This window comes from Pseudopodoces humilis, chromosome 30 (genome assembly GCF_049639895.1).
Source record: "Pseudopodoces humilis isolate 2021_Gansu_Grassland_sample_001 chromosome 30, ASM4963989v1, whole genome shotgun sequence".
NCBI classification, from domain to species: Eukaryota; Metazoa; Chordata; class Aves; order Passeriformes; family Paridae; genus Pseudopodoces; species Pseudopodoces humilis.
The window spans coordinates 2,198,619-2,336,298 of NC_142229.1; the positions used below are offsets into that span (position 1 = coordinate 2,198,619).

A 137,680-nucleotide genomic window follows, 5' to 3' on the forward strand; every position below is an offset into this window, starting at 1 on the left:
GCCCCAGCTCCTCTGGGAATTCCCTCCCAGCCCCCCTCCATCCTCTGCCTAAAGAATTCCTTCCCCATATCCCACCTAATCCCTCCTCTTCCCATTCCAGCTTTCCTGCCTCGTCCTTGGAGGGATTTTGTTGGTTTGGGTTTATTTTTTGGAGGCACTGACCCCTGCCAGGGATTTCAGGCCTGGAAAAAGCCTGGAGCTGTGCCAGCCACTGCCCCTCCTCATTTCCCCCAGCCCTGGTTTGACTCCACTGCTTGAGCCCCAGGTTTCCCATTGGAGCCGCTTTTCCCTGCCCTGGGTCCCGGCAGGATGGATCCCTGGATGGATGGATGGATGGATGGATGGATGGATGGATGGATGGATGGATGGATGGATGGATGGATGGATGGATGCATCCCTGGCAGAATGGATCCCTGGATGGATGGATCCCTGACAGGATGGATCCCTGGATGGATGGATCCCTGGATAGATGGATCCCTGACAGGATGGATCCCTGGCAGGATGGATCCCTGACAGGATGGATCCCTGGATGAATGGATCCCTGGATGGATGCATCCCTGGCAGAATGGATCCCTGGCAGGATGGATCCCTGACAGGATGGATCCCTGGATGGATGGATCCCTGACAGGATGGATCTCTGGTAGGATGGATTCCTGGCAGGATGGATCCCTGACAGGATGGATCCCTGGATGGATGGATCCCTGGATGAATGGATCCCTGGATAGATGGATCCCTGACAGGATGGATCCCTGGATGGATGGATCCCTGGATGAATGGATCCCTGGATAGATGGATCCCTGACAGGATGGATCCCTGGATGGATGGATCCCTGGATAGATGGATCCCTGACAGGATGGATCCCTGGATGGATGGATCCCTGGATAGATGGATCCCTGACAGGATGGATCCCTGGATGGATGGATCCCTGGATAGATGGATCCCTGACAGGATGGATCCCTGGATGGATGGATCCCTGGATGAATGGATCCCTGGATAGATGGATCCCTGACAGGATGGATCCCTGGATGGATGGATCCCTGGATGAATGGATCCCTGGATAGATGGATCCCTGACAGGATGGATCCCTGACAGGATGGATCCCTGGATGAATGGATCCCTGGATAGATGGATCCCTGACAGGATGGATCCCTGGCAGGATGGATCCCTGGATGAATGGATCCCTGGATAGATGGATGGATGGATGGATGGATGGATGGATGGATGGATGGATGGATGGATGGATGGATGGATCCCTGGCAGAATGGATCCCTGGCAGGATGGATCCCTGACAGGATGGATCCCTGACAGGATGGATCCCTGGCAGGATGGATCCCTGGATGAATGGATCCCTGGATAGATGGATCCCTGACAGGATGGATCCCTGACAGGATGGATCCCTGGCAGGATGGATCCCTGGCAGGATGGATCCCTGGATGGTGAATGGATCCCTGGATGGATCCCTGGCAGGATGGATCCCTGGATGGTGAATGGATCCCTGGATGGATCCCTGGCAGGATGGATCCCTGGCAGGATGGATCCCTGGATGAATGGATCCCTGGATGGATCCCTGGCAGGATGGATCCCTGGATGAATGGATCCCTGGATGAATGGATCCCTGGATGGATCCCTGGCAGGATGGATTCAGCCATTCCGGTGCTGAATGTCCGTGTGCAGGGGAGCTCAGGGAGCAGAGCAGCCGTAGCTGTGGCAACGCATCAATCACAGCCTGGGAATTACCAGGAATTCCTACAGGGAATTCCAGCCCAGCCTGCCTGGCCCTCCCTGGCAGAAATTGGCGAGGATCAGCCCCAATCCAGCGGCATTTGGAATTCTCCAGGCTCCCTGCTCTGGTTTTGCAGGATGTGATGGATGGGTTGCCAGGGCGAGCCCTGACCGGGGGACGTGAGGGGTTTTCACCTGGGCACTTCAAAATCCTGCCACACTGAGGTTGGGCTGGTTTGAGCTGGTTTGGGCTGGTTTGGGCTGTTTTGAGCTGGTTGGGGCTGGTTTAGGCTGGTTCAGGCTGGTTTGGGCTGGTTCAGGCTGGTTTGAGCTGGTTCAGGCTGGTTTGGGCTGGTTTGGGCTGGTTTGAGCTGGTTTGGGCTGGTTTGGGCTGGTTTGGGCTGGTTCAGGCTGGTTTGAGCTGGTTCAGGCTGGTTTGGGCTGGTTTGGGCTGGTTTGAGCTGGTTCAGGCTGGTTTGGGCCGGTTTGGGCTGGTTTGGGCTCCTCCCAGGAAGTTGGGAAGCCACAAAATCCCAAATTTGGGCTGTGGCCACCAAAGCCCTCTGGGATCACTCCCAAAAGAGGATGAGGGGCGGAAGAACCCCAAAATCCCTGGGGAGGAGCAGAGGGGTCCCTGGCAGGAGCAGGAACCGGCCTGGGGTCCCTGAGGCTGGGAAAGGACAAGTGCTGAGGCCACTGCTCCAATCCTGGAAAGGGACCAGGAAATCCTGGAAAGAGATCAGGGAAATCCTGGAAAGGGATCAGGGAGATCCTGGAAAGGGATCAGGGAAATCCTGGAAAGGGATCAGGGCAATCCTGGAAAGAGATCAGGGAAATCCTGGAAAGGGATCAGGGAAATCCTGGAAAGGGATCAGGGAAATCCTGGAAAGGGATCAGGGAAATCCTGGAAAGGGATCAGGGAGATCCTGGAAAGGGATCAGGGAAATCCTGGAAAGGGATCAGGGCAATCCTGGAAAGAGATCAGGGAAATCCTGGAAAGGGATCAAGGAAATCCTGGAAAGGGATCAGGGAAATCCTGGAAATGGATCAGGGAAATCCTGGAAAGGGATCAGGGAAATCCTGGAAATAGATCAGGGAAATCCTGGAAAGGGATCAAGGAAATCCTGGAAATTGATCAGGGGATCCTGGAAAGGGATCAGGGGATCCTGGAAAAAGAGCAGGAGATCCTGGAAAGGGATCAGAAGATCCTGGAAAGGGATCAGGGGATCCTGGAAAAAGAGCAGGAGATCCTGGAAATGGATCAGGGGATCCTGGAAATGGATCAGGGGATCCTGGAAAGAGATCAGGGGATCCCGTAAAGAGATCAAGGTGATCCTGGAAAAGGATCTGTAAATCCTGGAAAGGGATCAGGAAGCTCTTGGGGGGATTCTGGGATCAGTAGGATCATGGATAGGGATTAGGGGTACCTGGAAAGGGATTGGGAAGATCCTGGAAAGGGCTCAGGAATTTTCCCCAAGATTCCGTTCGGGAATGCCCATCCCACCCATCCCTCACGCTCCTGCAGGACGAAACAACTTTCCCCTGGCAGCTCTGGCTCTGTTTTAGCACTGCGAAACCTTTGGAATGAGAACTCGGGAGGGATGGGGATGGAATTCGGGAGAAGATGAGCCTGGAATTCGGGACAGGATGGGGCTGGAATTCGAGAGGATGAGCCTGGAATTCGGGACAGGATGGGGCTGGAATTCGGGAGAGGATGGGGCTGGAATTCGGGATAGATGAGCCTGGAATTCGGGACAGGATGGGGCTGGAATTCGGGAGAGATGAGGCTGGAATTCGGGACAGGATGGGGCTGGAATTCGGGAGAGATGAGGCTGGAATTCGGGAGGGATGAGCCTGGAATTCGGGACGCTTCCAAACGGCACCAGCAGCCTCTGGCGGACGAGGCGGGTCCTGCAGCGGAGCCGGGAATTGTCCCAGCTCATTCCAGCCGGGAATAGCCTGGATAAGGAAAGGGAGACCCTCAGCTCCCCCTCCTTCCAGACGCAGAAGGGAAAAACCCGCTTATCCAGAGTAAAAATCTGCCTAGCCAGAGGAAAAAAAAATGCATTTTTCCAAGGTCAAAACCACTTTCCCCGAGTTTATAAAAGCTTATCCAGAGTAAAAACCGTTTATCCATAGTAAAAACCACTTATCCGTAGTAAAAATCTGCTTTTCCAGAGTAAAAAACTGCTTAGCCAGAGTAAAAACCACTTTTTCAGAGTAAAAATATCCTTAACCAGAGTAAAACAAAAAAAATCCAGAGTAAAAAACTCCACTTACCCAGAATAAAAAATTGCTTATTCAGAGCAAGAAACACTTTTCCAGATTAAATAGCCACTTCATTGGTTAAAAGAGTAGAAACCACTTTTCCAGAGTAAAAAATTCCCTCTTTTCGAGAGTAAAATCCCCACTTTTCCAGACTAAAAACCACTCATCCAATTTTTTTTTAAAAAACACTTTTCCAAATTAAAATCTTCTTACACAGAGTAAAAAAAAAACACTTCTTCTGAGAAAACCCCCCACTTTCCCACAGTAAAAAATCACTTATCCAGGATAAGAAATAGTCCTAAAAATTGGATTTTGGGGAGGAAATGGCGTTTCCTTAGAAGATTTTGGGTCTGGTTTTATTTAATAAAGGTTCAGCTCCGGGTGTGGGGATTGGGCTGGGAGATTTTGGAGCATCCCTCTTTTTCCAGGGATGGGAATTTCGGCTCTCCAGCCTCCCCCTGCCCAGGCTGGGTTTAAATCACCCTGAGCACGGCTTAAAAGGCTCTGGGGAGCAGCAGGGAGGGAAATCCGCTGCCGGCCTGGCTCTGATTTAGTGTGAGCGGCTCCGATCCGGGATTCCGCAGCCCCTGGCTCGATAAATCCCGGAATTACTGCTCCTCTTTAGGGGTGATTTAAGTTGGTTTGAATTCGCAGCCGTGCAGCCCAACGGGTTTTTCACAGCTGGGAGAGGGAAAGAAACAAAGCCTGGAGTCTCCCAGAGCCTCCAAACCGGCTCCCGGCTCTCCACGGGAAACTTGGGATGCTCCCGCTCCGAGCTCTGCTCCAGCCCCCAAATCATCCCCATGGGGCCGTTTAACCCATTTTCCTGTGCTGGAGCTGGGATAAATCCTCGTTTTCCGAGCTCTCCGGTGCTCCAGGGGCTGAGTGGAATGAGGATTTCAGCTGGCACGGAGACAGAGCTGGAAATCTTGGAATGGGGGTGGGAAGGGCCTCAAAACTCACCCAGATCCAAGCCAGGGACACCTCCTGCTATCCCAGAGTGCTCCAAGCTGCCCTTGGGCACTCCCAGGGATCCAGGGCAGCCCCAGCTCCTCTGGGTATTACATCCCAGCCCCTCAATACTCTCACAGGGAAGAATTCCTTCCCAAAATCCCACCAAACCCTGCCCTGTGGGGAATGAAGCCATTCCCTGGGTCCTGACCCTTCATTCCTTGGAAATCCTCTCTCTCCATCTTTCTCCCAGCTCCTTCAGGCCGCATTGAGGTGATCCCACAACTCCTCCAGGTGAACATTCCCAGCTCTCCCAGCAGAGCTGCTCCGTCCCTTGGATCACCCTGGAGCCTCCTCCGAGCTCTCTCCAGCAGCTCTGGGGCTGGGGGGTCTCAGCTGAGGGGCAATCCCAACCCCAATCCCAATCCCAACTCCAATCCCAATCCCAACCCCAATCCCAAACCCGACCCCAATCCCAACCTCAATCCCAAACCCAATCCCAACTGCGAACCTGACCTCAATCCCAAACCCAACCCCAATCCCAATCCTAACTCCAATCCCATTTCCAATCCCAATCCCAACTCCAATCCCAACTCCAACCCCAATCCCAACTCCAATCCCAATCCCAATCCCAACTCCAATCCCAATCTCAACTCCAATCCCAATCCCAACTCCAATCCCATTCCCAATCCCAATCCCAACTCCAATCCCAAATCCAACCCCAATCCCAATCCCAATCGCAATCCCAATCCCAACTCCAATCCCAAATCCAATCGCAATCCCAATCCCAACTCCAATCCCAACTCCAATCCCAACTCCAACCCCAATCCCAATCCCAACTCCAATCCCAACTCCAATCCAAATCCCAATCCCAATCCCAATTCCTTTCCTGCCTGCGGGGCTCTGGGTGCAGTTGGAGTTGGAATGATTCCCAGAATGTGACGGCAGCTCCGGGACACGGGACACGGGGCAGGGCCCAGCCCTGAGGGAAAAGGGGATTTCTGGGGGCTGACCTGAGCCCTTCCCTCGAGTGCTGACAGCGATTCCTGGGTACATCCCACCCCTCGCCCCCCTCTCCTGGGAATTCCCGGGTGAGGCCTTTGGGAAAGCAGGGACACAGAGGAACGAGGGACCCTCGGTGGGGTCATTGTCCCTCCCGAGCCCCCAGCCCCAGGATCAGAGGGAAGCTTGACCTGGGAGGGGCTGGAGGAGCCCCGGCCCCACTCCGGAGGCGATGGAAGCGCAGATCCCTCCTCCAGCTCCAGGATGAATTATTCACTCCCGGAGTGCAGCAGCTCTGCTGAATTATTGAGGAGGATTGGGATCCAGAGGCTGATGGAGCAGAAGCAAAAAGCATTGAACATCCATGGGGAAATCCAGGCTCTTTTCCCTGTGCTTTTTCCCTGGAAAGCAGCAGGAGAGCGGTCTGAGAATTCCTGGGGGTGAATCCCAGGCAGGCAGAGCCACTCGGCTCCTGCCAGGAGAAAGAAGGAGGAGGAGGAGGAGGAGGAGGAGGAGGAGGAGGAGGAGAAGGAAAAGGAGAAGGAGAAGGAGAAGGAGAAGGAGAAGGAGAAGGAGAAGGAGAAGGAGAAGGAGAAGGAGAAGGAGAAGAAGGAGAAGGAGGAAAAGGAAAAGGAAAAGGAGAAGGAGAAGAAGGAGGAGGAGGAGGAGGAGGAGGAGGAGGAGGAGGAGGAGGAGGAGGAGGAGGATAAGGAAGAGGAGGAGGAGGAGGAGGAAAAGGAGGAGGAGGAGGAGGAGGAGGAGGAAGAGGAGGAGGACGAGGTGGATGAGGAGGAGGAGGAGGAGGAGGAGGAGGAGGAGGAGGACGAGAGGAGGATGAGGACGAGGAGGAGGAGGAGGATGTGGAGGAGGAGGAAGAGGAGGAGGAGGAGGAAGAGGAGGAGGAGGAGGAGGAGGAGGAGAAGGAGAAGGAGAAGGAGAAGGAGAAGGAGAAGGAGAAGGAGGAGGAGAAGGAGAAGGAGAAAGAAAAGGAAAAGGAGAAGGAGAAGGAGAAGGAGAAGGAGAAGGAGAAGGAGAAGGAGAAGGAGAAGGAGAAGGAGAAGGAGAAGGAGAAGGAGAAGAAGGAGAAGGAGGAGGAGGAGGAGAAGAAGGAGATAAAAACTTTTCTGTCTGAAAAGGAGAGAAAACTTCTGCTCCAGAGCCCCTGGACTGGGAGGACACTGGGGTTGGGATATCTCACCCACTGATATTCCCATTTCTCACCCCAGATATGACACCTGATTCCAGCTCCTTCCTGCAGGTTGGGATCCCCCCTCACCTTCCTACCTTCCTCCACTGAAATTCCACACCTCAAGTGCCTCCCCAAACCAGGAGCAGGGTTTGGAACAGGGTTTGGAGCAGGGTTTGGAGCAGGGTGTGGAGCAGGGTTTGGAGCAGGGTTTGGAGCAGGGTGTGGAGCAGGGTTTGGAGCAGGGTTTGGAGCAGGGTTTGGAGCAGGGCTTGGAGCAGAGTTTGGAGCAGGGTTTGGAGCAGGGTTTGGAGCAGGGTTTGGAGCAGGGTTTGGAGCAGGGTTTGGAGCAGGGCTTGGAGCAGAGTTTGGAGCAGGGTTTGGAGCAGGGCTTGGAGCAGGGTTTGGAGCAGGGTTTGGAGCAGGATTTGGAGCAGGGTTTGGAGCAGGGTTTGGAGCAGGGTTTGGAGCAGGGTTTGGAGCAGGATTTGGAGCAGGGTTTGGAGCAGGGCTTGGAGCAGGGCTTGGAACACTTTATCTCACTCAGGGTCTGTGCCTGCCTTTTGTCCCGAATTCCTGGAGGAGCCGAATTTTCCATCTCCTCTCTCTGCCCCTGAGGCCCAGAAACCACAATTGCTGCCAAACAACACTGGGATGGTGCTCTGGAGGAATTCCTGTTTGGATTTGGGTTGGATTAGACAGGGAAGACTCCCAGGGGTGCTGGAAGTGTCTGGAGCAGTCCCAGGGACCACCCAGCTCATCCCTGTTCCGATCAAAGCACGGAGCCGGCATCGCTGGCGCTCCAGGGACCTGTTTGGGGCTTGTATCTGTCTCAGCATCGATCAAAGGAGGAGGCTGAGGAGCTGCCCAGGATCTGAGACGAGCTCCCAGCATTAATTTTAATGGGAAAGGCACGGATGAATCCCAGACGTGGAAGAGGAAATATCAATCTGCCTCTGTGCAGGGGATGGGATTGGATTTTCTCACGACCTTTTGAGGGTTGTTGGTTTTTATTTTTCCTGCTCCGACCGCTGGGATTGGAACCAGAGCTGCTTCTCAGGGCTCCAGGAATGGGAGCTGGGAGCAAAGCCTGGCCTAAGTAGGCTGGAACTCCCCAAGTGCTGGGAATGCCACATGGATTTTCCTTCCCAAGCTGTGGCTGCCCCTGGATCCCTGGAAGTGGCCAAGGCCAGGCTGGATGGGGCTTGGAGCCACCTGGGGTAGGGGAAGGTGTTCCTTCCCATGGAATTGGATATTTAAGGTCCTTTCCAGCCCAAACCATTCTGGGATTAATCTTATTCAGATTTCACCCCAAATTACAGAGCGAGCACGGAGGAGCCGGCGGGGATCCCCTTTCCTGCCGGGAAGGACCCGCCCAGAGGGGATTGTTGGGATGGATCCTCTCCTCCACCCCGACCAAAACAAGAATTATCCAAAGAATTATCCACGGGCCTGCCTGGAAATCCCTTTGTGCGGCACAATGGGGACAAAATCCCGGGATGTCAGCTGGGGACAGCGGGGCTGAGCTCATGAATATTCCCAGCCCCAAAACTGAGCCCAAAGCAGAGCCCAAAGCTGAGCCCAGAGCAGAGCCCAAAGCTGAGCCCTAAAGCAGAGCCCAAAGCAGAGTCCAAAGCTGAGCCCAAAGCTGAGCCCGAAGTTGAGCCCAAAGCTGAGCCCTAAAGCAGAGCCCAGAGCTGAGCCCAAAGCAATCCCAAAGCTGAGCCCAAAGCAATCCCAAAGACATATCCCAGCCCTGGAGTCCCGAATCCCTGCTCTGACACCTCCTGGAAGGCTCAGGCTTTGGGGCCAGCCTTTGGGATCAGGCCTTGAGCTCAGGTTTTGGGATCAGCCTTTGGGATCAGGCCTTGAGCTCAGGTTTTGGGATCAGCCTTTGGGATCAGGCCTTGAGCTCAGGTTTTGGGCTTAGGTTTTGGGATCAAACTTTGGGCTTCAGGCTTCAGCATCAGCCTTTGGGCTCAGCCTTTGGGATTAGGCTTTGGATCAACCTTTGGGATCAGCCTTTGGGATTAGGCTTTGGATCAGCCTTTGGGATCAGCCTTTGGGCAGCCCCACAGCCGCTTTCTCCCCACTTGGAAGGGAAATTCCTGACCCTGTGGTTTTGGGAAGCTCAGCCCATCCTCCAAACCAGGAGAGCTGTGCCAGGCCCGTGTGATCCCAGCTCCCAGGAATGTCCCTTCCCTGTCCCCCAGCACTTCCCACCTCACATCCTGGATCTGTTTAAAATCCACGTGGAAGAACCAAGGCATGATTTATTTCCCTGCCACCCCCGGCTGCCACCGGAGCCCTCCAACCCCCCGAGCCTTCAGAGGTTTCGTTTCTTTTCCCAGCCTTTGCCTTGCTCCTCCGATCTTCCTTCATGGCTCCGTGGGGGGAAAAAGTCATTAAACACACACCTACTTCTTGCTTTATCACTGATCTGATTATCTTGTAATTCCCTCCCCGAGCAGCAGACGAGCATGAGCCGAGTTCTATCCAATTTCAACGGATTTGTAAATAATCTGGTAGCAGTAAAAAAAGGGGAAAATAAAAATTAAAGGGGTGGGGGAAATCCTGTCTTTGTCATTTCTGCTTTTCCTTTATAAGTAAAATGTAAGGGATTTTATTCCATGTATCCATGCAAATCCACTCAGGGCTGTGTCCAGGGTGATGGAGGAAGGAGGGGTGGAAGGGATGAGGGAGGGACTCGCTCCCGGGAACATTTCCCTGCCCGAATTCCCTCCAGGGAAACAAATCTCCCGCGGTTCAGCCCTCGTGTGCCACCAAACTACAAAACGTGGATTTTTGGGAGGGTTTTTTTCTTGGTTGGGTTCTGCTGGAGGAATTTTTCATCTCTGATAAAAGCTGGGAGATGGGAATGTTTGAGGGGGTTTGATCAGGTCCCACCGTGGGGAAATCCAGGTGGGTTCAGGGGGCAGTTCAGGACCCGGCCTTCACCCCATGCTCCTCCAGAGCCCAAACCTCCTCTGGGATCCTTCCCAGCTCCTCTCCAGGATCCCTCGCCCTGGGAAAGCTTCCAGGTGAGTCGGGAGGTGAAGCAACACCAGTGTCAGAGGCGGCTGCGGGGGAGGACGCGGCAGCCAGGGCAAGTGCTGATACAAGAGGGATGGGGTTTGGGATTTGGGATGGGATGGGATTTGGGATGGGATATGGGATGGGATGGGATTTGGGATGGGATATGGGATTTGGGATGGGATATGGGATGGGATTTGGGATGGGATGGGATTTGGGATGGGATATGGGATGGGATTTGGGATGGGATATGGGATGGGATGAGATGGGATTTGGGATGGGATATGGGATGGGATGGGATTTGGGATGGGATTTGGGATGGGATGGGATTTGGGATGGGATTTGGGATTTGGGATGGGATTTGGGATGGGATTTGGGATGGGATGGGATTTGGGATGGGATATGGGATGGGATGAGATGGGATTTGGGATGGGATATGGGATGGGATGGGATTTGGGATGGGATGGGATGGGATGGGATTTGGGATGGGATTTGGGATGGGATGGGATTTGGGATGGGATTTGGGATGGGATGGGATTTGGGATGGGATATGGGATGGGATGGGATTTGGGATGGGATGGGATTTGGGATGGGATTTGGGATGGGATGGGATTTGGGATGGGATTTGGGATTTGGGATGGGATTTGAGATGTGATTTGGGTTGGGATGGGATTTGGGATGGGATATGGGATGGGATTTGGGATGGGATATGGGATGGGATGAGATGGGATTTGGGATGGGATGGGATGGGAGGGGATTTGGGATGGGATGTGATTTGGGATGGGATTTGGGATGGGATTTGGGATGGGATGGGATTTGGGATGGGATGGGATTTGGGATGGGATTTGGGATGGGATGGGATTTGGGATGGGATATGGGATGGGATTTAGGATGGGATACGGGATGGGATGGGATAGGATTTGGGATGGGATGGGATGGGATTTGGGATGGGATTTGGGATGGGATATGGGATGGGATGAGATGGGATTTGGGATGGGATTTGGGATGGGATGGGATGGGATTTGGGATGGGATTTGGGACGGGATGGGATTTGGGATGAGATGGGATTTAGGATGGGATGGGCGAGTTCCAGCCCAGGACCAGTCCGGCAGGGTGAATTCCAGCTCGGGAGGAGCTGAGCACGTCCTCGGGGACAGCCAGGGGACACCGCAGGGCTCTGTCCCCCCTGACCCCCCACGGTGGCGGAGCTCCTGAGCTCCCAGCCCTGCTCCAGCCCAGAGCATTCCCGGGAGCTGCGGCTCCAGCCGGATCCCGCCCGGGCTGTGCTGCTCCGTTCGGGGTTTGCTACAGAAGCACCGAGCTCGGCCGAAAATGAATCATCGTCATTTCCCTGAGCCTCTTCCCGCAGCAGAACCCAGCTGAGCCATCCCTGTGCTCACGTGAATTCGCTTTCTCCTTCCTCTCCTCCTCCTTGTCCTCCTCCTCGTGTTTCTGCTCCTGTTTCTCTCTCTCCCTCCTCTTCCTCCTCCACCCGCTCTCTCTTCTCCCTCCTTCTCTTCCTCCTCCCTCCCTCCTCCTCCTCCCTCCCTTCTCCTCCTCCCTCCCTTCTCCTCCTCCCTCCCTTCTCCTCCTCCCTCCCTTCTCCTCTTCCTCCTCCTCCCTCTCCCTCTCCTTTCTTCTTCTCCTCCTTCTCTTCCTCCTCCTCCTTCTCTTTTTTCCCCTCCTTCTCCTTTCCTCCTCCTCCTCCCTCTCCTCCTTCTCCTTCTTTCTCCTTTTTCTCCCTCTCCTCTTCTTCTTCCTCTTCCTCCCTTCACTTTGGAGCTCCAAAAATAGCAAATTCCAGCCTCCTGCTCTGGCGGCAGCCGCGGGATTGTGGGAGCGCTGCTCAGCTCTGCGGAGAGACCGAGGGAGCTGCCAGGAAACGGCTTGGAAAAAAGGCAGGGGGTGGATCTCGTCTGCAGCACCACGAATCCCAGAAATCCCAGAAATCACGGAAATCATGGAAATCACAGAAATCACAGAAATCGCAGCAATCCCAGCCCTGCGCTTTGTGCTGCCTCCAGCGCCGCAGGACCATTCCTGCTCCTGTCAAACACCGGGAGCAGAGAGCCGGGATTGGGGTTACGCCGCCCACAGTTCCCGGGGATCTGACCTGGCTCCCAGTGGGGGAGCGGAACAAATCCCAGTGCTGAGCTCCATCCATGGGACACCATCCTGATCCCATGGAGCACCATCCCAATCCCATAGAGCACCACCCTGATCCCATGGGACACCATCCCAATCCCATAGAGCACCACCCCAATCCCATGGAACACCATCCCAATCCCATGGGACACCATCCCAATCCCATGGAACACCATCCCAATCCCATGGAGCACCATCCCAATCCCATGGGACACTATCCCAATCCCATAGAGCACCACCCTGATCCCATGAGACACTATCCCAATCCCATGGAGCACCATCCCAATCCCATGGAGCACCACCAGCCAGTGTGAGATTGGTTAGGCCCTGTCCCTGAGGCCTGGAGTCCTCTCCTTCCTGAGGGATCCTGTGCCTGAATGGGATCCTGTGTTGGAGTGGATCCCATTCCAGAATGGGGGATCCTGTGCTGGAGCGGATCCCAATCTGGAATGGCAGATCCCAGAACAGGGATCCTGTGCTGGAGCGGATCCCGATCTGGAATGGCAGATCCCAGAACAGGGATCCTGTGCTGGAGCGGATCCCGATCTGGAATGGCAGATCCCAGAACAGGGATCCTGTGCTGGAGCGGATCCCGTTCCGGCTCGGCCGATCCTCCCTCCCCGCGTACCCGCCCGGGCCGCAGCCTCCGCTCGGCGCCCGGGACAAGCCCAGATGTGCCGGCAGCTGCCCGGAGGATTCCTGAGCGCTGCGTCAGCGTGGCAGGAAAGCTCCGGGGCGGGGGAGATCCCCGAGCAGGTGAGGGGGAGAGGCGAGCGGCCTCCGGCAGGGGCTGGGACGGGAGGGATGTGGGAATGTCACTGCCACGGAGCAACGGGAGCGACACAGACGCTGGAAAATCCCACGGACAGCAGCAGGACAGAGCTCACCTGTGGCCAAGCACAACCTGTTCGGCCTACAGCAGTCGGGGCCCAGCCTGAACTGATTTAGCAGAGACGTTCAGGGGTTTCCTTTGGAGCGTTCCTCGCTCTCGGCTGAGCCCGGGAGGGGTCAGGGCCCCCCTGGCCCAGCAGTTCCCAGCCCCACCGTGGCTGCCGGTGCTCAGAGGCCCGGGGGTCCCTGTCGGTGCCACCGGGACTGGCTGCGCCATGAGCCGGGCACACCCCAGGCCGGGATTTTGCAGCCTCTGCTCCGAGTTCTCGTTCCGAATCAAGCAGAACAGGAACTTCAACCCGGACCTTTCCCGGCCGGCCGGGCTCCCCGCTCCGGCTGCTTCCCCCGGGCTCTCGGCTCCATTCCCGCAGAGCTTCCCAAAGGGCCAGACCCAAATCCCAGCGCCGGGAGAGTCCAAATCCACCCGCGTGCCCCTGTCCCTTCTCCCTCAGCATCTGCCCCAGAGCGAACAGAAAATCCCGCTCCTGCCCAAGCCCCGGACCCGGGGCGCAGAGGAGGGGCCGGGGGCTCAGAGGAGGGGCCGGGGGCCGGCGCACAAAGCCGGGGGCTGCGCTGGGGCGGGCCCGGTGCGCGGGCGCGGGGTCGAGGCTCCTCCTCCGCCGCCGCTGTGCCGGGGATGCTGCGGCCGGGCCGGCTCCGGGAGCCCCGCGGAGCCCCGCGCCGCGCCGAGGAGCCAGCGGCCACCCGAGGTGGGCACGGACGGCACGGGGAGGACACCGGGGGGACACCGGGGGGCCGTGCCCGGGGGGCTCCGGGCAGGAGCACGGAGGAGACGCGCGAGGGAAGCGCTGGCGGTACCGGGGGAAGCTGCCCGGGAGCTGCGGGGACACTGAAGGGACACCGGGGGCACCGAGGGGACCCGGAGGGGCTGAGATGCGCGGTCGGGGCTCCCCACAGTGTGATGGGGGCGATTTGGGGTGAGCCCCCCCCCAGGCACAGCGGCCCCGGGGGTGTCCCCCACTGCCCCTCTCCCTGCCCGGCACCGTGGGGACGCGGCTCGGGGCTCGGGGACAGGGCTCAGGCTCGGTCACGAAGGGTCAGGATCTCCCCGGGAGAGCGGCTGGAGTCGCCCCCGTTCCCGGCTCACATCCCTCTGCCCGCCCGGAGCCTCCCGCGGCTCCCCCAGGGCTCAGCTCTGGGTTTTTCGCTTCCCTCTGAAGTCTGGAAAACTTATTTTCACACGGCAGCGAGAAAATTCTGCCTGTTCAGCACCTCGGTGCGGGCTTCCTCAGGTTACAGAGCCCCGGACTCCCCGGGAAGGAGGGGAACGGAAGGGAAGGAGCGGATGCCTTTGGTTTGTTGTCATCAGCTCGGAGCCATCCCGGGAAGGGGCTGCCTGCTCCTGCAGGAATTCTTCGCCGCTGGAGCTGCGCGGGCAGGGCCGGGTGGGTGGGAGGGGATGAAGGAGCTCGGGGGCTGCGCCTGGCGCGGGCATCGGGGAGCCCAGCGGGAAATGCCAACCGCAGCTGGATGCGGCAGCGGCATCCCAGCGCCTCTGGAAGAGGTTCGGCCTTTCCTGGGGCCGCCCTCGCTCCGTGCCGGGTTCTGCAGCCCGGGGAAGGCGTGGGAGGGAGGTCAGCGCTGCCCGGAGGCTGCGCAGCTCCCGCGGGTGCCCGCGCAGCTCCTGGAAAGCCAGGGATTAATCTCGCCTGGAAAAGCAGCGCTGGAGCTGCCGGGTCAGCGCTGGGCTCTCAGCGAGGTGACACTGAGCGCTCGGGGACAGATCGGCACAGCCCGGTGCGCTCTGGGGGCACCGAGCATGGGGACAGGTCCTGGCCCACGGCATCCCGGTCCTGGCCCGCGACATTCCCGTCCTAGCCCGCGACATTCCCGTCCTGGCCCGCGACATTCCCGTCCTGGCCCGCGACATTCCCGGTCCTGGCCCGTGACATCCCTGTCCTGGCTCAGCCACCCGAGCGTTGTTCGCACCGTGACATCTCCGGAGGGGCCGGACTCTGCCTGGGCTTCCCCTCCTGGAGTTTCCAGAGGGACGGGTCCCCCCTGGTGTGGCAGGAGGGTCCCACACCCAGAGAGGGACGGGGTCGTGTGGGACCCCCGGTGCTGATCCCCCCTCCCCAGGGATGTGCCCCCATCCCGGCTGCAGGGGTGGCTCAGCTGCATCCCTGCTGTGTGTCCCCTTCTCCCGGGCACTTTGGGCTGGGTTTGCTGCTGTCCCCTTGTGCCACCGCCCCCGGCCCCCGCGGCTGCCCCGGCAGCTCCTCGGCCGGGGCAATGGGGAGGTTCCTGTCCCTCTCCTCACCAGTGGGACCCGGGCCCTTCTCCTCCCCGTGGGCCTCAGGGAGCCAGGAGGGACTAGCGCCAGCCCCGATTTTGGGATCAGACCTGTGCGTTTCCACGGGAGTTCCCGTGGCTGCCCAAATCCCTCCCCAGAGCTCGTTTTCCTCACCAGAGGCTGCGGTGAGTGGAAAACAAGCAGGGAAAAAAACTCCTCCACTCTGAACCATCGCTCCAGACACTGATTTACCTTCCCTGGGAAGCTCTGCCAGGGATTCCTGTGTGGCCCAGCCTCCCACGCCAGGCCTGGCCAGTGTCACACTCTGTCCCCTGTGCGTGTCCAGCTCACCCCTGTGCCCTCAGCCAGGCTTTTCCAGTGTCACACTCTGTCCCCTGTGCGTGTCCAGCTCACCCCTGTGTCCAGCCAGGCTTTTCCAGTGTCACACTCTGTCCCCTGCGGTGGGGACAGAGCTGTGTCCAGCTCACCTGCACCCCCATCCAGTCTTTCCCCGGAGCTGCAGCCGCTCCGCCCGGGCCATTAATCACCAGGGCCATTAATCAGCGCCACAAAGAGCTGCGAGTGCGAAATCCTCGCCATCAGCTTTGGGGGCAATTAATGGCAGCTGCAAAAGCGCACTCAACGACACAATCGCGGCTCCGGGGACTCTCCCGGCTCCCGCTGCGGGATTCCCTCGCCCTCGGAGCCCCCAGCGGTGCCCGGGTGAGCGCTCCCTGGCACGGAGGGGCTGCTGGATCGGGCCGGGGCCGTTCCGTCCCACCCACCCGTTAGTCACCGCTCCCTGGCAGGCAGCGCTGCCGAGAGCGGGGAGGCGAAGGCAGGCGAGGCTCAGGCAGCAAAACGAGAGCTCCAGAACAGCTCCAGACCCTGCAGAGCCCCCCCGGCTGCGGGGCTGCCAGGACTGGCTTCCCGTGCCCAGGTGTGCGGGGTGGAAGGGGCAGCCCACGGTGGCAGCTCCGCTGTGGAGGGGACAGGGATCCTTGACAGGGAACTGCCGCTCCTCCTCCACCCCCTGCTCTCTCCTCGGCCCCAAATCCCTCTTCTTCCCTCTTGGAAAGGCTCTGTCTGCAGTGGGCAGGTCCGGTCATGCTCAGGTGAGGCTCAGGTGAGGCATCCGCGGCACGCAGAGATGGGCAGCACAGAGCAGCCGCAGAGCAGCCGGGCCCAGCCGAGGCTGGGGCAGGAATCTGATCCTTGGGACCATCCCAAAAATCCCCGAGAGCCAGAGCCGAGCTCCAGGGTCCCTTCCCGGGACACCGAGTCACCCACGGCCGCCGGCAGAGCTCGGTGCCTGTGCTGCGTGGCCAAGTGTGAAAGCGTAGTAGCACTGCAGCTATTCCGGGAGCTGCTGCTAAAACTACTCCTAAAGCTGCTCCTAAAGCTGCTCCTGGAGCAGCCCAGCCTGGCAGAGCCGCGGCTGTGGCCCCATGTGGCTCCCGGCAGAGCCCTGGGACCTCGATCCCGCAGCGCTCCGGGAAAGCTCAGCCCCACAGGAAGCTTGGAGGGGTTTGTCGCTGCTCCCACCTGGTGTGTTATAAATATTCCTGTCCCTTGGGAGGTCTCAAACCCACCCCTGCCCGATGGATTCGGTGTTCCACGTTCACCAGCTGCCCTCGGGGGGATTTTTCCAGGAGCTGCAGAGCGCAGGGTCAGGCAGAGCAGCAGGGAAGGAGCGAGGCCGGCAGTGGGCAGGAGCTCCGAGCAGCGTTTCCATTCGGGATTAGTTAAAAATAGCAGGGAATGCACAAGGATTCGGCACGTGGGTCACAAAGGCTTTCCCTGCGCTGCTCCTTCACTGCTGCCCGGGTTTTGTGCTCGCTGCCTTCCCTGGGAGAAGCCTGTGTGAGCAGGAAGGCTCAAGACATTCCCAATTTTTTTCTTTGGGAAGCTCTGAGTGCACCCAGACGTGGCCATTCCCTGGATCTGGGGAGCCAAATCCTGGGAAGGAGCTGCAGCAGCAGTGCTGGGATTCCTGCAGCACAGAACGTGTTCCCAGCCAGACCTTCCTCTTCTTCCTCCTCTTCCTCAGAGCCAGAACTCCTCCTGCTGGGCTGGAATATTCCCGTTTATCCCCTCTTGGCAGCACCAGGCCTCAGCGGGAGGCAGCTCCTGCCAGAAGAGCATTTTTAATCATTTCTGGGGGAGCCTTGTCCCCCGAGCCCTGGCTCTGGGAGAAGGGAGAAGGGCAGGATGTGCTGGGAGCTTCCTGGGAAAAGAAAAGCTTCCCCAGTGCCCCTGTTGCCATCCCAAGGCGTTCCCTGGGTTCTCCCAGCCTTGCTGGGTGCGGGGCTGTGGATTTGGCCCCTTGCCCAAGCCAAGATCAGAGGTTCCAGCTCAGGATCCAGGAACATTTGAATCTTTAAGTGCCCCTTTTTCCCAGCAGCCAGAGCCGTCTCCTGCTCCTCCCAGATCCTGCGTTCAGTTTTCGGAACAATTAAGTGACATCTCCATGAGCCACTTAGGGAAGAGCTCCTTTAAAGGTTAATTAAATATTCCCTGCAACTTTGATGTACATTTCCCTGTTGGGAGAGCTGCTCTATTTGGCAGCCAGGCATTAAAGGGGTGGATTTCACCACGGGCCAAGTCTGGGAAAGAGAGGAAGAGGAAAATAGGAAGCAAGAACTGAATTTGCCTTTTTTTCCCCCACTTCTGCTGCTGCACTGGAGCATTGGGATGGGAGGTGATGCTCTGGGAAGAGGAGCTGGGGATGAGGAGACAGCGGCAGCAGATGCTCCTCACAGCGAGCACTGAGCTTGGCTCCTCATCAGCGAGCACAAGTTGCCTTTTCTCAGCTCTGAGCACCAGGCAGGGGCCAAAACTCCCCAAATTTGGACAAGCCGGGGTGTAACAGGTACCACAGAGGGGGAAGGGCAGCACAGGAGGAATCACAGTAAAGCCCAGCCCAGATCTGGCTCGGGTTTTAGTTCGAGGAGGATCTTCAGGCCCTGCCTGGGAGAGGTTGTCCCTCACTCTCACAGTTTTCCTCAGGCTGGCACAGATTTGGGGCTTTCAGCTGCTGCCAGGGTCGGTCACTCCCCTCGTGTTTCTCAGGCAGTGTCCAGCCCTTGGCTTTAGGGAAAAGCCCCAAACCAGCCCAATTTCAGCCCCTGTCCCCCCTCCCTGGCTGTCCCCAGCGGGCAGGGAGGAGGGGACAGCAGAGGGTGGCTGCTCACGGTGCCCATCTGAACCCAAATTTGCTTTATGGTCCCCAGAGGTGGCCCTGAGAGGGGGTGAGGGAGCAGAGAGGGGACCCAGCCAGGGGTGGGCTGGGTGCTGTGGCCACCAGGAGCCGGGGGGCAGTGCCAATGCCAGCCTTGCCGCTCCTGGCTGCTTTTCAGCCGCTCGGGAGAGGGGGAGAGACAATAAAAGGCGCGGAGATTGCAAACACAGCCCGGTCTCCATGGCAGCCTGAGCACCGCTTCTAAATTTTGCCTGTACATGGAGAGGATGCTGCTCCCCTCCGTGTGCCCGGGGGAGTTGTGCAGCACAAAGAGCCTCGGCCCAGGTATTTCCTGCAGGTTTTGGGGGAGCTTGGTGGCTCGTGGATGGAGCCCTTGGTGCCACCACCTCGTCACACCCTGAGGGAAATGGCTTTGCTGTCCCTCATTCCAGTTTTATCCATAATTCAGGGGATGGAGCGGCGTGCACAGCCCGTGGAAGCGGAGAGCTGGGAGGAAAAGTATTTCGGGCTCATCTCGAGTTACACCAAGTTCCTGCTATTTTTAGCCGGACAGACAAAGCCTTTCCATCAAGCAGACCCCGGGGACAGCGCGTGGGAGGCGTGTGGGACACTCAGCCCCGCCGGCAGCTCAGGGATTCATCCCCCGAACCCTCCCGGAGCTGCCTGAGGCAAAGCAGCCCCTGGGAGCCGGGAATTTCAGCTCCCACCCCGGCAGATTGCGCGGAGCAGGGTCGGGAATAGAAGTGTGAGCAGGGGCCTGGCGGCTCCCGAGTGAAAGCCGTGCTCAGCTGTCACCACCCCGGCACCACCTGCCAGCCCCAGACGGCTCCCAAAATATCGCAGCCCGTGCGGGGGGGCCGGGCAGGAGCCGCTCCACACCTGCCGGGGGATGGGACCCGCTGCGAGGGTCCCCTTTGGGATCGGGGGGTCCCCCGCAGCATCCCCGGGAGGCCAATTTGCCCCCAGACCTGGTGCTGCGGCCGTTCCCCACGGATCGAGGGGGTGCGAATTCCCTCGACCACTGTCACCCTTCAGGTGTCCCCAAATCTGAGCGGGGAGAGGCATTTCTGCCTTGCTAATTAGCAGGGCTCTAATTGCCGTCTCAGTCGCTCATTAGTGCGAAAAGCCAGATGCTGGGAGGAATTACAGGAGCTGAAAGGATCTTTCTCTCCGCCCCAGGAATATTTAACGGTGTCTCACACGCGTTCCCTTTGTACCCGGAGCATGACTGACGCGGCTCGTGTGGGTGCTCTGTGAATCACCGAGCTCCCAAATCCCGGTGGCAGGAGCGGGGATGGAAACGGGGAGCTCTGGGAGGGTCTGGCACGTGGTGGAGCCGGGGCTGGGAGCTGGGGGTGGCTGGAGTGGGTTTAACCCAAAAAAAAAGAGGGAGGAAAATTCGGGTTCTGCTCTCTGGGCACGGCGCGGGCAGGGCTGAGGGTTATTCGCAGGAATGTTGGTGTCAGTAGGATGGAAAAGAGAGCAAGGCGAGGTGGGTGGAACAGGGATCCCCCCGAGCTCCCCGGGTATTCCCAGGCTGCCCTGAATCCAGGAGGGAGCATCCGCCGCATGGAGCCAGCTGGGAACAGCCCCTGCCCGGGGTCAGGCAGGGACACGGGGCCATCTCCAGCCCAGCTCCCCGTAATTCCCGGATTTCCTGGGCTCTGGACCTCTCTGACACAAACTGTGGGGAGAGCCGGGGGTTTTGGGCTCCAGAAACCTCTCCTCACTCAGGGCACACAGCCAGGATCAGCTCCAGGGCTGGCCTGGGAGCAGCAGATTCCCAGATAAACTCAGGGACGCCGTTCCACAGGGCCGGCAGGTGGGAGGAGGTGAGGCAAGGGACGTTCAGTCTCTCATCACTCATGATCTGGTGGCATTCCAAGCCTGAGGATTAGTTCTGGAATCACAGAATGTCCTGAGCTGGAAGAGACCCGCAGGGATCAGTCCCAGGCTGGCCCTGCACAGACACCCCGGGATCTGATCCCTGGCAGCGCTGTCCAGTCTCTCCTGGAGCCTGGGGAGCCTGGGCAGTGCCCAGCACCCTCTGGGGCCAGAACCTTTTCCAGTCCCACTCCCCAGCTCAGCACTCTCCTCATGCCCGGCTTTCCCCAGGGCTGTGGCTCCCCGCAGGATCCCGGGGGATTAAAGAGCTGCTGGCGGTGCCTGGGGCCTTTCAGGGTTCGTGTCACCCCCACGTCCCTCGGGGGCTGCGAGGCAGAGAGGAGAAGAGCAGATCCCTTCTCCAGGCCGGGGATTTGCAGGGCTGAGGCTGCAGAGAGCAAACAGGAGGCTCGGCAGCTGCGGCGAGTCACGGGACGCTGCTGACACCGATTTTCTGCGGGTTGAGCAATGGTCCCCGGGCAGGCCCGGGAGCCTCTCCCCGCTCGGCCCCGGGGAAGCGCTGCCCTTCCCCGCTGGGGTGGGGCTGCCCGGGCCGCTCCTCCTGGCTGGGAATCAGCGGTGACCGCGGAAATCGCTGCTGGGCTCGCGCTGCTTGCCCCGGGCTCGGAGCCGCGGCCCCGCCGGGGCTGCGTCCCCCCTGCTCCCCCAGCGCCGCCGCTTTTTGTCACATCCCGGGCTGGCTCCGGCCCCCAGCGCTCCTCGGGTGTCCGCAGCTCCTGCAAAACCCTTCCCAAAGCTGCTGCTGAATCCAGCCATGATTTTTGGCTTTCCCAGCAGGAGGAAGGGTGACACGAGTGACCTTGACCCGAGCCACGTTCCCGCAGGACCTGCTGCTGCCGCTGCCATGCAAATTGCCCTTTTTTATTTATTTTTTTTTCTGCCTTTTTTTTTTCTTTTTTCTATTGAGAAATCCCACCTTCGCCCCCAGGCGTGCAGAGGGATGCCCAGCTGCCAGGGGACAGTGGCAGAGCCACACTGGCACGGAGCCCACCCAGTCCCTGGCAGAGGCAGCGCGGGCTCCCCTAACGAGCGGAGGGTGCGAATTCTCCCGGTGTTCATTGACAGAACTCTCAGTGTGATGGACTCCCGGGCCACTCGAGTGGCTGGAACGTGTAATTGAGGCTGGTTATTCTTCTCGACGAGTGTCCCCCCCGCTCCTCGCTAATGGCAAATCGGGGCGGAACACATGGAGAGCGCTTTGTGCTCCATTCACCGCCGGGCCGCGATCAAAACCAGCCCGGCGAATGTCACTGAATGAGCGGGGACAATGAGTGGCAGTGAATGAAAGCCTTGTTGTGGGGCCCCGAGGCACAAAGGAGCACCGCGAGGCCGGCGCCTGCCCGAGCAGGGGCTGAATTCAGCCCCGGTAGCGCCGGGAGGGGCTCGGGCACGGGGTGGGGGCGAGGTCGGCTGCGCTCGGGGCTCTCCAAGCGCTGGATGCTGCCGTTTGTTCGGGGAGCAAAAAGAGCAGGGTTTGGAGGGCAAAAAGAGCAGGGTTTGGGGAATAAAAGGAGCAGGGTTTGGAGGGGGAAAAAGAGCAGGGTTTGGGGAGTAAGAAGACCAGGGTATGGAGGACAAAATGAGCAGAGGGCAAAAAGAGCAGGGTTTGGGGAGTAGAAGGAGCAGGGTTTGGAGGGAAAAAAGAGCAGGGTTTGAGGGAGTAAAAGGAGCAGGGTTTCGAGAGGCCGGCCCCAGCTCAGGGGCTCGGGGAGAGCAGCAGGAGCTGGAATGGAGTCGGGCAGATGCTCACACAGCTCAGGGCAGCTTCGTCTCCTCAGCCCAGGGGTTTCAGCAGCGTTTGGGGGTCCTGGAGTCTCAGTCCGGGCTTGGTGCAGCTCCCAAGCCCAGCTCAGAGCGAGTGCTGCACTCCAGGTTCTGCACTGAGCCATTCCTTTCATCAAAGCACACCTCAGGTGCCCCAGGTAGCATTTTCACCATGGAAATTCCCAGTTTTCCCCCCCAGGGCCACATTCCCGGTGTCCCCAAGCCCCAAATCGCCGAGTGGGACAGGGGCACGGCACCTGGCAGTGCTCGAGGGAAAGAGGAAAGAGGAGGCCGAGCCCTGAGCCGGGCTCTTGGCAGCTGCTCCGTGTTATCCGTGCATCTCCCAACAAACACCCAAATGTGTGGGAGCATCTGCACGGCGAGGATGAATAATAATCCAGGAGGGAAAAGGAGTGGGCGAGAGCTCACGGGGAAGAAGGAAGCGCTGGCATTCCAGAGCCAGGGGGAAGAACAGGATCGGCAGGGAGCAGAGCAGCACCGCCAGGCTCGGGAGGAAACGAGGGCTCCTGCCAGGCTGACCTGCTTGGGAAGGTGCAGGGAAAGCTGCTGCAGCGGGAAGGGGGAAAAGCCGAGGGAGATCAGGTTGAATCCGTGGGGGAAGGAGGCGATGGGAGAGCGGCGCTCCCACGTGCAGAGTAGGCATGACTGGGATGATGAGATGCCATTCATTTTTTTCCCCCTCTTTCTGCACAAGCCCGAGTGGGTGAATCCACGTGTTTTCCCCGATGCCATGGGTTCATCCCACGCTGTTTGTCGGGATCTGCCCCCCCAGGACCCCCACGCTCCCAACCTGAAGGGCTGCACCGGGTGAGCTCCACAGGCACCGCGACCATTCCGGGATTCCCTGATCCAGAGGGAGCTGGAAGCCCCTGGAGGGGTCACAGACGCTGCTCAGGGAGGGGACACGGGGCTCGTGCCGACAGAAACCTCTTGAAAGGCTCATTTGCTGCAGGCACAGAGCGACAGGGACGCGCTCGCGTCTCTCCTGGCTCTGTCCTCGCTCACTGGTGAGTGACAGCAAACCCCGGCGAGGCTCAGCCAGCAGCTCTGGGGACATCACGGCACCCAGCGAGGACACCGTGACCCCACACACAGATCCAGGCACCCCTCTCACTGCACGGGGACTTTCAGGGCTTGGGCTGGACTCCACCTCAAAGGCCTTTTCTTCTAATTCTGTGATTTTGTGAGCTCTGGCTGTCACACCCCCGGTGCTCTGCAGCTGTGCACCCCCTCTCCAGCTGTGCACCCCTTCTCCAGCTGTGCACCCCCTCTGCAGCTGTGCACTCCGGTGCTCTGCAGCTGTGCACCCCTTCTCCAGCTGTGCACCCCCTCTGCAACTGTGCACCCCTTCTCCAGCTGTGCACCCCTTCTCCAGCTGTGCACCCCAGTGCTCTCCAGCTGTGCACCCTCTCTCCAGCTGCCTGGGGACGCTGTGGCCGCACCTGTGGCATTGTCACAGCGCCTTTCCCACCCTGGCAGTGTGTGGGGACAATCACCGTGTCCCTCACATCCTCCTCCTCCTCCTCCTCCTCCTCCCAAAGCCGGTTATCGCTTGTGCCGTCTCAGCCGCATCCCGGCAGCCGCTCGGGCCTCGGGTCTTTCTTGCTTCCCTTAATCTCCCAAAATGGATTTGGGGATTAAGGGGGATGTTCTGGCTTGCCAGGACTTCTCCTCCATCCCGGTCCTCACGGCGAGAGGAAAACGAATAAAGCTGAGGGATGAGTGCAGGTGGTGCTGCCCTGGCTGGGAGCAGCCGGAGCCCAGCTGGAATGGCAGGAGTGGGAAAAGGGGAGTGGGAAAAGAGGAGTGGGAAAGCAGAGGAGTGGGAAAAGAGAGGAATGGGAAAAGAGAGGAGTGGGAAGGAGAGGACTGACTGGGACTGAGGATGGGGCAGCAAGGAGGCCCCGGCACAGCGATCCTGCACCCCGTCCACCACCCCCAATTTAACCCCCAGATCCCTGCTTGGACCATGGGAACTCGGGAGAGGACTGGAGCACCCAACGCTCTGAGCTGCTCCAAACCCAGCACGGAGCTGAAACCTCCCTCCTCCTGCAGGGCAAACAGGACTCAGCTCTTTTGATTTCCGTGCCTTCCCCCCTCTCCCAGCTCACCCCTAATTACCGATCTCAGCCCCATTAGAGCCAAGAGCCACAGAGGCCACCAGGAGCTGGGGTTTTGTTTTATTTCTGTTTTTTCCCTCACAACAAAGCGGGCGAGCAGAGAGCCCCGCGTGCCTCAGCGCTCACAGGGCCTCTTGTCCCCTCGAGTGCCGCACAGCCATTAACGCTAATTAAACCTCTCGGCGTCCCTTTCCAGGCGGGTTAAGAGGAGCACTGGGAATTGGAGAGGGATCCGGGAGCTCCAGGGATGCGGGAGAGGTTGCGGCTGCGGCTCCCAGCGCGGAGGAGCGGGTACTTGTTGGGATCGCAGCTGTCAGGCACCTAAAAATCGCCACAAATCCCTTTTCCTCCTCTGGGAATTTTTAGAGGCTCCCGCAGGGAACTTTCCTGGCTTTATCCAGGATGCTCCCAGGCACAGACTGGAGCCTGCTCAGGGCCCGACCACCCTGGGGGTGCAGCCTGACCCTCCCGGCGCCGCTCTCAGGTGCTGTCCCTGTCACAGAGCGCTGGGGACAGCTCTGAGGTCCCCCCCAGTCTGTTCCCACCCCCACAGCCCCAAACCGGGGGGCTCTGCCACCACCCCCAGGTGGCTTCTCCTGGCTCACGCCGTGTCCCCGTGTCCCCAGGCTCGCCGCTCCCGGCCACACCGAGGGCCGTGCTATGATCTGGCGGCGCCGGGAGCAGCATGGGCAGCGTCAGCAGCCTCATCTCCGGCCACAGCTTCCACAGCAAGCACTGCCGAGCCTCCCAGTACAAGCTCCGCAAGTCCTCGCACCTGAAAAAGCTCAACCGCTACTCGGACGGGCTGCTCCGCTTCGGCTTCTCGCAGGACTCCGGCCACAAGTCCGGCTCCAAGAGCAGCAAGAATGAGGATTTCTTTTACATCAAGGTCAGCCAGAAGTCGCACGGCTCCCAGCGGCCGGACTACACCGCCCTGGGCAGCGGGGAGCTGGGAGTGCCCGCCGGGAGCAGCGGGCTGGACTTCGGGACTCCCACGCCGCAGAAGCTGATGCCCTTCCCCAGCCAGCTGGAGGTGGTGAGTGGGGAAAAGTGTCCCTGGGAGCGGGGGGATGTCACACTGGAACCCGTCTGTCCTCCAAGTGTCCGCAGGTCCCACGGCAGGGCTGTGTCCGTGAGGAAGCTGAGGGAGAACAGGGGCAGCTGGGGGCACTCTGCCACCCTCTGCTTTCGGGAGTTTGGATCAGCAGCGTGACCCGAGGGATTTGGAGCCTTTCATTTCCAAACCCAGCTGTCCCACCCCGGGGGTCAGTCCCGGGGGGCAGAAGGGGCGGGGGGACCCTCGAGGAGCTCGGCTCGGTGCTGACGGGCTCTGCTCTCCCCCGGCAGGGCGGGGAGAAGCCGCTGCCTCGTCCCACGGCCTTCAAGCCGGTGCTGCCGCGCTCTGGGGCCATCCTGCGCTCGTCCCCCGAGAGCGGGGGGCCCCTGGCCCAGCAGCTGCACCCCCCGGAGAAGGCCAAGGAGCAGGAGCTGCGGCCGCTGCCGTGCTCGGGGGGCCTGTCCGACTCCGGCCGCAACTCCATGTCCAGCCTGCCCACGCACAGCACCAGCAGCAGCTACCAGCTGGAGCCCCTCGTCACCCCCATGGGCCCCATCAGCCGCTTCGGGGGCTCTGCCCACAACATCCTGCAGTGCGCCATCATCCAGGACAGCAACATGATGAGCCTCAAGGCCATGTCCTTCTCCGACGGCGGCAACAAGATCCTGAACCCCGGCAAGGCCCCCCACCACCACCCCGCCGCCGAGAAAAGCACCTGCGTGCGCTCGCCCATCGCCACGGACGAGTCCACCATCCAGGAGCTGGAGCAGAAGCTGCTGGAGAGGGAGGGGGAGCTGCAGGAGCTGCAGTCAAGCTTCGAGGAGAAGGAAATCAGCTCCTGCCAGGCCTACGAGGAGAAGCAGCGGCGCTGCAAGGAGGAGCTGGAGGGGCTGAAGCAGAAATGCAACAGCAAACTCAAGCAAACCTCGCAGAAGACGCAGCGGACGCAGCAGGTGCTGCACCTGCAGGTGTTCCAGCTGCAGCAGGAGAAGCAGCAGCTGAGGGAGGAGCTTGAAAAACTCATGAAGGAGCAGAACCTGCTGGAGACCAAGCTGAGGTCCTACGAGAAGGAGAAGACCAGCTTTGCCCCGGCGCTGGAGGAGACGCAGTGGGAGGTGAGAGGGGAAAGGGGGGCAGAGCAAAGGGGATGTGGAGGGGGAGAGCTCCAGACCCCCCAGCCCTTCCCATCTCCACTCCTGCATCCACCAGGAGCATCCCAGGCTGTAGGAAATGGATGTGAAATCCCAGGAGTCCCCCAGGAGCTGGGATTGAGGTTCTCACTGCCCCTCTGAACCCTTCCCCTCACACCCAAGGGAACAGCAGAGCACAAAACCCCTCAGGCACTAAAATAACTCGGCATTCCCAGCCCCCAGCTCAAGGTTTTCCTGCCCCACAGGAGCTGTAAAGCTGCCTTCCCACAAGAAACCACCTGGGCTTCCCATGGCCGTTTGTTAGGGAGCACTAAAACCTTCCACTCTCTGCTTAATTTACTCACTCCTTGGTGTGGCTGAGCAAACACTGTCAATCTGCTGGAAATTCCAACGTTTAATAAGAGGCATTTGTGATATTAATTATAAATAATAATTATAGTTAAATTAATAATAAATAACTGTAAAAACGTTAAATTGAGGGTCTCCATGAGCTGAACCCCAGCTGTGCCCAGCTCACAGGGGATTTCCCCACGCTCCAGCCCTAACTCAGGTGTTCATCCCCATCCAGGTGTGCCAGAAATCCGGGGAGATCTCGCTGCTGAAGCAGCAGCTGAAGGAGTCGCAGACCGAGCTCACCACCAAGACCACAGAGATCCTGAGCCTGAAGGCGCAGCTGAAGGAGGTGAGGCTGAAGATGGAGGGGCTGGAGATGAAGACCCAGGAGCTGGAGGTGTCGCTGCGCACCAAGGCCATGGAGCTGGAGGTGTGCGAGAACGAGCTGCAGCGCAAGAAGAACGAGTCGGAGCTGCTGCGGGAGAAGGTGAACCTGCTGGAGCAGGAGATCCTGGAGCTGCGCTCCGAGCTCGCCGTGCTCCGCGAGCAGCTCAGCGAGGGGCCCCGGCCGGGCGGGGACGATGCCCAGGCCCTGCAGGGGCAGCTGGAGAGGCTGCGGGCGGAGCTGCAGGCGGAACGCGACAACAACGAGCAGATGAGCTGCAGCTTCCAGCAGGAGCGGCAGACGTGGAAGGAGGAGAAGGAGAAGGTGATCCACTATCAGAAGCAGCTGCAGCAGAGCTACCTGCACATGTACAAGAGGAACCAGAGCCTGGAGAAGATGCTGCAGCAGCTGGCGGCGGGCGAGGACGGCAAGGAGCCCATCGAGCTGGAGATCCCCGGCGCCGACGTCCCCTACGAGGACATCATCGCCACCGAGATCTGAGCTGCCGTCCCCTCCTCGCAGCCCGGGGAGATGCTCGGCCCCCTTGTACAGCCGAGCTGAGCCGTGTCCCCCCTGTCCCGTCGTGTTCCAGAGGTGACCAAGCCACTCGTGCCAATGGTGACGTGCCCGCAGCTCCCCCGCCCCGGCACCGCCCTGGCACTGCCCCCTCTGCCCCCCGAGGAGCCGCCGGTGGGGCGGGCATGGATCAGGACTCCAGGGAATTCTCTGCCATCTGTGCCCAGCGCCCAGGGGATACTCCAGGCCTGGGGGAACCCAGCCTGGCCCAGCTCCGGGGATGGCCCAGCCCAGTCCTGCCCACTGCCAGTGACAGGGATCAGCCCCAGTGTGTGCCCAGCTCTGGGAATGGCCCAGCTCTGGGAACGGCCCAGCTCCGGGGATGGCCCAGCTCCAGGGAGGATCCAGCTCTGGGAATGGCCCAGCTCTGGGGATGGCCCAGCACAGTCCTGCCCACTGCCAGTGACAGGGATCAGCCCCAGCTCCCTGGAGGAAGCTCCCACTCCTCCTCAGCCTCTGTCGGCGCCGATCCCAAGGGCTGGATCCAGGAAAGCTGGATCCCAAGGGTGCCATGGGAGCACAGAGCCACCTCCTGCCGCTGCCACATCCACCCCTGCCAGCCCTGAGGGCCTCAGGAAGGTCCCCAGCTGCACCCCCCGGTACAGCCCAACCCCCCGAAATCAGCGCTCAGTCCGAGCACAGCCCGCCCTGCACTGCACCACTCACTGCACTGCCCTCCCTCTGCCCGGCATTCCCAGCTCCCACCAAGGACTCATTCCCTTTTCTCGGCTGCCAGAGAGCAGCCGGATCCAAGAATTCGCAGGAATGTCCCAGCCACGGTCTGACCAAGGAACGGGGTTTGTGTTCACCCCACAGCCCCTCGCACTCACCGGGGCTGTCCCTCCCGGGACCCCCGGCTGCCTTATCTCCTCCCGTGCCCTGATCCCGCTGGATCCTGCCAGGGGAAGCTGGTTAAAACACCCCAAAACAACCACTTTCACCTTAATTTCTACCCCAGCTCTTAAAATTTCGTCCTGCCACCAGCGAGTGGCTCCACGGATAATGAGGTGGCACTGCTGGTGACCCTCGTGTCCCCCTGACTGGGGAGGGAACCAGCAGCGCCCAGTTTGGGGGGGGCTCCAGCCAGGACCCCTCTGTGCCAGTGCAATGATATTTTTGCTGCAGTTTTTTACCCACTGCCCCATTCCAGGGGTCTTGGGGGGAGGGTGGGGGGGTCTTGCACAATCCCAACGCCACCAATTCGGCCAAGGGCTCCAAGATGTGCAAAATTCTGCATCCCTTGTGCCATTCCAGCCTGGAAAGGTGACACACAGGAACCAGTCTGTGCCTTCTGCGCCCGGCCCTGAGCACCCCAAACCACTGCCCCAGCTCTCCTGGCTGGGCCTGGCACTGTCCAGCTGGTTCTGGCACTGCCTGGCCGGTTCTGGCACTGTCTGGCCGGTTCTGGCACTGCCTGGCCGGTTCTGGCACTGTCCAATCAGTTCTGGCACTGTCCAGCTGGTTCTGGCACTGCCTGGCCGGTTCTGGCACTGCCTGGCCGGTTCTGGCACTGTCTGGCCGGTTCTGGCACTGCCTGGCCGGTTCTGGCACTGTCCAATCAGTTCTGGCACTGTCTGGCCGGTTCTGGCACTGCCCGGCCGGTTCTGGCACTGCCCAATCAGTTCTGGCACTGCCCAATCAGTTCTGGCACTGCCCGGCCGGTTCTGGCACTGTCCGGCCGGTTCTGGCACTGCCCGGCCGGTTCTGGCACTGTCCGGCCGGTTCTGGCACTGCCCGGCCGGTTCTGGCACTGTCCGGCCGGTTCTGGCACTGCCCGGCCGGTTCTGGCACTGTCCAATCAGTTCTGGCACTGCCCGGCCCATTCTGGCACTGCCCGGCCGGTTCTGGCACTGCCCGGCCGGTTCTGGCACTGCCCAATCAGTTCTGGCACTGCCCGGCCGGTTCTGGCACTGCCCAATCAGTTCTGGCACTGCCCGGCCGGTTCTGGCACTGTCCAATCAGTTCTGGCACTGCCCGGCCAGTTCTGGCACTGCCCAATCAGTTCTGGCACTGCCCAATCAGTTCTGGCACTGCCCGGCCGGTTCTGGCACTGCCCAATCAGTTCTGGCACTGCCCAATCAGTTCTGGCACTGCCCGGCCGGTTCTGGCACTGTCCGGCCGGTTCTGGCACTGCCCGGCCGGTTCTGGCACTGCCCAATCAGTTCTGGCACTGCCCGGCCGGTTCTGGCACCGGCACAACCGATCCTCGCCCGCGGCCCGCAGGAAAAAGCCACCCTCACTTGCTGCGGGCGCCGAGCCCTCGCCCAGCCCTGCCGAAGGATGTTTTGGAAACTGAAGGAGCAGGGATGGCGATGCCAGGAGGGATTCTGTGCGTCCCCCAAGGCACAGCCCCGCGCCCGGGGCTCTGCACCCTGAGCCTCCCAGAGCCCAGCCGGGTGCCGAGGGCAGCAGAGCCCTTCCCGACCTTTTCCCGTCCGGCAATTCCCCGCTGCCGTCCCCAGCCCCGCGTCCCCAGCTCTATGATGTGATCTCGAGAACTCGCCGTGCTGCCTTTGCACAACTCCGCTGTGTGTGCCCGCCGCATTCCAGGTGTGTCGCTCCGGCCGGGAGCCGCGGCCATGCCCGGCTCCGGCCTGGACAGAGAATTATTTTTCTGCAGGTTTTCTTTATTTTGTTTTTTTGGTTTTTGTATGTTCTTTCTGGTGACTGATGTAAACTACTGGTTAATTTTATGGTTTTATTTATAAATAAATTTTTTAAAACTTCCTCAGCCTCTCTGGCTCCTCGGCGGCGTTCTGGGGATTTTCCACGCCCAAGCCACCAGGATTTATCACAGCCCACCAGGGTCCCCTCTGGGGACATCCCTGCACCTGGCCCTGCTTTTTTCCAGCCCGGAGTTATCTCCGCTCTGCAGCTGGGATAACCCGAGCATGGAGAAGCAGGGATTGAGCTCCGCTGGATCAGGGAGAGTGGGATAATCCATCCGGCCCCGCTGCCAGCCTGAGCCCCCCAGCCTCACCCTCCTGATTTCACCCTGACCCCGTCCCCACCATCCCTGAGCAGGCAGATCCCAGTCCTGAGGAGATCCAGGGAAAACGATTCCCGTGGGAGATGTGAAGTGTGGCTGCTCTAACAAACCCGAGGTCAGATTTTGGCTATTTCAGCTGTTTTGCTCCAAACCAAACCAACTCCACAAAAAAAAAACCAGTGTGGGGCGAGGCAGAGGTTGGGGAGCAGAAAATGGGGAAAACGCCTCAGTTTCAGGAAACTGCTCATTCTGTCCCATCTGGCTGTACCCACGGGGCAGGGGGTGGATCTGGGCACCCCAAAAAGGCACCTGGCACCTGCTGCTGCTTTCCAGGGAAATCTTGGCAGTGAGGGAAATTGATTTTTAGAGTTTATTTCTTTTTAGTTTATTTTGGAACTGCTGGGGAGGGAAGGGTCCCTCCTGTGACAGTCACCCCAGCCCTTCCCAGGAATCTGGGCCAAGGGAGCAGCAAGGAGAGCCCTGAGCTCCCAGGGAACATCCCTGACCCTCAGAGGTCACAGCAGCACCGGGAGGGCAGCTCCAGGAGGGAGAGCAGCATCCCCGAGGGCACCAACACCTCAGGGAATTCTTAGGAATGCTTAGAGAAGCCAAAACCTCATCCCTGGAGACCCCAAATCCCAGCCTTGAGGGACCTGGGCTGCTTTTCCCAAAAAGCAGGAGATGGTCCCAGCACTTTTCCACCAAACTCCTCCTGAAGCTGCAACTGAGCTGTGCCAGCCTTGTCCTCTCCCTGGCACAAACCTGGCACGGGAGAGCACCGGGATGGAAGCTGGGAGAGCCCTGGAATGGAAGCTGGATGTTGGAAAAGCACCAGGATGGAAGTTGGGAGAGCACCAGAATGGAAGCTGGAAAAGCACCGGGATTGAAGTTGGAAGCTGGGAGAGCATTGGGATGGAAGTTGGAAAAGCACCAGGATGGAAGGTGGGAGAGCATTGGGATGGAAGTTGGAAGCTGGAAAAGCACCAGGATGGAAGGTGGGAGAGCATTGGGATGGAAGTTGGAAGCTGGAAAAGCACCAGGATGGAAGCTGGATGCTGGAAGAGCACCAGGATGGAAGCTGGATGCTGGAAGAGCACCGGGATGGAAGCTGGATGCTGGAAGAGCACCGGGATGCAAGTTGGATGCCGGGAGAGCACCAGGAAAGCTGGAACCCCGCTCCTGCAGGAGACACGAGCGGGAAGGAGCAGCAAGGCCGGATAATCCCAGGGGAAATCATTCTGTGCTGACAGCCCGAGCTCGCTCGGGGGCCGGTGCAGCATCACCAGGGTGGCTCTGGAACCACCTGGGGGGCACCGCTGGCTCAGGTTTTGGGGGGCAAACAGGAGAAGGAGCCCGGCTGGAGCATCCGGGCGGTCCCTGCTTGGCTCCAGCTGCCGCAGGAGCGGCGCGGATCGTTGGATTAATGAGAGCATGCAAATCAGCCCCCAGCCGGAGAAAAGCCGATTTGCATCTCCTTTAAACGCCCCGCTGGCACCGCACGCGTGCCTGGCTGTGTGTGGGGCAGGGCCAGCCCCAAACCCAAACCCAAACCCTCCTCCGCGCCTGGGACAGAACTGAACGGAGCCTCCCAGCGCTCGCAGGGCCGAGTTTGGGGTGCAAAAAAGCCCTTTTTGATGTGCAAATGAGCCCCGGCAGCTCTGCCCAGCAGCCTGGTGCCGGCCCTACCTCGCATCTGCCACCGGGGCAGGGAGGGACCCGGCCGGCGCTGTCCCCTCCCCTCACAGCGAGGGGACAGCTGGCGTGTGCCCGTGGCAGGGACCGGCTGCCATCCCTTGGCGAGGGGCTGAGCCCCCGGGCGCTGCTCGTTACTCATTATGGGATAAAAAAATCTGAATTAAAAAAGCAGCCGGCTTGGAAAAGGCCGGCGGCGGCAGCTGGGAGAGCAGCACGGCCCTTTGAGCCGGTACCTGCTGTCCCCAGCCGGGACAGGCATCGGGACCGTGCCAGGAGCTGTCACGGGAGCCCTGCCAGGGGACACAGGAACAGCCCTGACCCCTTTGTTCACCCCACAGCACCGAGCAGCTCGGGGGGAAACGCTGGGCTGAGCCCCAGGGCCAGCACAGACCCCCAAAGCTGGGTTTGCCATTCCTGCCTTTGGGTTGTTGATTCCTGGGTTTGCTGTTCCCAGGCTTGGTTTGGTCATTCCTGGTTTTGGTCAGTCTGGGTTTCGGTCATTCCCAGGTTTGTCATTCCTGGTTGGGTTTGCCCATTCATTCCTAGGTTAATCCATTCCCGGTTTGGTTTGCCCATTCCCAGGTTTGTCATTCCTGGCTTTGTTCATTCCTGGTTTGCCATTCCCATTTTCCAGGGCCCTGTGCCAGTCTCGGGCTGTCCCCACCCCAGCCCTGGACCCTGCCCAGGGGTGACAGCAATGGCCGGGGAGGGGGCTGGGGTCACTGACTGACCCCCACCCTCCTCATGCCCAAAATCCCAACCCAATCGGGGCCCAAAGCTCATTTCCCAGGAGTTGAAGGTTTCCAAGCCCCCCCAGCCCGTGGAGAGGGAGGGGTGTGAGGACAGAGGAATCACATTCCCTGCACATTCCTGCAAAGCCTTTCCCCGTGACTGCTCAGGCCCGGGCTGAAGGTCAGACCCTCCTCCTCCTCAGCCACCAGCTCCAGGGACAATGGGGGGTGGCTCCAGTGACCCTTCATCCACACTGGAATTGCTCCATTCCCATTCCCAGGCTCCCTGGGGACAGGAAGACCCTGCTGCACAGCCAGAGTGGTTTTTCACCCCCACAACCACTCAAGTTCGTTCAACACCTTCCATATTTAATTTATTTAGAGATTCTCTACATTAAAGTGTTTTCATGCCAAGGCTTCTGCCCTCCCATCCTGAGCTCAGGAAAAAGAGACTGGGCACAGCTTTGGGTGGAATGCACTGGAACAACGTCGCAGCCACAGAGAACACGGAACAAACCAGAGAACTGCACACAGGAGACGTCAGGGAAAGCTGGAATTAGCACATTCCAGTCATGTTAGCACCTTCCCAGACGGGCCTGAAGGCGTGCAGGGAGGTGCAACATGCTCTGGTGAGCCAGACCAGAGCTCAGACTACAGGAAAGCCTGGAAAAAGCATGGAATTGTGCCAGCAGCAGCAGCAGGCCCGGAGCCTCGGCTGAACCCGTTGGAAAAGGAACAACACGGAATTGCCCAGCCAAGATTGCAGAGTTTGGGAATGCTGAGCTCAGGGCTGAGGCAAATCTGTGCCTGGAGTGCAAACCACAACAGCTCCAGCCGCGGCACGGGCCCAGCACACCTCGAGCAGGTTTCAAATATCCTTTCTCACATGAAAAGCTGCCTTTTTTTACTAATTTTATTATTTTCCTGTTGCCTTGTGTAGACCAGGCCACGGTTTAAAAGCTGAGCTCGCAGCAGCACACCTGGGCCAGGCTTTGGGTTGGTTTTCACCTCTCAGGATCCCCCTCAGCAGCAGCACCAAGCCTTGAATGACCAACAGCTGTGGTGACACCTCGGAGCTCACACTGAGCTGCTGGCTCTGTTTGGCATCTCCAGAATTCAACCAGAAAAGGGTGAAGGAGGAAATTTACTCTGCAAACCTCAAAAATTCAGCTTTATCCTGCTACTTTCAGGAAAAGTCCTCACTGGCCTTTGTCCTCTGAAGGGATGAGGAGTTTTCCACCTTTGCTGATGGGGGAGTCCCCAGTGTCACCTCCCCCTGTCCTCAGCTCCCACAAACCTTTCAGAATGTGCAGCCCTGGTTAAAAACCTGCATTTTTCACCAAGGAACGTTGTCCTGCAAGTGACATTTCCTCTCTCACATTTTCTAACCCACGCTTTGAAAGTGAAGATTCGCAATTTCTGGTCACGCTCAGCTTTGAAAACCCCACAAAACACTCATTTCACAGCCCAAAACCTCGTGGTGGCTATTGCACATTTTTACAGCTGGCCTAAACATCCTCCTGGAGATCCAGGCTTTGGGAGAAGGGATATTTTCCAAACTGCTCTCAGTGGGAACACGGCCACAAGTGTCACCTGCTGCTGGTTGGAGCTGGGAGGGCGACAGGGAAACACCAACACATGGAAAAGGAAACCAAAGCAGCGTCTCACGGAGCAGGGGCACAGGGAGCCGGGCTAGTGCTTGGCATCCCGAGGGTAGAACTCGGCCAGCGTGCTCTGGGGGATCCTCTTGAGCATCTCCTTGGGGAAGATCCTGAGGAGCTGCCAGCCGATGTCCAGGGTCTCGAACACGGTGCGGTTCTCGTAGGGCCCTGTGGGGACAGCCACAGCGGGGTGTGGGAATGGCAGGGAATGCTGCTGGCATGAGCCCTGCCCCGCTGGCAGCTGCTGGGATCCTTACCCTGAGCAATGAAGTTCTTCTCAAACTTCTGCAGGAACTCCAGGTACAGGAGATCGTCCGAGGTCAGCGCTTCCTCGCCCACCACGGCCTTCATGGCCTGCACGTCCTTGCCGATGGCGTAGCAGGCGTACTGGGAGGGGAACAGGGATTGTGGAATGGCTGACAGGGCCCCCAAACATCACCTCATCCCACCCCTGGCACGGCAGGGACACCTCCCACTGGCCCAGGTTATCCCAAGCCAGCCTTGGGCACTGCCAGGGATCCAGGGGCAGCCACAGCTTTGCTGGGAATTCCAGCTCAGCTCTTCCTCACCCCTCAGTCATTGGGAATTCCTTCCCAATATCCCATCCATCTCTGCCCTCTGGCACTGGGAGCCATTCCCTGTGTCCTGGCCCTCCCTCCCTTGTCCCCAGCCCCTCTCCAGCTCTCCTGGAGCCCCTTCAGGCCCTGGCAGGGGCTCTGAGCTCTCCCTGGCGCTTCTCCAGGTGAACACCCCCAGCTCAGCTGCTCCCTCCTCTCTAATCATCCACAATTCCTGCTCAAACTCAAAACCTCTCACTCAACACTCAGTGAAGGCATTAAAAGCAGCCACAGGAATGTTCTAGATCCCAGGTGATCCTGGCCTTTCCATCTGGGCAGCCAAAGGTGTTTTGGGAAGCAGCCCCTGTTGGCAGAGGGGTTTTTACCCACCAGCTGGTTGGACACATCGGCGTGGTCCTTCCTGGTCATCCCCTCGCCGATGGCCGACTTCATCAGCCGGGACAGGGAGGGCAGGACATTGATGGGGGGGTAAATCTGGGGGAAAAACACCCAGGAATTAACAGGAATCCTTAAAAACTCAGGATAATCCCAAGCACCTTGTGAGCAGCACACACCTGCCTGTTGTGCAGCTGCCTGTCCACGTAGATCTGTCCCTCAGTGATGTATCCAGTCAAGTCAGGGATGGGATGAGTAATATCTGTGGGGGAAAAAAACACAAAAGTGTTTTGAAAATTTTCAGCCCTTTTGTATCCATTTTAGCACTGAGCTGTAGCTTTTTGTTGCCAGGTTACTTCAGCAATTATTCCCTCCACAAATCCCAAGTGCTCTTGGATCAGAGCACCAAGCCCGAGGCCTCAAAGGGCAAAGCATTTTTATCACGATGCAGCCAAAATTTGGACTAATAAGGAAACCCAAAGGCCACAGGACTCCTGTGTGTGGCTGTGTGCCCCAAAGGCAGCTTTCTCAAGAGCCCCTGGCTGTGACTCACCGTCGTTGGGCATGGTGAGGATGGGGATCTGGGTGATGGAGCCGTTCCTGCCCTCCACGCGCCCGGCGCGCTCGTAGATGGTGGCCAGGTCAGTGTACATGTAGCCAGGGAAGCCTCGGCGCCCAGGCACCTCCTCCCGAGCTGCTGACACCTGGGGCAGCCACAAAAACATTGCCAAGGGCTCAGATCCAGCGCAGGGAGCTGCTGTGTGCCCGGGTTTGGTGCACCAAGCACCGCCAAGTGCAGCCACACAAACCCCCCTGAGGTGTTTGTCAGTGCAGCCAATCCACAATGTGACAATCCTGACAAGGTGTTTGTCAGGGACAGGACAAGGCCAATCCACAATGAGGGTATCAAACTGCTGATTCACGAATTATGGGCTGCTCTGGGTTGGAAGGAAACTTAAATATCATCCAGTCCCACCCCACCAGGTCAGGGACACCTCTCACTGTCCCAGGTTGCTCCGAGCCTCGTCCAACCAGGCCTTGGGCACTTCCAGGGGTGGATTTGCCAGCAGGGAAATAAATCCCAGCCAATCAAGGATCAACTAAAATCCTCACTGGCTGTTCCCAACCATCTCAATGAACATTAATTTCAACAGCTTCAACTGAAATCCTCACTGGCTGTTCCCAACCATCTCAATGAACATTAATTTCAACAGCTTCAACTGAAATCCTCACTGGCTGTTCCCAACCATCTCAATGAACATTAATTTCAACAGCTTCAACTGAAATCCTCACTGGCTGTTCCCAACCATCTCAATGAATATTAATATGAATATTAATTCCAACAGCTTGAGCAGCAGCTTCACTCCTCACTTCACACCACCCCTTCCTGCCAACACCCAGCCTGTCAATAAACGCATTAATTAACACCTTAATGAGCACCCACCTCTCTGAGAGCCTCGGCGTAGGAGCTCATGTCTGTCAGGATGACCAGCACGTGTTTCTCACACTGGTAGGCCAGGAACTCTGCCGTGGTCAGGGCCAGGCGGGGCGTGATGATGCGCTCGATGCTGCAACACGAGGCTGCATCAGCGACACCTGGGAGCTGCATGGAGCTTCCAGGCACCACCTGCTGCAGCCCCGCTGCGGCTGCACCGGCCCCCACACCACCTGGTTGCTCTTTCACATTTACATTCACCAACTCATTATCTTGAATTTTGAAGACTACAAAAACATCAATGGAAAGGGCTTCCAAAAAAACAAGGTAAGTTTCGGGGTCAGATGTCTGTATTTCATCATTTAGAGACTTCACATCATCCATACAGTATGAAATACCAGAGAGGCCAAATTCATCTCTTGATTTCAACTGGTTTTATACTAGAAATTAGTCTGGCTAATGAGCTGCACCCAGAAATGATTCCAGGTTGCCGTATCATGGGTAAAAGTGAAGAACACATGAAAAACCTTGTCTGTGGGGAAGAGCTTTTAACCATCCTACTCTCCATTCCACCTGGAGCTGCACCAGCCCCACACCTCCTGCAGGCCCACCTCCAGCCCCACACCACCCCCTCCAGCCCCACACCACCTCCTGCACCTCCACCAGCCCCACACCACCTCCTGCACCTCCAGCCCCACACCACCTCCTGCACCTCCACCTCCAGCCCCACACCACCTCCTGCACCTCCACCTCCAGCCCCACACCACCTCCTGCACCTCCACCTCCAGCCCCACACCACCTCCTGCACCTCCACCTCCAGCCCCACACCACCTCCTGCACCTCCACCAGCCCCATCTCCAGCCCCACACCACCTCCTGCAGCCCCTGCAGCCCCACACCACCTCCTGCACCTCCAGCCCCACACCCCCTGCAGCCCTGCTGTCACCCCCTGCAGCCCTGCTGCCACAGAGCCCCCTGGCCAGTGGCACCTGCAGGCCAGCAGCGAGGCTCCATCCCCCACAGCTGGTTTGTTCCTCCCAGCTTCCCCCCCTCAGGGAGTGGCCACTCACGTGGGGTCGTTGGCCAGGTTCAGGAACAGGCACACGTTGTCCATGGAGCCGTTCTCCTCAAAGTCAGACTTGAAGAAGCGAGCGGTTTCCATGTTCACCTGAAGCACAGTGCCGGGTTTAACTTGGCACATTCCACACCCAATTAAGGGCTGATGAGCTCATTAATAACCCACAGCAGAGATCTCCATCCATCAGGCTCCTCTACACTCCCAGAGTGAGCAACTTCTGCAATTCCAGGCTGGAGATCAAGTCTGAGATCCTTTATCCTGACCAGGCTTTGCTGGAGCCATGGAATGCTTTGGGACCCCAAAAACCTCTCCAGTGCCACGGGCAGGGACCTCCCACCATCCCAGGGTGCTCCAAGCCTCGTCCAACCTCGGACACTTCACAGCCACAGCTTCTCTGGGCAACCTGTCCCAGAGGCAGACTCCAGCACTTCCAGCCTTTGGGATTTTCACCCATTCTCTGATTCCACACACACAAGACCTGCTCAGACTTCAGCCCCTCGCAGAATCCCACTGATCCCTCCAGCCCCTCGCAGAATCCCACTGATCCCTCCAGCCCCACTTTCCCCCAGCGCTGTGGGCTCACCCCCATGGCAGCAAAGACGATGGCAAAGTTCTCCTCGCTGTAATCCATCACATCTTTGGATTTCTTCACCAAGCCAGCCTGGCGACAGATCTGAGCTGCAATCTAGGCAAGAAATATCCCAGGGTTTGCATTTGATGCTGCTCCATGGCCCAGAATGATGTTTAGTTTTGGGTCCCACCAGGTTTAAGAGCAGCTCTGAGGCCTCACCTCGTTGTGGGGCAGCCCAGCAGCTGAGAAAATGGGGATTTTCTGGCCCCTGGCAATACTGTTCATGCCATCTATGGCCGAAATCCCAGTCTGGATCATTTCCTCTGGATAGATCCGACACTGGGGGTTGATTGGCTGGCCTGTGGGATTTTTGGAGAGAACACAAAGTTACCCCCTGGACACGCTGGGAGCTTTATCAAACACCCCCTGATAAACGGGTACAAACCCCACTGTGACACCCACAAATCTGCAGCTGCACCTGGTCACACCTGAGCCTTTCAGAGCCCAAGACTCTGGTGTTAAATGTTCATGGCAGTGGTAGGGAGCAGTTAAAACCCTCCCAGGTTGTCAGCATTTCACCTTTAGGTGTTGAAGAATTAAGTCTGCAAGTAATAAAGAGCATCTTCCAAACATCATAGAAAAAAAATTCTGCTCCCTCATCTGCCTGCACTTGGGTAATTCAGTTACAATTTGATGCCACACACATTCAGGAAGGAGACGAAGCTCATCCCAAGTTCCATCTTGTGTTCTAAACCAAATATATAAATTCAGAAAGCTGAAACACACCAGGTTTGACTTTGCCCCCCCTCAGAAAAGGATCAAGAACAAACCCATAATGTCCAGGAAATCCTCAGCCAAGACAATGGGGCCTCTGTCTATGGGTTTTCCTGACCCATTGAACACTCTGCCTATAGGAAACAACAATAAAAATGAGAATTACAGTGAAAACCAGATCATTTTGGGTCAATCTGTTCATTCCTCACACCCAAATCCTCACCAAGCATGTCCTCCGAGACCGGGGTTCGCAGGATGTCCCCGGTGAACTCGCAGGAGGTTTTCTTGGCATCAATCCCTGAAGTGCCCTCAAATACCTGCAAATGCAGCAGGGAAAATAAAAATAAACCACAGGACAGAAGTTTTATGCTTCACAAAGTAATTCCTGAACGCTGCTTCATCTGCAGCCCCAGGGCACAAAGGAGGAGCTGCTCTGGAAAGGGCTTCAAGAGCTGGTAGAAAACACCACAAAACCCTGCTTTGAAAAGACTTTGTGACTTTTTAAGTTTTTTAATTCAGCAACAACCACCAAACTTGGGGCAATTCCTTTCATCTCAAGTGTTTCCCCCCCTGCCAAGTTCCTCAGACAAAACTAATGTGAACAAGAAGCAGCTTTTTAGGAGAAATATCAGCACCCACTTAGCACAGGGCTGATCTGGAATCCAATCCTGAAAATTCCACGGGATTCCTTCAATCCAGCAGCAAAGGAATCCAGTGGGATAGAAATAAATCCAGAGGGGATGGAAATAAAAATGTCACTGTGCACTGTCAGAAATCTCCTACAATTATTGATGCACTTGGAATAAGCAGGTGATTTGTTTCATTTAAGAAGAACACATCTCCAGACAGGTTTGATTTGATTCAGGGCTCATCCTGATTAATAAATGATGGAAAAAGAGCTCCCTGCTCCTACCTGAACCACAGCTTTGGAGCCACTGACTTCCAGCACCTGCCCACTCCTCCTGGTGCCATCAGGCAGGGTCAGGTGCACGATCTCGGCGTACCTGGGGAACTGAGGAGAGGGAAGGCATTAAACTCCAGCCACAAAACAAAAATCACCAGCTCCAAGCCTGGAAACGACTGGGTTTTTAAGAATAATTTTATCAGGGGAACCAAACTCCTTCCCAGGGTATGAAATCTCCCAGGTTCAAGCTGTTTTTATAGGAATAAACAATATTTGCACTGTTGGAGCTGCCAGAATTAGTTCTAAAAACTCTGAGTTCTAAATAGTGGCAGAAAGCCCCAGTGCAGCCTCTGACAAGAAGGAAAATCTGCAGCACTTTTGCCCTTAAGAGCAGCCTGATAAGAAGCCAGGAGTGCCCACAGCTCCCTTTTCCAGAGCACTGATGTGGAAACAGAAAGGTCAGGAACAAAGCAAACAGGTTCTTTACAGCTTGGAATTTAACCAGAGTTCCAGGGGTTTGGTGAAACTCAAACTCTGTTTCCTTTCCTTCCCCAACAAGTCTCCCTCTTCTCCAGCCTTAGAGGAATTTGCACATTCCCATTTATCCCAGAAATGGATCAAAATGGCTCTGGGGAATTTCCCAGCAGTCTGGATTTTCCCTTTCCCAGCTTTTCCTGGAAACCCTCCCTCCAAAAGCTTCATGAACAGCTGAGAACTTACCTTAACCTGGTCCAGGATAACCAGGGGCCCATTCACACCCGACACGGTTTTGTAAGCTGGAAAGAACACAAGGCAGGAGTCAGGAATATCCCACACATCCCATTTTTCCATTTCATTCCTCTCACCAGGCTCGGATTTTGGGCCTGATTTCTGGTTTTTAGGAACTCCACAAGGAGGATTAGGGACAGGATTGATTGGGGGTCCAGCATTTTTCCTGTGCCCTGGAGGTGACACTGATGTGATGCCGGTGTTTTCCGTGACAGGAGCTCCCTGCTCAGGCTGGAGGGAGCTTGGAGCAGCCTGGGACAGCACAAGGTGTCCCCACAGCAGGGGTGGCACTGGGTGGCCCTTAAGGCCCTTCCAACCCAAACCAATCCCGTGTTTCCGTGATCCCAGGGAGGATTTTGCTGTCAGCCCAGGGAAAACGCATCACTTGACCGGCAGCTGGAGGAAATCCTGAGTCAGAGCTCCCTCAGGGTCACGAGGAGCGGCTGGGGCTGCTCCTCACTGGTGCCCAGGAGGGGAAATGGGAGATTGGGGCCATGCAGAGCCCAGCCAGGATCACAAATTCCAGCAGCAGCACCACCGGGGCAGCCCAGGCCTGGCAGCCCCCCAGGGTCTGCACTGCCACAGAGCCCTGGAACTGTGGCAAAGCCCGGTCTGGAGAGCGAGAACCAAACTGAACCAGCTCAGCAGAGCCAGGCTTAAACTCCTTCCTCTGTTTTACCCCTCAAATCCCCCTGAACACACAGAGACCGAGCCCTGGCCCCTCTTTACTCTTATCCCAGCCCTCTACCCCGAGCAGGGAGAGCTCCCAGGATTATCCAGGGGGAAGAACTGGCTCTGAGCCCGAGGGTTTGCAGGCCAGAAACTGGGAAAGGGACTGGGGACTGGGATATGGGGACTGGGATATGGGAACCGGGATGTGGGAACGGCAACTGGGATATGGGGAATGGCAACTGGCAACTGGGATTGGGAACAGTGAATGGAGCCAGGAGATAGAGAATGGGAACAGGATAATAGGGAATGGGATTAGGATAATGAGGAATGGAAAACCTGACCCTGAATGAGACATTCCATCCCATGACTGTCTCATGAGCACTCCTTCCTCATTCAGCCTCTCAACCAGTTCCACAACAAACCAAAAGCAACCTGGAACATTTTCCATCCCCAGCTCGATACCAGTTCAGGGAAAAGCCAGAATCGACATGGAAAACTCTGGAGTCACCTTGGCTCCAACCCTGACAGAAGCCTCTGCTCCAGAGTAAAGACCTGGAATTGCAATGACGGATTCGGCTTCCAAACCCGACGGATATTTCCCAAGGATCCACGACCCAGCAGCTGCTGGGCAGCACCTTGCAGGTCCTGGTGCTATTTAGGGCACAGGCGAAGCCATTTGATGTAATTGCTGCCAGAGAAAACACCCGCACACACCCCGATTTCTCCCCACTGCGCTGCCATGAAGGGATTTGAACGAAGTCTGGCATTTCCCCTTTTTCACCCGATTTCTCAATTCAGCGCTCAGGAACAGACTCCATCCCACGCCCAGCATTTCCCGTTCCCGGTACAAATCCCAGCTTTCCAGGAATGACACGGGACGGGCCGTGTCACAGCGGGCTGGGCTGCCCAATTCCCGCGCTACCGGGGTTAATTAGGGTGATTAATTACAGCCCGAGCCCAGACTGTTCTGAGGGGTGAGCGAGCCCGGGGCTGCGGCCTGCCCGGGCGCGAGGCTGCGGCCCCCGAGCCGGCCCGGTGTCCCTTCCCCGCAGCCCCCCGGTCCCCTCCGCGCGGGCGGCACTCACTGAGGCGCGGCTGGGACAGGAAATCGCGGGTCAGCGCCGCCGCCTGCTCGCGGGGCCCCCCGGGCCCGGCGCCGTTCACGGCCCCGCGCAGCGCCCGCACCGCCGCCATGTTGGAGCGGCTGTGAGGGGGCGGCCGCGCATGCGCGGTTATAGCGGGGAGAGGAACACGCCCAGTGACGCACAGACCACGCCCATGCACGCACGGGCCACGCCCATGCACGCACGGGCCACGCCCACCGGCGGCGAGGGGCGGGGCCGGAGCTGTCCCAGGTCCTGAAAGGGAAAAGGGAAAGGAAAAGGGGAAAGGGAAAAGGAAAAGGAAAAGGAAAAGGGGAAAAGGGGAAAAGGAAGAGGAAAAGGAAAAGGAAACATAATTACGAAAAGGAAGATGAAGTGGAAAATGAAGAGGAAAAGGAAGAGGAAGGGGTTAATGGATAAGAATAAAAAAATCAAAAGTCAAAAGGGGAAAGGTACAAGGGAAAAGAGGAAGAGAAAAATAAGGAGAAGCAAATAATAAAAATAAAAAGGCAAAAATATTTTAATGAACAAGAGACGGAAAAAGAGTGAAAAAGGAAGGATAAAAATCAAAAAAGAAGAAAAAGGGAAAGAAAGCCAGAAAGATGGAGGAGAGAGACAGAAGGATTGGGGTTTTAAATCAATCCCCTCTCTCCTGCTGGCTCAGAACTGGAAATATTTGGGGAAAACGTCTGCAAAGAGATTTGGGTGATTCTGCGCTGATCGGGGGAGCAACGAAGCAGAGAGAAACTGAACCTCCCAGGGAGGGAGCAAACGGAATCTGTAACTCCAAAGAAAAGATTGAATTAAGATAAAGAGGGGGGAAAAGGAAAGAAAAAGGGAAGGTGCCCGCCTGCTGAAGGAGAATTTGGGTGTTCTCTCCCTCAGCAGATGGTGCTGCTGCACCGCTCACGCCCAGCCTCGGCTCCAGACATCGGGAAAGCAATTTCCAGCCCCGGCCGTTCAATTCTCCACTCCTGAAATCCATTTAAAGGCTTCAACTCCCGCTCTAATGCTCGCCCAGGGAATTCCCGGGCAGGGAATCTCATCTGCCGTTATTGGCGATGGTTTTGGGGCCAGGCAGGAGGCAGATAAATGGCCCCAGCGGCAGATTTATGTGCCAGAGGAGGAAAGGTGAATATATTTAGGATTTATTCCCTCTCCTTGCAGCAAATCTCCGTGTCCTGCATGAAGGATGGCGTCGGTTTGGGGTTTAAAAGGGAAATCACGGAGCCAAGTGTCAGAAGTTTAGGAAAACAGAAATGATGGAAGGAAAGAGAGTCCCCCTGGCAAAACCTCACAGGGGTGGGGGGATTTTCCATCCAGCTCCACCTGGAACCAGCCTGGCTGGGCCTGGGAATATCCCCTGGTCCCTGCAGGCAGGAAAAGAACCGGGAAAAGCCATGGAGAGCACCCCATGGGCAGGAGGCAGCCCTGAGGGGAGGAGGGAACACAACGTGTGGGTCCCAATGTCCCCCAGAGCTCTGGAATCCTGGGCCAGGTGCCTCAATCCAGGCAGGAATCCTGGTGCTCCGGAGTCCTGGGCCAGGTGTCCCGATCCAGGCAGGAATCCCAGTCCTCCAGAATCCCAGTGCTCCGAAATCCTGGGCCAGGTGCCCCAGTCCAAGCAGGAATCCCAATGCTCCGGAGTCCTGGGCCAGGTGCCGTGATCCAGGCAGGAATCCCGGTGCTCAGGGAGGGATCAGCCCTGCTGGAAGCTGGCAGTGAGGAAAACCATTCCTGCCCCCCTGGCAGCCCTCAGCCCACCCCTGCTGACGCACGGAGAGCCACAGGACACTCGTGCAAGGTTCCCATCAAACCTGCAGGGCCTGGGGACACTCCTCTCCTCTCTGCAGGGCCCGGGGACTCGACTCTCCTCTCCTCTCCTCTCCTCTCCTCTCCTCTCCTCTCCTCTCCTCTCCTCTCCTCTCCTCTCCTCTCCTCTCCTCTCCTCTCCTCTCCTCTCCTCTCCTCTCCTCTCCTCTCCTCTCCTCTCCTCTCCTCTCCTCTCCTCTCCTCTCCTCTCCTCGAGTCTCCTCTCCTCGAGTCTCCTCTCCTCTCTCCTCATAACCGGGATCGTAAATCCCAGGAAGCAGAGCTCAGCGAGGCGGCGGCAGCTCCACGCTCCCAGATGGGCACCAGGGTAAGAACATTTTCCTCTGCTCCACACGGCAGAGAAAGGGGACAGGGTTTGTGCTGGACAGGTTAAATTCCGTGTTTTTATTGCCTCTGCTGTCTCTGCCTGGGATCTGTTGATGTTTACATCCTTCTGCGTCCATTCTGCTGTTTGGTATTGACTGGAGAAGCCAGCCCTGTTCTCCAGCTGGCCATGACAGAGCATTTGGAGTGTTTGCTTTTTGTAATTACAACCTGGCAACTCCCAGGGCTTCCAGGAAAGGCCGGGATTTTTGGGATTATTGGGAAGAGGCAGAGCTCGGCCTCGGCTCCATCCGTTTTACTCAGTTCCCAAAAGCTGTGGGATTGAATGGTCCATTGGTTGGTTTAATGCAAATTTCTGAGGGATTTTTTTTGGGGAGTGACGTTTCCTTGGAAGCCCCGAGCTCAATCCCATCCGTGAGGCTCTGAAGAGCCGTGCCTGGCCCTGACATTCCAATCAGGAAAGACACGGAAGGGAAATGAGTTTCCTTTGAGGCCAAACTGAATCTCTGAAGAACAAACGGGGAATAAAAGATGCCGAGATTACCTCGGATAAGCTGAGGCTTGATCTGGGCTCGGAGTCTCCGGGAGGAGACTCAAACGATGCCTTGAAGCAGGTACAGGATGTCTCGAGAGTGGGAATGGCTGGAGAATGCTCCAGCTGGGAATTTTAAAGCAGGATTGATGAAAATGGTGTTTGATAGTGGGGCTGGTGGTTCCAGCTCCTGGGGAAAGCTCACAGATCCTGGGAAAAGCACACAGATCCTGAGAACAGCACCCAGACCATGGGGAATGACACCCAGATCCTGGGAAAAGCTTCCAGCTCCCATAAAAAAACCCACTCAGCTCCTGGAAAAAGCAGCCAGATCCCGTAACTCCCAGCTCCTGGGGACAGCACAGAGATCCGGGGAATGGCACCCAGATCCTGGGAATGGCACCCAGATCCTGGGAATGGCACAGAGATCCTGGGAATGGCACAGAGATCCTGGGAATGGCACCCAGATCCTGGGAATGGCACCCAGATCCTGGGAATGGCACCCAGATCCTGGGAATGGCACAGAGATCCTGGGAATGGCACAGAGATCCTGGGAATGGCACAGAGATCCTGGGAATGGCACCCAGATCCTGGGAATGGCACCCAGATCCTGGGAATGGCACAGAGATCCTGGGAATGGCACAGAGATCCTGGGAATGGCACAGAGATCCTGGGAATGGCACAGAGATCCTGGGAATGGCACAGAGATCCTGGGAATGGCACCCAGATCCTGGGAATGGCACCCAGATCCTGGGAATGCCCCCCAGCTCCTGGGAATGGCACCCAGATCCTGGGAATGCCCCCCAGCTCCTGGGGACACAGTGAGGGACCCCGGGAGTTGCTTTCCCAAGGGAGAAGCCATGACCCGGGCAGGTTTAAGCTGAAATGTTCTCTCGGCAGGTGTTTGGAGGCCCCTGAGCCCAGGAGCCCGCAGGAGGCTGGCCGAGCTCTGGGCTGTGCCTGTGGCCCTGGCAGTGTCCCTGGCCATGGCCCCGGGCTCCCAGCGCTGGCTGGCCAAGGGCAGGGCCTCGCCCAGGCTGGTGCTGCTGGTGGTGTTCGTGGCACTGCTGCTGGACAACATCCTGCTCACCGTCGTGGGTACGGGGCACCGGGGGCACCGGGGGCTCCTGGGGGGCACTGGGGGCTCTTGGGGGGCACTGGGGGCTCCTGGGGGGCACTGGGGGCTCCTGGGGGGCACTGCGGGGTCCTGGGGGGCACTGGAGGGTCCTTTGGGCTCCTGGGGGGCACTGCGGGGTCCTTTGGGGGCACTGCGGGTTCTTTGGGGGCACTGGGGATCCTTTGGGGGCACTGCAGGTTCTTTGGGGGCACTGGGTGTCCTTTGGGGGCACTGCGGGGCCCTTTGGGGCTCCTGGGGGGCACTGTGGGGTTCTTTGGGGGCACTGTGGGGTTCTTTGGGGGCACTGGGGGTTCTTTGGGGGCACTGGGGGTTCTTTGGGGGCACTGCGGGGTCCTGGGGGGCACTGGGGGTTCTTTGGGGGCACTGGGGGTTCTTTGGGGGCACTGGGGGTTCTTTGGGGGCACTGCGGGGTCCTTTGGAGCTGTCTCAGGGTAAATATGGTAAATTTGTGAAATCCTTTTGGGGGCACAGTGTGGGATTCTCTGGGAATGTCTGAGGGTACGTTGTGGGTTTTCTGGGGCTGCTTCAGGGTACATTGTGGGGCTCTTTGGGGGCACAGTATGGGTTTTCTGGGGTGCTGTCTCAAGGGTAAAATGTGGGACTTTGAGGAGTGCTTGTGGGTACAGAGTAGGGCTCTTTGGGGTGGTCTCAGGGCACATCTTGGGGTCCTTTGGGGCTGTCTCAGGGCACATTTTGGGGTTGCTGCTGCGGGGTTCTTTGGGGACACAGCGTTGGGCTCTTCAGGGCTGCCCTGGGTGCTCCGCTCCATCACTGCCTGTGCTGATGATGGTGATGGTGATGAAGGTGACCTTCCAGGACCTGGCCAGCACCGCTCAGTTCAGCTTCGTGCTGAGCCAGGAAAGGCAGGAAAATCCCTCACTAATCCCTTCCCTGGCTTTCCCCAGTGCCCATCGTCCCCACCTTCCTCTACACGACAGAGTACGAGGGTGCCGACAGCTCCGTGAGCCCAGCCCTGCCCGCACCGACCCCTGCGGCCCCGGGGGCTCCTCCTTTCTCCTCCGTGCTCTCCTATTTCGACAACACCACCGTGCCCGTTCGGGGCTCCACCGGCACCGCGGAGCCGCCGAACGGGACGGGGAGCAGCCCCCCGGGACACCCCCCGAGCATCCCCCCGGGACATCCCCCGAGCATCCCCCCGGGACACCCCCCGAGCATCCCCCCGGGACATCCCCTGAGCATCCCCCCCGGGACACCCCCCGAGCATCCCCGCGGGACACCCCCCGAGCATCCCCCCGGGACATCCCCCGAGCATCCCCCCGGGACATCCCCTGAGCATCCCCCCGGGACACCCCCCGAGCATCCCCCCGGGACACCCCCCGAGCAGCCGAACGGGACATCCCCCGAGCATCCCCCCGGGACACCCCCCGAGCATCCCCCCGGGACACCCCCCGAGCATCCCCCCGGGACACCCCCCCAGGACACCCCCAGCCCCATCCAGGAGCTGTCTGCAGGGTGGGGAGTTCCTGGCCCAGGAGAACACTCGAGTGGGGCTGCTCTTCGCCTCCAAGGCTCTGGTCCAGCTGCTGCTCAACCCCTGGGTGGGTCTGCTGACCAACAGGTAGGTCAGACCCCGGGCTTCCTGCAATTCCATCCCTCGGCTCCTGCCTGCTGCTGGAATCACCAGGCGTGGAATTGCAGGGATTAGCCGGGAGGGAAATCGCAAGAGGTAAAAATGCCCATCCGAATGGCAGGAATGTTCCCTTTGCCCGCACACCGCTGCTGCGTTTATGTCCCAGCACAAAGCTCCCCAGCGCTCTCCTCAGGTGCTGGCAGATGCTGTTTCATCCCAGCCACCACGGAACAAACAAACTCAGCCTCCCGCCCTGCTATGGACGGATAAAGTGTTGTTTTCAGGTTTTCTTTCTCTCCTGCAGACACTGAGCTGTGCTGCGGAGCCCTGGGGGGGTTTGCAGGGTTAGTGGGGGGCTCTGGGGGTCCCTCTGAGCAGCGCTGTGGGCACATCGCCCCCTCAGGAGCTGTTTCCAGCCCACAGACATCTCCCAGGGGAGCAGGAGGAGCCCTCCTGAGCTGGGGGCTCGTTTTTCCCACTCCAGGATCGGATACCACATCCCCATGTTCCTGGGCTTCACCGTCATGTTCCTGTCCACAGTCAGTGAGTACCGCCCTCCCCACCCTGCCCAGCAGAGAGAGGACAGAGCACAGCCCCTGGGCTGAGGAGGGGGTGACAAGGACAATCTCCCTGCCCTCTCACCCCTGCCAGTGCCAGCTGGGGCCAGCCTTGCCCTGCTGCAGTTTCAGCCCAGCTCTCCCCTCCCTGCGCAGTGTTTGCTTTCTCGGGCACCTACACCCTGCTCTTCATTGCCAGAGCCCTCCAAGGCGTCGGCTCCTCCTTCTCGTCGGTGGCAGGTGAAGGGTTTGGCTACACCTCAGTCCCTGCGTCAGCTCCCCTTGGCTGGGTTCTCCTTCTCCTTCTCCTTCTCCTTCTCCTTCTCCTTCTCCTTCTCCTTCTCCTTCTCCTTCTCCTTCTCCTTCTCCTCCTCCTTCTCCTTCTCCTTCTCCTTCTCCTTCTCCTTCTCCTTCTCCTTCTCCTTCTCCTTCTCCTTCTCCTTCTCCTTCTCCTTCTCCTCCTCCTCCTCACCGTCCCCACCCCCAGCCAGGGGGCATCTGAAGCCCCTAAGTCGCAGCTGCTCCCCGGGAGGAGCCCCAGGGGCGCAGGCAGGCTGAGGTGGGCTCTGTGTGTCCCCAGGCCTGGGGCTGCTGGCCAGCGTGTACCCGGAGGACTCGGCGAGGGGCAGTGCCATGGGGATCGCCCTGGGGGGCCTGGCCTTGGGAGTGCTGAGTAAGGAGCCCCCGTTCCCACCGGGACACGGAAGATCTCCTGTTCCTGCAATAACCCCACCTGCCTGGCCGGGCACTCCCCGGGCTGCTGCTCCCTCCCTCCCTCCGCCCCTCCCCGGCATCCCCTGTGGGACTGACACCTCCCCAAACAGCCACAGGGACCCAGAGCAGCTCAAGGACCTGGGGACAGTGACACTGCCGGGATCTGGGGACAGTGACGCTGCCGGGATCTGGGGTGGTGGCACTGCCAGGATCTGGGGACAGTGACACTGCCAGGCTCTGGGGACAGTGACACTGCCGGGATCTGGGGATGATGGCACTGCTGGGATCTGGGGACAGTGACACTGCCGGGATCTGGGGATGATGGCACTGCTGGGATCTGGGGACAGTGACACTGCTGGGATCTGGGGACAGTGACACTGCTGGGATCTGGGGACAGTGGCACTGCCAGGGTGTGACCCAGCCGTTCCCTTGCAGCTGGCACTGCTGAGGCCACACCTCGTGTGCCGTGTCCAGTCCTGGCCCCTCAGTTTGGGAAGGACATTGAGGAGCCAAGAAGGCTGTGAGGGGCTGGAACACAAACCCTGTGAGGAACAGCTCAGGGAGCTGGGCTTGTTCAGCCTGGAGAAAAGGAGACTCAGAGGTGACCTGGTCACTCTGCACAGCTCCCTGAAAGAAGGCTGTGGGCAGCTGGGCTTGGTCTCTTTCTCCAGGCAGCACTGACAGAATGGGAGGACACGGCCTCAAGCTGCACCAAGGAAATTTAGGCTGGATGTTAGGAAAAAGCTCTTCATGGAAAGAGTGATAAAATACTGGAATGCTCTGCCTGGGGAGGTGGTGGAGTCACCATCCCAGGATGTGTTTAAAAAAGACTGGATGTGGCACTCGGTGCCGTGGTTTGGTTGAGGCGTTAGGGCTGGGTTGGACTTGATGATCTTGAAGGTCTCTTCCAACCCAGTGATCCTGTGATCCTGTGATCCTGTGATTCACTGATTCTGTGATTGTGTAATTCACTGATTCTGTGATTCTGTAATTCATTGATCCTGTGATTCTGTGATTCAGTGATTGTGTAATTCACTGATTCACTGATTCTGTGATTCTGTGATTCAGTGATTCTGTGATTCAGTGATTGTGTAATTCACTGATTCTGTGATTCTGTGATTCAGTGATTGTGTAATTCACTGATTCACTGATTCTGTGATTCTGTGATTCAGTGATTGTGTAATTCACTGATTCACTGATTCTGTGATTCTGTGATTCAGTCGGGGCACCCTTCGGGAGCATCATGTACGAATTCGTGGGGAAATCATCGCCCTTCCTGGTCCTGGCCTTCCTCGCCCTCTTGGATGGAGGTGAGAAACCAAAGGGTTAAACCCTCCAAATAAGGGAAATTATTGAAATGTGGCTGTTTTGGGGAGAGCCCGCGGGGAGGAAGAGGCACATCAACACAGACGGGTGATACCATCAGCACCGGTTATTCCATCAGGGCTAAATCCTATTTTTGCCATCTCCAGATGACTGACACAGCAACAGAGCAGGAATTAATCCCTCATTGCTTAAAAACCCCCCTGATTGCTTTAATGGCTCAAACAGCACATTGAGTAAAGCTCTTTGAACTGTGAATTCTTTGGCAAGACACTCTTGTCTGCAGCCTCTCGGTGCCACGAAGGAATCAGGCTTTGCCAGCAGAAATGGTCCCAGATGGAGGCCACGGGAGCTTCCTGAGTGCCACAGCAGAGTTCCAGCCAGCAGGAGCTTTATTTGCAGTGGGAAGCACGGAGCTAATTAAATTACAGCCCCAGTTCCCATCCTTGTCTGGCTGCAAAGCAAGATATCCGTAATGAAGCGTGTAAGAGCCGCTGGAAAATGAAACGTGGGCCTCGTGCCTCTCAACCTTCCTGCTTTAATCCTTTTCTGTTCCTCATCCCATTCCTGCCACGCTCCGGTGGCAGCTCCCCAGCTGGCAGCCCGAGGGGAGCATTTGCCCTTTGGACGGCTCCAGGGCTTGACAAAACCCTTCCAAGGCTCTCCGGGCAGTTCTGCTGCTCCCTCCCGCCCCACCAGGCCCCCAAACAGCTCCTGCTGCCGGGCTGCCTCGGGCTGAGGGGAAGGGCACGGAGTGAGTGGTGGCTGCAGGAAGGAGCCAGCAGCAGTGTTCTGTCCCCAGCTCTGCAGCTGTGCATCCTGCAGCCCTCCCGGATCTGCCCGGAGGTGAGCGTGGAGCTGGCCCGCGGAGGTGGGCGCTGCCCGGGGCTGGGGGCTGTGCCAGGGGCCAGCGGAGGGCACGCACAGCCCCCAGCCCAGCTCGCCCCATTTGCAGAGCACCAAAGCCACCGCCGTGTCCACCCTGCTGCGAGACCCCTACATCCTGGTGGCTGCAGGTAAAACTAAAACCTGGCCCTGGTTAAAGATTCCCTGGGGCCTGCTTGCAACAGCAGCAAAAAGGGCCCAAAGAGAGCTTTTCTCCCTTTTCTCCCTTTCCTTCCTTTTCTCCCATTTCTCCCTTTTCTCACATTTCTGCCATTTCTCCCTTTCCTTCCTTTTCTCCCATTTCTCCCTTTTCTCACATTTCTGCCATTTCTCCCTTTCCTTCCTTTTCTCCCATTTCTCCCTTTTCTCCCATTTCTCCCTTTTCTCCCTTTCCTTCCTTTTCTCACATTTCTGCCTTTTCTCACATTTCTGCCTTTTCTCTCTTTCCTTCCTTCTCTCTCATTTCTCCCTTTTCTCACATTTCTGCCTTTTCTCCCTTTCCTTCATTTCCTCCCATTTCTCCTGTTTCTCCCTTTTCTCACATTTCTGCCTTTTTCCCCTTTCCTTCATTTCCTCCCATTTCTCCCATTTCTCCTGTTTCCCCCATTTCTCCCATTTTTCCTGTTTCTCCCATTTCCCCCATTTCTCCCGTTTCTCCCATTTCCCCCATTTCCCCCACTTCTCCCACTTCTCCCACTTCTCCTGTTTCTCCCGTTTCCAGGAGCCCTGTGTTTCTCCAACATGGCTGTGGCCATGCTGGAGCCCACGCTGCCCATCTGGATGCTGCAGACCATGTGCTCCCCGCAGTGGCAGCTCGGTAGGTCCGTGAGCTTCGGAGAGTTCAGAATCCCAGAAAAACTCCCCAAGACCCTTCGAGTCTGACCTGTGGCTGATCCCAACCCCGAGCACCGAGTGCCACATCCGGGAGCTCCTTGGACAATTCCAGGGACCAGGATCTGTCCCTACCTTGGCACTGCGGGAGGGATTGAATCATCTTTTACATCACTCAAAAAAAAACCCAAAAAGAAACATCTGCCCTCCTGCCTGTGCAGCGAGCGATCCCAGGCTGGGCACGGCGCCAATTCCAGCTGGAAATGTCCTCAGTGGTGGCTGCTCTGCTCTGTTATTGATAAAATTGTGTGGAATTTGCTGGCCAGCAGAGCAGTAACGGGGCAGGGAGGCAGCGGGGTGCCCTGGGAGCCCATCTTCTGCAGGGCAGGGAATGGGCTCGTGCTGGGCTGGGATTGGGGAGGCCAGATGGGCTCTGCAGAGGCAGCTCCGAGTGAGATGACGCCGTTCCCAGCACCCCAGGCAGGGCAGGATGGGCTCTGCTGATTGCCAGCTGCCCGGAAAATGGGATGTGGAGATAACAAGCGCCTGTGTTTGCTGCAGAAACAGCCAGGAATGGTGATAAAACCCAAGTGGCGCAGGAATGACCCGGGGGGTGCCCTGGGCTGCACTTAGATCCCAAATTGGATTGCAGGCTGCAAGCAGGGGGCTGGAACTGCTCCTGATTGAGTTATCCTCAGCAACAGCCAGGCACTAAAAGCTTCTCCAGAGCAAGGAAGGGCCAGGGGAAAGCGGCACCCAGGGATCCTGGCAGTGGGAGAAGGGACAGAACCCAGGGAAAAAGCACTCAGAGCTCCCCTGTCACCACCAGAGAAGCTTCAAGGTGACTTAACAGAAGAAAATCCCAAATATATTCCCTAAGATGTTCAGGGACCTGAGATCTGAGAGCAGTTTGGGTTCAGAGTTCGACACGAACCCACCCCCTCTCACGAGCTGTTCTAAACTCAAGGGGCTTCTTTATCCTGTCTCCTTCTCCCATAATTGTGGGGAAAAGAACCCAGAAGAGCTTGGGCTAAACCTGCAGGATTAACCATGTGCTGCAGCTGTTAGAGGAGAGGAAATTAAACACAAATCAGCGTGTTCCAATAAGGAAGGTGTCCCGGGAAAATGGAGCTGATCACTTTTATTTATTGTCAGCAGGAGAGGATATGAAAAATAAACAACTGGTACAGCAGCAGGGAGAGCAAATATTTAATTGTGAGCTACATAATGATCCCCGAGCTTTTTACCTTTATTCCTCTTTATTTAGTGAGGGAAAAGGTGGAAAGGTGGAACAGGGAGAAACTGTGACAGGAGATGTTCACGTGCCTGGCCTGGCTCATGATATTCTCCAAATGAGGCAGTTGGGGAGCGAAAATCTGTGCAAATCTGTATTTTCTTGGGCACAAGACACTTTTCAATCATTTCTGTCTCTCAGGGATGGCGTTCCTGCCTGCCAGCGTCTCCTACCTCATTGGTACCAACCTCTTTGGGATTCTGGCTAACAGGATGGGCAGGTAAGGGGGATATTAAAGATATCAGCCCAAATTTCAGCACGTTCTGCTCGAGGCTGAGAGCTCCTGCGCTGTTCTCACGTTGCAGGTGGCTGTGCTCCATGACTGGAATGGCTGTGGTGGGAATCAGCCTCCTCTGTGTGAGTAGCGCTGGGGAATCCGAGGAGTCTCCGCAGGGATTTTCGCGGTCCTGCCACAGCAAATGCTCAGGGGCTGCACCTCTGGGTGGGTTTTGCAGATCTAGGAAAGGTCTCCAGATCTTAAGGCTGAGAGATTTGGGATTGTTCAGCCTGGAAAAGGCTGCGGGGTGACCGAATTCTGGCTTCAGGTGCAGGACTTGAAGGGAGCCTGCAGGGAAAATGGGGAGAGAGGATTTACAGGGGATGGAGGGACAGAACAAGGGGAAATGGGTGACAGAGGGCAGGGTTGGGTGGGATATTGGGAAGATATTCCTTCCTGTGAGGGAGGGGAGAGGCTGGGATGGAATTCCCAGAGGAGCTGTGGCTGCCCCTGGATCCCTGGGAGTGCCCAAGGCCAGGTTGGAGCACCCTGGGATAGTGGAAGGTGCCCCTGCCCATGGCACGGGGTGGGACAGAAAGAGCTTTAAGGTCCCTTTCATCCAACCCATTCCATGATTCCATGATTCCATGCCCTGTGTCCCACCTTCCCACCTCCCACAGCCTCTCACCTCCTCTCTCTCCTCTCCCAGGTCCCCATGGCCACCAACATTTACGGGCTGATCGGCCCCAACGCCGGCCTGGGCTTTGCCATAGGTAAGCCGGGGGTGCTGTGGCTGCTCCCGGGCAGCTCCCCGGGGGCCGCGGGGACTGAGGAGCCCCTCGTGCCCCGGGCAGGAATGGTGGACTCCTCCATGATGCCCATCATGGGCTACCTGGTGGACCTGCGCCACACCTCAGCCTACGTCACCGTCTACGCCATCGCCGACGTGGCCTTCTGCATGGGCTTTGCCGTCGGTAGGAGGGCTTTACTCGCGGTGTAGCTACTCAGGGTGTATCTCCCCCGGCGTTTTGTCCCTTTCTGAGGTTTGGGTTTGCAGGTCCCTCCACGGGCGGGGCGATTGTGCGAGCCCTGGGCTTCCCCTGGCTGATGGTCATCGTTGGGGTGCTGAACGTGGCCTACGCCCCGCTCTGCTGGCTCCTGCGCAGCCCCCCGGCCACCGAGGAGAAGATGGTCAGTCAGGGGCGCTTTCCTGGAGTTTTACATCCCAGGGATTTGAGGGAATTGGGAATAAATTTGCCAGGGGTGGCGCGTTCCGTGTTGGGCTCTATGCCGCCCGCAAGCACCGACCAAAAAAACTCAGATAAAAGGAGGAAAGTTTAGAGGGTCCTTCCCTGCACTCACGGGAAAAGTCTGCTTTGGCTTTTCCCGCTGTGATAATGCTCCTGTTAACTGTTCAAGGGAATGGTTATTTGTACTAAAGCACCATTTCTGCTCTGCTTCACCCAGGCCATCCTGAGGCAGGAGTGCCCCATGCAGCCCCGAAGCTGCGCCCCCAAGGAAGCCCAGCGGGAATTCCCGCCGGCGGAGGCAGAAAACGTGGAATAACCAGGGCAAGGAATGCATTCCCTGCTTTGGAGTCAATATTCTGCTTACAGAGCGTGGATGTGGCCAATTTAGCCGTGTCAGGCTGAATTTCCAACCTCTGCTCCAGCCATCCATTTAGTGAAGCCGCTGTGGGATGTAACGGTGGAATCAGGTGGCAGTGAAGATGGCACTGCAATGTCACCGCTCCTCTGAGGACACTAAAAACCCTTCATTTGTGTCTTGCTATAGTCTGATGTATTGTGCTATGTCTGTGCTACTCGGAGCTGCTCGTGCGTCCTTCCCAACATGCATTAAATTCATTTATTGGTTTGAAGACCTCTCAAGAAACTGAGCTGGGAATACTGTTTAGAATTAGCCAACAAAGCCAGTTAGATCGCTGTACTTAATGCGGTGCTGCACACGGGGGTCTCAGAAGCTCTGAGGAAAAAATCAGGCAGAGAATCTGCGGTTTCCCCCACGGCTCCAGAGTACAGAATTAACCTGTTCCAAACACATCGCTCGGGGGCCCTCAGGGTCTGTTGGAGTAAGGGTTGGTTTCATCACCGCCCTGAGGGGGCGCGGCCCCGCCGCCATGACAGTACGGCCCGCCCTCCTTCCCGCCCTTTTCCCGCCCTCCTTCCCGCCCTTTTCCCGCCCTCAGGGCCCCGCTCTCGCGAGACTTCGCGCGCCCCGCCCCTTCCTGTAATGGCGGCGCCCTAGACCGCGCGGCCGGGACCCGCAGTCACCGCTGTCACCGCCGCCACCGTCACTGTCTTCTCTGTCACCGCCGCCACCTCTGTCACCGCCACCATGCACTCGGACGATGTGAGTCCGACTGTTCTTTGGGCCCCGTGTCAAACGCCCGCCCCGGCCGTGCGCCCGCCCCACGTGGCCGGGGGTGCCGTGTCCCCAGCGCGGCTGCGGCTCGAGGGGGACAGAAGGGCCGGGGGGTGTGAACGGGGACTTGGCAGCAGCCGATGTGCTGTGCCTGCGCTCGTTGCGGCATCGCGCTCTCCCTGCCCGGGGAGCACCGAGGGAAGCCCGATGTTTGCGGGGTGTCCCCCTCAGAGCCCCGCGAGGCTGCCGGGGCCGGGTGAGGGCTGTCCCGGTGTGACACCCGCTGTTTGTCCCGCAGGTTGTCTGGAGCATGCTGGGGAACAGGCAGTTCTGCTCCTACAAAATGACGTGAGTTTGGGGGGGCTCTGGGGAGATCCAGCAGGGAAAGGAGGGGGGGCACATCTCGGGTACCCCCCAAACCCCAGAGTGCCACCTCTGTGCCACCACGGCCGCCTGTGAGAGTCACAGAGGATGGGCTGAGCTGCGGGAGCAGTGGGGTCTTCCTGCCCTTCCCTCGTTAATTCCCTGTCCCCTTTTTTCCAGCACCAAAACACAGAATTTCTGCCGGAACGAGTACAACCTGACGGGGCTGTGCAACCGCTCCTCCTGCCCGCTGGCCAACAGCCAGTACGCCACTGTCCGCGAGGAGAAAGGTGGGAATTCCTTCCTGGAAAGGGCGTTTGGAGCCCCCATCCCTGGAGGTGTCATGGCAGTCGATGCCTGGATGTGGCACTCGGTGCCCTGGGCTGGGATCAAGGTGTGCATCAAAGGCTGGATTTGATCTGGGCAGTCTTTTCCAGCCTGGATGGTTTTGGGATGGAGCCCGTGGGCAGGGAGGGGAGGGTGGCAGTGCCCGAGGGCAGCTCTGGGGAGGGGCTCAGGGCTTTGTTCCCTGTCCCCAGGTCGCTGTTATCTCTACATGAAGACGATCGAGCGGGCAGCGTTTCCCCGGCGCCTCTGGGAGCGGGTGAGCTCGGGGACAGTGACAGCGGCTCTCTGTCCCCACGGAGGGCAGCGAGGCGAGGGAACAGCCCCCAGCTGGGCCAGGGGAGGCTCGGGGGTGGACAGCAGCAGGAATTTCTCCATGGAAAGGGTGGTCAGGCCATGGAACTGCCCAGGGAGGTTGGGGGTGCCCATCCCTGGAGGTGGCACTCAGTGCTGGGGACAGGGTGGGATCCACCTTGGAGGGCTTTTCCTTAACGGTTCCCTGACCGTGGGAGCGGTGCAGCCCCTCCCGAAGGTCCCTGCTGTGTCATGCTCTGTCACCAGCCCTTCCCCTGTCCCTCAGGTGCTGCTGAGCAAGAACTACGAGAAGGCTCTGGAGGAGATCGACGAGAACCTCATCTACTGGCCCCGCTTCATCCGGCACAAGTGCAAGCAGAGGTTCACCAAGATCACGCAGTACCTGATCCGCATCCGCAAGCTGACCCTCAAGAGACAGTAAGGGACACGGGGAGTGACCATGCAAGTGACCACTGCTGGCTTCTGGAGCCCCTCTGCTGAGTGCTGTCACTGCTGGGACACAGAGCTGGTCCCCGTTTTCCTGAGGGGTTTCAGGTGGATCTGGCCTGGAAGAGCTGCAGGAATCCAGTGTATAAATGCACTGAGGGAATGTCCTGTGCTGGAAGGGACCCACAGGGATCACTGATCCCAAATCCTGGCCCTGCACAGACACCCTAACAGCCCCTGCTGGGAGCTCTGGCAGCCTCGGGGCCGTGCCCATTCCCTGGGGAGCCTGGGCAGTGCCAGCACCCGCTGGGGGAGGAATCTTCCCCTAAAATCCAACCTGACCCTGCCCTGGCACAGCTCCAGCCATTCCCTGCTCCTGTCCCTGTCACAGAGCAGGGATCAGAGCTGTCCCTCGGGAGGAACTGCTCCTCCTGTGGCCCCTCCAGACCTTTCCCCATCCTCTGGACGCTCTCCAACAGCTTTAGATCCTTCTTACCCTGAGGCACCCAAACCTCAGGCCATTCCACACGCTGGGAACGCTGCAGCTGCTGCTGCTGGAGGCTGTGACATTCCCAGTGCCTGTTCCCTGCAGGAGGAAGCTCGTGCCGCTGCGCAGGAAGATCGAGAGGCGCGAGAACAGGCGAGAGGTACCGATGGCCCCGTGTCACCTGATGTCACCTGGTGCCACCGCTGCTGTCCCCGCTGCCCCTCGGCCTCACGCAGCTGCTCTGTGTTCCCTAGGAGAAAGCCCTGATTGCTGCCCAGCTGGACAACGCCATCGAGAAGGAGCTGCTGGAAAGGCTGAAGCAGGACACGGTGAGGCTCACACAGAGCTCGCACTGCTGCCCCTGGGGGCATGGGGAGTGCCTGGCTCCCCAAAACACGGGCAGCCCCAAAACACGAGGGCTCCCCTCTGCTCTCTGCACAGGGAGCCCCAAAACACGAGGGCTCCCCTCATCTTCTCTGCAGGAGCGCGGGGTCAGAGTTGGGAAGGGGCTGATCCACACCTCAGTCTGAGGCTGCCCCGTGCAGCCTTTCAGTGCCCCCCAGCCCAAAGTCCATCTTTCTCCTTATGGAAAATCCCAATTTCCTTTTCAGTATGGAGACATTTACAACTTCCCCATCCACGCCTTTGACAAGGCCCTCCAACAGCAAGATGCAGAGAGCGAGAGCGAGTCGGATGCAGAGAGGGAAGAGGATGATGATGACGATGAGGTAAAGCTTCCAGCCCTGCCGTGGTGCTGAGCTGGGCTGCTCCTTTCCTGCTGGCTGAGGAGCGCTCAGGACAGCTCAGAAAAACCTCGTGGTGGCCTTGGTGGCTGCTCCATGACACAGCTCAGTCCCTGCCTGTGCTGCTTTGCTTGCAGGACGTGGACAGAAGGGAGTTTGTGGAAGCAGAGGAGAGCGAGCTCAGCGACTTTGAGGTGGGTGAAGCACCAGGTACAAAGTGAGGCTGAGCTGCTTGGGCACCTCCACCCTCAGGTGTCTCTGGGGCAGCAAAATCAGAGCTGTAGCAGAGAATTGTACAGTGGGACCCCAGCCCAGCTTCTCTGGAGCCAGGGACTGTGGAATGGGATCGAGGTGATTTTGGGGAAAGAGGAGGTTTAGTTACACAACCTGCTCTGACATCACTCTGGTCACTGAATTCTTCCTCAGGACATGGATAAGTTGGAGACAAGCAGTGAAGAGGAGCAGGAAGAGGAGGAAGAAGTGGAGGAGAAAGCTTCCCACTCCAAATCTAAAGGGAAAACACCCCTGAAGGGCCCAGCCAGGAGAAAACGTCGCTACATTGAGATAGAGTATGAAGGGGAAACAGAGCCAAGCAGCAAGACAAAAGCAGCCTGAGGCCCCCTGATCCCATTTTGTACGGACTGACAACTCCAGATGTGTCACCAGGGCCTGACTCCACCTCCACCCCTCACAGGACCCTCAGGAACTGCTGGTTTCATACTCCACTCATTTTCTGCAGCAGCAGCAGCAGCGGGGTTTGTGTCCCGAGCCCAGTGGTTGCAGTGAGTTTGTACGACTGGGTGAGGCCCAAAGGAACATCCCCACCTCCTCTGCAACCACAAAAGCTCAGCCCAGACTGGCCTGGGGAGCTCTGCTGCTCCCTGCGAGGCTGGAGGAACCTCCCGTGGCCCTGGGGGCACCTGGATGTGTCTGGGGGAGGTGTGGGGCTCACAGGTGGGATGAGAACGACAGAACTCTTAAATAAATACAAGTTTTATTGTACAAAAGGGGGTGAGCAGTGTCAGGCACCTCAGGTGCTCTCCTGCACCTTCCTGAGGCATTCCCGCACGCGGTTCTCCTCGCAGCTGCTGTGCACCCCTTCCAGCAGCACCTGCAGGGGAACAGCAGCGTTCCCAGTGCCCTGGCGCTCCGCTGTGGTGTCACCCACCCTCCCCTGCGGAGCCCAGCACAGGCTGACCCCCATCAATCCCCCATATGGGATGGGGGAAATGCAGAATCCTGCTGGACTGAGGGGGAGCTGCCTCACCTTCACCTGGCCCTGGGAGCAGCGATCCAGCAGGATGAGGCACTGGGTGGCCCTGTGGAGCAGGGCAGCTCTGACGGGCTCGGGTGTCGGGCCCCGCTCCGTGTGAACGTCCCAGAGCAGCCTCAGCAGGGCCTTGAGGAGCACGGGGAGCCTGCAGGGCATCCTGCAAAGGGAAACGCCTCATCCCAAAGCCTGCCCGAGCCAGGGGACAGCACAGCCTGGGGCTGCTGTGGGGCAGGACTGGTGCCAGGACAGCCCTGGACACGCAGGAGCCTCGGGATGCCGTTGGGAATGGACCCAGCCCAGTCCACAGCACAGGGCTTACCCCACAGTGATTTAATTTGTGCTTTTGGAACAAGCACAAGTAGGAACAAAATGAGGACCCAGCTTTGTTTTGGAGCCAGGTTTTTGAGAAATGCCAGTGCGCAGTTACTGGGGCAGATTCTCCCTTAGGATTTCAGGGCCTTTTCCTCAAGAAAAAGTAACTTTGGGCCTTAAAGTGGAAACACTCAGGATTGGAATGAAGCATTCGTGCCAGGACAGCTTTTCTGTGTGTAATCCCCCCAGAGGTACCTGGGCCAGGCGTGCTCTATGGTGCACTGCAGAGTCTCCAGGATTCCCAGTCTGGCCTCCTCCTCGGGGCCATCAGACACCTCCAGGTAGCCCAGGATGACTCGCTCCAGCCTCTTCAGGTGCCTCACGATGAGGATGCCGAGTCTGGAGGCACAAACACACCCTGAGGAGGGAGGGTAGATACCCCTGGATCCCAAAAACACACCCTGAGGAGGGAGCATGCCCTTGGATACCAAGGGTGGGTCCATCCCTGTGCTCTCTCCTCCTCAGGAAGATGGACAGGGCCCCAGGAACAGCTCCCAACCCCTTGGGAAGGTGGGCAGGGCCCCAGGTGCAGCTCCCAACCCCTCGGGAAGGTGGGCAGGGCCCCAGGTGCAGCTCCCAGCCCCTTGGGAAGGTGGGCAGGGCCCCAGGTGCAGCTCCCAGCCCCTTGGGAAGGTGGGCAGGGCCCCAGGTGCAGCTCCCAGCCCCTCAGGAAGGACCCCAGGCACAGCTCCCAGCCCCTCGGGAAGGACCCCAGGAACTGCTCCCAGCCCCTCAGGTGCTCCTGTCCCCTCTGTTTCACCTGGTGACGAAGGTGGGTAGGGTCCCTGCGTAGACCCTGCGCAGCGCCAGCCGATACTCGGCCTCCATGTGGGTCAGCACCAGCTGCAGCACCTGGTCCCAGGGGGCTGTGGCTCTGCCGTGGCCCTGCTGCCGCTGGCATCGCTCCAGGATGGGCAGCAGGTCCAGCAGGCACAGCAGCACTGCCTGGTTTGGGGATACATGGGGAATGTGAGCTCCTGCTCTCCAAAAAACAACAAACCCCAACCCTGTGGCCACCCACAGTGCTTCAAACCCCTTCCCTGCCCACCTGGAATGGGGCAGGAGGCAAGAGCTCCTCCCTCTGTGCTATTTTCCTGGAATCTACTGAGTTGCTTTACAGGACTGCCACAGGGAACAGGCTCAGCCTCCTGCTTTAAGCTGAGGGGCTGCTGCTGCCCCAAGGCACCTGAAACCCAAGTGCAGCCGTCCTACCTGGATGAGAGGGGCCTCCCGTGAGTAGAGGTGGTTGTAGAGGGCGTGGAACACCACCTGGGCCCTGTTGAACTGGCACAGATCCGCTCCTGGCTGCAACAACAGAGAGTAGGACGTTACTCCTGGGCAGAGTAAAAACCTAAGGAAAGCTCACCCTTCCCAAACCCTGGGAAGTGTGAGGAGCTGCTGGACGTGCAGGTTAAACCCAGCCACACACCAGGAACAGAGGTTAGGAACCTGACCCACACCAGGGAATGGCTGGAGCTGTGCCAGGGCAGGGTCAGGTTGGATTTTAGGGAAAGGTGCTTTCCCCAGAAGGTGCAGGCACTGCCCAGGCTCCCCAGGGACTGGGCACAGCCTCGAGGCTGCCAGAAAATCTCCATGGATGAGATCTTTGGGGTGTCTGAGCAGGGCCAGCGCAGGACTCTGATCCCTGTGGGTCCCTTGCAGCCCAGGACATTCTGTGGCTGACCCTCCCTTCACACAACCCCGGCAAAGCGCTCCAAGCCCTCCCTCCCTCACCACGTTGAGGACGATGTGGTGCAGGCAGCGCACTCCCAGCACTTTGTTCTCCTCCTGGAAGTCATCAGAGAGGAGCAGCGCGGGCGGCAGGACCCGCTCCAGGTGCGGGCACAGCCAGGGCCGGCTGACGCGGAGCAGAGCCCAGGAGAACACGTCTTTAGAGGCAGGGTTACGCTTCCAGGTGTCTCTGGAGAGACAGACACAGCTCAGGGAACACACAGTGCTCGTTTCCCATGCACTCGAGGCTCTCAGCTGGCAGCAAACTCTGACAACCATTCCACAGCACCTTCCGCTGCTGGGCATTTGTAAAGCTCCTGGTTTCATGTTTATCATCTCTTGAGCCTCATCTCCATTTCCCAGTATTTCCTACAGAGACCCTCCAAACACGCTGCACTCACTTGGTTAACTCCTGCTTCAGGAGCCCCATCACCACTCCGAATCTTCCTTCCTCTTCCCCTTCCTTTCCCCTCAGGAATTCCTCCACGGAGCCGCAGCCCTCAACCCGGAGCAGCCTCTCCAGCAGCTCTTGAGCCACCGCCCGAGTCCCCGCCGTGCTCCAGGGCCTCTGCTCTTTGTGCGTGACGGCGAAGATGAACGCGTGTCCCAGCAGCCGCCGCAGGCCGGGCCCCACCGCGGCCGTGCCCAGCTCCCGCTGGCTCCGGGCAGCTTCCAGCTTCTGCAGGAGCAGCAGGAACGCGGCCCCGACGCTCTCCGCCCGCTCGGCCAGCGCCGCGTCCTGCCCGGGGGGCTCGGCCCCGTCCTGCTCCCGGCGCGGCGGAGCCCCCCGCTCGCCCAGAGCCGCCGCCAGCTCGCCCCGCGCCGCCGAGCCCAGCAGGGAACGCGGATCCGCCGGCCGCAGCAGCGCGCCCAGCTCCCGGAGCGCTTCGGGCCGCTCGGACAGCGCCAGCAGCAGCGCCTGCTCCGCCGGGACTGCCCCGGGAGCCCGCTCGGGGCTCGGGCTGCTCCCGGCCATGGCCTGACACCGGCCCCGGCCGGACCTCCCCGGCCTGGAACCCCGCTACGGACACATGGCTGCGGGCGGGGAGCCGCGGGACACCCCCGGGACGCCCCCGAACACCTCCGGGACACCTCAGGCACCCTCACGACCCCTCAGAGACCCCCAGGACACCTCAGAGACCGCCTCAGAGACCCCCGGAACCCCCTCAGAGACCCCCGGACACCTCAGAGACCCCCCAGCAGCCCCAAGACCCCCTCAGAGACCCCCGGACACCTCAGAGACCCCCGAGCAGCGCCGGCCCCGCGCCGCCGCCAGCCGCACCACGCGCAACAACTGTCGCAAAATCCCCGCACTGATTGCCGTAAAGGCGATGGCGGAGGGAGGGGGCGTGGCTTTGCGTGAATAAATTAGCATCCCTAATTAACGAGCGCGGTGCGGGACAGAGCGGCCGTGCGGGGCGGAGAGACCGGGAACCGGGGCACAGAAGGCACGGAAAGAACGGCTCAGAGAGGATAAAACAAAGGGCCGTGAGCGCTGGTGGGGACAGCGAGGTCGCCGTGACCGGCAGAGCAGTGGCGCGGCTCTAGGAGCGGGCGCGGGAATGGCTGCCCCGATCCTTCCGGTTCATAGAGATGATGAATGGGAGCGGCACGCGGCTGCGTGACGTGTGCGCCCTGCGTTACGACATGGCACAGTCCCATCTGACTGCCGGGGGGTCCTGACGTCACCGTGACGTCACTTTATTATCTGCCAAAACTCAAAAGATAGCCTGCGGTGCTTCTGGGCTTTCTGTGATGTCACTGCTGACGTCATTCCCTCGGTGTGAAAGGCGATTGGGTGATATCGCTTTACGTCACTTCCTTTCAATTCAATTCGTATGTTATGGGGTGTGTGGTGTCGTTGCTGACGTCATCCCCTCGGCGTGGGCGGTGCATGTGACGTCACTTCCACGTCATCTCCTTCCCGTGTCGATAATTAGTGGAAATGAACAATTTCAGGGGTTGTGCGCAGCTCCGGGGATTTCTGTGACGTCACTGCTGACATCACGTTCTCTCGGATGTGTCGCAAATCACTGGGAATGGGCAAATCAGGGGCCCCACCCTGCTGGGGGCAGAGCTTGGGGGATGGCCGGCCCTGGAGGGGTCAGCGGTGTCACTGCCGATGCCATCATCCCTCGGACACATGAAAAGATCGGGAAATCGGGGACTTTGTGGGTCTGACTGGATGTGGACACAGTTCTTGGGGTGCCTTAGTGCTGGGGGAGTCAGTGATGTCACTGCTGTTGTCATCCTCTCTCGGATGTGTCAAAAATGAGTGAAAATGGGGAGATCGGGGGGTTCCACCCTGAGCTGGGCACAGTTTGGGCGGGTCCTGGCACTGGGGGGGCAGCAGCTCGATGCTATTTTGGGCAGTTTGTCACCACATAAAGGGGTCACGGCCAGCAGTGTCCCCTCCTCAGGCACCTGGGGGGCTCAGCCCCCCCTGGGCTTCACTGGGGCCCCCTGGACTTTACTGGGTCCCACTGGGCTTTACTGGGGTCCCCCTGGGCTTTATTGGGGGCTCCCTGGACTTTATTGACATCCCCCCAGGCTTTATTGGGGCCCCCCTGAGCTTTATTGGGTCCCCCCCTGGACTTTACTGGGGCCCCCCTGGACTTTATTGGAGGCCCCTGGGCTTTACTGGGCTCCCCCTGGGCTTTACTGGGCTCCCCCTGGGCTTTACTGGGGCCCCCTGAGCTTTATTGGGGCTCCCCTGGACTTATTGGGGTCCCCCCAGGCTTTATTGGGGGTTCCCTGGGCTTTATTGGGCCCCCCCTGGATTTTATTTGGGCTCCCTTGGACTTTATTGGGGCCCCCTGAGCTTTATTGGGCCCCCCCTGGGCTTTATTGGGTTCCCCCCAGGCTTTACTGGGGGCTCCCTGGGCTTTATTGGGACCCCCTGCACTTTATTTGGGTCCCCCTGGGTTTTACTGGGGCCCCCCTGGACTTTATTGGGTCCCCCTGAGCCGCCCCCGCAGCAGCCACAGCTCAGACCGACTGAAACCCATCCATTTAATCCTTTTTTCACACAAAGCTGTGCAATGCCTCTGCCCCATGGGGATCCTGGGGGGCTCAGCTCCAGAAAGAGCTCTGTGCAGCAAAGGGGGGCTGGGGGAGGGGACCCCCCACCCTCCCCCACCCTCCCCCACCCCGGGGCTCAGCTTCCCACAGGGAATTCCAGCCTGTCCCGGCTCCGTGGGGAGCACAATCCCAAACCAAGGCACGGCCTTTGGGATAAAAATCCCAGCTGGGAAACCCGGGATCCTTGCAGAGGGGTGGGTGATGCTGGGCGGTCCCGCGGTGGATCCCGCTGGATCGTGGTGGATCCTTCCGGATCACGGTGGATCCCACTGGATCGCGGTGGATCCTGCAGGACCACAATGGATCCCGCAGGATCGCGATGGATCGCTGTGGATCCCGCTGAATCTCCGTGGATCCCACTGGATTGCCGTGGATCCCGCTGGATCGTGATGGATCCTGCTGGATCGCAGTGGATTGCGCTGAAGCCTGCAGGACCATGATGGATCCCACTGGATCATGATGGATCCTTCAGGATCCTGCTGGATCACAATGGATCCCGCTGGATTGCCGTGGGTCCCGCTGGATCCTGCTGGGTCGCCGTGGATCCCGCTGGATCTCGCTGGATTGCAGTGGATCGTGGTGGATTGCAGTGAAGCCTGCAGGACCACGATGGATCCTGATGGATCATAATGGATCCGGCTGGATTGTTGTGGATCCCACTGGATCCTGCTGGATCGCCGTGGATCCCACTGGATCCTGCTGGATCACGATGGATGCCACTGGATCGCCATGGATCCTGCTGGATCTTGCTGAATCACCGTGGATCCCACTGGATCACGGTGGATCACGATGGATCCTGCTGGATCGCGATGGATTGTGATGGGTCCCGCTGGATCGCAGTGGATCCCGCTGGATCACACCAGCTCATCCAGGAGGGTCCCGATGGCGGCCCGGGGCTCCGCCGCGGGTTTGTTGCACATGGGGCACACGCGGCGCACCTCCAGCCACTTCAGCAGGCACCTGCGGGCAGGAAGGCGGGAATGGCCATTCCCGCTGGGAATTCCGCGCTCCCGGCCCGCTCTGCCAGCCACACTCACCTTCTGTGGAAGGCGTGCTGGCACGGCAGCACCCCCAGCTCCTCCTGCAGCCGAAAATCCTCCAGGCAGACGGCGCAGGCCTGCTGTGGGAGGTGAGACGGAGCCTGAGGGCGGCTGTGAACGTGGGGAACCGCCAGAAATGGCACAGCTCGGGAAATCCCGGCTGGAAATGGCTCGGGAAATCCCGGCTGGAAATGGCTCGGGAAATCCCGGCTGGAAACGGCTCGGGAAATCCCGGCTGGAAACGGCTCGGGAAATCCCGGCTGGAAACGGTTCCCAAACCTCCCGCAGGGAGAGGGATTCCCTCCCGATCCCAGCCCAGCCATCCCCACATCGCATCCCCAGCCTGTCCTGGCCTGCTCCTGAGCACAGGGAAATTTCCATAAGGGTTATCCCGGTTAATCCCGGGGATGTGTCCCAAGGGTTATCCCGGTTAATCCCGGGGATGTCCCGAGGGTTATCCCGGTTAATCCCAGGGATGTCCCGAGGGTTATCCCGGTTAATCCCAGGGAATGTGTCCCGAGGGTTATCCCGGTTAATCCCAGGGAATGTGTCCCGAGGGTTATCCCAGTTAATCCCAGGGATGTCCCGAGGGTTATCCCGGTTAATCCCAGGGAATGTGTCCCGAGGGTTATCCCGGTTAATCCCGGGGATGTCCCAGGGGTTATCCCCGTTAATCCCGGGGATGTCCCGAGGGTTATCCCGGTTAATCCCAGGGATGTCCCAGGGGTTATCCCGGTTAATCCCGGGGATGTCCCAGGGGTTATCCCAGTTAATCCCAGGGGATCTGTCCCGAGGGTTATCCCGGTTAATCCCAGGGAATGTGTCCCGAGGGTTATCCCGGTTAATCCCAGGGGATCTGTCCCGAGGGTTATCCCGGTTAATCCCGGGGATGTCCCAAGGGTTATCCCAGTTAATCCCAGGGGATCTGTCCCGAGGGTTATCCCGGTTAATCCCGGGGATGTCCCGAGGGTTATCCCGGTTAATCCCGGGGATGTCCCGAGGGTTATCCCAGTTAATCCCAGGGGATCTGTCCCGAGGGTTATCCCAGTTAATCCCAGGGGATCTGTCCCGAGGGTTATCCCGGTTAATCCCGGGGATGTCCCGAGGGTTATCCCGGTTAATCCCAGGGATGTCCTGAGGGTTATCCCGGTTAATCCCAGGGATGTCCCGAGGGTTATCCCGGTTAATCCCGGGGATGTCCCGAGGGTTATCCCGGTTAATCCCGGGGATGTCCCGAGGGTTATCCCGGTTAATCCCGGGGATGTCCCAGGGGTTATCCTGGTTAATCCCAGGGATGTCCCGAGGGTTATCCCGGTTAATCCCAGGGATGTCCCGAGGGTTATCCCGGTTAATCCCAGCTCCATCCCCAGCCCGGGCCGGTCCCGCTCACCCCGTGCACGTTCAGCCTGCGGGCGTCGCCTTTCAAAACCACCTGAGGGAGAGAAGGAGGGGAGGATTTCCCACCAGGACCTCGAGGCCCGGGAGGGGCTGAAGGGCTCCGGGCAGGGCCGGGCGGGGCGCGGGGAGCTCCGGGCAGGCTGTCCCGTCCCAGCGCCTTGGAACGAGCGGTTTCGGTCCCCGCTGTGTCCCCGCTCACCCCAAAGCACCCCCGGCTTTACCTCCTTGTAGCCGAAGCTCTCGCTCTGCGCCTGGTGCCGCAGTTTGCTGAGGAGGGTGAGAAAGGCACCGTCAGTTCGGCAGCCAAAAACCCTCGGGAAGCGCCTGAAACCCCGGGGAACGCGCCCCTCCCGCCCGGGATTTGGGATCGGCGGCTCCCGGGCTCCGCTTGTGCCGGAGCATCCCGAGCTGCCGTGGCCGGGGTGGCAGCGGCGATGTGTTCGCCTTCGGGAGTCGTTCGCAGGGCAGGGATTGTGGCTCCCGAATTCGGGCTGAATTCCCAGCGCCCCGGCGTGACCCGGGCCGGGGAAAAGCGCCCGGCACAGAACCGCGGCCTCTCCTCCAACCCCGGCCCCAAAACGCGCTCCCAAAAACGCCTGGGGGATGCGGGGGGCAGCAGCTGCAGCCTCGGCTTTTGGGGTTAAAAATAGCAGGGAAAGCAGGGAAAGGCACATCCTTCCTTCCCTGCCCCGCACAACGCGGCCCTCGCACGTTCCCTGGAAAACAGGAGCCCCTTCCTGCGCTTCCTGCCCTGCTCCGGGCGCCGGGATGGGGTTTGGCCCCGTTTTCTGGGACAAAACAGGATCTGGGAATGGCCAGGGACACCGAGCCCCCGGCTCACCTGATGAAGTAGCAGCAGAAGATGAGGCTGAGCACGAAGATGAAGATGCCGGTGCCGAAAATGACCATGTAGATGTTGAAGGGCAGGTCCTGGAAGGTGATGGGCGGCATCGTGCAGGGTTTACTGGGGTAAATCAGCCCCAGGCTGCAGGAGCACCCTTAGGGGGAAGGGAAATTCAGCGGTTAGATGGAAAAATGTGAGAGCAGAGAGAGCCTGGGCTGGCTCTGTCCCCTTCGGAGTTTGCCAAAGAGCAGCACTGAGACATCGTCCTGTGCCTGGGGAGCAGAGATCTGCCCTGGGAGAGGAGATCTGCCCTGGGAGAGGAGATCTGCCCTGGGAGAGGAGATCTGCCCTGGGGGAGGAGATCTGCCCTGGGAGAGGAGATCTGCCCTGGGAGCAGAGATCTGGAGGGGGAGCAGAGATCTGGAGGGGGAATGGAGATCTGCCCTGGAGGGGAATGGAGATCTCCCCTGGGAGCAGAGATCTCCCCAGGAAGGGGAGTGGAGATCTCCCCTGGGAGTGGAGATCTGCCCTGGAGGGGAATGGAGATCTGCCCTGGAGGAGAGAGGAGGTCTCCCCTGGAGGGGAGCAGAGATCTCCCCTGGGAGCAGAGATCTCCCCAGGAAGGGGAGTGGAGATCTGCCCTGGAGCAGCCCAGGGTGGCAGCAGCATTCCCACAGCCGCTCCTCCAGCAGCAGCCCTGGCAGGATCCGTGCAGGAGGCCCTGCTTTCATCTCCAGGGGAGCCCAGGGAGGCTGGAAAGGGATTTAGGGAAGGACAGAGCTGAAAACCAGCTTGAAAAACAGGAACAGTTGGCGGCTGTCATTGCCCCAGGAGGAGCAAGTGGCTGCTTCGTCCTCGGTGTCAGCAGCAGCTGACCCAGTGCCCTGTCCCAGCAAAGGCACGGCTGCCACCCCAGGGCCACCACAGGGGACACGTGGATGTCACGCAGGGCTGGTGACAGCACAGCCAGCCCAGGAGGGAGCCCCAGCCCCCTGACTCTGCTCAGAGCTGCTGCAAAGCCGGGCTCCCACACGGAATAATCCCCGTTTTATGTCTGGGAATGGCTCTGGCCCCTGGAGCCCCGGCTTTGATTTCTCACTTGAAAGGAGAGGAGCCCCCAGCCCCATCTGTGCCCACAGAGCAGCTCCCCAGCCCCTTCCTCCCGCCCTGCTCCTCATCAAACAACTCCTCCAGGAGCTCTCCTGGATTTAATTCCAGCCCCTCTGCCTGCTCCGTGGGACAGGCTGGAATTTGGGAGGACCAGGGAGGAGTGAGCAGCAGAACCTCCTGCAGCAGTGGAGACACCCAGGGGGACAGGGGACAGCAGGAGCCCGGCCCAGCCTGGGCACCCCGAGCACCTCTGGGACTCCCAAATTCCAGCCTTTCCCAGGAATCTGCTGGGCTGGGCCGGGTGAATTCCCGTGTCCCATCCGTGCCACACCACGCAGCCAGGAGCCACCTGGCCCTGGGGACAGAGGTTTGGTGCTGTGCAGCTGCACCAGGGGACAGCCTGGGCTGCAGGAAATGGCCTTTTCCTGCCACTTCTCCTGCAGACACCAGAGACAATCCATCCTCCACCTCACCGAGGGAAATGTGTTTGTTGGGTCCTGCTGCTCCTGGGGCCACCAGGTGCAGGAAGAGACAATAGGAAAGGTTCGTGATTTTTTTCTGTTTCCTTGCTGGAAATGATTGAGAAATGCTCCAAAAAAAAATCCCCACCCCAAAACAAAACAAAACAGAACAGAACAAAACACAGACAGCTCTAAAAAAAAACTCCACTGAGCAAGACATGAGGTAATGCTGGAGCACCTGGTGGTGAGGCACGGGCTGGAGAGCCCCAGCACATCCCTCTGGGTTGGTCTAAGGGGCTCAAAACCCAGCTCACCATCCCAAAAACCACCCCCAGCCACCCCCCTCTCCTCTCCTGCTCCAGCCCCTGCGCTCTGCCCCTTCCTGTGGGGCAGCAATCCCATCCCTGACCCCACAGGGGCCCTTTTGGGACTCACCAGCTCAGCCAGGGGCATTCCCGCTGGACAGGCCTTCAGGAACTCCCAGGCTCCAGGGAAATTCCCTTTGCTGCTCCGGGACAGCCCATGGGATGTGAGGAGAAGCTGCCAGGACCTGGAGCAGGGGGTCCCTGCCGAGCTCAGACCCCTCTCTCTCCCAGCCCCTTCCCTGGGCGTGCTGGATGGTTTTGATTAAACCCTGCCCGAGGTTTCTGTTCAAGGGAAATGGATCAAATCCAGGCTTGACCAATGTGAAACGAGGGCCTGAGGGACACCCAGGGGAACAACCCAGCTCCAGCTCCCGGCTTGGCACCAGAACCAGCACCCCCGAGGGCTGGAGCGAGCACTGAATTGAAAAACGGGAGGAGAGGGATCTGCAGAGATCTGGGGAAGTGCCCACGGAGCCTCGGTGCCTTTCTCCTGCACCAGGGGTGCTCAGGGCTCCGCTTCGGCCACAAAAGTGTCCAGCTGCAAACTCCCGCTGCTCCTCGGGGAAGGAGGAGCCCACGCTTGGCTCATCAGAGCTGTGGTTTGCACCTCTTCCTCTTCCTCTTCCTCTTCCTCTTCCTCTTCCTCTTCCTCTTCCTCTTCCTCTTCCTCATCTTCCTCCTCTTCCTCTTCTTCCTCATCTTCCTCTTCCTCCTCCTCATCTTCCTCTTCCTCCTCCTCCTCCTCCTCATCTTCCTCTTCCTCTTCCTCTTCCTCTTCCTCTTCCTCTTCCTCTTCCTCTTCCTCTTCCTCTTCCTCCTCCTCCTCCTCATATTCCTCTTCCTCTTCCTCTTCCTCTTCCTCCTCCTCCTCTTCCTCTTCCTCTTCCTCTTCCTCTTCCTCCTCCTCCTCCTCCTCCTCTTCCTCCTCCGACCCCAGCCCTGTCCCCCACCCCCTCCTCCAGGCCCCCGTGCTCCAGCAAAGCCAAGTTTGGCCCCTCAGACCCCACATTTTGCTGCATTTCCAGTCGGGCCCCACAGGTTTCTCCCACCCCACTGAGCAGGGATTTTGCTGAGCAGAGCTTCTCCCTCACCCCAATTCCTGTTCAGTGAAACCAACAGAAACCTCAGCAGGTCGTGAAATAAAACCATTTTCCTCCTCTCCCACTGAGGCCGGGGAAGTTTCCATGTCGGTTTTGCTGGGATGCTGCAAAAAGCTCCCTGCAAAAAGCTCTCCTGAAGCCAAGTCAGGGATAAGGAGCTGCCCCCAAATCAATGAAAGTTCCCCAGATAAAGTTCCCTGGGCCTGCACAGTCCTGAGCTCCAGGCGAGCACCGGGAGGGAAAGCCGGGCTGCAAAGGAGGAGCTGAAACCCCAGGCAGCAGCTCAGCACACAGCGGCTGTCGGGACATTCTGAATAAACCCATTTAGGTTCAGATGGGATTTTTGCACCGGCTCTGATTTACCAAATATTTGTGAGCCTGGGGCTCGGAGCCAAAGCGCACAAGGTGGGTGCCCGGGGCTGCGGAGCCTCGGAACAAGGCTGGGCTCTGTCCCGCTGTCCCCAAAGCCTCGGGAGGCTGAGGGAGCCGGGGCTGCTCTCGGGAAGCAAAATTCTCTCATCTTTAGGAGGTTCTGTGAGCACGGCCGAGCCCGGAGCTGCCGCGGAGGTTTCCCTGCAGGCACACGCTGCCACATGTGCGCGACAAGTGCGGCGCCCCCCGCGCCCCCCGCGCACACCAGGGATGTGTTAGGGGACAGGAAACCGCTGCTGCCTTTATATTTAGCTTCAAAGGCTGTAACCCTTTCATAAATCCAACCAGCTCAGCTTTTGTTGCTGGGGCAGGGCTTTGATGGAATTCCCGGCGCAGCTTCTCCGCTCCTCGCTCCCAAAAATAGCCCGGTTCTCCTTTGAACCCTCGCACGAGCGAACTCAGCTTGGCGTTCCTGAGAGCTCCTCACGGCCAGCGCGACCCTGAGGGGCCGTGGGCTCCTGAAAATGAGTTTATTCCTCTTCTGCGGGCACAGGGAAGGAAGCTGGAGGTTGGTTTTTCGTCTGGTGCAAGCAGCCAAAGCGTGGCCGGTGCATTTCTCCGGGCACTTTCTCCCGGAGAGCCGGGCAGGGCACGCAGCTCCGGGGGCAGAACGGGGACACCGGGGCTTCCAGGAGACGGGGGATGCCCAGAGATGCCCAAGAGATGCCCGGAGATGCCTGGGAATGGCTGGAGGATGCCCGGAGGATGCCCAGAGATGCATGGGGGAAGTCTGGAGGTGCCCAAGGGATGCCCGGAGATGCCCAAGGGGTGCCCGGAGGTGCCCGGAGATGCCCAGGGGGTGCCCAGAGGTGCCCAGGGGATGCCCGGGGGATGCCCGGAGATACCTGGGGGATGCCCGGAGATACCTGGGGGATGCCCGGAGATGCCCAAGGGGTGCCCAGAGGTGCCCGGGGGATGCCCGGAGATGCCCAAGGGATTCCTGGAGATGCCCAAGGGGTGCCCAGAGGTGCCCGGGGGATGCCCGGAGATGCCCAAGGGATTCCTGGAGATGCCCAAGGGGTGCCCAGAGGTGCCCGGGGGATGCCCGGAGATGCCCAAGGGATTCCTGGAGATGCCCAAGGGGTGCCCAGAGGTGCCCGGGGGATGCCCGGAGATGCCCAAGGGATTCCTGGAGATGCCCAAGGGGTGCCCAGAGGTGCCCGGGGGATGCCCGGGGCAGGACACCCCCTGCCCACCCGCCCGGCCCCTCCCGGCTCTCACCGTGGCACCACTGGAACGGGGGCATCGAGCGGCTCCGTGGGGCCGCGGCTGCTCCTCCGGGCCATGGCCGAGCCCGAAAACCCCGCCCCGGCCCCGAAGCCCCCCCGGGGCCGCCCCCGGCCCGTCCCCGCCCCGCCGAGAGCTCCGATGCCCCGGGCGGCCGCAGCCCGGCGTGTTCCGGCCCGGGGCATCACCTGCCCCAGGTGGCACCAGGGACCCGCCCGAGGGACCTGTGGGGCACCCCCCGAGGGCTCGGGGCTCCCCGGGGGGTCTCGGTGTCAGGTTTACGACACCCTCAGTTAAATCTTCCGGAAAATGTCATCGTTGCGGGGGGGTGGGGAGGGGCTGGGATGGAATTCCCAGAGCAGCTGGGGCTGCCCCTGGATCCCTGGGAGTGCCCAAGGCCAGGCTGGAGCGGCCTGGGGCGCTGGGAGATGTCGCTGCCGTGGCAGAAGGTGCCATGAGATGAGTTGTAAGGTCCCTCCAAGCCGATCCAGAGTGGGATTGTGACACCCAGCAGGGGCTCGGGGACGCCCAGCGGTGACAGATGGGTGCTGGCACTGGTCCTGCTGTGCCCCAAGGCACGGAGCTGTCCCTGCGCGGCCCCCAGGGCCCTCTCCCTCCCCTTTCCATGATCCCGGCACAGCCCAGCGCCGCTCCGGGGGCTCTCCGGAAGCTCAGGAAGAATGGAGCTATAACGGGAGCGGGAGGACAATGAGGGCTGGCGGCCGGCGGGGCCACCAGGGCCATCAGGGCCACCAGGACACCCCTTCCTGGCCTTGGAACCTCCTGGGCTCAGCCCACCCAGCCCTGCTGCTCCTGGGGATGTTTGTCACAGCCCGGGTGCCCCTTCGGAGCTGCCTTTGGGACACTGGCACGGCCACCTCGTGCTGGAGGTGCACTGCCACCTGAGTGACCCTGGCACTGCCACCTGAGTGACCCTGGCACTGCCACCTAAGTGACCCTGGCACTGCCACCTGAGTGACCCTGGCACTGCCACCTGAGTGACCCTGGCACTGCCACCTGAGTGACCCTGGCACTGCCACCTGAGTGACCCTGGCACTGCCACCTGAGTGACCCTGGCACTGCCACCTGAGTGACCCTGGCACTGCCAGCCCGGCTCTGCTTCCCACCAGCCCCACTTTGTCCTCACTGCTGGGAAAAAGAGGGGACAACCCCAGGACAGGCCCTGAGTGGGATCTGAGGTTTGGGCACTGAGCTGGGCTCAGGTTTGGGCACTGAGCTGGGGCTCAGGTTTGGGCACTGAGCTGGGCTCAGGTTTGGGCACTGAGCTGGGCTCAGGTTTGGGCACTGAGCTGGGCTCAGGTTTGGGCACTGAGCTGGGCTCAGGTTTGATCCCTACACTGAGAATCTTGGGGCACTGGGGTCCATCTTGGCCCCGAGCACTCGGGTGCTGCTGTGTCCCCAGTCCTGGGACAGAGCCCAGCCTGAGCAGACCCAGGACAGAGCCCAGCCTGAGCAGTCCCAGGACAGAGCCCAGCCTGAGCAGACCCAGGACAGAGCCCAGCCTGAGCAGACCCAGGACAGAGCCCAGCCTGAGCAGACCCAGGACAGAGCCCAGCCTGAGCAGACCCAGGACAGAGCCCAGCCTGAGCAGTCCCAGGACAGAGCCCAGCCTGAGCAGTCCCAGGACAGAGCCCAGCCTGAGCAATCCCAGGACAGAGCCCAGCCTGAGCAATCCCAGGACAGAGCCCAGCCTCAGCAGACCCAGGACAGAGCCCAGCCTGAGCAATCCCAGGACAGAGCCCAGCCTGAGCAGACCCAGGACAGAGCCCAGCCTGAGCAGACCCAGGACAGAGCCCAGCCTGAGCAGACCCAGGACAGAGCCCAGCCTGAGCAGACCCAGGACAGAGCCCAGCCTGAGCAGTCCCAGGACAGAGCCCAGCCTGAGCAGACCCAGGACAGAGCCCAGCCTGAGCAGTCCCAGGACAGAGCCCAGCCTGAGCAGTCCCAGGACAGAGCCCAGCCTGAGCAGTCCCAGGACAGAGCCCAGCCTGAGCAGTCCCAGGACAGAGCCCAGCCTCAGCAGCCCCACGCTCACGAGGCATGGCCAGGCTCTTCCTTAGCACTGCCTTTATTTTCACAGGGTGACACGAGGCACGGAGAACACCCAAACACCACGACAGGAGCTGGCCTGAGCCCACACCAGGCCTGACATCACCAGAAACACACGGGACACACAACAGGGGACACACAGAGCTGCAGTGTTCCGGCAGGGAGGGACACCCATGCCAGGGGGGGACAACAAAGCCTTGAAGGCTCCCTGGAGGCCACAGGGTGCCGGGTGCCGGGGCCGGGTCCCCCCGGAGGCGCCTTGGAGCGAGCAGGCTGGGAAGGAGGCCATGGCCAGGCCTCCCTGGCTGGCAGAGCTGCGGGTGGAGGGCCTGGGCTGCACCCCCTGAGCCGGGGGGGCTGCGGGCGAGCCATGGGCAGAGCCCGAGCGGGGCGGGCAGAGCTCCCACGGTGCCCACGGCCCCCTCAGGAGCTCCTCTTGAGCCGCAGGGCGTTGTCCAGGGCCACCAGCTGGCGCAGGAAGCCGCGGTTGGGGATGATCCCGCGGTGGTCCTTGACCGTCTTTATGGCTTCGACCAGGGGCATGTGGTGGCGGATCATGAGGTAGGCGAGGACCAGGGTGGCCGACCTGCTGACCCCGACGGCACAGTGCACGAGGATCCTCCCTGCGGGGCACAGCGGCTGCGTCACAGCAGAGCCGGAAAAATCCCAATGGAAACCCTGGGGAGAAGCCAGCCGTGCCCTGGAGCCGTGCTCAGGTGGGCAGCACCTGGCGGGGTGTGAGGGGCTGTGAGGCACCGAGGTCTCCCTGGTGGCAAAGGTGTCAGTGTGTCCTGGGAGCCCAAAATGGACAGAACAGGTCCAGAGGCAGCTCAGGGCACAGGCTGGGGCTGTGACCCGAGGGGACAATGTTCTCATCCAGCCTGTTCCCTCTGGGGAGGGGGTGAGGCCATCAGGGGACACCATTGGGGTGATGCCATGAGGAGACACCATTGAGGTCATCCCATGAGGAGACACCATTGGGGTGATCCTGTGGAGGGGACACCATTGGGGTGATGTCACGAGGAGACACCACTGGGGTGATCCCATCAGGGGACACCATTGGGGTGATGTCATGAAGGGACACCAGTGGGGTGATCCCATCAGGGGACACCAGTGGGGTGACGCCATGAGGGGACACAATCGAGGTGATCCCATCAGGGGACACCACTGGGGTGATCCTGTGGAGGGGACACCACTGGGGTGATGCCATCAGGGGACACCATCAGGGTGATGTCATGAGGACACACTCTCCCAGCCTCAAAACACCTTTGTTTCCCAGGATCCTTCACAACAGCCACCACCAGGCCACCCCCAGCTCCCCCCACGCCTCGTCCCTCTCCTCTCCCAGACCCTCGCCCAGGGACCTTCGTTGAGGGCCTGGTGGATGAAGTCAGCGGCGGGGTAGAAGTAGGGGCTCATGTCGAAGGAGGGGGAGTCGTGGGCCTCGATGCCCAGGTAGCGGATGCCGGTGCCCTCGTAGTACTCGGCGCCGCCGCGCCAGCGGCAGTGCGAGGCGTTCAGCACGTGGGTGATGCGCAGCTGCAGCAGCTCCCGCCGGTTGGACGCGATATCTCTGCAGCGACAACGGGCACAGCACGGAGGGGACACCTCAGACCACTGGAAGTGTCCCAGCACGCTGGAAACGCTGTCCTGGACAAACGTTTCTGGCTGAGAGAGCTGGATGTAAAAGCCTGGCCGATTTTTGAGGTTCTTGGGTTGTAAGGCGATCTCAGAGCGCGTGGACAACCTACCTGTACCCACCCCAGCCTGGCAGAGCTGGGACCTCCCTGCTCACCTTTCTTCTTTGTCCCTGTGCTCCACACCCATCACATCCTGCTCTGCCTCACCTTCCACATGGAATCACAGGATCACGGAATCACACTATCACACTATCACACTATCACACTATCACACAATCACACAATCACAGAAACAGTGAAACACAGAATTACAGAATCACAGAACCACAAAATCAGTGAATCACACAATCACTGAATCACACAATCACACAATCACAGAATCAGAGGATCACTGAATCACAGAAACAGTGAAACACAGAATCACAGAATCACAGAATTACAGAAGCACACAATCACACAATCACTGAATCACAGAACCACAAAATCACTGAATCACACAATCACTGAATCACACAATCACACAATCACAGAATCAGAGGATCACTGAATCACAGAAACAGTGAAACACAGAATCACAGAATCACAGAATTACAGAAGCACACAATCACACAATCACTGAATCACAGAACCACAAAATCACTGAATCACACAATCACTGAATTGCTGAATTGCTGAATCACAGAATCACACAATCACACAATCACACAATCACTGAATCAGTTAATTACAGAATCACAAGATCACTGACTCACAGGATCACAGGATCACAAAAGACCTTCAAGATCATGAGTCCAACCCAGCCCTAATGCCCCAACTAAACCACAGAACCAGATGCCACATCCAATCTCTTTTTAAACACATCCAGGGATAGTGACTCCACCACCTCCCCGGGCAGACACCCCAGTACTTTTATCATTCTTTCAATAAAAAACTTTTTCCTAGCATCCAACCTAAATTTCCTTGGTGCAGCTTGGGGCCGTGTCCTCCCGTTCTGTCAGTGCTGCCTGGAGAAAGAGACCGAGCCCAGCTGCCCACAGCCTCCTTTCAGGGAGCTGTGCAGAGTGACCAGGTCCAGCCTCCCCATCCCAGACGTCCCCATTGCCCCGGAGTTGTCCCCTGTCCCCGTCCCTGGCCACACTCACTGGTCTCCCAGGTAGAGGCCTGGCCACACCTCGTCGGCATGGTTGCAGGCCGTTTTCCCGGTGTACAGCAGCCGCTCCAGCTCGAAGACGCTGAGGATGGGGTGGCTCCCGCGCTCGTCCCGCGGGGCCCGGCTCGGGGACCTGCTGCTGTTCCTGTAGAACCTGGACAGGAAAGCCATGGGAGCTGCCCAGAGCCACAAGGCATGCCTGTGGGGGCGGGGAGGCCGGACAGGGGCCTGGGGGTCACTTCTGCTGCTGCTGCCACCCACGGTCCTGTCGGGAAGCAGTGGAGAGGCTGTCAGGAGAGACGGCTCCTCACCCAGGGCTGGGGCTGAGCAGGGGAGGGAGTGGGGCTGGGGAAGGGGCTGGAGCCCCAGGATGGGCTGAGGGAGCTGGGAAAGGGCTCAGCCTGGGGAAAAGGGGGATCAGGGGGAATTTCGGGCTCTGCACAGGAGGGGACAGGCGGGGGGATTTGGGATCTTATCCCAGGGAACAGGGACAGGAGGAGAGGGAACGGCCTCAGGGTGGGCAGGGGAGGCTCAGGGTGGACAGCAGCAGGAATTTCCCCATGGAAAGGAGTGTCAGGAATCAGAACTGCCCAGGGAGGTTTGGAGTCACCAAGGAACAACTGGAGGTGGCACTCAGTGCCCGGGGCTGGGGACATGGGGCACAGGTTGGACTCGATGGTCCTGGAGGGCTTCTCCAGCCTCAGGGATTTGGGGCTTCTGTGGTGCTGCAATCCGGGACCTCTCACTCGGTCCCTGTTGTACAAACACCGGCCCAGAGCAGCCGGGTCCCGCCCTGCCGATGTCAGGAACATTCCCCACGTCCCTTCCAAGAAGGAAAACCGCTGGGGAGGAGTCCCTGCTGCCAGGCTGGGGAGGCAGCCAGAACCCCGAGCCCCCACGGGCTCTCGCTCCGGCCTTTGGGCTGAGGCCACCTTGGCAGGAGATGCCCAGGACCACCTCCTGCCTCTCTGCTGCCAGGGGACGGTGCCAGCTCGGGGCTGGCGCTGCCAAGCTGCGCTGGGAGCGAGGAGAGGCGGCCAGCTCTGGGCACGGCACCAGGCCGGCCAGGAAAAGCCCCCGAACAGGTGGAGGATTCCATATGGCACCAGGCAGCCTGGCCAGGGCCCAGCCTCCTCCAGAGCGGCACAAAACCCCGCAGGGAGGGTGGGGCAGGATTCACCCGCTGTGGGCACGGTCCTGCAGCTGCTCTGGAGCACCCAGGGCTGCTCTGGGGTGGGAAGGGTTAACTGCAGGGCATGAGAAAGCTCCTTTTACCCAGCAGCTCCTCCGGGGCACAGATCACATCTGCAAGGACCCTCCCCCGGGCAGTTCCTGCTGTCAGATGTGGTCAGAGAGAGCTTTTTGTGCTCCCTCAGGAGGAGAAATTCTCCTCCTCAGCTCCTGCTGCTGCTCGGGAGCCTCCCCTGTGCCCGGCTGGGGCTGTCCCTGTCCCTGTCCCTGTCCCTGTCCCTGTCCCTGTCCCTGTCCCTGTCCCTGTCCCTCCCCGGTGCCATTCCCGAGGCTCCAGCCAGCGGAGCAGGAGGAAGGAGCCCCCAGAGCCTCCGGCCATTTCTTGGCAAGGCAGAGGAGAACACTGCGGGGGCAGGGGGAGCTCGGAGGGAGCCCAGGGGGACACAGAGGGGTCCCCCGTCCCTTCCCGGAGCCAGGGGGGCAGCTCAGCCCCTGCCCAGGTGTCACCCCCGGCCCCCAGCACAGCTCAGCCCCTGCCCGGGGTCCCAGCCCGACTCATCCTCCCTCATCCAACCCGGGCTCCTCCAGGCTGGGAATTCGGGCTTGGCAAAGCCGGCCTGGGAAAGGGCAGGGTGTGTGCCTGGAGGCCTGGGTGACCTTGGCTGCAGCACAGCCACGAGTCCCCAGCGCTGGGGCACGGCAGCTGAGGAGCGGCTGGATCACCGAGAGGGCTGGAACAGCGAAATTCCAGCCGCTCCTGTGGCCACAGCTGGCTGGGAAAGCAGCCGTCCCCAGCCAGGCCGGGCTGCAGCCGCTCCAGCCCCGCGAGGGCTCAGGGGAGAGGCTCTGCCCCGCAGCCGGAGCCGGGAACAGCCCCTGGAGAGCTCCTGGAACCTCCCGGGCACCGCTCCGGGAACAGATCCGGGGCTCGCTCGAGGCTGCCCCGGGCCCTGTGCCCTGCTGGGAGGGAGGGGAGGGTCCCTGGGGATGTGGGGAGGGTCCCTGGGGATGTGGGGATGGTCCCTGGGGACGTGGGGATGGTCCTGGGGATGTGGGGATGGTCCCTGGGGATGTGGGGATGGTCCCTGGGGATGTGGGGATGGTCCCTAGGGACGTGGGGATGGTCCCTGGGGATGTGGGGATGGTCCCTGGGGATGTGGGGATGGTCCCTGGGGACGTGGGGATGGTCCCTGGGGATGTGGGGATGGTCCTGGGGATGTGGGGATGGTCCCTGAGGATGGTCCTGAGGATATGGGGATGGTCCCTGAGGATGTGGGGATGGTCCTGGGGATGTGGGGAGAGGTGCGGGATGCAGGAACCATCCCATGGGATACAGGGACGATCCCGGGGGATACAGGGACGATCCCGGGGGAAGCAGGGACGATCCCGGGGGAAGCAGGGACGATCCCGGGGGATACAGGGATGATCCCGGGGGATGCAGGGATGATCCCGGGGGAAGCAGGGACGATCCCGGGGGATGCAAGGACAATCCCATGGGATACAGGGACGATCCTGTGGGAAGCAGGGACGATCCCGAGGGATGCAGGGACGATCCCGGGGGATGCAGGAAGGAGCCGAGCCGAGGCCCCTTGGCTCAGGGACACCCCGGGACCCGCGGGGAGGGTTCGGCCACCCCCGAGCGTACCTTGGCGAGGGCCGGGAGCCGGGGCACGAAGGCAGCGGGATCAGCTCCAGTCGGCCATGTCTCGCTGCTGCCGCCGCCGCCGGAGAGAGGCTGATGTAGGAACATCTATTTTAAGGCATGACATGGCCAGAGGCAGCGTTGTTTATGCCAGGCTGTGCGCGGAGGGGACCGAGGGACACGCGCGGGCACCACGGAGCAGCGACAGCGACAACAACAACGTCCCCAAATCCTCGGGCAGCCCCGCTGTCCTTCCTCCGCCTCCCGCCCGCAGGGAGAGGAGGAGAAGCTGCCGAGGTGGTGCTGAGGACATGGTTGCCCTCCCCGGGGATCTGCAGCTGTCTCCAAGCGATGATTTTTTGTTTATTTCTTTTTTTTTTTTTTTCCAGCTGTTCTCGTCCCCCGTTTGTACATCCAGGGCTCGGTGAGATTTTCTCCTTTTGCAAAGAAAAGAAACCTTGGGTTTGTGTGGGGATATCGAATCACAGAATGGTTTGGGAAGGATTCTCCTTAAAGACCTTAAAGATCACCTCATTCCGTGGTTCCATGGCCCCATCCCGAATTAAGACAATTTACAAATTCCTGTCAAAGTCAGGGAATATTTTTATTTTTTATTTTTTTTGCCCAAGGGAGAAAAAAATTAACAAAAAAAAAGAAAAAAAGAAGGAACTCACGATTGAAGCTTTTTATTTTTTGTTGTTTTGACAGCTTCTAAACGCCACCATTCATTTCACAAGTGCTGCAATGTTTCAGTTAAACATTTTCCAGGCAGAATATGCTCCCTTTCCCTTTGAAGCGCTGCCTTCCCAGAGAAAAGTTTGACTCAGATCAGAAAGTGGGAGTGTGGTGGGAAAAACAACCCGAGGAAGATTGGAAATGAGCTGTTCCAGGCACATCCCGAGGTTTATGGCGTGCCCTCCCCCACTCCTGCTTGATTGAAACCCAGGAATTTCTCCTGCTGTTTTGCAGCTGAAGCTGTGTTTGTCCCGGGATATAATCCCGGGATTATCCCAGGATTAAACAGGGAGATCCTGGGCGGGGGCTGCTTCTCTGTCCTCACTCAACTCATGGGATTTTGCAGCTCTGGGATGTTCCAGCTTGGGAAAAACCTCTCTTGAACCCTGGAAAACCGGGTTGATCATCCTTACATGCAGAAAAATTGGGTTTTCACTTCTGCCTGGCCACACTCCTCCAAAAATCCAGGCAGTGAGAGGAAGTTCCTGAGCTCTGTCAGACACTTCCATGTCAGCAGCAGCAGCCCTGTCCCTCCCCTGTCCCAGGGAATCGCATTCCCAGCAGGTGGGAAATGTTCCTGAACAGAAATGCCTACAAACCCAAAAGGTTAAATCTGAATTCAAAACAACAACAACCAAAACAACCCCAAACCAGAGCTACACTGAAAAAGTGAGGTGGATAAATGTTTTGGCAGAGCTTTGCCCGCAGGGAACTCGCCGGCCATTTCAGGGTAGGATTTGTGGTTGTTGTGTTTTTGTTCCAATAATAATGCTGGGATTGCTTTGTGGAGCAGCCAGACATCCCAAACAAAGCCGGGGAGCGCTCCTGGGATAATGAAATTTCATCTGCATCCAGGAAAACCGTCTTGGGTTTCTCTGTTTGCAGACACAACGCAGAGCTCTCGCCCCGTTTTCCCGTTTATCCACACGGAGCAGCTCCTGGAGCCGCTGCCCCTGGAGCCTCGCGGAGCCTGGAGCTGGGCCAGGGCTCAGGCTGGCCTTGATGTCACTGTCACCTGCTCCTCGCTCTGCTGCCGGCTCTGAGGGGCCTGAGGGGGAAAATCCAGCTGGGAATGAATCCCGAGGCACAGGGGAGGGTTTAAAGGCCAGCCCGGAGCTCTGGCTCCTCCTGGCAGCGTTTCCTTGGAAGCTGTTCCCTCTGGGGAGCCTCCAGCTGCAGGACAGGTCACAGAAATGTCCTGTCACCTCCTGTCCCTGTCCTGTCACCTCCTGTCCCTGCCAGCTGCGCCACCCCTGGTGCGAGAAGCACTCTCTGCTCCATGGCACATCCAGAGGATTTGGGAGCAGGGGCAGAGCAGAGATCTGGGAACTGCAGGACCTGCCTGGGATGGGATCCATGGGATGGGATCCATGGGATGGGATCCATGGGATGGGATGGGATCCATGGGATGGGATCCATGGGATGGGATCCATGGGATGGGACGGGATGGGAGTGCAGCTGGAAAAGTTCACAGCTGCAGCCACTGGAGGCTGCTCTGGTTATACATAAATCACCTCTGAGCTCAACCAGACTGGAACAGTCAGCCCGAGGAGGGGAAGGGCTGGGGAGCTCCAGAGCCCTTTCCTGGCTTTAAACTCAAAATTAATTTTAAATTTTAATACCAAAATACCCAGAAGAGCATTCCCTTCCCTTCCCTTCCCTTCCCTTCCCTTCCCTTCCCTTCCCTTCCCTTCCCTTCCCTTCCCTTCCCTTCCCGCACCTTCCCGCACCTTCCCGCACCTTCCCGCACCTTCCCGCACCTTCCCTTCCCGCACCTTCCCGCACCTTCCCTTCCCGCACCTTCCCTTCCCGCACCTTCCCTCCCCTTCCCTTCCCTTCCCTTCCCTTCCCTTCCCTTCCCTTCCCTTCCCTTCCTTCCCTTCCCTTCCCTTCCCTTCCCTTCCCTTCCCTTCCCTTCCCTTCCCTTCCCTTCCCTTTCCCTTCCCTTCCTTCCCTTCCCTTCCCTTCCCTTCCCGCACCTTCCCGCACCTTCCCGCACCTTCCCGCACCTTCCCGCACCTTCCCGCACCTTCCCGCACCTTCCCGCACCTTCCCGCACCTTCCCTTCCCTCCCCTCCCCTCCCCTCCCCGATTTATTCCAATAAAAATCTGCATTTTCCCAATCCCATCCCTCTGTAAAATCTGCTCCTCTCCAAGTCAGGATTTCACCATCTCACTTTGCCGTGCATCGGAGTGATTGGATTTTTAAAACCTGGGGTGGTTTTTACCAGTTTTTGTGGAGGAAAGGCTCCAGGGGTTCCATGAGGAGCCATCCCATCCTTCTGGCCCCTCGTGGGAACAGGATTTGCACTTCCCTGCTTTTCCATCTGCTGCCAGCAGGGAAATACTCGGTGCCAAGGGCAGAAGAGGAAGGAAAACACAGCAGAGCTGCGGATTTAGCTGGGAAAGGGCAGCCAGAACATCCCCCAGAACCCTCAGAGAGGAAAATCCTCCCCTCAGCAGGAATGCTTCGTTTTTATTTTAATTTTACTAATTTTAGCAATATTAATTTCAGCCAAAAAAAAAAGAAAAAAGAAAGGAAAAGGTCACAGAGAACAAAAGGTTGGGAGGTGATAAAATCCAAATCTTCTCCTCTCCATGCACAGCCTGAGCTGCTTTGCCTAATGGAAACAGGCAGCAGAGAGCAGTTTGGCTTTAATAATTCTAATTATTCCACGACATTGTGAAATAAATTAGAAATCCAAATGAAATCAGCGTCCCGTGGCACGGGGAAATGTTCAGTCACAGAGCGCAGGCACCGAGATCCATCCCGAGGTCTGTCTTGCGTAGATCAGACAGAAAATAACAGAAATTAGCTCGGAAATTGGAGAGAGGACGAAAGCACCTGGTGGCTGCTGCAAAGCCAATCCTCAGCCTCCTGCCAGCGGCTCCTGTCCCAACTTTTCTGCTTCCCTCTTCCCCACTCTGCCCTTCTCCCCCGGGCTTCCCTGACCTGGAATTTCCCCGGGACAGGGCACAGCTCTTCCCTCCCAGGCCGGGTTTAACAGAGCCAGGCCTGCAGGATGAGCTCGGCTTTGGATTTCTGCCCCTCCCTGGGCCCTTCCCAGCCCCGGAGGGAATTGTTAATAATGCCAGAACACCAAAGCCGAGCTCTGGGGCCACCCCGAGCATGGAGAGGATGTGCAGAACCCAAAAATTACCCCAAAACTGGGCCTTGAGCACATCCCTGCCTCTGCTGCACTTTTCCAGCTTCTCCCGATGCTAATTCCGTGCTGGTTCTGTCTGCAGGGAACAGCAGAGCCCGGCCCTGGCACCTGGGATCCTTCCTGAGCCTGTTCTGGCACCTGCAGCCGTGTGGGATCCATCCCAAATATCCCAGTGTGGGATCCATCCCAAATATCCCAGTGTGGGATCCATCCCAAATATCCCAGTGTGGGATCCATCCCAAATATCATCCTGGTGTGGGATCCATCCCAAATATCATCCTGGTGTGGGATCCATCCCAAATATCCCAGTGTGGGATCCATCCCAAATATCATCCCAGTGTGGGATCCATCCCAAATATCCCAGTGTGGGATCCATCCCAAATATCCCAGTGTGGGATCCATCCCAAATATCCCAGTGTGGGATCCATCCCAAATATCATCCCAGTGTGGGATCCATCCCAAATATCATCCCAGTGTGGGATCCATCCCAAATATCATCCTGGTGTGGGATCCATCCCAAATATCATCCTGGTGTGGGATCCATCCCAAATATCCCAGTGTGGGATCCATCCCAAATATCATCCCAGTGTGGGATCCATCCCAAATATCCCAGTGTGGGATCCATCCCAAATATCCCAGTGTGGGATCCATCCCAAATATCATCCTGGTGTGGGATCCATCCCAAATATCCCAGTGTGGGATCCATCCCAAATATCATCCTGGTGTGGGATCCATCCCAAATATCCCAGTGTGGGATCCATCCCAAATATCATCCCAGTGTGGGATCCATCCCAAATATCCCAGTGTGGGATCCATCCCAAATATCATCCTGGTGTGGGATCCATCCCAAATATCATCCTGGTGTGGGATCCATCCCAAATATCCCAGTGTGGGATCCATCCCAAATATCATCCTGGTGTGGGATCCATCCCAAATATCATCCCAGTGTGGGATCCATCCCAAATATCCCAGTGTGGGATCCATCCCAAATATCCCAGTGTGGGATCCATCCCAAATATCATCCTGGTGTGGGATCCATCCCAAATATCCCAGTGTGGGATCCATCCCAAATATCCATCCTGGTGTGGGATCCATCCCAAATATCATCCTGGTGTGGGATCCATCCCAAATGTCCTCCCAGTGTGGGATCCGTCCCAAATGTCCTGCTGGCTCCTCACAGGGGGCTCAGGCCCTGCTGCTGCTCCACGGATTGTCATTCCCACCCTGTTCCACCTCATTTCACTATAAAATTGCCAAGTTGGGAATGTCCAGCTCCTGGAGGCACAATTTAATTCATGCCCTACCAAGTTCCCCCTCCAAACCACTCCTCTCCCCCTGCCCTCATTCCAGGAATTCCCACCCTGAGCTTGCTCCTGTCCTTGATCCCAGCCCAGCTTCACCCTTAGCACTGGAAATTGTTCATTTGGAGCCTGGAGGGGCCCCAAAACTGCGGGGGGAGGGAAATGGGGGGGCTCTGCTTGAGGGGGTGAGGGTGGATGGAGGGAAACCTCATTCCCTGGAGAGGAGCAGCTCCCAGGAAGTGCTGGATCCCCTGGGAGTGGGGAGAGGGAAAAGGGAGAGGGGGAAAAGGGGGGGAAAAGGGGGGAAAGGGAGAGGGAAAAGGGAGAGGGGAGAGGGAAAAGGGAGAGGGGGAAAAGGGGGGGAAAAGGAGAGGGGAAAGTGAGAGGGAAAAGGGGGAAAAGGGAGAGGGGGAAAAGGGGGGGAAAAGGGGGGAAAGGGAGAGGGAAGAGGGAGAGGGGAGGGGAAAAAGAGAGATAGAAAAGGGAGAGGGGAAAAGGGAGAGGGGAGAGGGGGGAAGGGATGGGGAAAGGGAGAAGGGAAATGGAGGGGGAAAAGGGAGAGGGGGGAAAAGGGAAAGGGGAGAGGGAGAAAAGAGAGTGGGAAAGGGAGAAGGGGAAAAGGAGAGGGGAAAGTGAGAGGGAAAAGGGGGAAAAGGGAGAGGGGGGAAAAGGGAGAGGGGAAAGGGAGAGGGGGGAAAAGGGAGGGATGTCCTCTCTGCCTTTCATGCTGGAGCTCCACCACTCTCCCTCCTGTCAGTAGGAGGGGAACTGAACCCAGCTTTGGTGTAACCCAAATGAATCCTTCACCAGTTACAGCAAATTTATCCTTTTGATTTCCCCTTTTCCCTCCCAACCTTGTTTCATTTGAGCTGGGTTGGGTTTTTTACTTTTATTTTCCCCCCTCTTTTATTCCATGTTCTGGAAGCTTCTCCCTTTTTTGTCGCTCTGGGGTTTGAAGGCGTGGTGGAAAGCTGTTCTGGATCCAGCGGCAGGGCCCGTTTGGGGTTGCTCAGACACGCACACCCTCACAAGGACCCCCTTCGATTGTTGCCATGGAAACACATTTCAATATCTCCTTCAAGTAAATGTATCTGCATAAAGTTCTGCATTTTCCATCTCAAAGGAGAGGAGGAATTTCCATCCAGCTCGAAGGAGAGAGGAGATTTCCGTCCACGCCAGAGCCAGGGGGTCCATCCCAAAATTCCCCAAATTCCCCAAATTCCCAAATCCCTCCACGCCAGGGAACTGTCGGTGCTCCAGAGCTCCGGAGCTTGCCGTGCCCCAGCTGGAACATCTGGAACATCTGGAACATCCCAACTCCCACAACACCTGAAGGGATCCCAGAAACTCGGGATGGGCCCCTCTGCTCCCTGCAAAGCCCGGAATTCCCGCGGGAGGGACAGCTCTGGGAAGATTTGAGATGAGAATGTGATCACCCCCAGGGCCCCCAAAGGAAAAAATGGATTTTTAATAACTCAAACCATCTCTTCGGCTCCCATCAGTCTCCTCCTCGGCTTTATAGCGCTGGGCATGAAGAATATGAGGATTTGAAGAATTAACTGAATTAATGAGGGTTGATTATTAATGCTCAGAGCTCAATAAAACAGAGAGAGAGGGGGGGGGGAAATAAAACTCACCCAAAAATGAGCTGAAAGTAAAGGCAATCATTCATTCCCCCAAAATGGGATACGCTGAGTTATTGCCATGCTTGGAACTGCAGCGCCAAAGGAATGGGAATGAATCCCTTTGGGAATGAATCCTTTGGGAATGAATCCTTGGGGAATGAATCCCTTGGGAATGAATCCCTTGGGAATGAATCCCTTGGGAATGAATCCTTAGGGAATGAATCCTTTGGGAATGAATCCTTTGGGAATGAATCCCTTGGGAATGAATCCCTGGGGAATGAATCCCTGGGGAATGAATCCCTTGGGAATGAATCCCTGGGGAATGAATCCCTTGGGAATGAATCCTTTGGGAATGAATCCCTTGGGAATGAATCCCTGGGGAATGAATCCCTTGGGAATGAATCCCTTGGGAATGAATCCCTTGGGAATGAATCCTTTGGGAATGAATCCCTGGGGAGTGAATCCCTGGGGAATGAATCCTTTGGGAATGAATCCCTGGGAAATGAATCCCTGGGGAATGAATCCCTTGGGAATGAATCCCTGGGGAATGAATCCTTAGGGAATGAATCCCTGGGGAATGAATCCTTAGGGAATGAATCCCTGGGGAATGAATCCTTAGGGAATGAATCCTTTGGGAATGAATCCCTTGGGAATGAATCCTTGGGGAATGAATCCCTGGGGAATGAATCCCTTGGGAATGAATCCTTGGGGAATGAATCCCTTGGGAATGAATCCCTGGGGAATGAATCCCTGGGGAATGAATCCTTTGGGAATGAATCCTTTGGGAATGAATCCTTTGGGAATGAATCCCTGGGGAATGAATCCTTTGGGAATGAATCCTTTGGGAATGAATCCCTGGGGAATGAATCCCTTTGGGAATGAATCCTTTGGGAATGAATCCTTTGGGAATGAATCCCTGGGGAATGAATCCCTTGGGAATGAATCCTTTGGGAATGAATCCCTGGGGAATGAATCCTTAGGGAATGAATCCTTTGGGAATGAATCCCTGGGAAATGAATCCCTGGGAAATGAATCCTTTGGGAATGAATCCCTGGGAAATGAATCCCTGGGGAATGAATCCCTTGGGAATGAATCCTTTGGGAATGAATCCTTTGGGAATGAATCCCTGGGGAATGAATCCCTTGGGAATGAATCCTTTGGGAATGAATCCTTTGGGAATGAATCCTTTGGGAATGAATCCCTGGGGAATGAATCCTTCGGGAATGAATCCTTTGGGAATGAATCCCTGGGGAATGAATCCCTGGGGAATGAATCCTTTGGGAATGAATCCCTGGGGAATGAATCCCTTGGGAATGAATCCCTTGGGAATGAATCCTTTGGGAATGAATCCCTGGGGAATGAATCCTTAGGGAATGAATCCCTGGGGAATGAATCCTTTGGGAATGAATCCCTGGGGAATGAATCCTTTGGGAATGAATCCTTAGGGAATGAATCCCTGGGGAATGAATCCTTTGGGAATGAATCCCTGGGGAATGAATCCTTTGGGCATGAATCCCTGTGGGAAACTGGCCTGAGGAAATTCTCGGGGCAGGGGCAGAGCATGGGGAGGTGAAACAGAGCTGGGAACTCGTCCTGGGCTTGGAAAACTCCGTCCCTGCATCTCCAAAGGAGCCGGGGTCGCTCCTGCCTGGCACGAGGAGCGCTGGAGCTGGGCCAGGAGCAGGAGCTGGGCTGGGGTCAGTCCCTGCAAAGGCAGGGAGGGATATTGGATATTGGATATTGGATATTATTGGGTATTATTGGATATTGGATATTGGACATTTTATATTGGCTATTATTTGGTATTTGATATTATTTTATATTTGATATTATTTAATATTCGATATTATTTGATATTTGCTATCCCACTGCGGGCAGATCTCTGCTATTCCCTCCCATCCTGGCGAATCCTGGATGTGAGGAGGCTCCGAAGGGCTGGAGGGGCAGCAGAGCAGGGCTGGTCTGGGGCTGTGCCAGGGGAAGAGGGATGGGCAGAGGCTGGGAATGTGGGGCAGAGGCTGGGAATGTGGGGCAGAGCCTGGGAATGTGGGATAGAGGCTGGGAATGTGGGATAGAGGCTGGGAATGTGGGATAGAGGCTGGGAATGTGGGATAGAGGCTGGGAATGTGGGGCAGAGGCTGGGAATGTGGGATAGAGGCTGGGAATGTGGGATAGAGGCTGGGAATGTGGGACAGAGGCTGGGAATGTGGGATAGAGGCTGGGAATGTGGGATAGAGGCTGGGAATGTGGGACAGAGGCTGGGAATGTGGGATAGAGGCTGGGAATGTGGGGCAGAGGCTGGGAATGTGGGATAGAGGCTGGGAATGTGGGATAGAGGCTGGGAATGTGGGACAGAGCCTGGCAATGTGGGATAGAGGCTGGCAATGTGGGATAGAGGCTGGGAATGTGGGACAGAGGCTGGGAATGTGGGATAGAGGCTGGGAATGTGGGATAGAGGCTGGGAGTGTGGGGCAGAGCCGGGGAATGTGGGGGAGAGGCTGGGAATGTGGGGCAGAGGCTGGGAATGTGGGGCAGAGGCTGGGAATGTGGGATAGAGGCTGGGAATGTGGGATAGAGGCTGGGAATGTGGGGCAGAGCCTGGGAATGTGGGGCAGAGGCTGGGAATGTGGGGCTGGGTGGGGGGCACTGCCTGGGGGGGCTCAGCCCGTGGGGTCCCCGCTGGCTCCGTGACCTCCCATTCCCTCACCTCGGGATGCTCCTGCTGTCCCTTTCCTGTGGAACGGAGACAAATCCTTCACCAAAACCACAGAGACGACCTCTGGCAGCCCCTTCCTTCCCCAAACTGTGGATAAACCTGGAAAACCCCTCTGGAGGGGAGATCCATCAGCTTCCAGCCCCTTCCTTCCCCAAATTCCCTGGGATTTCTGGCCCTGACCTTCAGCCCTGCCACATTTGGGTGCCTCCCTCTCTCTTCCAGGGACATTCCCATTGTGATTCCAGCCGGGTTCCTGCAGGATTCGCTCTGAAATCTCCTCTTCAAACAGATAATTAAAACCTAATGGTGTTTACATTGCAGATGGAGCCGAGAGAAAAATAATAATAATAGTAATAATAATCATAATAAACACGACTTTGCTGCTCAGGGGAGTTTGTCAAATGGCTCCTGGAGAGGCTGGGCACACTTTAATGAGTTTAAAGATGAGGATTTACACTGAGCAAACTTATTCAATTGTCCACAGGTGACTGCTGAGGTGAAGCTGCTTTCAGGGGCTGCGACTGCAGCAGGACAAAATAAAAATAAAATAATAATAATAAAAAAAGAGCATTAAAATCCCATAACTTTTACAGCAGCGGATCTGCAGAACGGAATTGCAGCTCTGCAGAGTCCAGAAGCGATTCTGAATTAATGGCTTGGCTTTTCCAGGCCATTCAAACGGGCTCATTTCATGCAAGATAAATTTCAGGACCCTGCCTCTCCTGGAACCTGAGAGAGCTGGGGATAACTCGGGGATAACTCAGGGATAACTCAGGGATAACTCAGGGGTAACTCAGGGATAACTCAGGGATAACTCAGGGATAACTCGGGGATAACTCGGGGATAACTCAGGGATAACTCAGGGGTAACTCAGGGATAACTCAGGGGTAACTCAGGGGTAACTCAGGGGTAACTCAGGGATAACTCGTGGATAACTCGTGGATAACTCGGGGATAACTCGTGGATAACTCGTGGATAACTCAGGGATAACTCAGGGGTAACTCAGGGATAACTCAGGGGTAACTCAGGGATAACTCGTGGATAACTCGGGGATAACTCAGGGATAACTCGGGGATAACTCGTGGATAACTCGGGGATAACTCAGGGGTAACTCAGGGATAACTCGGGGATAACTCAGGGATAACTCAGGGGTAACTCAGGGATAACTCAGGGATAACTCGTGGATAACTCAGGGGTAACTCGTGGATAACTCGTGGATAACTCGGGGATAACTCAGGGATAACTCGGGGATAACTCAGGGATAACTCGGGGATAACTCGGGGATAACTCGGGGATAACTCAGGGATAACTCGGGGATAACTCAGGGATAACTCAGGGATAACTCAGGGATAACTCGTGGATAACTCGGGGATAACTCGGGGATAACTCAGGGGTAACTCAGGGATAACTCGGGGATAACTCGGGGATAACCCAGGATAGCCCAGGGATAACTCAGGGATAACCCAGGATAACCCAGGGATAGCCCAGGATAACCCAGGATAACCCAGGATGACCCAGGATAACCCAGGATAACCCAGGGATAACCCAGGATAACCCAGGGATAACCCAGGATGACCCAGGATAACCCAGGGATAACCCAGGGATAACCCAGGATAACCCAGGATGACCCAGGATAACCCAGGGATAACCCAGGGATAACTCAGGATAACCCAGGATAACCCAGGGATAGCCCAGGATAACCCAGCGATAACCCAGGATAACCCAGGGATAACCCAGGGATAACCCAGGATAACCCAGGATAACCCAGGATAACCCAGGGATAACCCAGGGATAACCCAGGGATAACCCAGGATAACCCAGGATGACCCAGGATGACCCAGGATAACTCAGGATAACCCAGGGATAACCCAGGATAACTCGGGGATAACCCAGGGATAACCCAGGATAACGCAGGGATAGCCCAGGATAACCCAGGGATAGCCCAGGATAACCCAGGGATAGCCCAGGATAACTCAGGGATAACCCAGGATAACCCAGGATAACCCAGGATAACCCAGGATAACCCAGGATGACCCAGGATGACCCAGGATAACCCAGGATGACCTAGGATAACCCAGGGATAACCCAGGATAACCCAGGATAACCCAGGATGACCCAGGATGACCCAGGATAACCCAGGGATAACCCAGGATGACCCAGGATGACCCAGGAGAACCCAGGGATAGCCCAGGATAACCCAGGATAACCCAGGATAACTCAGGGATAACCCAGGATGACCCAGCGATAACCCAGGATGACCCAGGATGACCCAGGATGACCCAGGATAACCCAGGATAACCCAGGGAAGGGCAGCTGGCTCTGGGCTCACAGCCCTGGCTCAGGGCGCTGCTCAGGGATAACTCAGGATAACCCAGGATAACCCAGGGATAACTCAGGATGACCCAGGATAACCCAGGATGACCCAGGATAACCCAGGATAACCCAGGATAACTCAGGGATAACTCAGGATGACCCAGGATAACCCAGGATGACCCAGGATGACCCAGGATAACCCAGGATAACTCAGGGATAACTCAGGATGACCCAGGATAACCCAGGATGACCCAGGATAACCCAGGATAACCCAGGATAACTCAGAATAACCCAGGGATAACCCAGGATAACTCAGGGATAACCCAGGGATAACCCAGGGATAACCCAGGATAACCCAGGATAACCCAGGGATAACTCAGGGATAACCCAGGATAACCCAGGATAACCCAGGGATAACTCAGAATAACCCAGGGATAACCCAGGGATAACCCAGGATAACCCAGGATAACCCAGGATAACCCAGGGATAACCCAGGATAACCCAGGATAACCCAGGGATAACCCAGGATAACCCAGGATAACCCAGGGATAGCCCAGGATAACCCAGGATGACCCAGGATGACCCAGGGAAGGGCAGCTGGCTCTGGGCTCACAGCCCTGGGCTCAGGGCGCTGCTCAGGGATAACTCAGGATAACCCAGGGATAACCCAGGATGACCCAGGATGACCCAGGATGACCCAGGATGACCCAGGATAACCCAGGATAAGTCAGGGATATCTCAGGATAACCCAGGATGACCCAGGATAACCCAGGATAACTCAGGATGACCCAGGATGACCCAGGATGACCCAGGATAACCCAGGATAAGTCAGGGATATCTCAGGATAACCCAGGATGACCCAGGATGACCCAGGATGACCCAGGATGACCCAGGGATAACCCAGGATAACCCAGGATGACCCAGGATGACCCAGGATGACCCAGGATAACTCAGGATGACCCAGGATAACTCAGGGATAACCCAGGATAACCCAGGATAACCCAGGATGACCCAGGATGACCCAGGATAACCCAGGATAAGTCAGGGATATCTCAGGATAACCCAGGATAACTCAGGGATAACCCAGGATAACCCAGGGATAGCCCAGGATAACCCAGGATAACCCAGGGATAACCCAGGATGACCCAGGATAACCCAGGATAACCCAGGATGACCCAGGGAAGGGCAGCTGGCTCTGGGCTCACAGCCCTGGCTCAGGGCGCTGCTCAGGGATAACTCAGGATAACCCAGGGATAACCCAGGATGACCCAGGATGACCCAGGATGACCCAGGATGACCCAGGATGACCCAGGATGACCCAGGGATAACCCAGGATAACCCAGGATAACCCAGGATAACCCAGGATGACCCAGGATGACCCAGGATGACCCAGGATGACCCAGGGAAGGGCAGCTGGCTCTGGGCTCACAGCCCTGGCTCAGGGCGCTGCTCAGGGATAACTCAGGATAACCCAGGGATAACCCAGGATGACCCAGGATGACCCAGGATGACCCAGGATGACCCAGGATGACCCAGGATAACTCAGGATAACCCAGGATAACCCAGGATAACCCAGGATGACCCAGGATGACCCAGGATAACCCAGGATAACCCAGGGAAGGGCAGCTGGCTCTGGGCTCACAGCCCTGGCTCAGGGCGCTGCTCTGGGCGCTGCAGAGCCGCCTGCACCCACCCCCAGCTGGAATAAAAAGTTCCTGGAAAAGCAGAAAGGACCAAAGGCAAACTCCCGCTCCAGCCCCTAAAGCAGCCCCGTGGGAACTGAGGCTCGTGCTGCAAAAACATCTCCTAAAATCGGGTGTCCAACTTATTTTGTGGGACAAAAAAAGCTTTGTTTGGCCAGAGGTCTGATCTAAACCCTGCTGCACATAAAGAGGCGGCCCCAGCCTACCAAAGCTGAGAAATCCAGGTGCTGTAAACCCAAATCCCAATTTCCTGCCGGTAAAATCGGCTCAATCCCCCCAGCCGGGAGCTCAGGACTCGCAGCTCTGCTTTCCTTGGAAAGCTTGGGAGGCATTGGGAAACATCCAGGACTTCTCTCTTGCCCTGCTGGGTTTTTGTCACCCACTTGGGCCACTTCATCACTGTTCTCTTTCCTTCTGGAAAGCGCTGACGTGTAATTATTGCCGTGATTAACGCTCTTGTGCAGCTAATTGTAATTACACCTTCTCATCCCCAGCCTCAATTACTCATCCTCTCCTCAGCCCAATGTTTTCCTTTCTCCGAGTTTCTGGAAGTTGTCTGGGCTGGATAAACACAGCAAACCATCCCAGCATCCCAAACTCCTCTGTTTTCTCCACGGGGATTAATTCCAGGCCGTAATGATGAATAAAGGCCGGATCCCGGGCTGCTGTAAATCAGAGCAGCTCCCCTCGTGTCACCGCGGCCGCCGTGATTTGCAGCAGGGGAGGTGGCAGATATTTCATGGAGAAGCCGCTGACATCCCAGGAAATATTGCTGAGGGAGTTCCCACGGATGCAGAAATCCATAATTTTTCTTTTTACGCCCCCATCCCCTTATATATTTTGGAGGAATGAGGAGAAGCAGAGATGCTGTGGATGGTGCAGCAGTTTGGGGAAAAAAAAATCAATTTTCAGTCTTCAAGGACTCCGTTCCTCAGCTGCTTTTCCCAGCCCCGAACTCTTGTGTTTTCCCTCAGCTGAGTGCAGCCACCAGCACGAGTGGGACTGACCCCAGCACCTGGAAAGTTCCATCCATCATCCTCCTTCTCCCCATTTCCCTTCTTCCCAGCCTCGGCGCCCAAGCCGCGTCCTCTGGGATCAGAGCAGGAACTCCCCGCACCACCGGCAGCGCTGAGAGGGAACGGGAGGCAAATGAAATGAAATTAAATGAACTTAAATGAAATGAAATTAAAAGTTTGGTGACTCCATTGTTGTTTGGTTTCCAATTGAACCTATCAAGGTCGGGAGAAGCGCTGGAGTTGATGGCTATGGATGAACAAGGAGAGAATTGGAGAGATCGGGAAACCCTCGTCCCGCTCAGGCTGTAGGAGGTTCCCAGCCCTGGTTAATTGCTCCAATTTGCAGTTTTTAATTAAAGTCAGCCTCCAGAAGGAGCCCGTGCACAGCGGAGCTCCCAAAGCGCCCTGGATTGCCCTGAACTCCCTGGAGCAGCTCCTGACCCCAGGGATGGACACAGAGAGATCTGGGAGCTCATCACACACACAGAACAGGGAAATGATGGATTTCATGGAAAATCCACGGGATTGGGCTCTCCTGACCCCAGAGATGGCCACAGAGAGATCTGGGAGCTCATCACACACACAGAACAGGGAAATGATGGATTCAATGGAAAATCCATGGGATTGGGCTCTCCTGACCCCAGAGATGGACACAGAGAGATCTGGGAGCTCATCACACACACAGAACAGGGAAATGATGGATTCAATGGAAAATCCATGGGATTGGGCTCTCCTGACGCCATGGCCACGGACAGCTCTGGGAAAGGACAGCTCCAGGCTCGATGGCTGTGGGAAATCCCACTCCAGCTTTAGCTGTTGGAAGGGTTTATTCCCACAGGGAATAAGGAGCAGAACATTTCTGTGGCCACATCTCAGCCTCCAGGACCTTGCAGCCCGTGCAGCTCAAGCCAAATTTCCCCTCAGTCTAAAAAAGAACGGATTAACCTTTCCCAGTTAATTTCTCCAAACTCCAAACTAATTATCTTTTCATTCTTCTCCCATCCTCTCCCTGCCGAGGGACGGAAATCAGGACAGGACTCCTGGGCTTTGTAAATCCTGCAATATTTATCACCTGGAGCCTTGTTCCCGACAGGAACACTCGGCACTGGAGCTTTTGTGCTGAGATAAATCCAGTCAGGGACACTGGGACAGCGCTGGGAGCATCATCCCGCGGCCAGCCCTGGAGGGAAAAGGCCATTCCAGCCAGGAAAAGCGGAACCACTCACTGAAAGTCAGGGTTTTTTTGTTCTTGCTGGGCTTTTTTCTGAGCAAGGACCCAGAAGAGGGAGAGAGCAGCAGGAGGGAGGTGGGTGAAATGAAGAAGATCAAGAAAAACCTTGAATAAACAAAAATAAGGGAAAGATTTTTGGAGGGAAAAAAAAGGCTCCACAGAGGGATTGGGATTCAGGCCAGCTCCGTCTGCAGCCTTCCAAACCATATGATACATCCAAGGAAGAGGCAGACAGCACATCTGAGCAAAAATTACAGGTGGCTGAATTAATTAGCTCCAAATCCCAACACCCCCAAACATCAGGCGCTGGGATTATGGATCCTGAGCTGGTTTGCTGCCGAATCCCAAAACCCAGAGATTGTTTGGATTCAAATTGGAAGTGTTGCAGATGGGTTTGTTTAGGGAAGGGGAGAGCTGTCTGTTCCTGTTCTGCCTTCAGCTAAAGCAGAAAGGTCCTTTCCTTTTTCCTTTCCTTTCCTTTCCTTTCCTTTCCTTTCCTTTCCTTTCCTTTCCTTTCCTTTCCTTTCCTTTCCTTTCCTTTCCTTTCCGCACCTTTCCGCACCTTTCCGCACCTTTCCGCACCTTTCCTTTCCGCACCTTTCCGCACCTTTCCGCACCTTTCCGCACCTTTCCTTTCCGCACCTTTCCGCACCTTTCCGCACCTTTCCTTTCCGCACCTTTCCTTTCCGCACCTTTCCTTTCCGCACCTTTCCTTTCCGCACCTTTCCTTTCCTTTCCGCACCTTTCCGCACCTTTCCTTTCCGCACCTTTCCGCACCTTTCCTTTCCGCACCTTTCCGCACCTTTCCTTTCCTTTCCTTTCCGCACCTTTCCTTTCCGCACCTTTCCTTTCCGCACCTTTCCTTTCCGCACCTTTCCTTTCCGCACCTTTCCTTTCCGCACCTTTCCTTTCCGCACCTTTCCGCACCTTCCCTTTTTCCCATCTCTCCATGGATTCTGTTCCCATCTCTCCATGGATTCTGTTCCCATTTCTCCATGGATTCTTTTCCCTCCCGGTGCCCCGGCAGAGCTGCCGCAGGTTCCCCGGGCTCTGTGCGGGGTGTGAAGGTCGGGGGTGAGGTGGGAACGGGGATTTTCCCTCCCAGCTGCCCTGGAATTACCGGGAGAGCCATTCCCGGCTGGAGCCGAGCCAGCTTTCCCACCGCCTGCTCCCAAATCCCGCCGGTGTTTGGGTGCGGCTCCTCTCAGCTGGGGCAGGAACGCGCTCCATCACCTCCCCCTCCCGTAGGGCAAGGAATTCCCATTTTCCCGAGTTTCTCTGCCATCCCTTCCAGCTTTGGTGCTCCCGGGGCTCGGGAGCTGCCCTGGCCCGTCCTCTGGCGCTCCCCCGGCTCAGGGAGATGTTTTCCGGGGAGGGAGGGAGATGAGGCTGGCAGCGACAGGGGCTCTGTCACCGCTGCTGTGACAACAAACGCGGGTGGCGCTCGGCCCCGGCGGCCGCTTAACCCCGGCTCAGGACCAGGAGAGGCGAATTGGGAGATTCTGTCACCTGCACGGCCCGGCTGGCAGGGACAGGGTGACCCGACAGGCTTTAAAATGACAGACGGCAGGGACTGATGGAATTTTGGGAAGAAATTCCTCCCTGTGAGGGCGGGGAGGGGCTGGGATGGAATTCCCAGCTGTGGATCCCTGGAAGTGCCCGAGGCCAGGTTGGAGCAGCCAGGGACGGTGGGAGCTGTCCCTGGGTGGGATCTGAGCTCCTTCCAACCCAACCCAACCCAGTCTGGAATTCTGCGATCCGGAATTTCACGCTGCATTTGAGCATCTTTCCCTTTGGAGAAAACTCCTCCGTGCTTCTCCTGGCAAGGGCAAGTCCTGCAGAAGGGAATCCTCAGGGAGAACCGATCCCTGGAGCTGAGAGCCGGCAATTCCCGCTGCTTCCAGCGGCATTCCTGGCCCTCACCCTGCTCCCAGGAGCCCTTCAGGTGGATTTTAAAGAACACCCAGCCCGGGTGGGGCAGGAATGTGGGGTCAGGGAGGAGAGGCTGAAAACCTCCCCCGCAGCAGCTCCACCTCACAAAACGCACCCCAAGAAGGGTCCCCGAGGCAGGAGGGGGCTCCTGGCTCCTCCGGGGAGCTTTCCTGAAGAAAAGGAGGAAGGGGCTGAGAGGAAGGAGGTTTGTCTTTACAAACAAGCTGTGGGGCTGCTGATAAGATGAGAGATAACACTCTGATATCACTGAGAGATAACAGGAACGATGGATGGATTCCACTGACACCATAAAACTCCACAAGGGTTAAGAATTAAGAAGGGATTATGCATTGCGGGGTATCCCGGGTATCAGGTGTTCTGGGAATTCTGGACCTCTCAAGTACCTCAGCCCATGGGGAAAGAGAGAGGGAGATGTGGTGGAGAAATTGGGATAAAAAGGAGGCTGCGCCCTCCAAAAATCTGCGACACCCCAGGGGAATGGCCCATGGCCTCTCCCTTTATTGGAATAAAGTAAAAGGACTCCTCTGTCTCCTTTTTGGACATAAACCTCTGGTGTTTGTGGATTAATTTTCCTGACAGAGGTCAATCCCGAGCGAAGAGCAACCAGCCCTTTGTTAGTTCCCAGCTACTTAAAAATCACCCCGCTCTGCGCTTCCCGCACCTTCTCAGGTGTTCAGAGACCTCATTCCACACCAGCACGCTCCCATTCTTTCCCTGCCCTTCCCAAAATCCAATCTGCGCCGCTTTTGTCCGGCTGTCCGCCCCGATTCCCACTCTGCCCATAAAACCCCTCCTGTTTACGGGCACGGAAAATCCCACCTCAGCGCTTCTGCCGAGCTCCGAAACGCCGAGGAAAAAGCCACATTTCAAAGCTTTTCACACTGTGAGCGCTGCAAATTAGAAAAGGCACAGTTCCTCCCCAGACGGAGTGCAGGCAATTACCCGGTGAAAGAAAGGGCCATTTCCATCCCTTTCTCCTCTGATGCTTTCAGGATCCATCAGGTTTTTATTTGTGGGGACCTTCGGCAGTTTGGGGCTGCTCCGAGAGTGGGGAAGGAGGAAATTGCTTTGCTTTGGCTTCGTTTTCACGCTGCTTAAATAAAAGTCTTTGAGAGCCTTGGGGACTGAGTTTCTTTCCTGAAAACTTTCCTTGTCCTTCAGGCCCGAACTGCCGCAGCTTTCCGCCGATGGTCACGCACAGAACGTGGAGTTTGTTTATGTATAAATAATATCTCTACACACCCCTCAGACCTTGCTTAGCAAGTTCCCCGTGCAGGGAAACACCGGAAAATAATTCGGAATAACGCTTCCCCCTCTGATTCCGTTGGTTCTGTCAGGATCAGCTTTTTCTCAGCTGCCCTTTGAGGAATATTCCAATAAATTTCCCCTCCCTTTGCTCCCCCTTCCTCGCTCCATCTGGGACTGGAGGAGCTCTCCACCAGCAGCATCTGTGTTTAATCAACTTTAATACTTCCACAGGCTATATATAAGTAAGGGAAATGTTCTGGACAGGGAATAATTATCCCTTTAATTACACGGGAGAAGCTGGATCCACTGCCGGGGGCTCAAGGAGAGCAGGGGGCACTTCCAGGAGCAGCAGCCAGGCTGTGGATTTTCCTTAAATCCCATCCCATTCCCACCTCCCACCACCCCAGGGTGCCCCATCCTGGCCTGGGACACTTCCAGCCATGGATTCTCTGGGAATTCCATCCCACCACCCTCACAGGGAGAAATTCCATCCCCAAATCCCATTTTATCCCTATCCTCTGCCACTTTAAAGCCATTTAAATTAACTTTAATTCCATCTGGAGAAAAAGGGGGGTTTTGAGAGCTAAAAAGCCAGCAGGAATTAAAAACTTGGTTCCCAGCAGACAGGACCTGCCCGTGAGCGCTCTCAGCCCATCCTGACCGTGCAGGAAAACCCCATTTTTGCTGGGATTTCTCTCTGCAGCTGGGCCTGGCTGTGGGTTTGATGTGTGAGAGTGAAAAATGCCTGAATTCCAACAGGTGCTGCCTTCCCAGCAGCCGTGAGCAGCAGGAGCCTTGCAGAGGGGCTGGCAGAGCAGCCGCTCTCCTGCCGAGTTTTCCTATCAATTTCGCATTCCTGAATTGATCCAGATAATCATCGGAGATTTTCCGAGCTTCTCTGAAGCCTCTGATCCCGGAGCTCCGTTGTTAAACGCGTTTATCACGCACTCACCGACACAGCCGCGAAATTCACGAAATTCGCAAAATTCACGGGAGCTTTGTGCTCCAAAATCGGCGCTTTCCGGGCGAGATTCACCTCGCAGGGGGAACAAATTCAAGGTCAGCGTCTCTCTTAGCTGCGGTTCTTAAAGCCCGGATCAGACCCTTGGATTGAGGCATCTCGGGAAGGAAAGGATGAGGAGCTGAGCCTGAATCTGCTCCCTCGGGGAGGGGGGGTGAGGAATTCTTGAGCCCCCCGAAATCATCGCTGCCTTTAAACACAGCAATGGGAGCCCTGAGCGTGGCTGTGGCTGGGAATCGCGCCTGTCCTCACATAAACACTGAATTTCCAGAGTTCTGGATATCAGAGGGGGCTGTGCTCTGCCTGCTCATGGATGGGATTCATCATTCCAGGGGAAAAAAGGTGGAGGAGCAGAGGGCAGGCAATTAAATTCCAGCTAAATGAAACATCCTTCTCCTAAACCTCAGAGTTCGTCCCATCCCTCCCTCTTCGTCCTCCCTGGCTGCGGGATCATCACGGAGCCTTCGGACCGGGCCTTCAGCTCTGCTTTTGGGCACGCAGAAAAGCAAACAACCGCCCCCAGAACAATTTCCCCGTGATTAAAGATCCGCTGCTGCTAAAAATATTGAGAGCAGGAATCAGGCCGAATAATAGACTTGGCAGCGTGCAGCAGAGCCGACAGAAACTGCTGGCACCGTGCAGAAAACAAACATCAAAAGACAAAATAGCATCAGACACTTTGAAGCTCTGGAATTTATTTATTTTTTTTCTGTCCCCTTTCGCTCACGCCGTTTTGCCAAGGTTGTTTGTGCGTCCCTGTGTAATTCCAGCTCATTCCTGAAGTCAAGATATTCCCTGAAATGTGCCTGGGATGGCTCCTGCCCTTGTGTGCTTCTTGCTCTGGTTGGGAGCAGAACCCTCAGGGGTGTCCTGAAGCTTTTGTTCCGCTTAATTTGTTTCCTCTTTTCCTTAAAATGTTTGGAAGTTGTTCCTCCCTCCTTCCCCTCCCTAGGATGGAGCTCTCAGGCTGTGTCCTGTCCACAGCCCTTTATTAATAACCCAGCCATTAATTGGCTTTAATGGCTGATTTGCAGGCTCAGGAAGGGCCTGACCCAGAGGAGCACCTGGACACCTCCCCGAAGGCAGGACACGGAATTCTCCAGGGAATTTTCCCCAGGGAATCCCCCCTTGGGAATCCTCCCCAGGAATCCTCCCCAGGGAAACCTCCCTTGGGAGTCCTCCCCTGGGAGTCCTCCCCAAGGAATCCTCCCCAGGGAATCCTCCCCAGGGAATCCTCCCCAGGGAATCCTCCCCTGGGAATCATCTTCAGGAATCCTCCCCAGGGAATGCAGGGTGGCTGGTGGGATCAGGTTGTGTCCACGCTGGTTTTCCACAGGGATTTATTTATTCAGTGCTCAGAACCTGCCCAAGCTGCTCCGGGGTGACTGCCCGGGGTTCAAACCCCTCTGCAGGGCTCTGGGGAAGGTCACAGCCAGGTTTTTGTGGGATCAGCTCCGTGCTCAGCGTTCCGGGAAGGCGGCGGAGCAGCGCAGCAGGAGCTGAAGCGACACAAACGCGGCTCTGTCCTTTCCGCCCCGCGGAGCTGAGCCTCGGGGACACCTCGGGGACACCTCGGGGACACCTCGGGAACACCTCGGGAACACCTCGGGGACACCTCGGGAACACCTCGGGGCTCCATCACTGCCCCAGAGCAGAGGTGGAACAGCCCAAACCCCACCTCTCCAGCTCCATTCCTGATTTACAGGCACGAGGAAAACAGCCCCGGACACTTCAGCCACAGCTCAGGAGCCTTTGCAGAGAAGCGGCTTTGGGAGAGCCTGGCTGGGAACTGCCACGAGCTGCTTTGGCTGGAGCTGAGGAAAATCTTCTGGGGAGCTCAGGAGCAGGGATGGAAGGGAATCAGAGCCAGCCTGGGATGGGGAAGGACAGAGGACACTGAGGAGGAGCAGGGATGGAGCAGGGATGGAATCAGAGCCAGCCTGGGATGGGGAAGGACAGAGGACACCGAGGAGGAGCAGGGATGGAGCAGGGATGGAATCAGAGCCAGCCTGGGATGGGGAAGGACAGAGGCCCAGGACAGGAGGCACTGACCCTGCTGAGTGCTGAGGACACTGGAGGATGGTGGTGCTGAAGGACTGGAATGTCCTGAATGTGAAGGGAGCAGCTCCCAGGGCTGTTTTTGCTGATCTCTGCAGATCCTGTGGGCATCCAGCACAGAGCATCGAGGCTGGGGTGGTGTTCATCACACCCCAACACCCACAGGAGCAGGGATTGGCCAGGTCTGGAGCCCAGGGGAGCTTTCTGAGCAGCACCCAGGGGTTGGTGTGGGGCTGCCTTGGACACAGCCTGTCCTGTTCTGGAAACAAAACAGAGCACAGAGCCCATCCAGCCCTGCCAGCTGCTCCTCACACCCCAAAGTGCCATGAGCACCGAGCCGGGGATGGCGGGGAGGGCTTTACCCAGGGTCAGGGGATAATGACCCCCAAAGTTTCAAGACTTTGAGCCCAGCAGAGCAGCAGCCCTGGCAAATCCTGCTGTCAGTCTGGAGCTTGTTAGCAACGCTCCTCTGGCTGGGCTCGGGGTGATTAGTGAGCTCCCAGCCCGCGTGAAAGAACAAGGGCTAACAAGGTTTGGATTCCACCTTCCCCGAATGAAAGCAGCAGCGTTTCCCTTCATTTATTTGTTTTTTTGTTGTGTTTCTTATTGGGAAAAATTGGTGTGGTCAGGAATCTCCTTCCCTGAGTGCACTGACAGTAATAAATGTATCCAATTACTTCTCCTGGAGTCGTTAAAATTCACTGGTGTTTGTGCAAACACTCCCACGCACACGGGGAGTTCTGCAGGGATTAGATCCTTAACCAAGCATGAGAACCGTGCAGGATAAATCCACAGGAACACAAACCAGCCCTGGGAGCACAGCAACACAACCCCAGCCCTGGATGGGCTGCAGGGATGTGTGTTCATCCAGCCCCTGGGGCAGAAATCCTGGATTCAGAACAGAACCAGCCCTGGATGGGCTGCAGGGGTGTGTGCTCATCCAGCTCCTGGGGCAGAATTCCCAGACTCAGGAACACAACCAGCCCTGTATGAACCACATGGATCTGTGTTCATCCAGCCCCTGGGGCAGAAATCCTGGATTCAGAACAGAACCAGCCCTGATGAACCATGTGGATCTGTGTTCATCCATCCCCTGAAGAAAAATTCCCAGACACAGGAACAGAACCAGCCCTGGATGGGCTGCAGGGATCTGTGTTCACCCAGCCCCTGGAGCAGAATTCCTGGATTTGGGAACAGAACCCCAGCCCTGGATGAGCCACGGACACAGGAACACAACCCCAGCCCCAATGAACCACATGGGTCTGTGTTCATCCAGCCCCTGGGGCAGAAATCCTGGATTTGGGAATAGAACCAGCCCTGGATGAACCACATGGGTCTGTGTTCACCCAGCCCCTGGAGCAGAATTCCTGGATTCAGGAACAGAACCCCAGCCCCAATGAACCACATGGGTCTGTGTTCACCCAGCCCCTGGAGCAGAATTCCTGGATTCAGGAACAGAACCCCAGCCCCAATGAACCACATGGGTCTGTGTTCACCCAGCCCCTGGAGCAGAATTCCTGGATTCAGGAACAGAACCCCAGCCCTGGATGAACCATGTGGATCTGTGTTCACCCAGCCCCTGGAGCAGAATTCCTGGATTCAGGAACAGAACCCCAGCCCTGGATGAACCATGTGGATCTGTGTTCACCCAGCCCCTGGGGCAGGATTCCCGGACACGCCAGCAGGAGCTCAGAGCAGCAGCTCTGATCAGCACAACCCTCACACCTCCCATGCTCTCAGCCCTCTGATGCCGCAGGGAAGGTTCCAGCCTTCCCTCCCGGAGGCAGAAATCTCAGCCAGCCGCTCGCTCCTCTCACGGAAACGCTGCTGGACAATCCACAGCATCAGCTGGAATTTCAGCCAGGCGCAGGGAGCGGGGCTGGAGGTGGGAAAACCCACGGTGGAGCTGGCACAGGATGGCAGATCTGCAGCGATTCTTCTGCTCGTGAAATCCTTCCAAATCCTCAGCAGCGCCTCCCGGCGCGGCCCGCGAGTGGCGCTGCGCGGTCACCGAACACCGGGATTTGGGAAAAACAGAGCCGCTAAACCGGGCATAAACCCGGGCCTCGCTAAACCGGGCATAAACCCGGGCCTCGCTAAACCGGGCATAAACCCGGGCCTCGCTAAACCGGGCATAAACCCGGGCCTCGCTAAACCGGGCATAAACCCGGGCCTCGCTAAACCGGGCATAAACCCGGGCCTCGCTAAACCGGGCATAAACCCGGGCCTCGCTAAACCGGGCATAAACCCGGGCCTCACTAAATCGGACACCGGCCTGAGCGCCTCGGCGCTGGGAGTGACATTCCCGAGGTTGGGGGTGACATTCCCGGGGCTGGGGGTGACATTCCCGGGACTGGGGGTGACATTCCCGGGACTGGGGGTGACATTCCCGGGATTAGGGATGACATTCCCGGGGCTGGGGGTGACATTCCCGGGACTGGGGGTGACATTCCCGGGATTAGGGATGACATTCCCGGGGCTGGGGGTGACATTCCCGGGATTGGGGGTGACATTCCCGGGGCTGGGGGTGACATTCCCGGGGCTGGGGGTGACATTCCCGGGATTGGGGGTGACATTCCCGGGGTTAGGGGTGACATTCCCGGGGCTGGGGGTGACATTCCCGGGATTAGGGATGACATTCCCGGGGCTGGGGGTGACATTCCCGGGATTAGGGATGACATTCCCGGGATCGGGGGTGACATTCCCGGGATTGGGGGTGACATTCCCGGGATTAGGGGTGACATTCCCGGGGCTGGGGGTGACATTCCCGGGGCTGGGGGTGACATTCCCGGGATTGGGGGTGACATTCCCGGGATTGGGGGTGACATTCCCGGGATTGGGGGTGACATTCCCGGCTCTCCACCTTGGCCAGGTGTGATCCCAAATCCCACGGACCCTCCAGACCCTCCGGAGGTCACAGAGGAACCCCAAGCTCCCAAACCCCTTTGCAGGGTAAAAAAAAACTTTAAATGGACTCGGAAAAAACCACTAAAAGTGAAAAAAAAACCCCAAAAATCCCTCCTCCTCCAAAAACAAAAGCTGGTTTTGTTTTGAAGTCATCAGCTCGTGCTGTGACGCCCACGAGAATTCGCTGATGGAGCCTTTTGCTCCCGTTTATTTCAGGATTTGGATTTATTCAGGATTTATTTCAGGGCTGGACGGCGGGGTTTGGGACAAGAACACGGCAGGAGGAGCAGGGAAGTGTCACAGGATGCGGGGAGGGCTCTGCAGAGGGAGATGGGGAAGGATTTTATGTATTTGGTGTAAAAATTAAAAATACAAGAATGCAGAATTCCATCTGAAGGCGCTGCAGCTTTGCTTCCGAGGCCGTGCTCCAGCATTCCCTGAATTTCCCATTCCCAGCGGAAATTCCAGCCTCTCATACTTGGCCAACATCTTCCCACGGATTTGAGTAAATCCAAGCCCAAATTTAGGGGAACACCTGCAGCAGGAAGGTTTTCCACGGGAAGGAATTTATCCAGGAAGCGCTGAGGATTATTTAAGTTTTCCCCAGTGAAATTCAGAGATGTTTTTGCTGAAATGGTCCCAGATGATCGCAACGGGAATCGGTTTTGGATTGGTAAAAACTGACACATTACCGAGAGCGTGGCTGGGAAAAGATGGAAAGAAAGATGGGATCTGCTTCAGGGTTTGTTTGCTTTAATTACAGGTGTGGGAAAGAAACAGAAAACGGCCGGGAAGGTGATGGGCAGCCCCGTTATGGATCATTCCTGGTTTATTTCTTATTTATTTCATTTATTTCATCCCTTCCGGAAGGCAGAGGGGTCCCGCAGGAAAGGTGGGAATTGTTGAATTGTTCTTCTCTCACAGCGCTGCCCTAATCCCCGTGTGAAAAACGAGGTTCACTTATTTTTTAATTTTAATATTTTAATAGAAAGACAATTAGGAGATAAAAATAAAATATACAGATACAGCCGGGTGTCTCTGCATTCTGCACACCTTGCTAACAAAGGATTGTCCCTTAAAAACAGAACCCTACTACATATCCATAAATTCTCTTGCATGATTCAAACATTTCTCTTAAGTTTTGGATGTTTCTCTGTTTAATTTTTGACTTGCCCCTTTCCCAACAGATCAATCTTCTTGGCTCCACCGAGTTTCACACTCCCTGATAGCAGAGGTTCAATAAATTCCTCCCCCAGAGCTCTGGTCACCGCTGTCTTCATCTGGATAAAATAATCTAAGAATGGAGGGGGGCTTTTAACTATTAACTAATTATTTAATTATTCAGTCTTTGGGTTATATAAACAAAAAGCAGTTTTTGTTTTAATATCATGTTATATCCTAACATATATATGTATTATATCACTATTTCTGAGTTTCATCAATAACAGAAATAGAAGGAATATATTAATACAACAAAGTTTTCTAACCTTATACACACAACATTCATTTTAATATTTGCAAAAAGCCAACAATATGATGTGTATCTATCACACCCGTGACGAGGGAGAGCGGCAAGGCCCTGCAGCCCCCTCCATGCAGATAAAATTGCATTAATTAATGAATCCCTTCCTCGCTGAGGGCAGCGCTGATCTCCCCTCGGGCTCCCCCAGGAGCCCCAGCAGCTCCTCTGCCCCAGATCCCCCTCCTAAGGTGGAAATCCCTCCCCAGCCCCGGAGCGGGGAGGCTGATAAAGATTCCGTTCTCTTTCTTCCCCTTCTCAGAACTTAATGAGCCCAAATTGGTGGCTCGTAATCAGGCATTGGCCTTTTCATCTCCGCAGGTTTTGTTTACAGAAGCTGATTAGAGCAGAGCTGGGCGAGGTGGGGATGGCTCCGCACTGCTCAACGACCCGAGCCGGCGGCACAAAGCTCGGGAAATGATCCAGAAACGGCGATTAAAGGAGCGATTCTTGATGTAAACAGAGCCTGTCCCTCCCCACTGCTCACGGAGCCCCCGGGGCTGCTCCTGAGTCTGCCAGGGATCCGCTGGGATCCATCCTGAGCTCCGCTGGGATCCATCCTGAGCTCCGCTGGGATCCATCCTGAGCTCCGCTGGGACCGGGAATTTCCGTATGGGATGGGAACTGAAATCATCCGGTGCCACCCCCAGGGACACCCCCAGTGATACCCCCAGGGACACCCCCAGTGCCACCCCCAGCGTCACCCCCGGGGACAACTCCAGTGGCACCCCCAGGGACACCCCGAGGGACACCCCCGGGGACAACCCCAAGGACAACCCCAGTGCCACCCCCAGTGCCCCAGGCTGCTCCAGCCTGGCCTTGGGCACTGCCCCAGCTCAGGGCAAGCGCTGGGGCTGGGAACCGCCTCCCTTTGCCAATTAAGCATTAATTACCAACTTCTTAATCTGCTCTAGGACGGAGCAGATTCTCCAATTCTCTCCTCATCCCAAGAGTTCGCTGCTCTCAGCTCCCTCTTCTGCAGTCAGTCAGCACCGAAGCTGCTCCTCCAAAGCTGGAACTCGCTGGAAGTGCCCAAGGAGCAGGGGGAAAGCAGCAGGACCTGGGAAAAGCCATCCCTGGAAGTGCCCAAGGGATTCGGAGCAACCTGGGACAGTGGAAGTTGTCCCTGGATGGGCTTTGGGGTCCATCCCAACCCAAACCAGTCTGGGATGATAAAATCTCCCAGTTCAGGCTGCCTCTCTCCACTTGTGCACCAGGAATTTGCCCTCAGCCAGGGTTCCTGGGCACTGCTTTCCTGGGAAAGGTCCCGATGGATGCTCAGCTCCGGGAGGTCCATGCAGAACCTCCCAGCCTGGCACTGCATCTCTGGGCCCCCCTAAAAGTGTGGGGCTGCCCAAAGCCCGGCCCCATGCCCAGCCCCTCTGTGTGAGCAATCTCAATTTGCATTTCTCCTCATCTCCAGCGTGTGCCAAACTTTCCTGGGGAATTTGAGGGAACCAGGTGATGGATATCGTGCATTTCTCAGCCTGGCCCACCAGAAAGGCCCCAAAGTGGAGATTTTTTTGTGCCTGGGCATTTTCTGCTGAAAAATCAACGCAATTATTAACAAAGCTATAAAATAACATCACCCAGTGTTTTTAACCAGTTTTGACTCGTCCAGCTTCCAGAAGTGAGGTGGAAAATGCAGGCCCGGAGGCCTCGTGGTGTGTCCTGAGCACGCGCGGGAAGATCGCGTTCCCGTCATCGGCCAGAAAGGAGCGCGTCCACGGAGCCAGGAGAGCCCTGTCCCCACAGCGAGGGACTGTTCTGTTCCTGCTGAGCTCTGCTGTAGTCCACAACCTCAGGATCACGTCCAGGGAAGCTGCAGGGTTCTGGGGACCAGCATGGAACACCAGCGAGACGGGTTCTGTTCATGAAACCATTTCTTCAGCATGAGAACAAACTCAGATCCAGAGAGCTCTGAACAGAGGCCGAGCAGGGGTTTTTGAGGGACAGAACTCTTGAGGGTCTCCACCCTTGAGGGTGGAGTTCAGGGTCAGGGACCACTGGAAACACAGCAAGGGAGAAACCCGCAGGGACCCAAACCCAATCAGAACCCCTGGGCCGCCCTTCACAAGAGGTTTGGGGTGGGACAATGCTTGTCTGAAAGTGACTCTGCCTCCCCGAGGCACATCACAACAGAACTCCCTTTTTCTCCTGGGCTGAAAAGGCTGCTCAGGCCCGGGGGTTGTCTGGAAGCTCTTCTGAGCAAAACCCTGAATTCGGCCGGGGTCACTCCCTGGAGGGAGCCTTGCGCATTCTCCTCCCTCTCCTGATGGCTTTCCCGCATTCCTGTGGCATTCCCAGGGATCAGGAAAGCTCCAACCAACACGGGGGGGCTCCTTAAACATCGAGGAATTAAACCTCGTTTTCCATGACCTCCCAGGCAGCGGTCAAGGAAAACACCGGGAGCAGCCCTGCCCCTCCTTGGCCGTTCCAAGGCCATTCAGCCGCTGTTAAAGGACGCAGAGAGGCAAGAAAAAAAATATTATATAGTCAGTCTTGCTAAATTAGTTTACCTAAAATTGTATGTGTGAGTGATTTTAATCAAAATCTAATTTCCCCTCTTTTTTAGAGTAACCGAAATGAGATTTTTCTAATTTACTTTTCGCGGTTCAAGTTTCTCATAATTCTTCTGTGGTCGTGACAGCCCCGTGAAAAGCGTCTGCTGCTACAAAGCATTAAAAAAAATTAGATTTTCAAATTGATGTGCTAAATTAAAAATGTTTAATGTTTCTCATCAAAGGCACAGGAGTGTGCACAGGGGCCCTCGATACAGTTAGAGGCACCAGACTTTTTTCATCTGTTTCTTTAATTCACGTTGCAAAGGCAACTCTGCTGCGAAAATTAACGAGCTACAAGCGAAAAGTGTTGTAAAATAGTGTCTTCAGAGGAAATACCTTTTAATTTCTCCCCCTCCCCGTTGCTGCTCTGACCTCCAGGATGTCATAATAAAAATAGATGCTGCGTTCTGTTTCTCCCCGACTTCAGATGCCGTTCCACCAAATTCTGGCTGAGAATTTATTTATTTATTCTCCTAATTCTCTGGGCTTTGCTTGCTAATTCCCATGGTTTAGGAGATCAAGTTATTTCTGTAAATTGACTTAAAATTATTAATGCAGTCAGATCTGGGCTCCTGCCTTCAGCAGCTGCTGGGGAGGTGGCTCCGAGCTGGGCTGGGACCTCTGGGGCAGCTGCTGGCTTGGGGGTGTTTCAGGAGTTCCAGTTCCTGCTGAAACGGAGTTTTCCTTGCTGAAAATTGAATTTTTTGTGGTTTAATTTACAGGAAAAGTAAATCTGAATTTTAGCTGAAGCTGGGAGCTGGAAGTTGGGCTGGGCCTGGCAGGATGAGGAGCTGGGAAAGGTGGAGCAGGTTTGGTGGGTTTGGGTTTATGGTGGGGCTTTGGCTGGGCTTAAAAGGGAAAAAGGGAGAAGATCCTCGAGGAAGTGGAGGAAATCATCAGGAAATGGAAAAGATCCTCAAGGAAATGGAAAAGATCCTTGAGGAAACAGAGAAGATTCTCCAGGAAATGGAAAAGATCCTCAGGAAATGGAAAAGATCCTTGAGGAAACAGAGAAGATTCTCCAGGAAATGGAAAAGATCCTCAGGAAATGGAAAAGATCCTTGAGGAAACGGAGAAAATCCTTGAGGAAACGGAGAAAATCCTCGAGGAAACGGAGAAAATCCTCTAGGAAATGGAGAAAATCCTTGAGGAAATGGAGAAAATCCTCAAGGAAATGGGGAAAATCCTCGAGGAAATGGAGAAAATCCTTGAGGAAATGGGGAAAATCCAACACCAGACTTATGCCACGGAGAGCACAGAAAAACTTCACACCCAGCCTGAAAAACCTGAGAACCACCAAGTTTTGGTGGCACAGGAAAAAGCTGGATCCCTTTTTATGGGCCAGGACAATTCCTGCCCCCTCCTCCCAGCCCAGGGACCTCTGACATTCCCTGGGTGGAATGTTCTGGAGGCTGCAGGGGGGGGAACCTTCAGTGCTGATATTTTTAAAATAAACATTCAAAACAGCACCTGAAGATAATTTGAAAGGTGGAGAGGCAGAAAATTAATCCCTGTAAAATACTGCCTGGCAAATTAAAAGACATCATTGATTCTATTAGCTAATTTTCCCAATTAAGTGTTGCTAATTGCCCGAGATGGTGTTTGTTTGGAACAGCCACCGCACCCAGGCTGGGCTGAGGCTGCACATTGACAGGAAAAGTCACTGAATGTTGGTTTTTCCTTCTCCTCAGCCCAGGATTTGCTCCCAGGATACCCAGAACAGGCCTCAGGCCATCCCTGAGCTCTCCACCTCCGAATTCCCCACGGAACTGGATTTATCCATGTGCAGAGGTGGCTGAGGCTCCAACAAAACTTCCCAAAACTTCTGGAAAATCACCAGGGGATGGATCTGGCCCAGAGATGCACTGTGAGGGTCCCACAGTTCTGCTCAGCTCAGGAACTGTTCTCCAGAGACATTCTCTAATTAAAGCTGGAACCAGAGCGTTCCAACATCCCATCAATTTTCTGTCATTAGGAAGAAACTAATTCAGTTTTCCTCACCCTGATGTCTTGGTCAAGTTTCCATCACCAGGCCCAGAAATATAAAACAAACGTTCTGAGCTTCACCTGGTGCAGGAGGCTCCACTCATCCCAACAAATACAGAATTTCCCCATCCCTTGTGCCTTTTTTCCAGCACGGATAATGCTTTCTGAGTGCTGGACTCATTAATTAATAATACCTCGAACTGCATTCACTCAGTGTGAGAGATAAAAGGAAGAAAGGGAAACAAATTCCTGCTGCTGGTGGAACAGGATCTGCTCCCATGGAGCATCTTCCATGGAAAAGCCTCCGCTGCTTCCCGGCGCTCCCAGAGCCCGGGAATGGGCTGCTGACATGTGAGAAGGAGTTTGGATTACGTTTAGAGCTGTGTTTAGAGCACCAGGGGATGAATTATCCTAATTGGTGTATTAGTCTCAGTTACACAGAGTAATCACCACAGGCTGCCTCTGTTTTCATTAGAAATTTAATTAAGTTTATCAATGTTTAGCTTCTTTGGCCTTGTTTTCCACCACCTTCCCCAGGCTTTGCTTTGTTTAATCAATATTTTTAGTGAGATGGGAGGGAAATGTTTTTCCAGTGCACCTTGGTTTTCGTTTTCCATTTTTTTCCCCCTCTTGACACCAATCTGTTGGAAGCAGAGGAAGTCAGGGATTCTTTATTTGATTCAAATAAAGTTTTCTTACTCCAGGAACGCCTCCAGCAGTCACCAAACCCTTCCCCACCCCACCCTGGACACACCTGACCACGTTTCTCCAAAGCACTGGAGAACTTCAAGGCCCTGGAGGCCCCAAACAAAACACAAACCACAAAAATCAAAACCTTCTGGGCAATTTTATGCCAGGCAACGATTCCTGGGGTGCTCAGGAGCCGAACAGCTCCCCCTGAGTGCTGGGCCCTGGTGTTTAATGCCTGTTTGGGGCGCAATTTTCCTGTTTTGCTGCTATTTTTGTCCTTAAAAATCGTGGCAATTTAGCAACCTATTGACTTCAGGGTGGTTTTTTTCCCCCTAAAAGCTGCTGGCTGCATAATTCAAGCTCACACATAAACTGGGAGCTGTTTGCTTTAGCAGCAGCTGTAATTTCAGCCTAACCCCAGCACAAAGCCTGCAAAATGGCATTTAGGCCGGGGAGGCAATTCTGCCTAACAGAGCAGCTAAATAATCATCCCAGCGCCGCTTTTTGAGGGGTTTTATCCTTCCCACCTCGTCCTCCTCCTCCCTGGCACCAGGCTCTTTGGGAAGCTGTTGGGAGCACGGAGTTGTGGGGTGGAAATGTCACAATAAAGCAATGTTCTGCACAGCAGCTCAGAGCGCCAGGAAAACAGGCAGCGAGATCAAATGATGCATTAGAGGGGTCGAAAGGACAAGAAAATGACACTTTTTAAAGCCTGAGGGTTTGGTTTTTGTTGTTGTTTTGGTGGTTTTTTTTCTTTCCTGTCTTGTTTTTTTTTGTGCCCTCACTCTGCAGCCCAAAGTGAAGCAAATCTGGGAAGTTTTTCTGTCGCATCAGGAGCAGCTGAGGGCAATTAAAAATCAGAGACAGGCTCAGGACTGGGTGTGAAAAACGAGCTTCACATAATTTTTATAGAATTTAAAAGTTTAATAAAAAAGACAATTAGGAGAAAAAAATAAAGAATACAGATAGGGCCGGGTGTCTCTGCATTCACCTCACTGACAAAGGATTGTCCCTTAAAAACAGAACCCTGCTACATATCCATAAATTCTCACACATATTCAGACATTCTGCTTAGGATCTTTGGGGTTCTTCTGTTCAGTTTTCTCTTGCCCCCTTCCCAATGGATCAATCTTCTTGGAGCCACCGAGATTTACATTCCCTGATACCAGAAATGCAATAAATTCCTCCCCCAGAGTTCTGGGCACTGCTGTCCTCATCTGGATAAGAGAGTTTACAAAAGGAAAAAAGATCTCCATCTATCTTTTTCAGTCTTTGGGTTACACAAACAAAAGCAGTTTTTGTTTTAATGCTATGTCATAGCTTAACTTACATGTATTATACCACTATTTCTAAGTTTCATCAATAACAGAAATAAAGAAGACTGTATTATTACAGCTAAATTTTCTAATCTTATACATATAATATTCATGATAATACTTGTGAAAAGCCAATAATATGATATGTATTTATAACACTGGGCACTGAGGGGCTGCTTAACAAAATATCCCTCCCTGAGCAGCAAATATTTGGGATAGGAGGCCAGGGGGGTGAAGGTGGAGGGACCTGGCAGAGCAGGGAGCAGCCAGAGGGTGTTTTGGGACACCCCAAAAGAGCAGGGAAAGCTCAGAGCCCCCTCTGAGGGGGGTTTGTGGCAGCGTGGATGGAGCTGCGTGGTCAGCAGAGAGCGGTGAAGGAGATTTTGGGTGGGGAGGAGGGGTCAGAGGGGTTTGGTGATTGGAAAAATGGTAAATAGTGACAAAAATAATGGGCTTAAAAGCTGGGTTCTACTTGGAAGTGCCAGTATCTCAGTATTTTGAAGGAAAATTAAACTTGAAGAAGACTTTGGGTGGGGAGGAGGGGCCAGAGTGGTTGGAAAAATGGTAAATAGTGATGAAAACAATGGGTTTAAAAGCTGGTTCCTGCTTGGAAGCACCAATACCTGGATGTTTTGAAGGAAAATTAAACTTGAAGAAGATTTTGGGTGGGGAGGAGGGGTCAGAGGGGCTTGTGATTGGAAAAATGGTAAATAATAATATATAAATTATTATTATTATTATTATTGTTGTTGTTGTTGTTGTTGTTATATATTATAAAAATAATATGAAAACAATGGGTTTAAAAGCTGATTCCTCCTTGGAAGCACCAATACCTGGATGTTTTGAAGGAAAATTAAACTTGAAGAAGACTTTGGGTGGGGAGGAGGGGTCAGAGGGGTTTGGTGATTGGAAAAATGGTAAATAATAATAATATATAATTTATTATTATTATTATTATTATTATTATTATTATTATTATTATTATTATTATTATTATTATTATTATTATTATTATTATTATTATAAAAATAATATGAAAACAATGGGTTTAAAAGCTGATTCCTCCTTGGAAGCGCCAATACCTGGAAGTTTTGAAGGAAAATTAAACTTGAAGAAGACTTTGGGTGGGGAGGAGGGGTCAGAGGGGTTTGGTGATGGTCTCTGTTGGTAAAACTGTAAATAGTGATGAAAATAACGGGGTTAAAAGTTGGCTCCTGCTTGGAAGCGCCAATGCCTGGATGTTTGGAATGGGAATGAGGAATGATCTGTGTGTGGCTCAGGGTTTCTTCAGTCCTGGAGCTCTTGGGGACAGGTCTGGCTGCAAACCCTCGTTTTCCTCCTGGTGAGGGAAGGAATAATCAGACATTCTCCTTCTCCCCCCACTTCACTCTCAAATCTGGTTTTAAAGGTGCAAAACTCATTTCTGGGCCAAAGAGACAAATGGGGGATTTGATTCAGCATCAGGAGTCACCGCAGGACTCCCCCCCTGCTCCAGTTCCAGAGCTCTGCTGCTGCAGTTTCCAGCCTGTGAAAAATGAGGTTCACATATTTATTATATAGAATTTAAAAAGTTTAATAGAAAGACAATTAGGAGATCAAAATAAAATAAAATGTACAAATACAGCCGGGTGTCTCTGCATTCTGCACACCTTGCTAACAAAGGATTGTCCCTTAAAAACAGAACCCTACTACATATTCATTATTACATATTCATAAATTCTCATACATGATTCAAACATTTCTCTTAAGTTTCAGGTGTTTCTTTGTTTGGTTTTTAACTCACCCCCTTCCCAATAGATCAATCTTCTCATTCAGTTTCACATTCCCTGATAGCAGAGGTTCAATAAATTCCTCCCCCAGAGCTCTGGTCACCGCTGTCTTCATCTGGATAAAACAATCTAAAAATGCAGGGGGGTCTCTGACAATCTTTTCAGTCTCTGGGTTGTACAAACAAAAGCAGTTTTTGTTTTAATATCATGTTATATCCTAACATATATATGTATTATATCACTATTTCTGAGTTTCATCAATAACAGAAATAGAAGGAATATATTAATACAACAAAGTTTTCTAACCTTATACACATAACATTCATTTTAATATTTGTGAAAATAATACTATAATTTGTAATTATAGTAACTTATAATAATTTAAATGCAGTAATTTAGAATATAATTATAAAATATAATAGTATAATATGTAATAATGAAAACAATACTATAATACGTATCTCTAGCACAGTCCTCTCCGTGGAGGAGCTTCCCAGGAGGAGTGAGGGGGGATAAAACCCCTGTGAGCAGCCTGGCAGCTGCAGAGTTGTGTTTTTGCCAGGCTCAGGGCTCCTGGCTGAGCTGGAACCTCGTTGTGCCCAGGAGATGCTGCTGGGAGCGTGAGGATTGTGAGAGCTCATTTCTCTGCTTGGTGTTTCCTGACCTTTGCAGCCTCCTCTGTGTGAACAGCAAAGATCAAGCTGAGGCTGCGGGAGAGCTCTCAGATGAGCAGGTTTTTCAGGCTACAAATCCTGTCACAAAACCCTTTATCTCCTGCTTTAATACTGTTCCAACCTCGGCTCTGCCGCTTTGATTTTCTACCTGGCTTTTTCTTGTTTGTTTTGCTCGTCCTAATTGACCCAGAGCCCGTGGCAGTTCTTGAAAGGAGGAAAAAAGGTGTTTGATAATTTGAGTTTTGCCACTTCAGCCTGTGAAAAGCTGATTTAAAGCAACAAAAGCTGCAGCAGAGTTTGCTGGGGAAGGACTTTTACCACTGCTGCTCTGAGGGGAGGGGAACTCTGCACCGAGAACCCCAAAAGGAAGGGAAGGCCTGGACTGAGCTGCTATTTATGGGTTTTGTCTGTGTGGTTTCCTTTCTGCTGGGTCTCAGTTGGCTTCAAAGTGAAAGTTCATCCTGAGCTTGTCATGAGGAGAAGCAATTCGTGCATTTTCCTGGCTAAATGGCAATATTTTTATTTATTTTGGTGAGAGTGCTGTGGCTTGTCAGCATTGGTTTTGTTCCAGAGCAGTTCAGAGGTCGCAGACTTGTTCTTCCTACCCTGCTCCAACCTCATCCCTCACCCCAGGGCGAATTTTGCAATGGTAATTTATTTTTATTTTAAAAGCCTTTTGTGTGTTAAAGTGGAATAAAACCACTTCAAATTTCCTTTTGCTTTTATTTTTCCCCTCCAAAAAGACCTTTTTAAACGCAGGCCAATGAACCTTTGTGATAGGAGCAGCCACAGGTGGAGCAGAGCTTTTCCTGAGCTGTCGGGGGTGTCCCAGACATTAAAGGTGGGCTTTGGGAGGACAGGAGGCACTGACAGCAAAAACTCCCCGAGCTGCAAAGAAATGGGTTTACTGATTGATGAGGTGCCCAAAATGAAGCTGTGGGGTGACCCTGCTGATCCTCCCAGGATTTCTCTGGGGAAAGGGCAGGAATAATACAGGAATTCCAGGCTGGAGCTGGGAATGATCTCCTTGGGCTTGTCTGGAGTGTCAGCTTTGTTAATTACCCAAAGAGCTCTGCTGATGCCTGTTATTACAGGCAATTTTGTGCTTTCAAGCACTGCAGAGCTGTGTAAACAACAAAAAAACCCATTGATGGGTCTGTCTGTCCTGCTCCCTGGGTTAACACCGTGGCTGAGTGCCTGGGCAGGAGGAGGAAAAATCCAGGATGTTCCCAGAGGTGTCAGAGGGATGGGGATGCTCCATGAGGGGCGTTGGCAGCTGAATCCTGCAGCTCCCTTCTCTTCCACTCTGCAATAATTCAGCCAGCACTTTGGGCATCTAAATCATAATAATAAAATAAAATAAAATAAAATAAAATAAAATAAAATAAAATAAAATAAAATAAAATAAAATAAAATAAAATAAAATAAGATAAAATAAAATAAAATAAAATAAAATAAAATAAGATAAAATAAAATAAAATAAGATAAGATAAAATAAAATAAAATAAAATAAAATAAAATAAAATAAAATAAAATAAAATAAAATAAAATAAAAATAATTCTCCACGTGGGAATAAACAACTCCTGTCACCCTCACCCCTCTGGAAAATCGTGGGGGTTTTAAACCTCAGGAGCTCCTTGTCCTGAATTTGTCCTGAGGCATCAGAATCTCACCTTGTGAGATTTTGTGAGCCTGTGCAGCTGTCCTTGACACGAACCACAGTTTAATAATTGCATAGTAATAATAATAATAATAATAATAATAATAATAATAATAATAATAATAATAATAGTAATAATAATAACAACAACAACTCTGTTCCCCCAGGGAAATCCTGCAGAGCTCCGCAGCACCCAGCAGTACTGGCAATAAATAAAAGGAATTTCTGCTCCATCCCTGGCTCTGAACAAGGGGGTGAGGAACAATTCCCCTGGGAAATCTGTTGCTTTTTCTGTCGAGAAATAGCTGGAGAAGCCCAAGGCTTGGGATCTTTGGGGAAGGGGTTTGGGAGCCCCAATCCCATGCCCTGCTGAGAAAATCCCCAGCTGAATTCTGAATTCTCCCTTTGGTTCCACCCTGCTGCATCAATCTGAGGGAAAAACTGTTTACAGTCAATTTAAGGGGTTTTTAATGCATCCAGAGAGGTGTAAAATAACTCTGGACTAAACAGAAATCAATTCCTGCCTGTCAAGAGATCAAAAATCCACCTGTGCTCTGTGCCTGGCAGCTCTCTGTGCTTGTGGGGCTCGGGTCCCGCTCGTTAACGATAATTAGGGGGAATTGAAGGGATTTGGAATCAGATGCTGGGGGGGTTTGTGTTGCTCCGACAAAAGGAGGTGTCAGGAATGTCCCCACTGAAGGGCCCTGCTCTGCCCGAGCTGTTCACTCCTGGTTTATTCTCCAAGGAGATTTTGGGATGAAAAAGCCACAAGTGCACAGTCCTAAAGCTCAGACCCCCATCGCTCCTAAAAGCTCAGACGAATCCGAAACGCTGGGGTGAATTTTGTAATGGTAATTTCTTTTTATTCTAAAAGCCTTTTGTGTGTTAAAGTGGAATAAAACCACTTCAAGTTCCTTTTTGCTTTTATTTTTCCCTCCAAAAAAGACCTTTTTAAACGCAGGCCAACGAACCTTTGTGACAGGAGCAGTGTTTTGAACAGAGCGTCCCAACAGGCCCGTGAGGGAGATCTGACATCCTTCAGCTGCTTCCCAGTGAAAACCTCTTTATTCTGCCTCTAAACATCTCCTAAAGAATCTCTGAGACAGCCACCAAATTATTTCCCTTCACTGCAGCCCTGATTTATTCCCAGCTCCAAAAAGGAGAAGCATCTGGAAGCTGCTGTTAATTGGCCCTGCCAGGCCAGGCCTCGCTGCTTTTCCTGAGCTTTATTTGCATTTGGAGTTTTTCCTGGAAATCGAGGGAGGCTGGCAGGAGGCTCCTGCTCCTCTGCCCTCTCCTCCAACCACTCACAACACAAGTGAAATCACAGTTTATTTTCTTTAAATTTCCCATTGCAATGCAGGACAGGGCCTCTTTACTTCTCTGTTTCCTGAGATCACCAAAAAATCTCGTCAGCCACAGCTCCAGAGAGAAGCAGGTTCTTATTTAGTGGGGATTTTTTTATTTAGCAGAATGAAAAACAGGAAAATTTTACTCAGGTTTTAGTTTTATATTTTAATCTGCACCCAGCATCAAGCACTAATTGCTGCCTGCTGGACTGTTGGTAATTATGGATGATTTGTAAATGATGACCTGCTCTGAGTTCTGGGGTGTTTTCAGGGTCCTGCTGTCTCTGGCTGGGCTGTGCCACCTCCTCAGGGTTTTTTTGGTGATGGTTTATTCTTGTTTTTAGCTGGGGAGTTTGGGACAGAAAGCTGAACGTGGAGCAGAGCAGGAGGAGAAAAGCTGAGCTGAGGATCTGTGCGTGGCTGCGCCTCACAGTATCAAAATTCATCATATATTGATATATATGTCAAATTTATATATATATATATATAAATGTATATATATTTATATATCAGTTTTGGGCTGGGATGCAGATCCAGCAGGACAAGGCGTTGTTCTAAGGCAGGAGCTGGCAGGGAGGGCTCCCCGAGCAGCAGCTGTGCCTGCAGTGAGGAATGAGAGGGCTGGAGAAGCCGGGAGAATGAGTTTTCCTGCAGCCTGGGATGGAAGATGTCAAATCCCAGCCTTTCTGTGGGGCACGGGGAGGAAAAGCAATTGAAGGGATGAAATTTAATAAGTCCAAGCACTGAGTCCTGCACTTTGGTCACAATAAGCCCCTGCAGCACTGCAGGCTGGGGATGGTGGGACAGTGCCCACGCAGAAAGGGACCTGGGGTGCTGGTGACACCCGGCTGGACACGAGCCAGCAGAGAGCCCTGGTGGCCAAGAAGGCCAAGGGCTCCTGGCCTGGATCAGGATTGGTGTGGTGGCCAGCAGGAGCAGGGAGCTCATTCTCCTGTGCTCGAGTGCCGTGTCCAGTCCTGGCCCCTCAGTTTGGGAAGGACATTGAGGAGCCAAGAAGGCTGTGAGGGGCTGGAACACAAACCCTGTGAGGAACAGCTCAGGGAGCTGGGCTTGTTCAGCCTGGAGAAAAGGAGACTCAGAGGTGACCTGGTCACTCTGCACAGCTCCCTGAAAGGAGGCTGTGGGCAGCTGGGCTCGGTCTCTTTCTCCAGGCAGCACTGACAGAACGGGCCTCAAGCTGCACCAAGGAAATTTAGGCTGGATGTTAGGAAAAAGCTCTTCATGGAAAGAGTGATAAAATACTGGAATGCTCTGTCTGGGGAGGTGGTGGAGTCACCATCCCAGGATGTGTTTAAAAAAGACTGGATGTGGCACTTGGTGCCGTGGTTTGGTTGAGGCGTTAGGGCTGGGTTGGACTTGATGATCTTGAAGGTCTCTTCCAACCCAGTGATCCTGTGATCCTGTGATTCTGTGATTCAGTGATCCAGTGATCCCACGATTCAGTGATCCTGTGATGCAGTGATCCCATGATCCCATGATCCAGTGATCCTGTGATCCTGTGAAGTTGCAGCACCAGAGGCTGAGAATAAAGAGCTGCAGGTGCTCGACCTGCTGGCCCCGCAGAGCCGGAGCTGCTGCCCTGAGCTGTGGCTGCAGGGACAGCCAGGCACATCCTCTGGCACCCCGAGTGCTCTGGGACACACACGGAATCCTCTGGGACACACACGGAATCCTCTGGGACACCGAGTGCTCTCAGACACAATTCCAGCCTGTCAGGGGTTCATCTGCTCCCAGGGAAGAGCTCCTGGGAACGGTTTCTCTCTGGAATCGTGTTGCTGTAAAGAGATAATATTTCTCATAACAATATTGAACAGATGTCCTTGGTGTGTTTTCTCTGGTCCCACCAATGGGATCAAAGAGAGGGGGTTGTTCCTTCCACCAGTCAGCGTGACCTGGTTGGAAAAACTATATAAGGTTAGAAAACCTGGCAAAAAAAAAAATTCAATAAAATAATCAGGCTATAATTTTAGCCACATGAGAAACAGATCTCTGTGGTGTTCTTGCTCCTGATATTCCGTGTTCTCTAGCGACAGACACAGTGTAATGCTGGCTTTTTGCAAGTATGAAGATATTGTTATATGAATATTTGTGATATATTTTTAAATATAAATATAAATATATTTTCTATGTGAATATTGTTAAATTGGCTTTGCTGTAATGGTGGATATGGAGAGGGATGATGGGTTTGTCTTTCCAAACGAGCTGTGGGTCTGCTGGTAAACAAAACCAGCACTGAGAGGTGAAGGAAACAATGGGAAGGATTCCACCGATTGATGAATGGAAATAAAAAAGATATCTGCCTTTACAAACAAACTGTAGGTTTGCTGAAAAATGAAATTGGATATTGAAAAATAAAAGAGACAATGGGGAAACACCATAAATTCCATGAGAATTAAAGATTAAGGGGGAGGGTTATATGTTAGAGGGGAATCTTAGGTATCAGGCTCTCTGGGAGGTCTGGACCTCTCAGGTACCTCAGCCCATGGGGAAAGAGAGGGGAAAATTGGGATAAAAAGGAGGCTGCACCCTCCAAAAATGGAGAGACCCCAGGGGAATGCCCCATGACTCCTCTGTCTCCTTTTTGGACATAAATCTCTGGTGTTTGTGGATTAATTTTCCTGACAATATCATGTTTGAACTGTCTGCTCAGTTAGGATAACTCCAGTGAACAGGGGATGGGGACCCTGCTGCTATCAACACTCCTTGGCTGGGGAAAGAGGGAGCACTCTTTAAAGGTGATATTATAATTATATTATATATTTATAATTGAATGTATTTATAATTAAAAGGTGATAAGAAGAGGATTAAAACCACAAGCCAAGACACACCCATGCTCTAAGAGCTGGACCCAAGGAGTGGCCATGCTAAACAGTTCCTGGAAAATGTAAATTGTTAATAGAAAAGTTTGAATATGCATAAAGTCTATGAATATTCATCAGGTGATGCAATAAAAATGGCACATCAGGGGTGTTTCCAAAACACCAGGGGTGCTCTTGGCAGAGCACCAAGCACCTGGCCCTTTTAACCCTTTGTTGTCTTTGGCTCCTATTGTGTTTTTTATTAAAACTTGTAAAATTCTCCAGGACAGTGAACATCGTTTTTCAGGGTGGGAGATGGGATCTGCCCTCGTGCTGCTCCTGCCATGCTGCAGAACGAGCTCCCTTGGCCCAGGGCAGACACAGAGTGCTTCTCTCCTGGCAGTTGTTTCGTGATTGATGGGAAGGATTTGGGGCTGATCTTTGCTGGGGAAGGGTGTTGGGACAGAAATGTGCTGTTAAACCCACGAAAAGCTGCATTTGTGTCTCCCAGCTGGGTGAATTTGCTGTAGATGATTTCTGAAGGGGTTGTGGGGCAGGGATTTGTTGCCGGTTTGTGCTGTCACAATTCCGACACTCCACACTCTGTTGCTTCCATAAAAACAACATTCCAAAGCTCCTACACTTGATTTTTCCTTGGGATGGAGCAGGCTCGTGGATTTACCCCGCTCCTGGGGTTTTTTCACAGCCCCTGGAAGGAGCTGTGGGCTGACAGAGGTCTGAGCGCTGGCCAGGGAAGCTGTCAATAATTACCCAGGCTAATTCCCCTGCTAATTACTCATCTCAGCCTGAGGAGTGAAGATGCAGAAGGGCTTTTCAGCCACAGGAACTTGTCAGGGCGACATCCTCACCGTGGTTGGCCTTCATCCCCAGTAACCACCAGGACTGCTGGGGAGTGTTCATCGGGTCAGCCTTGGTCAGGGAGGGGGGAAATCCTCCTGCCAGCACCCTGGGAGAGAAGAATTTGCCCTGCTGGCAAATTAAACCCAAACTGGAGCTCGCTGGGGTCTCCTCCTGGCTCTCCCCCAGCAAAAATGTCCTTTTTCAAGTGTTTTATTTTGCTACAGCATCTCTTCTCTCTGGCTGTTTGTCTCCTCAGTCCCAGCACCTTTCACTGGAGGCTGGGGCTGGTTCAGTGGCAGCACCAGGCCAGGAGCTGGTTTTTACTTAACTCTGGGCTCAAATTTATTCCAGCCCCACCGTGCTTTGTCCCTTGGAGCCAGGATTTGAGGGGTGGAATTTTTCCTCTGTGGGGTCCTGGCAAGCGGAGCTGACTGAGAGGTGATTTCTTCGTGCTGGTGGAGCAGCTTGAGCTGTAAGAAACCACTCAGGGAGGGTTCCTTGCAGAAATTGGACATTTTAGAGGCATTTTAGAGAATGAAAGAGATGCTGCTGATTTATTGCAGCTGCATCCCCCAAGGCCTTGGCTGGGAGGGAAGGAGGCAGCACAAACAGTGCTGATGGCTCCGAGCGCTCCCCCTCCTCCTTCAACCTTCTCCAAGCGTTTGATGGAGAGGAAAAACGTGAAGCCCAGGAGGAAAATCCCTCCCTGTGCACTTCCAGGAGCGTCTGTGGCCAGCGATGGTGACGGCAGAAATTCATCAAGCTGAGGTGGTAATTAAAAGTTTCTCCTCTGCGATTGAGCGGCAGCTGTTGAAATTGGAATTTTTACCTCCTGGGGAGAGGGTTTGGTGCAGAGCAAGGAAATACTTCAGGGGTTCTGATAGAAACCTGCTTCTCCTGAAGGATCTATTTGAGTTCTTCCCTTGCAGCACCTCCATAATAGAGAACTCCAACTCTCTCCTCTTGAATTAGGAGCAAAAGCAAATGAGACACTGAATTTCCAAACTATTGCACAGGACTCCATGGAAAACCAGAGGGGTTCATGCTAAAAAAAAAAAAACATTGGCTGAGTTTAATTTCTTATATCCTGAGAACTTCAGACTCATGTAGAAGCTGAGCTTGGTGGAGGCTGGAGGAAGTCACCGCAGCCAGGAGCAAGGGGTGGTTCAGCTCCCCCTTCACACTGCTCGGGAATGTTTTCCCTATCCCATTTTCCCTGTAAGGAACACTAATTGAAATTCATGCTCGCGTGTCTTAGGAGCTGTGAGTCAGAGGAATAAAAGCACTTAATCACTTAATGAAATTACTGCCTCTGCAAGCGTGGAAGGAGCGTGGGGGAAGGGGGAGCAGGAGGTGTTTTGTGGCAGGGGCTGGGGAAAAAAACAAACCCCCAAATGAAGAAATCAACTTCCCTGAGCGATGGGCAGCTCAGGGGGCACGGGATGTCCCCAGTGGTGCCAGGACAGGCCAGGGAGGGGCTGAATGTCCCCAGTGGTGCCAGAAATGTCCCCAGTGGTGCCAGGGATGTCCCCAGTGGTGCCAGGGATGTCCCCAGTGGTGGCAGGAATGTCCCCAGTGGTGCCAGGGATGTCCCCAGTGGTGGTAGGCATGTCCCCAGTGGTGCCAGGGATGTCCCCAGTGGTGCCAGGAATGTCCCCAGTGGTGGCAGGAATGTCCCCAGTGGTGGTAGGCATGTCCCCAGTGGTGCCAGGAATGTCCCCAGTGGTGCCAGGGATGTCCCAGTGGTGCCAGGACAGAGCAGGGAGGGATCGAATGACCCCAGTGGTGCCAGGACAGGCCAAGGGGGAACTGAACATCCCCAGTGGTGCCAGGAATGTCCCCAGTGGTGCCAGGACAGAGCAGGGATGGATTGAATGTCCCCAGTGGTGCCAGGAATGTCCCCAGTGGTGGCAGGACAGAGCAGGGAGGGATTGAATGTCCCCAGTGGTGCCAGGAATGTCCCCAGTGGTGGCAGGTTCTCCTGCCACCAGCTCAGAGCTGCCTCTGCTCCCTTGGCCCCTTCACCTGCCCCAGGTGAGCAGCAGGAGGAACCTGAGGGGTTTCAGCCACTCGTGGTGGGATCTCCTGCAGAAATGCAGGGGATAAACCCCGAATTCCAGCCCGCTGCTGTGTCCCTGCAGCCTCTGCCCCGAGCCATTCCCTGCTCCTGGCTGGGAATGCTCCGTCAATCGATTCTTGCCAATTAGAGACTCTGAGGAGCCTGGGGACTCCTTCAGATGAAAAGCCCTGGAAAAAAAAAAGAAAAAAACACCAAAAAAACAACCCAAAGCAACCACGAAACATTAATCATTTATCTCTCAGTGTCATTATTGGGTAGGGTTTAAATTACTGCTTCAAAATCATTTCTCATTACGGTGTGCTGTCATCTCTGCCCGCACAAAGAACTTCCCTTCTCTAATTCCTGCTGTACATCAGCCGCTCCGCATTTATTAGGGAATATCAGGGAAGAGGCTCCTCTCCCCCCTCCCATCCCTCCCAGCTGGGTTAGGCTGGACTAAATTAAATAGTCTCCCAAAAAAATAAAAAATAAAAAAAAAGCCAAAAAGAAAAGAATGAATCGATTGAGAAGAAGAAATTAAAAATCGCTCCATTGAATTTATTTTCATTTGTGGAGTTGTGAAGTGCTTAAACTGCAGATCCCACACTTGTGAGCGATCCGGGGGAGGTTCCCAGGGTGGGTTTGGAATGCAGAGCTCAGGTTTTGTGCGCAGGAAATGAAGTTTGTTCTGTGCCAGACTGGGTGGCAGTGAAGGGGGAAGCCCTGCAGGTTCTGTGGATGTTCCACCCTCTTTTCCTGGTGAATTCTCTTTTCCTGAGTAATCCTGAGCAGCTCAGGGTGGTGATGAATGGCTGGTCCCTGTTATCAGATGGGCTCCCGAGCTCCTCCTGCATCAGATCTCACCTTTTAAAAAAATCCTCCTTTTTAAAAAATATTTCTCCCTTTAAAATAAAAAAATCTCTCTCTTTTTAATATTTCTTCCCTTTCTAGCATTTTTCCCCCATTTAACATTCCCCCCACCTTTTTATTATTGATTTCCCCCCTTTTTTATTTCTCTTTCCCTTTGTGGGGTCTCTGTTGGCACCAGCAGAACTCCAGGCACAGATTCCTGCCTGGGGCCAATCTGAGTTTGGATAATTCGAATTTGTCCTTCAAGAGTTGTGACCCCAGGCTGAGGTTTCTCTCCCTGAGCTATTTGCATCCTAGTTAAGATGTTTGTGGATTTGTGCATAATTTAGAGCCAGTTATTTTATATTCAGAGCAAATCTTTTTTTCAAGCGTTGAGAATGAATTGCAAAATTTAATAGTAAAGAAAAAAAAAATTAAAAAAAAAAAGGAAGCAACTTATAAAGGGAAAAATAAGTCTGGGTTTGAGGAGGAAAGCGGAAAGTAAATAACGAGGATTATGCCAGAGCCCGGGGATAGAAATGTAATAAAACGCTGAATTGAGACACAAACAAACTGCAGACACGAGCTGGATCGGAGCTGAGATCGGGCCACTCAATATCGGCGTGAGAGCAGCACAGGAGAGCTGCAGGGGCTGCACCTGCCAGGGGACAGAGAACAGCAAAGAGCCTGGGGAGGCGTCTGTCCCTGTCTCTCTGTCTGTCCCTGTCTGTCCCTGTCTGTTCTGTCTGTCCCTGTCTGTCCCTGTCTGTCTGTCTGTCCCGTTCTGTCCCTGTCTGTCCCTGTCTGTCTGTCTGTCCCTGTCTGTCCCTGTCTGTCCTGTCTGTCCCTGTCTGTCCCTGTCTGTCTGTCTGTCCCGTTCTGTCCCTGTCTGTCCCTGTCTGTCTGTCCCGTTCTGTCTGTCCCTGTCTGTCTGTCTGTCCCTGTCTGTCCCTGTCTGTCTGTCTGTCCCGTTCTGTCCCTGTCTGTATGTCCTGTTCTGTCCCGTTCTGTCTGTCCCTGTCTGTCCTGTCTGTCCCGTTCTGTCCCGTTCTGTCTGTCCCTGTCTGTCTGTCCCGTTCTGTCCCTGTCTGTCCCTGTCTGTCTGTCTGTCCCGTTCTGTCCCGTTCTGTCTGTCCCTGTCTGTCTGTCCCGTTCTGTCCCTGTCTGTCCCGTTCTGTCCTTGTCTGTCCTGTCTGTCCCTGTCTGTCTGTCTGTCCCGTTCTGTCCCGTCTGTCCCTGTCCGTCTGTCCGGTTCTGTCCCCATTCTGTCCCTGTCCCCTTTCTGTGCCATTCTGTCCCTGCCAGAGCCCCGGGCCCAGCAGAACCTCAGAGCTCTGCACACACAGAAATGGTTCTGGCCCAGCAGAACCTCAGAGCTCTGCACACACAGAAATGGTTCTGGCCCAGCAGAACCTCAGAGCTCTGCACACACAGAAATGGTTCTGATCCAGCAGAACCTCAGAGCTCTGCACACACAGAAATGGTTCTGGCCCAGCAGAACCTCAGAGCTCTGCACACACAGAAATGGTTCTGATCCAGCAGAACCTCAGAGCTCTGCACACACAGAAATGGTTCTGATCCAGCAGAACCTCAGAGCTCTGCACACACAGAAATGGTTCTGATCCAGCAGAACCTCAGAGCTCTGCACACAGACGGTTCTGGCAGGGCAGCCGTGCTCCTGGGGGATCTCCAGGATTTCTCTGCTGCAGGGAAGCACACGAGGCCAAAATGCAGGGCTGGGGTTTGGTGTCCCAGCTCAGGTCACTGCTGGTGTCCCGTGGCACAGCTCAGGCTGGCATCAGTGTGTGAGTGGCTCCACTCCTGGCTCAGCAGAGCCACCTGGGATCAGGAATTGTCCCTTCCCTATGGAATTGGTCCCACCTGGGATGAGGAATTGTCCCTTCCCTGCAGAATTCCCACCTGGGATGAGGAATTATCCCTTCCCTGCAGAACTGGTCCCACTGGAGGTGACAGAGCTCAGGTTGATAATTTGGGCTCGGGCAGATGTGTCATTGTCAGGCCCATGTCACACACAGAGGTGTAAAAATAACCCAGGTGAGCCCCTGGCAGGGGTGTGGGTTAAATTTCAGCCTCTCTGTGCTCAGACTCTGCACTCAGCTGCAGGGACTTTGCATTTGTCCCTCCTGGAACGCTCCTGCTCCTCCCCAATCCCTCATCCAGAGGGACACACATCCCTCCTTTCCAGTCCCTCCTTCCCATCCCTCAGTTCCACCTTCAGCTGTGCAGGACATCCCTCTGCTTCAGCATCCTCTGCTCTGACACAAACAGAACCCAAAATTCCACATTTCCTCTTCCCTACTCGGCTGAGGACTTGGGCTGGAGCCCAGAAAAACCTTGTGGTGATTTGAAGGCTGAAAGAAGCAAATGAAATGGGTTTTTTTTCTGGTTTATATGGGCCTTGTTAAATTATGAGACCACATTGGAGTTATTTAACTTCATTAGAAATTCCCTGTGGACCGGATTCCCTGCATTTAAATGGACATCTGGATAAAATTTGGATACTGGAAAAACTATTGTACAGCTGATGTCAGCTTTGGCTTTCTGGTTCTTTTGCCCTTCACAAATTTCATTCCCCACAGTGGAGAGCTGCAGAGGAGGGAAAATATTTTTATTTTCTCACAAAGCTTCCAAATCTAAGCTCTTTTTTTTGGTAAAAACTGCAAGCAATTCAATTCCCAGCCTAGCTGGTTTTCCAGAAGAACTTGACAAGTGTTCTTTGACAAAGGGCTTTGAGCCATAAGGAGAAGAAATGTGAGGCTAATCCAAATTAATGTGTGCAAACAGAAGCCTTAAAACACCGGGTCTCTACTTAAAATGCCCCTGTCTCCCTCCTCCTGTGCTGCAATAAAACCCAGGCAGGGAGAGCTGATCTGGGAATTTTGGAGTTTATCAGCCTAAAAACAGCATGAGAAAAGTGGTCAGACACAATTTCTCAGCCGAGGAGAGCCGGCCTGTCAAATTAACAGCAGTGGGGCAGGAGGCTGGAAAATCAATCAGTGCTCCCCGAGCAGCCAGAGATGGCTGGAAGAAACACACATTTGTGTAAATACATTTTGAGGGGGGGTCAAAAAAATTTTTTTTTTTTTGCTCCTTTCAATGTGTCTGTCCGCTTTCAAGCTGTTCTCCACTCTGAGGAAACATTGATTTTTTTTTTTTTATATTTTTTTTTCTTTTGTGTGGTTGATTTTTTTAGCTGAAAGGGCGAAGTGTTGCTGGGCTTGGCCTGGTCCAGAATTCTCTGCCACGAGCTGTGGGTTTGGGCTGTGAGCAGAGCTTTAATTACCACAGAGCCTACACAGTCTGTGGGTTTGACAGGAATATATCAGCAATTGTCTCTGCAGCCTGGAATCTCATAGCTGATAAATAAACAGAAAATGGTTTAAACACATTTCCCCCTCAAAACAGCTTTGATTTTTCAGCCCTGTGTCCGTTCTGGAGCTGGGATCTGCCCACTGGAGAGTGGCAATTCCAAAAATTCCGCGCTGTGGGTCCCTGAGTGTGTCAGGCGGGAGAGGGAATGGGTTGGGAGGGAATCTTCTGTGAAAAGAAGCAAAAATTGGGTCATTGTGAAGCCTGAGAGGACAAGGACTGACAAGAGGCTGCCAGGGAGGTGAATTTTTATGGAACAGCAACAGCTGGGTGACAAAAACGCCTGGGGACTCTTTTCCACAGCCTCAGAATGCAGCTCCCAAACACCAGCAGTTACTGCAGTAATTCCTCCCCAGACCAGCTCTAATGAGAGGGAATGGGGATAATATTTTGTAGGCAATTAGACTTAAATTAATTAGCCTTAAATTGTTTTTAAGGCTTCTTTTTTTGAGCACTGCCTGGAGGAGGGAGTGGTGGGTAACGGGTGTCTGCCCTGCTCCATCGCTGCGGTTTTGTTTCCATCGCAGCTCAAACGGGGTTTTAAAAACATGAAATTCAAATTAGGTTTTAAAACCTGAGGTTCAAGGGTTAAACCAGGAGAGGAAGGGGTTTCCCAGCTTGTGTACTGGAATAAGGATGTTTTTGGGGAAAGGAGGCTCATCCCCTGGTATTTTTTGGAGGAAGATGTTTGAGGCCTGTTCTCACAGAAATTATTATAATCCAGCTGCTGAGAGTCATCCTTTGAGATCAGGCCTTCCAAAATAACCAGCAAAGCTGAGCAGGGGTTGGGAATTTTGGACAGGAGCTTTGTACAGAAAACAACTGTGGAAACTTTTTGGGAAATGGCTGGTTTCAGAAAAAGCTCCAGCTGGTTTTTTCATTGTCAGTGTTTGGGAAGGTGAATTTCCTCCATGCCTGAAGCAGCCTGGTCCCCAATCCCATGTCCAGGGATTTGCTGGAGCAGCTGAACACGAGATAATTCTGACTTCTCTCACCCTCTGTCCTTCCATTGTTTTCAGCAGAATAAATCACTTCTGCTTGTAGGAGAAAACCTGAAAACATGAATTAATTGTGCCTTTAAAACTAAATGAGGAGGAAGATTGACAAAAAGCACCGGTCCAAGTTTCCCCTGCTTGTCACAGAGCCCTGTTTCTCCTGGTGGCCTGTCTTGGGCTCAGCTTTCCCATCTGTTAAACACTGCCTATAATTAGCCCGTCTTTCACAACTTTTCAGCGTTTGGCACTCCTGATCCTGGGCTTGCTGTATTTTGATTCCTGGGGAATAAATGTGAGAACAAAACAAATTACCAGCCATCCTAATTCCCGTGCTTTTCCTCCTCCCGAGCTTTTCCCTTGTGGCTGGAGCTGGAGGGGCTGAGGTGACCTTGGGGACATTTTCCGTGCAGGATTTTGTGCCCACAGTGGGGTTTGCACCCCAGCATGGGCTGCACCAACAATTGGAGGAAACTGAGGGAGGATTTATCTCCTCAGAGCTGAAATTCTGGTTTTGGGTGTGGAACGAGGGGTTCCTTCCCCAGCTCACCAGGAAAAGGCCTCGTGGGATGAGTTCTGTAGGAACTGAGGGAGGATTTATCCCTTCAGTGCTGAAATTCTGGTTTTGGGTGTGAAACGAGGGGCTCCTTCCCCAGTTCAGCAGGAAAGGCCTCGTGGGATGAGTTTTGTGTAAACTGAGGGAGGATTTATCCCTTCAGTGCTGAAATTCTGGTTTTGGGTGTTCAATGAGGGGTTCCTTCCCCAGCTCACCAGGAAAAGGCCTCGTGGGATGAATTTTGTGTAAACTGAGGGAGGATTTATCCCCTCAGCACTGAAATTCTGGTTTTGGGTGTGGAATGAGGGGCTCCTTCCCCAGTTCAGCAGGAAAAGGCCTCGTGGGATAATTTTGTGGGATCAGCAGTGGTACCCTCCAAAACAAACCCCAGCACCACACCCAGAGGGGTGAGGGGGGTCTGGGCACAGTGTGGTGCCCAGTGGTGATGGAGTGGCAGGAAATGGATCCACAAACAGCAGAGGTTCAGGTCCAAAAAGGAGACAGAGGAGTCCTGGAACTTTATTGCAATAAAGGGAGAGGCCACAGGACATTTCCCCTGGGATCTCTCTGATTTTTAGGGGATGCAGCCCCTTTTTATCCTCATTTCCCTCTCTCTCCCCACTGAGGTACTTGAGAGGCACAGACTTCCCAAATCGCCTCACACAGAGCCCTTCTAATGTATCCCCCCTTGGTCTTTTCCTTGTGTCAATCCGTGGAATTCTTGTGGAATTTCTGGTTCCTCCCACCCTTTCCTTCATCTCTCAGCTCAGTTTTGTTCAGCAGCAGCCCCACGGGTTTTTGTAGAGACAAATCTCTCATTCCATTCATCAATGAGTGGAATCCTTCCCGTTGTTTTTTATTCTCGGCGCTGGTTTTTATCCACCAGCAGCCCCACGGGTTCTTTGTAAAGACAAATTCCCCTCATCCCTTTCAGGAGGATCCCCAAAACCTGCTCAGCTGCACCCCCAGAGCCTGCACAGCCCAGCCTGGCCCTGCTCTTAGGCTTGTTCCATCCCCTTTATGCTGCTGCCACAGCACTGCTGCTTGCTCACCCTTGAAAATCCTCCTGCATTCCTTTGTGCCTTTGCAAAGTGGGAACAAACTGCCCTAAGTTGGGTTTATTTTAATATATTTTTAAGGAATAATTATAATAAAATATATTGATATATTATATATAAATATCTAAATTAGATGTATGATATAGATCATATTATATAATTTATATTATATAATATTTAAAATATAAATTATATACTATAAATATTATATATTATATATTATATATTATATATTATATATTATATATTATATATTATATATTATATATTATATATTATATATTATATATTATATAATATATATTATAATAATAATATAATAAATTAAATATATAAAAATGAATATAATAATATATATTGTAATAATATATAATATATAATATATAATATATAATATATAATTGTTATATTATATTACATTATAATGTATTGTATTTTCATAATAAATATAATATAATATAATATAATATAATATAATATAATTAATATAATATAATTAATATAATGTAATTAATATAATAAATATAATATAATATAATATAATATAATATAGTATAATATAATATAATTAATATAATAAATATAATATAATATAATATAATATAATATAATATAATATAATATAATTAATATAATATAATATAATTAATATAATACAATACAATACAATATAATATAATATAATATAACATAATATAATTAATATAATATAATATAATTAATATAATATAATATAATTAATATAATACAGTATAATTTCAGTTTTGGAGGCTGAGCAGCCCCACGCTGCTGTGTGATATTGGATAATTCAGAGATAAACTCTTCCTCAGGTTCAAGTACAGCAGGACCAGATACAAATCGATTTCCTTTCGCCGTTCCTTTGTTCAGGGGGGAATCTGGGGAGATGCAGCATTAATTCACCCGACAGGAACTGCCAGAAATAGCGAGGGATTGGGAACATCCATTTAATTATGCAGCTCTCATCTGCGGGGTGGGGAGGGCTCAGTCCTGTCTCCATTACTGGAACCGCTCTGCATTACTGGAAATAATAAAGCAAAAAACCCAGCAACAACAAACGCAGCTGTGGCCAGGCTTCCCTTGGGGTCAGCTTGGACAGGAGAGCTCTGGAAGGGTTCCTGTGGGATTTAAGGAGTTTTTGCCCTAGTTTGTGCTGGGGCCCGGTTTGCAGCAGGGCAGCTCTGCTTTTCCAGACTGCTGCTACAGACCAGCAGAGCTCAGCTTTATCCCCTGCTTTCCAGGGCTCAGTTCTTCCCCCAAACCCTTCTGGATGCTTCTGGGAGCACGCAGTCACCCCACAAGGAATTTGTCCTGGATAGCCCCATGCCCACCCCACAGCCCCAGCAGCTGCCCCGAGGAGGCTCCTGGAAACCCAGGGAAAAGCAGAGATTCCTCTTCCATTGCCCCCCTGCCCTCCAGACCTCATTTCTCAGCTTTGGGAATGGTAAATCAGGGGCTCAGACACCTCGCAGAGGCTCCTTTTTACCGATTCATCTCCTCCAGGCTCCCCTTCTCCCGGCTGGAGCCAGAGCCCGATCACAGCACTGACCTTGTCGTCTGCAGGGAAAATCTACAGCCAAGAGCTGAGAGCTGGGGCTGTAAAACACAGCCCAGGGACCCCAATGGGCCAGGGATGATGAAGGTGTAATTACAGAGCAGCATTTCCCAGCTCTCACTGCAAAGGGTTTGCTTGGCCAGCCGTGTTTCTGTCCTTTAGAGCGGGTTTTATTTCATTTATTTAATTTATTTATTTCATTTATTTCATTTATTTCATTTATTTCATTTATTTTTTTATTTTTTATTTAATTTTAAAAAATTTTAAAATTTATTTAATTTCTTTTTTCTTTTATTTCTTTATCTAATTTATTTAATTTATTTAATTTATTTAATTGATTTTTATTTTTATTTTATATATTTAATTTCTTTATTTAATTTTTAAATTTATTTTTTATTTTATTTATTTAATTTATTTAATTTCTTTTATTAATTTATTTCATTTATTTAATTTATCTCATTTGTTTCATTTGTTTAATTTATTTCATTTTTTATTTTTTATTTTATTTATTTTATTTATTTTATTTATTTTATTTTTTATTTTTTATTTATTTTATTTCATTTCTTTAATTTATCTTATTAATTTATTTCATTTATTTAATTATCTCATTTGTTTCATTTATTTCATTATTTTTTTTATTTTTAATTTTACTTATTTTATTTATTTTATTTATTTTATTCCATTTATTTATTTTATTTCATATATTTCATTTTTAAAAATTATTTTATTTATTTATTCATTTTGGGTTTTGTTTCTCAGATCTAAAAATGGAACAATGTGTGGAGTGAGGGAACAGCAGGCTGGTGTGGGGATGGAAGAATTCCCTCATCCAGCAAAGCAAGAAGGGCAGAAATTGATGGAATAATGTAAAGAGATGAGAACAGATGGGGTGCTTGGGACACCCCAGCACTGAAAACACTCCTGAAATGCTGCACCCATGGTTTGGGAGCCTGTGAACCAGCCCAGAGCTCTCCAGGAGAGACATTTCCACAATTCCCTGGCAGGGGAGGGTGGATGCTGGCTGTGAGAGATCCAGGAGTGGTGTCTGTGGGAAACTGAGGCACAGAACCGCCTCACTCTGAGAAATCACCAGGAGGAGCCCAAAGTGTCCTTGGAGAGGAACAACAACCTCTGCAGGTGGTGTTTGCTCCTGTTGTTACCTGCACAAAACAGTCAAGGGCTGCTGTGTAGGCAGCATTTCCAAACCTGAGAGCATTTCAAGCTCTCAGGCCCTGACTGTTCCCAGGGGAAAGTCTTGGGAACCTTTCCTCGCTGAAGGATTATTTGTGTAAATAAGGAATTACCTTCCCAAAACAAGACACAGATGTTCTGAGAGCGTTTTCTCTCTTGTCCCACCGAGGGAGTGAGGGAAGGGTTGTTCCTTCTTCCAACCAGGATGTCCTGACTGGAACAGCTCATAAACAGGGTTCTGAAACCCCACAAGAAAAGCTTTTCTCACCTCACCAAAAGCAGCTGTGTGTGATTATCTGAGAACCCTCAAACACTTTGTGTCCTCTAGCGATGGTGTTGTTCCCAACTGTCCAACTGTTAGCGTTCAGGAACACACAATCACAAAATTATTATATAAAAGTGCTTTATTAGAGAGCTCTGGGCATCAGGAGTGCACAGACCCAGACCTCACCCCACCTGAGCTGAACGTGTTTTATACTCTATCATTATACAACTTACATATTAATTATTAAACTGTCATTGTTCTATTGTATGCATTGATTCCATCCAAGCATGGATTTCTCGTGATCCCCCTCAGACCCCTAACATAGTTTCTCATGATTCTTTAAACAATAATTATATCTAATCACATCTAACAATTATTTATCATATACTGACCACACAGGTGCAGTTTCACATGATCTCAGCAAGCACAACATTGCCCAGGGTCCACCAAGCCTGACTTTCTTTCTAACTCCCCGAATTTTCCATGATTTTAAAATCTTTTATCATCACAATGATGGCGATGTGTTGTTTTCATGACAATGAGAGTTTTCCCTCTCAGACCTGCTCGGAGCTGTCTGTAGAAGATCTGGAAGGGTAAAACTGGTTTCTCTTGTGCAGCCAGAGCTGGAGAGTCTGTGTCGTGCTTCATCGTTCCCAGCACAGTGAGACTGGAGAGTTTGGATGTGATTTTCGGAACCGGAGAGAGTTCCAAGCTCTCAGGGGCTGATCTGCTCCCAAGGGAAAGCCTTGGGAATGTTTTTCTCTCTCAAGGACTGTTGTGAAAGACAAGGGAAAACAAGGTTTTATTTTCCCAAACCAGAGACACAGATGTTCTGAGGGTGTTTCTCTCTTGTCATTGGGATGAGGGAGGGGTTGTTCCTTGTCCCAGTCAGGGTAACCTGTATCAGAACACCTCACAAAAAGGGTTGCAAAACCCCAAAATAAAGGAAATAAAGGAAATAAAGGAAATAAAGGAAATAAAGGAAATAAAGGCTTTTGCCTCCTGAAATAAACCTCTGGCTGCTGTTCATGATTGAACCCTCGCTCTCGGTCACTAAAGGACACAAAATGATTCACACAAACACTTCCCAATGTTAGAACAGGAAAGAACCAGCCTTTATTCTCTGACTCCAGTATTTACAGATTCTCAACAATGACTTGATAACTTAATTGGATAATTAAGTTAGCACCTTCCCAAGAACACTGGGCATGCAAAACATCCATCAAAACTCGTTTCTTAGAAGGGATGTGATAAACAACTCATGTTTATAGAACTTTCATGGGAAAGTAACTAAAACCATGAAAACATTATCAGGTTTTGGTTTTCAGGGCGACAGCTTCGTGTCCTCTAGCGACAGGACAGCAGCAGAGAATTCCCTTTGGGGAGAGGCTGGGCAGATCCAAACCCCAAAACTCCTGCCCATCACCTTGGCCAGGTGGCTCTGTTTGTGCAGGGCTGATCCCAAACCCTGGAGCTGCTGGTCCAGTGTAATATATGGTTGTATAATTCGTGTTTTATTGTATATGTATATAAACAGTGAGAAGAAATAAAAACTGGTTACGAGTATCAAACACAGGCATAGCAAGGAGTTGCAACAGGACAGGCAGGAGCTGGAGGAGAGGGGTAATTTGCAAAAGAACAGAATGGCACCAAGGAGAACAAAGCCTGCTGGGAAGGTAGAATTAGAAAGAAATTATAAATGTGACTCTTTAGCCAGAGAGGCCAAGGAAGAAATACAAATGAAAGCACGGTTTGAATAATTCAAAGAAACTGGTCTGGCAAGCCAGAACACATTCTGTCCCCCAGTAAAACTAAGCTG

General features: G+C 55.1%; 7 protein-coding genes and 1 non-coding gene across 9 annotated transcripts; 4 read left to right on the top strand and 4 right to left on the bottom strand.

The window, feature by feature from the left end:
* The first annotated feature begins 13,791 nt into the window (after positions 1-13,791).
* Positions 13,792-29,238, top strand: LZTS1 (leucine zipper tumor suppressor 1). The gene is made up of 4 exons (XM_014259541.2): positions 13,792-13,908; positions 25,091-25,500; positions 25,812-26,636; positions 27,241-29,238. The coding sequence occupies exons 2-4, from the start codon at positions 25,150-25,152 to the stop codon at positions 27,889-27,891; spliced, it is 1,827 nt and encodes a 608-aa protein (XP_014115016.1). The 5' UTR covers positions 13,792-13,908; positions 25,091-25,149; the 3' UTR covers positions 27,892-29,238.
* A 4,491-nt stretch (positions 29,239-33,729) lies between these two features.
* Positions 33,730-43,390, bottom strand: ATP6V1B2 (ATPase H+ transporting V1 subunit B2). The gene is made up of 14 exons (XM_005530820.3): positions 43,282-43,390; positions 41,477-41,532; positions 40,766-40,864; positions 40,076-40,169; positions 39,909-39,986; positions 39,298-39,437; positions 39,091-39,192; positions 38,500-38,597; positions 37,440-37,563; positions 36,549-36,699; positions 36,175-36,257; positions 35,990-36,094; positions 35,300-35,429; positions 33,730-35,210 (listed from the first exon to the last, which is right to left on the bottom strand). Exons 1-14 carry the CDS (start codon positions 43,388-43,390, stop codon positions 35,074-35,076), a joined length of 1,506 nt encoding a protein of 501 aa, XP_005530877.1. The 3' UTR covers positions 33,730-35,073.
* A 30-nt stretch (positions 43,391-43,420) lies between these two features.
* SLC18A1 (solute carrier family 18 member A1) lies at positions 43,421-56,417 on the top strand. Its single transcript, XM_088068201.1, has 17 exons — positions 43,421-43,523; positions 46,889-47,086; positions 48,032-48,253; positions 48,561-48,705; positions 49,202-49,260; positions 49,431-49,514; positions 49,855-49,947; positions 51,209-51,298; positions 52,114-52,157; positions 52,267-52,327; positions 52,918-53,013; positions 54,463-54,541; positions 54,627-54,678; positions 55,248-55,311; positions 55,393-55,512; positions 55,596-55,729; positions 56,006-56,417. Exons 1-17 carry the CDS (start codon positions 43,421-43,423, stop codon positions 56,102-56,104), a joined length of 1,743 nt encoding a protein of 580 aa, XP_087924327.1. The 3' UTR covers positions 56,105-56,417.
* Positions 56,418-56,764: 347 nt separating this feature from the next.
* Positions 56,765-60,606, top strand: MAK16 (MAK16 homolog). Its single transcript, XM_005530819.3, has 10 exons — positions 56,765-56,908; positions 57,219-57,268; positions 57,464-57,573; positions 57,823-57,887; positions 58,209-58,360; positions 58,962-59,016; positions 59,111-59,185; positions 59,468-59,584; positions 59,737-59,793; positions 60,026-60,606. Exons 1-10 carry the CDS (start codon positions 56,894-56,896, stop codon positions 60,212-60,214), a joined length of 885 nt encoding a protein of 294 aa, XP_005530876.1. The 5' UTR covers positions 56,765-56,893; the 3' UTR covers positions 60,215-60,606.
* On the bottom strand, positions 60,577-64,110 carry TTI2 (TELO2 interacting protein 2). The gene is made up of 7 exons (XM_005530850.3): positions 63,377-64,110; positions 62,979-63,165; positions 62,457-62,549; positions 62,005-62,189; positions 61,440-61,583; positions 60,867-61,029; positions 60,577-60,710 (listed from the first exon to the last, which is right to left on the bottom strand). Exons 1-7 carry the CDS (start codon positions 63,949-63,951, stop codon positions 60,630-60,632), a joined length of 1,428 nt encoding a protein of 475 aa, XP_005530907.2. The 5' UTR covers positions 63,952-64,110; the 3' UTR covers positions 60,577-60,629.
* Positions 64,111-64,549: 439 nt separating this feature from the next.
* On the top strand, positions 64,550-64,643 carry LOC148182421 (small nucleolar RNA U13). Its single transcript, XR_015774742.1, has one exon. It is a non-coding gene; the product is annotated as a small nucleolar RNA U13 (small nucleolar RNA).
* A 2,267-nt stretch (positions 64,644-66,910) lies between these two features.
* On the bottom strand, positions 66,911-74,052 carry RNF122 (ring finger protein 122). 2 transcript variants are annotated; one of them, XM_005530818.2, is made up of 6 exons: positions 74,028-74,052; positions 69,336-69,492; positions 68,716-68,761; positions 68,487-68,528; positions 67,094-67,176; positions 66,911-67,016 (listed from the first exon to the last, which is right to left on the bottom strand). In XM_005530818.2, the coding sequence occupies exons 1-6, from the start codon at positions 74,050-74,052 to the stop codon at positions 66,911-66,913; spliced, it is 459 nt and encodes a 152-aa protein (XP_005530875.1). The 2 variants fall into 2 exon arrangements, with proteins under 2 accessions (XP_005530875.1, XP_087924561.1); XM_088068435.1 differs by having other exon boundaries at positions 68,487-68,530; positions 68,685-68,761.
* Positions 74,053-76,106: 2,054 nt separating this feature from the next.
* Positions 76,107-81,966, bottom strand: DUSP26 (dual specificity phosphatase 26). The gene is made up of 4 exons (XM_005530817.3): positions 81,730-81,966; positions 78,886-79,158; positions 77,468-77,676; positions 76,107-76,726 (listed from the first exon to the last, which is right to left on the bottom strand). The coding sequence occupies exons 2-4, from the start codon at positions 79,062-79,064 to the stop codon at positions 76,527-76,529; spliced, it is 588 nt and encodes a 195-aa protein (XP_005530874.1). The 5' UTR covers positions 79,065-79,158; positions 81,730-81,966; the 3' UTR covers positions 76,107-76,526.
* Between the last annotated feature and the right edge of the window lie 55,714 nt (positions 81,967-137,680).

Bases quoted from the DNA above. Each gene is read 5' to 3' on its own strand.
- LZTS1 (XM_014259541.2), top strand. From the start codon at position 25,150: ATGGGCAGCGTCAGCAGCCTCATCTCCGGCCACAGCTTCCACAGCAAG. The intron at 25,501-25,811 runs GTGAGTGGGGAA...CTCCCCCGGCAG, and splicing joins TCCCCAGCCAGCTGGAGGTG to GGCGGGGAGAAGCCGCTGCC. The intron at 26,637-27,240 runs GTGAGAGGGGAA...ATCCCCATCCAG, and splicing joins TGGAGGAGACGCAGTGGGAG to GTGTGCCAGAAATCCGGGGA.
- ATP6V1B2 (XM_005530820.3), bottom strand. From the start codon at position 43,390: ATGGCGGCGGTGCGGGCGCTGCGCGGGGCCGTGAACGGCGCCGGGCCC. The intron at 38,598-39,090 runs GTGAGCCCACAG...ACTGTGCTTCAG, and splicing joins TCGTCTTTGCTGCCATGGGG to GTGAACATGGAAACCGCTCG. The intron at 35,430-35,989 runs GTGGGTAAAAAC...TTCCCCTCCCAG, and splicing joins CCGATGTGTCCAACCAGCTG to TACGCCTGCTACGCCATCGG.
- SLC18A1 (XM_088068201.1), top strand. From the start codon at position 43,421: ATGCGCGGTTATAGCGGGGAGAGGAACACGCCCAGTGACGCACAGACC. The intron at 51,299-52,113 runs GTGAGAAACCAA...TTCTGTCCCCAG, and splicing joins CCTCGCCCTCTTGGATGGAG to CTCTGCAGCTGTGCATCCTG. The intron at 52,158-52,266 runs GTGAGCGTGGAG...CCCCATTTGCAG, and splicing joins CCTCCCGGATCTGCCCGGAG to AGCACCAAAGCCACCGCCGT.
- MAK16 (XM_005530819.3), top strand. The intron at 57,269-57,463 runs GTGAGTTTGGGG...CCTTTTTTCCAG, and splicing joins TTCTGCTCCTACAAAATGAC to CACCAAAACACAGAATTTCT. The intron at 59,794-60,025 runs GTGGGTGAAGCA...ATTCTTCCTCAG, and splicing joins GCGAGCTCAGCGACTTTGAG to GACATGGATAAGTTGGAGAC.
- TTI2 (XM_005530850.3), bottom strand. From the start codon at position 63,951: ATGGCCGGGAGCAGCCCGAGCCCCGAGCGGGCTCCCGGGGCAGTCCCG. The intron at 63,166-63,376 runs GTGAGTGCAGCG...CTGTCTCTCCAG, and splicing joins CTGAAGCAGGAGTTAACCAA to AGACACCTGGAAGCGTAACC. The intron at 62,550-62,978 runs GTGAGGGAGGGA...CTGTTGTTGCAG, and splicing joins ACCACATCGTCCTCAACGTG to CCAGGAGCGGATCTGTGCCA.
- RNF122 (XM_088068435.1), bottom strand. From the start codon at position 74,052: ATGCCCCCGTTCCAGTGGTGCCACG. The intron at 68,762-69,335 runs GTGAGCCGGGGG...CACCCTCCTCAG, and splicing joins TTCTGCTGCTACTTCATCAG to CAAACTGCGGCACCAGGCGC. The intron at 67,017-67,093 runs GTGAGTGTGGCT...TCCTGCCCGCAG, and splicing joins CAGCACGCCTTCCACAGAAG to GTGCCTGCTGAAGTGGCTGG.
- DUSP26 (XM_005530817.3), bottom strand. From the start codon at position 79,064: ATGGCTTTCCTGTCCAGGTTCTACAGGAACAGCAGCAGGTCCCCGAGC. The intron at 77,677-78,885 runs GTGAGTGTGGCC...TTGTCGCTGCAG, and splicing joins GGCCTCTACCTGGGAGACCA to AGATATCGCGTCCAACCGGC. The intron at 76,727-77,467 runs GTCCCTGGGCGA...TGTGCCCCGCAG, and splicing joins CCACCAGGCCCTCAACGAAG to GGAGGATCCTCGTGCACTGT.